This window comes from Helianthus annuus, chromosome 11, assembly GCF_002127325.2.
Source record: "Helianthus annuus cultivar XRQ/B chromosome 11, HanXRQr2.0-SUNRISE, whole genome shotgun sequence".
Classification (NCBI taxonomy): Eukaryota; Viridiplantae; Streptophyta; class Magnoliopsida; order Asterales; family Asteraceae; genus Helianthus; species Helianthus annuus.
In genome coordinates, this window is record NC_035443.2 from 15,398,510 (window position 1) to 15,542,688 (window position 144,179).

The 144,179-nt window shown below is 36.8% G+C and overlaps 6 protein-coding genes and 4 long non-coding RNA genes across 17 annotated transcripts; 7 read left to right on the top strand and 3 right to left on the bottom strand.

Annotated features, from left to right (window-relative positions):
• The first annotated feature begins 23,437 nt into the window (after window positions 1-23,437).
• LOC110889767 (CASP-like protein 2A1) lies at window positions 23,438-26,319 on the top strand. The gene is made up of 3 exons (XM_022137333.2): window positions 23,438-23,710; window positions 24,321-24,438; window positions 25,940-26,319. Exons 1-3 carry the CDS (start codon window positions 23,505-23,507, stop codon window positions 26,210-26,212), a joined length of 597 nt encoding a protein of 198 aa, XP_021993025.1. The 5' UTR covers window positions 23,438-23,504; the 3' UTR covers window positions 26,213-26,319.
• A 1,997-nt stretch (window positions 26,320-28,316) lies between these two features.
• LOC110889765 lies at window positions 28,317-35,631 on the bottom strand. 4 transcript variants are annotated; one of them, XM_022137332.2, is made up of 8 exons: window positions 35,478-35,631; window positions 33,940-34,192; window positions 33,736-33,859; window positions 32,795-33,099; window positions 30,578-32,156; window positions 29,392-29,645; window positions 29,111-29,198; window positions 28,317-28,489 (listed from the first exon to the last, which is right to left on the bottom strand). In XM_022137332.2, exons 1-7 carry the CDS (start codon window positions 35,552-35,554, stop codon window positions 29,127-29,129), a joined length of 2,664 nt encoding a protein of 887 aa, XP_021993024.1. In that variant the 5' UTR covers window positions 35,555-35,631; the 3' UTR covers window positions 28,317-28,489; window positions 29,111-29,126. The 4 variants fall into 4 exon arrangements, with proteins under 4 accessions (XP_021993024.1, XP_021993023.1, XP_021993022.1 ...); XM_022137331.2 differs by having other exon boundaries at window positions 28,325-28,699; XM_022137330.2 differs by having other exon boundaries at window positions 28,325-28,709.
• A 4,243-nt stretch (window positions 35,632-39,874) lies between these two features.
• LOC110887869 (ATP-dependent DNA helicase pif1-like) lies at window positions 39,875-41,906 on the bottom strand. The gene is made up of 2 exons (XM_022135433.1): window positions 41,633-41,906; window positions 39,875-41,535 (listed from the first exon to the last, which is right to left on the bottom strand). The coding sequence occupies exons 1-2, from the start codon at window positions 41,904-41,906 to the stop codon at window positions 39,875-39,877; spliced, it is 1,935 nt and encodes a 644-aa protein (XP_021991125.1).
• Window positions 41,907-61,297: 19,391 nt separating this feature from the next.
• On the top strand, window positions 61,298-84,509 carry LOC118483894. Its single transcript, XR_004872112.1, has 3 exons — window positions 61,298-61,395; window positions 83,575-83,697; window positions 84,368-84,509. It is a non-coding gene; the product is annotated as an uncharacterized LOC118483894 (long non-coding RNA).
• On the top strand, window positions 71,732-72,630 carry LOC118483893 (replication protein A 70 kDa DNA-binding subunit E-like). The gene is made up of 4 exons (XM_035979619.1): window positions 71,732-71,993; window positions 72,088-72,187; window positions 72,275-72,402; window positions 72,518-72,630. Exons 1-4 carry the CDS (start codon window positions 71,750-71,752, stop codon window positions 72,619-72,621), a joined length of 576 nt encoding a protein of 191 aa, XP_035835512.1. The 5' UTR covers window positions 71,732-71,749; the 3' UTR covers window positions 72,622-72,630.
• A 229-nt stretch (window positions 84,510-84,738) lies between the features above and the next one.
• LOC110891825 lies at window positions 84,739-87,342 on the top strand. Of its 2 annotated transcripts, none has more exons than XR_002565580.2 (4): window positions 84,739-85,583; window positions 85,930-86,040; window positions 86,116-86,304; window positions 86,383-87,342. It is a non-coding gene; the product is annotated as an uncharacterized LOC110891825 (long non-coding RNA). The 2 variants fall into 2 exon arrangements; XR_004872113.1 differs by having other exon boundaries at window positions 86,116-86,260.
• A 22,543-nt stretch (window positions 87,343-109,885) lies between these two features.
• On the top strand, window positions 109,886-111,576 carry LOC118483895. The gene is made up of 3 exons (XR_004872114.1): window positions 109,886-110,260; window positions 110,872-110,951; window positions 111,430-111,576. It is a non-coding gene; the product is annotated as an uncharacterized LOC118483895 (long non-coding RNA).
• A 4,951-nt stretch (window positions 111,577-116,527) lies between these two features.
• Window positions 116,528-125,700, top strand: LOC110889764 (translation initiation factor IF-2, chloroplastic). The gene is made up of 12 exons (XM_022137329.2): window positions 116,528-118,341; window positions 118,439-118,471; window positions 119,107-119,220; window positions 119,932-120,081; window positions 120,169-120,273; window positions 120,388-120,450; window positions 121,034-121,189; window positions 121,275-121,340; window positions 121,963-122,199; window positions 122,686-122,961; window positions 124,254-124,442; window positions 125,084-125,700. The coding sequence occupies exons 1-12, from the start codon at window positions 116,899-116,901 to the stop codon at window positions 125,243-125,245; spliced, it is 2,994 nt and encodes a 997-aa protein (XP_021993021.1). The 5' UTR covers window positions 116,528-116,898; the 3' UTR covers window positions 125,246-125,700.
• Window positions 125,701-133,818: 8,118 nt separating this feature from the next.
• On the bottom strand, window positions 133,819-140,497 carry LOC110889763 (endoplasmic reticulum oxidoreductin-1). The gene is made up of 10 exons (XM_022137328.2): window positions 140,098-140,497; window positions 139,163-139,294; window positions 138,363-138,621; window positions 138,172-138,282; window positions 137,216-137,334; window positions 136,564-136,668; window positions 136,287-136,489; window positions 135,316-135,439; window positions 134,237-134,400; window positions 133,819-134,158 (listed from the first exon to the last, which is right to left on the bottom strand). Exons 1-10 carry the CDS (start codon window positions 140,275-140,277, stop codon window positions 134,131-134,133), a joined length of 1,425 nt encoding a protein of 474 aa, XP_021993020.1. The 5' UTR covers window positions 140,278-140,497; the 3' UTR covers window positions 133,819-134,130.
• A 512-nt stretch (window positions 140,498-141,009) lies between these two features.
• On the top strand, window positions 141,010-142,883 carry LOC110889762. Of its 4 annotated transcripts, none has more exons than XR_004872115.1 (5): window positions 141,011-141,443; window positions 141,583-141,663; window positions 141,747-142,021; window positions 142,163-142,309; window positions 142,398-142,883. It is a non-coding gene; the product is annotated as an uncharacterized LOC110889762 (long non-coding RNA). The 4 variants fall into 4 exon arrangements; XR_004872116.1 differs by having other exon boundaries at window positions 141,784-142,021; XR_002563915.2 differs by having other exon boundaries at window positions 141,010-141,443; window positions 141,583-142,031.
• Window positions 142,884-144,179: the final 1,296 nt, after the last annotated feature.

Genomic DNA, 144,179 nt, shown 5'->3' on the forward strand with positions numbered 1-144,179 from the left:
TAGAATTGAATATAGATTATAGAAGTACAAGATTTGGGTTGAAAACTTACAAGAATCGGGAGAAATCGAGAGAAAAGTGGTCAAGAACGTCCTGGTCGAGCAGCAACAGTAACAACAAGTGTTTGGGAGGTGAATGGGGTATTTATAGGCAAGAGGGGAGGAAGAAGGAGGAGAGGTGGCCTGGATCGGATAGCCCACTCGATCGGCCGGCCCAGCCGATCGGCTGGCCCGTTTGATCGGCCGGCCCAGCCGATCGGCTGGTCCGTTCGATCGGCCGGCCCAGCCGAATGGCTGGCCTGTCCGATCGGCCGGCCCAGCCGATCGGCTGGCCCGTTCGATCGGGCGGCCCAGCCGTTCGGCTGGTCCGTTCGATCGACTGGCCGAGCCGTTTGGCTGGCCCGTCCGTACGGAAGCCTTTTGATCCTCGTTTTTGGTGCGTTTACGACTGTTTGGGCCATATTTTCATATATTTATATAATTATGTATTATAATTAATCACATAAGGGCCGTATATACGTATCTATATAACCAATATTCGGCGCGATGATCGAGTTACGCGTGCCTTCGAGTGCGTTCTTCGATGTGAGGTGCCACAATGATTATCAGGGTACTACTTGCTCGTATTGCCATCATCGTCATGATGGTTGGAGGCATGGTATTCACCCGATAGTCCTTGTTAGCGTTGGTTGTTTACGTTTTGACACCTCACGGTTATCGAGGAGGGTAGATTTAGTCCTCACTCAACATCATCGTGAGTGTTATAATTTACGAAAATAGGTTTGTAATAGCGATAGAATATGCGTAATTATTCGATTATACTTCGATTTAGCGATATATCTGATATAGTTACATTATGATCTGAATCTCTGGTGCTAGGCGTAACGAGTGTATCGAGTAGTAACAACGCACGAAGGTGCGGGTTGTTACACTTGAGCTACTAGCTGGGCTTGGGGGGCTGGAAGTAGAGCTTGGTGAGCGGCGACTTGAGCTGGGGCTTGACGGGGACCATAGCGACAGTTCGCAGTGAAATTGCCGTAAAGGTTGCAGTGAGCACAGAAACGACAGGCGAGTCCCACCGGATGATGATATGAGCATGTTGGGCAGAGCGGGTGGGGACCTGTGTAAGCGCGCTTTGCTGGCGGCGCATTAACCACTGGAGCTTGTCGGTGGTGCGACTGCTGCTGAGCCGGTACGGCTTGCAGAGGAGCAGCAGTTGTTGTCACAGCACAGTTCTTGCTGCTGGTGTTGCTGTTCTTCTTCCTTCTTCTTGATGACTTGGAGGGTTGAGCAGTGGCGGTGTCGGTGGGTGCTACTGTAGTGGCTTGGTGCAAAGACTTCGATGGCTTATCCCAAAAACCAGACTTTACCCGCTTGTCATTGATCTCAGCGGCAAGTAGGTAAGTCTCTTCGATTGATGCTGGCTTGGCGGCTTGGACAAAATCAGCTACACAATCTGGCAACGCTCGAATGTACTTCTTGATGGTCTGGTCTGGAGTCTTGACCTGATCGGGACGAATGATGCTAAGCTGCTTGAAACGAGCGGTTAAAGCAGCGTTGTCTCCATCTTTCTGCTTGATGGTCCAAAACTCATCCTCCAGCTTTTGGCGTTCATGGGGAGGGCAGAATTCGTCGATCATAATTGCCTTCAATTCCTCCCACGTCAGCTCATAAGCTGCATCATTTCCGTGCTTGTTTCGTTCGGCCGTCCACCAGTCTAGAGCACGGGACTGGAAGACGCCTGTTGCGTTGAGGGTGCGGAGATTCTCAGGACAGCCGCTTTGGCGCAGAGTGACTTCAACCGAGTCGAACCAGTGAAACATGGCGGTAGGGCCATCCTCGCCAATGAACTCTTTGGGTCCGCATGCTTTGAACTACTTGAAGCTGAAAGCAGCCTTGCTAGCATCTTTGGGAGCATCTGTTCGTGATTCATCAGTCAACTTGCTGACGTTTTCATAAACATTGCTCACAGCCTTTGCCACACTTTTGCCGATGATAGCGGCAAGACGCTTGTCTCTCTTCTCTTGGCAAGTCAGATGGTGTCGGGATCCAGATGACGACATGGTCTGCAACAGACATCGTCACAGGACTCAACACAACGTAATCGAATCTCACCTCACACGTCTAGATTACTAAAGCTCAGGAACACGAGTAAGACGCGAATCATATAGGTACACAGACACCAAAGGCACAAATCCACGTAACCACAGAAGCACATAAGCAAGTAGGCACGTAGAGCACAGAGACACATAAGCACAGAAGCACATACACATACAATCACAGATGCAGTTAATACCACATAATTCTCCTACCCGCACACAGTAGCACATACTGTATCCTGACTACATCTTAGTTTTACGAGTATTCAAATATAGCGATCGCGTATTGCATTTCGAGTAGCATAGTGTAGTATAGCCTAACTTAGTCGTATAGCATAGTTTAGCATAATATCGTCTAGATTTCAAGAACTGGATATCGAATCGAGATAGAACGGCGATGCGAGTCGTGTGTGTCGATCGAAATGATAGCAAAAATCGAATAACCCAAAAATGTAAACATATAAACAGATAAAGTACACATAAATGCATAAAATCAACGAGTTATCAGAGTACACGGTTGCGGTGCTCAGAATCGAAACACATAAAATTGAGAGATAGAGTGTCTGCGGCTACTAGACATTGACTATCCAAAGCAATTCGACTATTCACAGTGGACTTGTCTTCACTTTCGTCTTTCGGGTTCGCGCTTCCTGCCTCGATTCTTGGGCATTCCGCACGTATTCCCTAGGTCATACTGGTGAGTTCAGGTCGTTGGAGTCCGTTGAAGCTTTGGTGAGATGAGGAAATGTTCGAAGTAAACTGCCAAGGTTAGGGTTTCACCCCTGGCTTAGCAATTTCTTCCTTGTTTTAATAAAATTGAGGAGATTATGCATCGAAATATGGATTTCACTCCTGATTTGGTATAATTCTCCTCGTTGGTTTCGGAAATAATAAGGTAGGCATGAGTAAATGGATAAAATCGGCATTGATCAAGCAATTTAGTCGGGAATTTGCGGCTTTCACACCTAATCGCTTGACTTTAATTGAAAATTCGTTTGCAGTGATAGCGAAGAATTGCAGAATAGAGCACATAAACTTGGTCTATTGGTTCCTAGCTATAGTCTAGGCCTCTAAGACAGCGACTCGAACTAGGTCGTGTCTAGCCTAATTCCCTATAGTTATGGCTCTGATACCAATCTGTCACACCCCAACCGATGGCGGAATCATCGGGGCATGGCACTGAGCGAAACTGTTAGGATCTGGGGCCGTCATGATAGTGTTTGTTTGCATAAAACGATTAATCAGAACATATGAAATGATATAAGTGCAGCGGAAATGAGTAGCAAACTTTGTAAACACAATCAAAGGAAAGTATAGATTGATAGACAATTGCTTTTCATTGAGTCGAAAGATTTACATAAAAGCAAAAGATTACAATGCAAGCTTACAATCTAAACTCCCCCTCAGCCTGATACACCAGAGTTGGTTGCACAAGATGAAAGGATGAATTGAGGAGAAGAACTCACTCAAAACGATCAAATATAACAGTACAGAATACTGTCATATTTATAGGTAAACCAAACTACTGATGAGCTTCAGCTGACGTCACCATGATAGTGACATCTAACGACCTAACAAACCTACTGACATGTAACATCTGATAAGTAGTAAAATGCAAAGCTAAGGAAAACTACTGCTTCACGTTCCACTGTTGTAGCCTGAGCACAGATGTTGAATCTTCAGTGCATTCTTCAAAGGTGATCAGTCTTTGAGAGAGCAGTGCTTGAGTCTTCAGCAGTACTTAGGAAACATCAGTAGATAGAGCATCAGTGTTTGTCTTCAGCAGTCGTTGGATAATCATCAGAGTTTGGTTTATCAGTCGTTGTAGTTGAGCAGCACTTAAGATCCATCAGCTGTTAGATAACCACTGTCAAGGGGAGAGTTTAGAGTAAACTTCTGCTTATTGTGAATTCATTTTTGTGATCAGGTTTTGGCTTTACATTATCTGTTCCTCTGATAGGGTTCAATCCCAACAATCTCCCCCTGGAACAGATAATGCCTAAACCTGTCTTTATTCAGGATCTTTATTCTTCATCAGAAGTTCCTTTGCTTTTCTTTTAAATTCTTCTTCAAATTCTTTGGAACTTGTATCATCCTCATCCCTGCACAGTGAGAGCTCAAGGAGATCTTGTAGATCTTCAACACTTAGGCCTAGTGCTTGATTCCTTGATATATGTCTCACTTCTCCATTGGTTCTGATCAGAGTCAATACATGGGTCTTTTGATCAGAGAGCCACTTTAGTATTTAAAACCAAATGGGTTTCTTGGGAGAGGTTTATTTACTGATGAACTTGAAATGATTGGCCTGGAAAAGAAGTGCAGAGCAGTATCATGAGCTTCAGACACTCGTATGAATGCTTGTCCAATAATCTTATTGGTTGCAGCTATGTCTGCTTCAACTTCTTTGTCAATCAGCTCACAGTTTGTGACACCTGCTGATGACTTTTGGCTTACTACTTTGACCTTTTTGGCAAGGGCTTGTAGTTTTGCCAATCTTTCTTTATCCGAAGCTATTTTCTTCATAGCTTCTTCTATCTGTTCAGCTTCTTTGTTCTTTTCTACTCCAGCAGATAGCATTTCTTTCTTTTCTTTTCTCAATTTTGTGACAAAATCTTCTGCTGTGCTGATCTGTGTTTCAAAATTTTGACTTGCTCCTACAGCTTTTTGTAGTCAGACTTTTTGGGAGGGTTAGAGGCTTTCAACCTCTGCTTCTCAAGCCTTTCATAAGCTTCATCAATTTGCTGCTTTGACCATTTTGCTATGGCCTCCGCAGTATCCACCTTTCCATCCACCAAGTCCTGCTTCTTCCTTTTGTGCTCAGAAATAAAATCAGCTATGAATTTGTTGTATTTATTCCAATTTGGAGCTGTCTTTTTCTTCCGTGGATCAAGTGTAATCTTTTCAATTCTGTCAGCTTCAAGCTTCAATGCAATGAATGGCCAGTTTTTGAACTTTGTTTCTTCAGCAGAATAGAACTTTTCTTTCATTATGTATGCAAGATATTCCTTTCTTAATTCATTTCGTTGTTCTGCTTCAGGAAATAAGCTTGACACCTCTTTGTTCAATTCACTTGCATATTCTGCTATTTGTTTGACCTTGTTGAGCAGGAATTCCCTTCTTTCCAGAATGGCTTCATCGCCTTGATCCTTGCATTCAACTTTGGCTCTTATCCTTGCTTGTCTTGCTTTTGTTTCAAGATATTCATTCATGTTTTCTGGAATTATGAAACCTATGAGAGAAGGAAATTTCCTTTTTGTAGGATCATCTATAGTGTAAAGCTGCTTCATCTCATTTTTCACAGCTTCTAATTCCAATGGATACTTAGCCGTAACAGGATCATACTTTTCATCAGTAGCCTGTGCTGTTTCTCTTTTTCTTTTGAGAAGCTTTGTAGGTTGTGGTGTTGGAGTGATGAGATTAGTGGTGGATTTTTGACCAACAGTGGTTGAAACAACTGGTGTTTCATCCACTGTTGTCATTACAACTGCTGATATGTCAGCAGATGTCTTCTGCTTTTGAGCAGGGGATGATAGTGATGGTGGTGGTGAATCATCATCAGGAATGAGAACCCTTCTCCTTTTTAATGTAGGAGAGGCGGATGATGTTTTGGGTGGATCAGTGGTTTGAGATTTGATGGCAGTGGTTTGTGATTGTGATTGACTAACAGTGGTTGAAACAACTGGTGTTTCAATCACTGTTGTCATTACAGCAGATGTTGTAACATCTGCTGTCTTCTGCTTTATGGCAGGAGGCAGTGGTGGTATGATTTTAGATGATGATGGTTTGGTGGTTTTTGGTTTTGATGAAGGTTTTTGTGTTGTGGACACAGGTGGTGGTGGTGGAACAGTAGTTGTGGTGGTGTGTGTTGGAGGTGTGTGTGTTGATGAGATGGCAACTGTTTGGCTACAGACAGCAGTTTTTGTAACTGCTGTTGTATCAGCTGTTTGAGTTGAAGTTTTTGAGGTTTTTGGTTTCTCTGGTTCAATGTACAACCCATCTTCTATACCTTTCTTTTTCAGCTTGATTTTCTCCCCCTTTTTGGCATTATCTGCCAGGGGTGTATCCATGAAGAAGATGGTAGATGGACCTTTCTCACTTTGAGCATTCTGTTGTATGCTAGCCTTTATAGCCTTGATATCAGCTTGAGTGTCCTTGAACCTAGATTCCACCATGTTGGTCAGCATTTGTACTTGATTAGTATGCTTTTTAGCAGCCATTTGTTGTTGTTGTTCAAGCATGGGCTGGAAGATATTCCAAAGCTCATTTGCAGCAAATGCTTGTGGAGCAGGTGCTTGAGCAGGAGGAACAGTTGATTGGGCTTTTTGAGCTTCTAACAGCTGCTGCACCATATCTTTTATCTCTGCAACTGAAGATTCCAGATTTTCAACTCTGGCCGTCAATTCGTTGTATTTTGAATCATCACCTGAATTAACAGGATCATCTGAATCCCCACCAGCAGTGGTTGTATCAATGTGTGACTTAGGAACTGTGGCCCAAAAGTCATCCATTGATGCCCCTTTTTCTTGGTACTAGGGACTTCTTTCTTCAGCACTCGATAATCCTTTGATGTTACCAGCAGTTAAAGATAACTCACTGGTGGTTACCGATGTTGCCATGGAAGAAATTGCCTTCAAGGGAGTCTTAGTAATGTAACAACTGTCCAACTGAAGATCTGTTGATCCATCAGTTGTAGTTGCTGCTCCACTTGAACTACCACCAAGAGTTACTTGTAACTCGGGGGTGTAACCTCCTCGGCTGTTGCTGGGTTAGTAGAGGTATGAGCATCAGACCCAGTCACTTGTGGAGGTATACTCTCAGTAATAGGTGATAGAGAGGAACTGGTTTGTGTCTATGCCATATCAACTGCATGCAACAGGGGTATTATTGATTGTGGCAATATGATTGGTGAGGGTATGGGTGTTGAAAGAGACATGTCCTTGGGATCAGGACTGTGGAAGATGGATCCGAGTGGATACAGAGCTTCATAATTTGGTGTCCCTGTGCTTACAACCTGATCCTTTTGTGAGGATGCAGGAGGAGTTTTAGGTTGGGGTTGAGATCTTTCTTCCAACTGCTGTGAGGAAGTAGCAGCAGTGGTTTCTTGTGACTTTTGTGTTGTCACTGGCATTGACTCTGGGATCTCATCTTCCAGAGTTGCCTTTGGTGTGGGTTTGGTGGGTTTTCTGGATGTTTTTCTTTTGGTCTTTTTGGTGGCAGGTGTTGGTTTCAAAGCAGTGGGTGTGCTACTTTGATCACCTGGAGCAGTGAGCTCAGCAGTGGTTGCTTGAGGATCAGTAGCAGTTTCTAAAACCTGCTCAGCCTCCTTTGTTTTTAATTTTATTGGTGCCATCATTCTTGAAAATGTTTCAATTGTCAAACAGTTTATTTTGAATGAGACACCTTGTTTGGGCAAGTCTGCATCTTTCTCAACAAATTTTTGTTCAAAATAATAGCTTAGAAATCTTGGAAAGAGCAGAAATGCTTTATTATCAACGTTCTTTACCAAATCATCAAATATTTCCTGGGAGTAGTTATAGTTTTTATCGTTTAAAATTGCATACCCCAGGCATTGGATTTTTGTTGGTATCTCATTAAAAGACGTTGTTTTATTAGAAACACACATGAGCAGTGTGTGGAATAAAAATCTGGGTGCAGAAGGGAAGTAACCCTTTTGTAGGGTATCCCTATTTGGTTGTTCTGCATAGCCCCTGTTCATGAAATCCTTTACCAACTCATCTTTAGAAAATGAGGTTTTTCCTTTCAAATCATCGAGTTTAAAGGTTTCAGAGATGGATTTTGGTGAGATTTGTACCTTCTTACCCTGTATCGAGGAGTTGATGGCGGCGATGATATCTCCTTGTTTTTCAAGGGTGGCATTTTTCCAGAACTCTCTCTGGGTATCAAGGTAAATAGGAGCGTCTGCTGTTATCAAAGTTTTGTACTTTGATGCAGAAAGGATGTCAAGGATGGAGTCGAAGGTGTGGTTATCGGTAGGTTTTGTGAGTATACCTACATAGTTGTGTGGAGCTTTGTAGCGAATCTCCGGTGTTTCAGCGGCCATTTGAGTGGCATCTGCTGTTGTGGAGGAAGATGATGGTTTTGATTTTGTTTTCGATTTTGGTTTCGTCATTTTTGATGAAGAAGATCGAAGAAGATTTTTGGAGTTATGAGAGGGAAACTGCTTTGTGAAGAGAATGTTTGGAATTCAATTCGACAGTGTAATCCTCTGTTTGGATTTAATTAGGGTTTTATTTTAGGGAAAAAAGTGATTGCTGATGTGGCAGCGGTTATTTTGATCTGAAGGCTAAAAACTGACCACGTGTCAAACATCTGATGGAATGGTAAATAATGGAGAATAGTTGTTTTGACAACTACTGATGGATCAAGTATCAGTAGTTACAACGGTAATAAAAAGAAGCAGTGGACGTATCAGTGGATGAAACAATGATTTTAAACATCAGTGTTTTTGAAGAACAGAGGTTGACACTTAGCAGTGGACAGATTTTAGTGAGCAGATGTTAAGGCACAACAGCATTTTAAGAATAACAGAGGATAAGGACAATTTGTATAACAACTGGTTGTGCAGCAGTGTTTTGACTACTGACAGATAATTTTAGCATCCGTTTGTTCAGATGTAGGAATCTATCATCTGTTGAGTACCAGAAATGCTATTCTTAACAAAATACATTTTAGATGTAAAATATTAAGATTAAATTGTCATCAGTAAACTTCAGAAATTTTGTTCAAGGTTTTGCCAACTGTCTAGTTTTTCAGACAGTGGTTTAGCATCACAGATGATGAAGACTTTTCTACTAAAACTACTCATTTTGTGTCTAATTACTTGAACTAGACCATGAGTGTCTAGTAGTTCAAAATCAATTTGCAATCAATTTTTGATCAGTGATAACCAAACTTGAGCTTAACATGACCTTGATATGAGTGTCATTTCCTTTTGATCAGTTTTAAGGATAGTAATTTCACACAAAAAAATAGGAAATTAGATTCTGACCAGAGATGAACTTTTACTATCAAAAATGAGTAAAAGTACAAAATATATTTTATAAAAAGTAAAACATATCTGGTTTTATATAGGGAAAAACACCTTAAGAAAAACTAAAGGAAATTTTTGAAAAACAAAATAAAAGGATCTGACAACTTTTCAATTAGGTTCATGATCATATCATTCTCAAGTTATCTTGACCATAGTTTGGGGTCATTTTCTTGACAATTGATTGTAAATCCTACATTTAAGATCTATCACTGGTGATGCCATTGTTACCTGAACAATTCCTGTATTGATGAATGCACACAGTTGCATGACTTCATTGTTTTACCCAACTGTAACCTCAAGAGTGTTTTATGCTTATACTCTTTTCCTTTTGGATACAAAAGTTTTGAGATAGCCACACTTTGAGATTTGTTCATTTTTTTTACCCTTTTTATTCATATGTTCAGAAATACTCACTAGAAGATTATATTTTGAACATACTTTGTCCATAATCACTTGAAGCAATGTTTTGAGAGATCTGACCATATTCGATCATGCATTCTTACAGATCTCACATTACCTATGATTAGGACTGTTTTGACACCTTATTTTCTCAATGTGTTTTGGACAAAGTTGATTTGGTCCTTTTGAAAGTACTCAACCTGCCTTTGAGCACATGAGAGATTTTGACTAAAGTTTTATTTCCCTCTTTTCTATGTCTGCAGTATACTAGTGTTTTAAATGAACACAAGTTCTGCTGAACTGAGGTACATACTTTAGTGTTTATTGAAAACATCACAAATATCGAAACAACAATTGAGATCAATATTGAAAGCATCAAACGATCCCATAATTTATCAGATATTTTACAGATCTGAAAACTATGAGTGACATATGCATGAAAACACTTGTTGTGTGAGATTTGTGTGTCATATGACATCTTGGTTGATTTACAGAGTTTTTGAATAACCAATTTGACCATGATTCACTCGTTACTCTGTTTTTCAACTGAATACAACCAATCCTTTAGTATCAATAACTTTTGAGCTGAACTGTTATGTCAAATTGATTGTTAGATCGAATTTGACTGTCCAAGCTCTGATACCAATTGTTAGGATCTGGGGCCGTCATGATAGTGTTTGTTTGCATAAAACGATTAATCAGAACATATGAAATGATATAAGTGCAGCGGAAATGAGTAGCAAACTTTGTAAACACAATCAAAGGAAAGTATAGATTGATAGACAATTGCTTTTCATTGAGTCGAAAGATTTACATAAAAACAAAAGATTACAATGCAAGCTTACAATCTAAACTCCCCCCCCAGCCTGATACACCAGAGTTGGTTGCACAAGATGAAAGGATGAATTGAGGAGAAGAACTCACTCAAAACGATCAAATATAACAGTACAGAATACTGTCATATTTATAGGCAAACCAAACTACTGATGAGCTTCAGCTGACGTCACCATGATAGTGACATCTAACGACCTAACAAACTATAAACACTGTTCTATACAAACTACTGACATGTAACATCTGATAAGTAGTAAAATGCAAAGCTAAGGAAAACTACTGCTTCACGTTCCACTGTTGTAGCCTGAGCACAGATGTTGAATCTTCAGTGCATTCTTCAAAGGTGATCAGTCTTTGAGAGAGCAGTGCTTGAGTCTTCAGCAGTACTTAGGAAACATCAGTAGATAGAGCATTAGTGTTTGTCTTCAGCAGTCGTTGGATAATCATCAGAGTTTGGTTTATCAGTCGTTGTAGTTGAGCAGCACTTAAGATCCATCAGCTGTTAGATAACCACTGTCAAGGGGAGAGTTTAGAGTAAACTTCTGCTTATTGTGAATCCATTTTTGTGATCAGGTTTTGGCTTTACATTATCTGTTCCTCTGATAGGGTTCAATCCCAACAGAAACAGATTGTTCAAAGAAATTCCATAACAACTATTATTACCGAATAGTTTAAATATCACGTCCCATACCGTGACCCATAAGATAATTAAGTTATTACAGACAGAGATGTTCTTCAAACAAAAACATGTTCCGACAACTCAGATTTAAATAAACAAATATAAATTGTCTTGGTTTCTAGACTCTTTCCTAGCCTCTATTTCACAGCAGGAAAAGCAAGTAAGCATCCTAAACACCTGTCACATACGTTAAAATAAAGTCAATACATATAATGTAAAGGTGAGCATACATGTCACACCCCAACCGATGGCGGAAACATCGGGATGAGACGAACAAATTGCTCAAAACAACATAACACTAATTGTGACAATATAGATTAAATCATTTTATTAAAACAAAAGAACAATACATTGTTTCAACATGATTAAAACATAAATCATCTTTCAACCATAGTATATTTCCTAGGTGAGTTTCTAGTCCACCCTAACTTGATTCTTGAATTCTTCATCTATCAACCTGCAACATGTATTAAAGTACAATCAACAAAAACGTTGGCGAGTATACAAGTTTGATACATAGCATAGTAGAATAAAATGTTTAAATGTGCTCATATCCAACATGAATAAAATGATACATGTTACTACTTTGCCATTCAATATCGTTCAACATCGTTCAACATCGTTCAACATCGTTCAACATCGTTCAATATCGTTCAATATCGTTCAACATCGTTCAAATATCGTTCAAATATCGTTCAACATCGTTTAACATCGTTCAACATCGTTCAAATATCGTTCAAATATCGTTCAACATCGTTCAAATATCGTTCAAAGATCGTTCAAATATCGTTCAACATCGCAATACCCTAAGACTCAAGGGCATTGAGATTAACACGTTCAACTTGCATAGCATAAGAGATTAACAAGCATCAAATTGTTTCATGTTTAAATGCGGATAGAGTGTGATTATAAAACAAGACTCAAGTGTTGTGTAATTTGAATATGGAATACATGTTGCACCCAAATGTGATTAAAACGAAAATGGGATCGAGTATACTCACCTTAGATTGCGTTGCGTTTCTTGAAAAAGAGATTAGAGAGTGAATTGGATCCAAGAGAGTTGTAACAAGCGCAAGAGATTTACCCTATTGTAATTTGGGAGTACGTTAATTTAAGATTGGTAAAATGATTTACATGATAATGGGAATTAGTATCAATGTGTGAAATCTTAATTCGTTGAATGATAATATCTAACCAATAGAATGTGATGATTAAAATAATAATCTTAGTAATAAATATATTATTGGATACTACTAATAATATTATTGGAAATATTTCTGAATATGTAATAACAAAGTAAAAACAAAATTCTGATTATTTTAGATTAATAATAATAATAAATCTGATTAATATATATTAATAATAATTCTGATTAATTAATATATGTCAATAATAAAAATTCTGAAATTAATAATTTATAATAATATTACTTCAGAATATTAATTAAAAATATTAAGAGTTATATCTGATTATTAATAATAATGAAATAGATTAACAACAATAATTCTAATAAAAATTCTGCTTAATAGATACTAATAACAATTCTGTTAATATGTATTAATATTACTGACTATAAATAATAATAATATTAAAAATACTGATTTATAAATCTGATAATATCAATAATAATAATGGCTGAATTTTGTTAACATTAATAATAACTGAATTTTATCTGATAATAATAATAATAACTGAATTTATATATTAATAATTATAGTATATTATAATATATTAATAATAATTGGATTCATTTTATTAATAATAATAATAATAAATGGATAATAGTAATAGAACTGAAATGGGAGTAACCGGAGGATCGAGGAGTTTACCGGTCTGGGTTGTCTTCTCCGGCGAGTTCCGGCAGACGGCAGCAAGTCGGAGACCAGGAAGGTTCCGGCGATTGGTTGTCTTCTCCGGAGATGTACAGTGGGAGTGTCGAACAGAGGGTGTTTGCAGGTGGTCTCCGGCGAGGTGTGGGTGTGGGTTTGGAAGTGAAGGCGGAAGCCGGTATTTATAGTGTGGTTTCGGGTGGTCGATGAGAAAGGAAATAATCCGGTGTACATGGTAACAGTTCGTTTACATGGTAACCGGTGTTGATTATGGTGGTGATTAAATCGAATAAGGAAGGTAAGTGATTGATATGACGAAATTTCGGAATGATTCAAATTACCGAAAACAGACCGATCACAAAAGGAAAGGTCAAAATGTTGTTGCTGTAATCTTGTTTGGCGGCAAGTCTTTAAAAAGGAATGAGAAGAAATCGCGCATAAGAATGATTGATTTCCAATAATAACCGGATGTGGCATTCCCAGCCGAGCGGTTAGTATGTTTGTGTTTGTGTGAGGGGTCGCGAGTTCGAATCCTGTTAAGGGCGGTTCATACAAGGAACCCCGTTTTTGTTTCTTTTTTTTTCTTCTCTTAACTGAACTAACTGAGTTTTCTAACTCAGTTAGTGGTCTCCTTTATAAAAACTAACAAGGTTAGGCTTAACTAAGTTATCTTCAATGTTATAAGGGATTTACTAACTAAGTTAGCTTAAACTAACTTTGTTAACTAATAACCAATATAAATTTCTTTTATTCAAATCAATATTAATTTGAAAAAAAATGATAATTTATTTATTTAATTAATTAAATATTAATATATTTATTTAATATTAATAAATATTATAATTATTTGATTTAACCCAACTTTCTGGTAATTTACCGAATTAACGTACGAATTCCCGATTTTTGTCCGGTTTAGGGTAATCTCTTGGCAACGCTTGATTCAAGGACTGAGATTAGGATATCTTTCAATTGTTTTTACGTGTTTGACATAGTTTAACGTGTTTTAACGTGTAATAACATAACATAGTATTAAAACAAGCATATGATCAAAACAATGCATTTCATTATGATCCAAGTCTCGAAATACAAAATAGGGTAAAATGAGAGTACAACTGACTGAAATTGGAAAGTACAACCCATAAAGCTATAAATAGAAAGTTTAAAAAATACGGAACGTTACAGTCTCCCCTACTTTAGGAGATTTCGTCCTCGAAATCTTAGAGGAAAGACTTTAGAAAAGATGAATTTTTTTTTTTAAAAAACGAGAATAGATAAGACCTTGATCATAATGTTTGTTTAGGAAAAACTTGTTTTCATGAATGCACCATATAGCACCTTGTTTCACATAGAATTTCACATAGTATAACATGAATAAAGTGACATGAATTCTCACATAGGGTAACATGTATGATAAAAGCATGATAAATTTAATTTGTCCACGAGAGAGTATCATTAATTGTTTTAGGTTGCGACAATAGTGCGAAATGTGTATCCTAGCTAGAAATGAACGAAACGCTCAAACGTAAAACACATAATAATTGAGATAACATAAAAAGAGATTTAACGTAAAATATGGATTGTCACGGAATGTAACATACGACAATTCCAAAGTGAATCAAAGTCCTTTTCGAATTAAGGAAATGTGCTTTGGCCTATTAGACAAATACTCTCATCGAGGAGCGACTAACGATATTTGTCCTTCCAGTTACTACACGTCCTTAATCGATTGGGAAATCGAAACTTTGGCGAGAGCGAAAATCGAGGAGTGGGACTAGTTAAACAAGATGCGAGTATCACCTCTAACTTGATAACATCGTACCCTAATGTGGTTGGTACTTATCAAAAGATAAGGGTCCACTAGAGTATGAAATGGAAAACTCCCTTCAAGGTTTGGATATCACTCCTAACTTGAGGGTAGATTTCGTGCAAATTCAAAGTATAGCTGAGTGAAAATCATCACCAAGTGTGGGAATCACCCCTATCTTGATGGGTCTTTTCGATTGTGTTATAAGAGTGTCTTCAAAGCCTCCAAGTGTATTGTGTTAGCCTTAGGAAAGGCATGTATATTAAGAGCCCAAGAAAGTAGAGGGAAGCAAAGAAGATAGAAAGGAAGTTGTTTTAAGCAACACATAGTGAATAAGCTCTTAAACTATAGACTAGGCAAGGCATTCCTAATTCCCTATAGTTAGGGCTCTGATACCAATCTGGTATCAGAGTACTCCTACTATAGACTAGGGAAAACTAAGGCAATCCTACCCAATTCCCTATAGTTATGGCTCTGATACCAATCTGGTATCAGAGTATTCCTACTACAGACTAGGGAAAAGTATAGCAATTTACCTAATTCCCTATAGTTATGGCTCTGATACCAATCTGTCACACCCCAACCGATGGCGGAAACATCGGGATGAGACGAACAAATTGCTCAAAACAACATAACACTAATTGTGACAATATAGATTAAATCATTTTATTAAAACTAAAGAACAATACATTGTTTCAACATGATTAAAACATAAATCATCTTTCAACCATAGTTTATTTCCTAGGTGAGTTTCTAGTCCACCCTAACTTGATTCTTGAATTCTTCATCTATCAACCTGCAACATGTATTAAAGTACAATCAACAAAAACGTTGGCGAGTATACAAGTTTGATACATAGCATAGTAGAATAAAATGTTTAAATGTGCTCATATCCAACATGAATAAAATGATACATGTTACTACTTTGCCATTCAATATCGTTCAACATCGTTCAACATCGTTCAACATCGTTCAATATCGTTCAATATCGTTCAACATCGTTCAAATATCGTTCAAATATCGTTCAACATCGTTCAACATCGTTCAACATCGTTCAAATATCGTTCAAATATCGTTCAACATCGTTCAAATATCGTTCAAATATCGTTCAACATCGCAATACCCTAAGACTCAAGGGCATTGAGATTAACACGTTCAACTTGCATAGCATAAGAGATTAACAAGCATCAAATTGTTTCATGTTTAAATGCGGATAGAGTGTGATTATAAAACAAGACTCAAGTGTTGTGTAATTTGAATATGGAATACATGTTGCACCCAAATGTGTTTAAAACGAAAATGGGATCGAGTATACTCACCTTAGATTGCGTTGCGTTTCTTGAAAAAGAGATTAGAGAGTGAATTGGATCCAAGAGAGTTGTAACAAGCGCAAGAGATTTACCCTATTGTAATTTGGGAGTACGTTAATTTAAGATTGGTAAAATGATTTACATGATAATGGGAATTAGTATCAATGTGTGAAATCTTAATTCGTTGAATGATAATATCTAACCAATAGAATGTGATGATTAAAATAATAATCTTAGTAATAAATATATTATTGGATACTACTAATAATATTATTGGAAATATTTCTGAATATGTAATAACAAAATAAAAACAAAATTCTGATTATTTTAGATTAATAATAATAATAATAAATCTGATTAATATATATTAATAATAATTCTGATTAATTAATATATGTCAATAATAAAAATTCTGAAATTAATAATTTATAATAATATTACTTCAGAATATTAATTAAAAATATTAAGAGTTATATCTGATTATTAATAATAATGAAATAGATTAATAACAATAATTCTAATAAAAATTCTGCTTAATAGATATTAATAACAATTCTGTTAATATGTATTAATATTACTGACTATAAATAATAATAATATTAAAAATACTGATTTATAAATCTGATAATATCAATAATAATAATGGCTGAATTTTGTTAACATTAATAATAACTGAATTTTATCTGATAATAATAATAATAATAACTGAATTTATATATTAATAATTATAGTATATTATAATATATTAATAATAATTGGATTCATTTTATTAATAATAATAATAATAATAAATGGATAATAGTAATAGAACTGAAATGGGAGTAACCGGAGGATCGAGGAGTTTACCGGTCTGGGTTGTCTTCTCCGGCGGGTTCCGGCGGTCGACAGCAGTGAGGTTCCGGCGGCAGCAGCGAGTTCCGCAAACGGCAGCAAGTCGGAGACCAGGAAGGTTCCGGCGATTGGTTGTCTTCTCCGGAGATGTACAGTGGGAGTGTCGAACAGAGGGTGTTTGCAGGTGGTCTCCGGCGAGGTGTGGGTGTGGGTTTGGAAGTGAAGGCGGAAGCCGGTATTTATAGTGTGGTTTCGGGTGGTCGATGAGAAAGGAAATAATCCGGTGTACATGGTAACAGTTCGTTTACATGGTAACCGGTGTTGATTATGGTGGTGATTAAATCGAATAAGGAAGGTAAGTGATTGATATGACGAAATTTCGGAATGATTCAAATTACCGAAAACAGACCGATCACAAAAGGAAAGGTCAAAATGTTGTTGCTGTAATCTTGTTTGGCGGCAAGTCTTTAAAAAGGAATGAGAAAAAATCGTGCATAGGAATGATTGATTTCCAATAATAACCGGATGTGGCATTCCCAGCCGAGCGGTTAGTATGTTTGTGTTTGTGTGAGGGGTCGCGAGTTCGAATCATGTTAAGGGCGGTTCATACAAGGAACCCCCTTTTTGTTTCTTTTTTTTTTCTTCTCTTAACTGAACTAACTGAGTTTTCTAACTCAGTTAGTGGTCTCCTTTATAAAAACTAACAAGGTTAGGCTTAACTAAGTTATCTTCAATGTTATAAGGGATTTACTAACTAAGTTAGCTTAAACTAACTTTGTTAACTAATAACCAATATAAATTTCTTTTATTCAAATCAATATTAATTTGAAAAAAAATGATAATTTATTTATTTAATTAATTAAATATTAATATATTTATTTAATATTAATAAATATTATAATTATTTGATTTAACCCAACTTTCTGGTAATTTACCGAATTAACGTACGAATTCCCGATTTTTGTCCGGTTTAGGGTAATCTCTTGGCAACGCTTGATTCAAGGACTGAGATTAGGATATCTTTCAATTGTTTTTACGTGTTTGACATAGTTTAACGTGTTTTAACGTGTAATAACATAACATAGTATTAAAACAAGCATATGATCAAAACAATGCATTTCATTATGATCCAAGTCTCGAAATACAAAATAGGGTAAAATGAGAGTACAACTGACTGAAATTGGAAAGTACAACCCATAAAGCTATAAATAGAAAATTTAAAAAATATGGAACGTTACAATACAAGTTTGATAATAGCATATAGAGTTCGAATAGTTTACGCATAACCAGCACGTACACAGAGGAAAACGAAGCATGTTAATTATTGACATGTATCTATCGATACCAACGACTGCGGGTTGACTGTCCGAGACAGTTCGCAATACATGATTACCACCGTAATCCATGCAAGTAATTGTCCTTAACAACCCCCGTGTGAACGGGTGCTGAGTCCAAACTATAGTACTACGTTGCTAAGGCAGGTAGACAGCATTCCACATGTAAACATAACAACAAGCATTCATTTAGTCACGTAATACATGCAATCGGTTAGCGTTCAAATAGTTTGAATAGTGTGTTCGATTGTGATTTGATAAGTGACGTATGTAACACCCAAAAGTGCTGAAAGCAAAAAGGGTTCGAGTATACTCACAGCGATTGATTAATGGATTGAAGGGAGCGCTTGAAAGTAGAGTTAGCCTGAATAGTTCGATAGCTTAATGACGAGCAAAACGTAAAATGGAAACAAGAATAATGGATCGAGTAGCCTGGTCGATCGAACAGTAGGTTCGATCGAACGGGCTGTTCGTTCGGTTTGAAAGTCCGTTTGGACAGTCCTGTTCGATCGGCCGGTAGGCTCAATCGGCTGGACCGTTCGAGTGGATTGTTTCTTCCTCTGATGTGTTTGTCTATGATGGCTTGAACTTTTGAAGTTTTCGTTGTAGTATTTGAGAACACTGAAGTGTTCTTACCTTTCAGGTCGATCGGTCGAACGGTCTGTTTGATCGGCCGGCTTAACCGGTCGGTGGTGCACTTCAATAGGTGGTCCTCAGTTGGATGTCACTCGATCGAGTAGCAGGCTCGATCGGGTGGCACTCCACACTACGAACGAATTGTAAAATCGAATCATTATTGAAGCATAGTATCTCATGATCCGATGAGTAATGTTGACAAACGGTTGTTCGATCAAACAGTACCTCGTTCAATACCATACTTCATGAAATTGTCAAAGTGTGGGACCATGTGCTAGCCGATCGGCTGGCCCGGTCGATCGGCTGGTATGTCCGATCGGTTGGGCTGTTCGTTCAAACAGCCTAATCATTCGGCCAGCATTCTGACCTGGTCGGCCTTTCGTCTAACACTTGGCTGTTTTGTTTATAGACGTTATTTCGAGATTCCTTGACTACGAGTTTGAACAACGGAACCCTTGTACTTACCCATTCCTCCTGCTCGGATAGGAATCACCCAAGTCCGGCCGGTGAACGGTTCGGGACGTCGGTTTGATGTTTAACCCGAAATCGGTGAACCTCGTAGATAGAATCCGAATCTTGAACCACACACACATTAGAATGTTTAGTGAGTTGACTCAAGCTCCATTTCTACCGGTTTGAAGGCATTGAGTGTAAAAGAGTTGAAAGAAAGTTGGAAAATCTGTCTTTCAACATTTCACACCGTGAAATGTCTAGATCTATGCTAGATCTTAGTTTTTTTATGTGGAAATCGGTTAGTTCTAAGCTATCCATGATGGATTGAGGTCAAAACATGATGTTCTAGAAGAACACCATGATGACATCATCCTTGAATGCCTAGATCTTGGTGATTTCACGGTTAGAATCCAAGATTTGAAAGATAGAAAGGTGTAGAATCATGCATTGATCAAAAACGTACAAGAATTAGGATGAAAACGTACCGGAGTCGAGAGAAATCCGAGAAAAGGTGAAGAACAAGGGCTGGTTCGGTCAAAGCTTTCCAAAAGTGGAAAAGAAGACAATGACAGCCCTATTTATAGGCTTCCAAAAGGGGAAAGTGTTGACCGATCGGCCAGGATCCCTGGTCGGCTGGCCTGCTCGATCGAACAGCATGTTCGATCGGCCGGCCTGTTCGATCAGTGGTGTCCTGATCGATCAGCGCCCCTTTTCGAGTGTTTTTCGATGATTTTTGATATTTCGATTTCGAAGGAGGATGATACGAATACGATAGAGTTTCCTAATCAAATTACTTTCAGTCCTAACTACTATATCTAACATACAATCTTCTACATCTGATATTCGACTTCGATTTCGATTGAGTTCGATTGAGTTTCGAGTTTCGATTGATTCGATTAAATACCACACAAACATAAAGTAAACACGCACAAGTAACACATAGGGTACACACACACAAATATTACAACACCAATTTCGCATAGTTCGAGTCTCGAGTTCGATTGATGAGTCTATTAACTTGATTATTGATTGATTAACTTTATCGCATTGTTACTTCCTACTATTTTGGCCTTTAAACGAACCAAACGAACACGAACATAGTCATGTTCGTGTTTGTTCATTTAACTTTAACCGAACACGAACACGAACATTTAATCGAACACATTTTTTTTGTTCGTGTTCGTTCATTAAGAAATCGGGCATGTTCGTGTTCGTTTATGTTCATTCGTTTAAAGCCTAAACGAACAGTTCACGAACATAAACAAAACAAATGAACATAAAAAAAAATAACTGAACATGTTTGAATAAACAAGTCTAATATATTACATTTTATCCGAAAACACATCTAAATAAGGTTTCATAGATATATACTAATTAATTATATTTATATAACTAGTTATAAAACCTAATATTTATATAAATATAACTATTTATGTATTTATTAAAATTTAAACGAACATATATAAACGAACGTTCACGAACATAAATAAACGAACATAAAAGAATGTTCATGAACATAAATAAACGAACACAAGCTGTGTTCATGTTCATTCATTTAATTAAACGAACAAATTTTTTTGTTCGTGTTCGTTCGTTTATTAAATAAACGAACATAAACGAACTTCCCGCCGAACAAGTTCATGAACGTTCGGTTCGTTTACAGGCCTACTACTATTCACAGTCGTAAATCGGTCGCATTGATTAAACATTCGATCATTTCATTAGACAACACTTACTCCATATAATACAAAATACAAAAAGGACCATTTACAGTCAAAGAAATCAAAGTTGACTTGGACTTTGACTTTGACTTTGACATTTGAAAACACGAGGTGTTACAGCCAGCGTTGCCTGGCTTCCCTCGCCCAACCAACGCCCCCACTCCCCGCAGTCTTATGGGTATTTTAGTCATTTAGTCATTTTCCATTGAATACTAATTCCACAATGGTTTTTTAAACTAAAATTACTTTTATATACATCATTATTTTTTTAAAAAAAATTATACCATAAAATCAAGTATTTTTTATATTTAATCTGAGTACCATATTACTATACATTTTTTATAACAGGTGTGTTTTAAAAAAGTTACAAAAAGGTGTTTTATAATTGTGCTAGCTATGTAGTTGGAATGTGCTAATATGAAAAATGTATTGCGTTGATTTTAAATCTATACGTATGTTCTTATTTTGTTGTGTAATTCTTATGAGGATCAATATCAAAACAACTCACCCACATTAATCCCTTTTGTGCGATAAAGTTCACTTCCATATAAAACCTTGTTGTGCGATCAGCCTCGAAGACGAACAACAGATTGAATACGAACAAGCTGTTGTGCGTTCAGCCTCGAAGCAAACGTCCAACGATAATCAACAATCAACATCATCACCATATTTGGTAGGTAAAATCTTCTATAATTCTTTTTTGTATGGGTGTATAATGTTTGAGGGTTTTTGTGCTGGGTCGGATTGTGGGTTTTGTGTTGATAAATTGTTAATTACCATAGGGTTTTGTAATGTTTGATATATTGGGACTTTTTGGTGGTCTGTAAGGTGTTTTTCTACTGGGCTTAATGTTGGTTTTGTGCTGTTAAGTGTTAATTACCATAGATGTTGATAGATGAGTTGGTTGTTCATGTGCTGACATAGTGTGTTGATTATGTGTTAATTACAATAAAATACAAACAAACACTAAAAGTAGATATAATCAGCACATTGTGTTAAATCTGAAAACCAAAAGTAGATATAATTAGCACATCTGATGTGCTGATAATGGAGAATGATTGAGGATGTTGTGCTAATGTCGTTATGGAAAGAGGTCATTGATATTCTTCATAATACTCACCGATGTTGGAACCTAGTTCCGATAAATAAAAGCGTAGGTGGTGTGTGGAAGGTTATCGTTTCGGAAACCGAAAAAATAAAGGTGGGAGGGGTAAATCTAGTTCAGAACATTAAATGGTTGGTTGGTGATGGCAAGCGTAACAGATTTTGGATAGACCCCTGGGCCTGTAATCAACCTTTAAGAGACCGGTTTCCGTCATTGTTTAGGCTTGAAACAGAAAAGAAGTGCTAGGTTTGTGAAAGGTTAAGATGGAGGTTAAAGTTTTTGTGGGCTGTTAGGAATGGAAAATTCCTCCCAATGCTGCAGTAGAGATGGATGAATGGTCCGAATTGATCTCAGTTTTGGATAATATCGTCCTGTCGGGTGTGGATCGGGGGTGACGGGATAAATGGGTGTGGATCGGAGGTGACCCTGTGGAGTTTTCAGTGGGGGCTGTTAAAAATTTTCTTAGAAGTAGAGAGGATTACAGTAACAACTATGTTTTCAAATGGTCTAAATGGGTCCCTAAGAAGTGTAATATCCTTGTTTGGCGTGCGGAGATGGGTCGGATCGCCACTACGGACGCCCTTATCAAACGAAACTATTTTAATGGTAACGATTCGTGCGGTTTATGCGGTGATGGTGCAGAATCAGCTGTCCATCTGTCCTGCTCGTTTGGGGTGGCCTCGATACTGTGGTATCTTATCAGTCGGTGGTGTCATATTAGTCCAATCTACGTGGTTCACGAGTACTCGGGATTGGAGTGTAAAGCGAAAGGGATTCTTCATGGCATCATCATGGTGGTAAATAAAAGACGGTAAACAAAAGGGATTCCATATGTTGGTGCTTATGGAAAGCTAGGAATGAGAGAAGGTTCGACGGTAAACAAAAGACGGTCGTGGACATTTTTCAAGAGGTTAAATCGTTAGGTTTTTTGTGGTATAGTAGTCGATCTAAAAACAATGGTATCTCTTGGGCCAATTGGTGCTCTTTTAATTTAATGTAGCCGGGTTGCTTGTGGTTGGCTGCCCTCGCGAGGGTGGTCCTGTGAATAATAGTTACTTTTCAAAAAAAAAAGTACAAAACTCGTCTATTTTCACGCCAAAAGACATCACATGAAAAAGGGTGTTAAAGATAACGACAACGTCTAATTTTCAAAAAAAAAAAAAAAAAAAAAAAAACAAAAACAAAAATAGCCATCGAGAGTCATCTACATATGATTGATGATATGATCTACATTAAAAACAACACCCTTATTTTAATAAAAACATTAAATGTAACATCACCTAACTTTGCTAAATTTAACTTTCACCATTTATTACCTATAAAATGATATCCAAATGCTATATATATTAAGCCACCTCTCACAATCACAATCACAAACACAAACTCTTCTTCATCTCTTTCTACTCATCTTTGTGTTTAACAATGGCCGAAAAGAATAGCAATTTGGCTACTGGAACCTCTGGACCATGTCAAGAAGAAGATGGAAACTCCGGCGGCATCCGGACGGTGGAGATGCTGCTGAGACTATTTCCGGTGGGGCTGTGTGTGGCTGCACTAGTTGTCATGATTAAGGATTCTGAGACTAATGATTATGGCTCTTTATCCTACTCCAACTTCACTGGTTTTAGGTACTAATTTTATCTTTTTAATTTCATTTGATAATGTGTCGTGTTCGGGCTAAGCTGAACTATCTAACCCGTTTATTCATCATCATCATTATACTCAGTAAATCTAATTAATAGCAAAGCTAAGGTAGGGTCTGAGGATGAGAGAGGCTGCTTCTAGTGATACCCCCGGCTCGAATAGAGAGGCTGCTTCTAGTGATACCCCCAACATAAGACACATAACACTCAGCAATTGGGACAAAGGCCGATTTGTGCATGTGGCCCCCTTTTTCGGCTATCAACGCCACCACATGATGCATGACTAGTCGTCCGCCGCTTTTAACGTTCTTTTCACGAAATTAGTAAAATAACGTTAAAATTAGTGCAATTTCACTTTTGCTCCCTGAGGGTTACATTTTTATTTTTATTTTTTTTTTTTGAACGACAAATTTTTTTAATCTGTCGTCTGTGAGACTTGAACCCAAGATTTCCCCCGGCTCTTCCAAACTCAGTTGTTTAAAGGCTTTATCTTTATCAATGATGTACCACCACCCTATTGGTTACATGATTAATTTTTAAGTTATAAAAGATAATTTAATGTATTTTCTTGAAATTATGGGTTGTGATTATGCAGGTTTTTGGTGCATGCGAATGGCGTATTGGCTGGTTATTCTCTAGTGACAGCTGCTTTCACGGCAGTACCTCGTCCAATGACCATGCCTCGAGCCTGGACCTTCTTTCTCCTTGATCAGGTTTTCACCTCTCCATCACTTTTGTTTTTAAAAAATAATTATTAAAATAAAAATGTTAAGTTTGTAGCTTAGCAGTATCAAGATGTATAGTAAGACCGTAGTGGGCATCCTTTTTTTCAAAATTATCCCTCAATAACGCCAAATTCCGCCCATATCCCACCCCCTAGGCGTTTTCAGGCGTGATTTCGCCACTTTTGTGTTTTGGCGTGTTTTGAAACACGCTGAAGGGGCAAATCTTCGACCAATCGGAACGAGATGCAACCGTCATAAACAAATGGCTAGATTTTATTTTTTTTCTTTTTTTTACCTCTCACCCATATATATTGTGTAATGATTGGATGAGGCGTTATTGGGTATTACTCCCACTACGCCACTTTTGCAAAAACGCCCAATAATGTCTCCATGCTGACTGAACTGCCACATGGCAGAAAATACCCCAGGGTGGGGCATTATTCATCATACCACTACGCATTGTCTAAAACTACTTTGTTTTCCTATGTAGTTAAGCATTTCGAAACAAAAAGGTTTATTATCTAAAAATTGAAGCTTTGAGCCCACATATTTAAAATCCTTCAGTTTTTTTACTTTAGTTTGACTAAGTTTAGTTTACATTCAATTATTCATCTCGGACCCTATACCTGATTATAAAATCTTGTCCTATACCCGGCCTAAATAAGTATATATCGGGTAATTACTTGTTGGGTATCTAGTATATGGTATTGTGTTTGTGTATATCTATCAGTTTATCAAAAATATGTGTCGGGTATACCCCACCCATAACCCGATCCATCGGGTATCTATTAATCAATTACAATGTGGATGTCACCAAAAGATTACAAATAAAGCGTATGCCAATCTTGAAGACTAATATTTAGTTTTTAAAATCAATTGTAAGAGTGAGGCACTGGTCAATGATAGGAGACCCAGGTAAATTTGGGTTCGATCCTTGAGTCAAACAGGTTTTACCAGTAATTTCATCGTCGTGCCTACGGGCGGGTGGGTTACTGGTTTTTCCCCGGAATTGGTGGTGGACTCGGGTTACTCTCGGAGTACTCCGTTTGGTCCAGTGGGTGCCCCAAGAGTGCTCGGGATTGATTTTGTTGGCTGTTCAAAAAAATTGTAAGAATTTTGAAAAGTATAAAGTATATCTCTCTCAAGAAGTAGAGAAGTAGAGATACTGGAGTACTAAATGACGATTAGGTGCCAATAAAAAGGAAAAGAAAAAAAAGAATACTATGTAATTTGAGAATATCTCGTATTAAAAAATGGATAGCATTTTGGGTATATAACGTGTGTATACGTAATCGGATCGGGTAAATGAGTATTTCATCAAATCCCACACCTGTCTTATCCCTATAAAGAAAATATAAAAGAAATCACATACCAAATTACTCTACCCCATACCCGTCCTAAATTTTCGGGTTTCGGGTTTATTCATCGGGTTCAGATTCGATTGTCATCCCTAATATCATGTGTCTCATAGGATGTTTGATGTATATAGGTTTCTACATACTTGATATTGGCTGCGGGTGCCGTGACAACTGAGCTGACATTTTTGGCATATAAAGGCGACGTGACGGTGACATGGAGTGAAGCGTGTGGGACCTACGGTCACTTTTGTAAACAGGCAACAGCGTCAATCATCATCACTTTCTTGGTGGTGATTTGCTACATTTTACTATCGTTAATCTCATCGTATAGGCTCTTCAGCAAGTATGATGCACCTGTCGGGTACCGTAACAAGGGAATCGAAATCGTTGACTTTGGGAATTAAGATAGTTGACTTGTGAAAACTTGTTTGCTAATTTGTTTGGTTCCCATTCGTAAAGATAAATAATGTATGTTTATGAATGTTCTTCAAGCTATCTTTCTTGTTTGTAACTGTATTAATTGAACTAGACTTTTAAACCATATGATTTTGTACCTTTAAATAATGGTTAGAGTTAAATGTCATTTTAGTCCCTGTGGTTTGGGTCATTTTGTCAGTTTAGTCCAAAGATTTAAAACGTTATCATTTTAGTCCACTGGGTTAACTCCATCCCTTAATTTTGTTAACTAGAAAGGCATTTTGGTCATTTTATATTTAATTTTGTTAACTAGAAGGGCAATTCGACCATATAAAATGATCGAATTACCCTTCTAGCTAATATAAAAAATGAACGTAGTTAACCAAGTGGACTAAAATGGTAACGATTGAAACTATTTAACTCTATTCAAAGTTTCAAACTATTATGTATGGTTTCATTTGCAATTTCAAAGGCTTTAATATAGCAAAAGGTTTAAATACATGGTTTTTAAAATAGTAAGTCGTAGAAAAAGGTTTAAAGACAGTCTTTCAAAATAGTAACTATTATGTAAATTTAGTCAAAAGATAGCATAATACGATACCAAATTTTTTTTTAACTGTAAAGACAACATTAGCCCGATTATGTAAATCTTAACCCAACATTTTGGCCAACCAAGACTGTTGCAATGGTGTAGGTATCATTTGATCCATGAGATGTTTAAGACTTTTCTTATTGGTTTTAATATTGAAATGGTTCACGATCAAACAGTGATGCCAATGCTTGATGGCCATAAGGATTGCCATCAATTCTTTCTCATATACCGATAGGCGATAGAAGGATTGCCAAATTCGATGGAATTGATCAAACCGTGCTAGAAATTGATTGTTTCAATCGCGAACCAATAGAGGTGAATTTATTATCCAGAGTAGCTTCCGGAATACAAGCAACTTATCTGCTTTAGGCTAAAGGGTGTGGGGTCATGGTTGGAACATAATTTGCCATGTAGAAACATGAATAGAAGAATACACCACCCCCTTGCTTGATCCACCATGGTTTCCATGGATTAAACCATGGCAACCATGGTCCTAGTTTCCATTTTTCATGATGTACTTTCCTTTTTCTTTAGACAAAAATTAATTATAAAATAAATAAGGGGATAGTGTTTGGGTCATGACCACACCCTTAGGGTAGTGGTTTTAGATGGTGAATTAGAGATGGGTGACATGGTGATGATATGGAGGGTCATAATGGTTATATGGGTCATGACCACACCCTATAGCCTTAACAACCTCAAGATCCCCCCATTTCAGGTTTAAGACTGTATGAAGATGCTAACGGCATAACTTTCCGAAATGGATACCTTATTCAATAAAACATCAAAGAGATCAATCATAGTGATCTTGAATGTTACTTGTCTACACAAGTGAAATCAATTATTCTATGGCATTTCCCAGAAAAGAATCTGTGAATCGATGCACGATCATCTCTTTATACTCTGCCCACGTAATGTCCGTGTACGTCGTGCTTTCAGTGAGTTTGATGCCATTGAAGTGCCTCCCCCTCGAGATGAATCACCACTATTTTCAGTTTAAACTGCGACGGTGTTTCATCAACAAGGAAGAAGTGCTCTACCCGATAGATCCAATCATCCACATTGATTCCATTGAATTTTGGAAATTCAAGTTCACAGAATCTGCCTCGTAGCCTATCGTCAAGATTTCCCAATTGATTCACCTCGTTTGATGGACCTTCACCCGGTACATTCTGATTCACCGTCATACTGAAACTTTGAATCAGATCTTCAATCGTAGTGTTCATGGCATTCGCCGCCAATGATTTCTCCGTTGAAATTCGACCTTCTTCCGCCGCTTTCCGGCCATCTTCGTTTCTTGATTCCGAGTTACTGTCATCATTCTTGAAATTCCAATTACCGTTGTGTGTGGTGGTAGTAATCACCGGTATGGAGCGTTAGAGAGAGATAGAGGAAGTACAACCTACCGACTAACTTCCAAACGAGTTCGCTATTCACTTACAGAGCACGACATAAATCCATATATGCATCTTAATCCGCAAGAAACTACACACTGAAAGTCCATACGAAACTTGAACACCAAGTTACCAGTCACTAATTGATCAAAGAAACCTCAAAATACACTGTAAACAAGTCGAGTCAAATACACAAACAATTAATCATTTCAGTTCTATTCTTGCTACATCATCATCATCATCATCCTATCAGCCGAAACCGAGTCCACTTTATACTTCTATAAATCACAAAAATCTCTTCACATCATAATAGATTCGAACGGATCATCAAAAGAAGAAACAAAGGTGAAAAATTCAAATAGCAATATTAATTATACCACTAAAGACATTCATAATTCTGATGGTTCTAATAAATACTAGGAACTAAAATGGTTAACTCTGTCTAACGAGCCTTGGAAAGAGTTGTCGAGTTTTCCTTGTAGCTACGGCTGCACAAGACTGCAAACAAAATAAGCAAATACGTGCCTATGGCAGGTGCTGGGTCCACACTAGATCATGTTATATCTCTAACGGGTCAAATAGGTTAAATGATCAAAAGTCTCACAAGGTGTATTACTAACGCATAAACTCTGCAAATTATTATTTTATGTAATAAAACTATAAAATCCTATAAATTTGTAATCAAATTTGACACAGTAATTATCTATATTCTATAAAGAGAGAAAAATGATTCATATGCCTAATAAGGCATTCTTTTAAGCATAATTATTAGGCATGTATATCATTACTCACAAAAAAAAATTGGAAAAAAGTGAAGTCAACTGAACCCGTTTTGACCCGAACCAAAAAATTACCGATTTTAAACAAGCAAATTGCAGAGAAAGTTGACGAAAATTTACCAGTGGATATTTATTTTTAACTTTGGCCACGGTTTCTGTTGAAGGAATGGCGTGCCATGAGTTTTTTACCAGAACCTTGATGATCATCCTGCAAGCGTTAATGTAATCAATTTACAAGCAAAAAATTACATAATTTTTTTTTCCTTTATAGAATGCACTATGAATTTCATGATGTTATTTTCTTGTAAACTCCAGTCCTAACTACTAAAACGTCTATTAATGTAAAAATTACAATTTTTTTTTTTTTGTAAAATTATGAGATAAATAAAGGGTTGATATACCTTGTACAGAGACGCAGCTGATTCGGATTCAACCGTTTGATTTTGTTCAGTCCCTTGAAAGCCATCTAAAGCATCTAAAGTTAACTGCCACCCACAAAGGGCTAAAGCACTAGAACTTGAACTAGCACCGTTATTACTGTTGATAACACCAGCTGCAGCAACATTACCGTTAACCCAAGGGCAGAAAAAATTATGATGCTTGATTGGATCAAACTCAACAGGTTCTTCAAACTTGCTTTCTCCATTTGGCGGCCCTAAATAATATTAAAAAAAAAAGACAGACATAATTCAGCAGCATGGAACATGATAGAATCCTGCTAAAAAAATCGAATGATGAAAATGCCCATTTGATGATGTGTAAACATGTTATAGGTTTAAAATTCTTGTTTTTTTATAAAAAGGGATATTAGTCATCTGGCTGTCAGAATTGGCATAAAAGAAACTAAATGCATACTCGGGGGTAGGGCTGCAAACGAACCGCACGTTCAGCGAACAGTTCGTGAACCATTCGGCAGGAAGTTCGTTTGTGTTCGTTAGTTTAATAAATGAACGAACACGAACAAAAAATTTCGTTCGTTTAGTTAAATGAGCAAACATGAACAGAGGCCGCGTTCGTTCATTTATGTTCCATAGTTAGTTGGTGCTTATAATTTTTATATTTTATTTAAATACTTCAAAATTCGGACGAATATAACATTTAATAAGTATCAGTGTATTATATATTATGTTCATGATGCTTGTTTGTCTTCAATTGTTTTCATTTTGTGTTCATGAACATTAGTGTATTATATATTCTGTTCATGATGCTTGTTTGTCTTCGTTTGTTTTCATTTGTGTTCATGAACAGTTTGTGTTCATGAATGTTCGTTCGCTTTCATTAACTAAAATTAACAAACAAACATGAACACGTTCATTTCCTTAACGAACGAACACGAACAAAAAATCTCGTTCGGTAAGTGTTCATGAACAATTCGTGAACATATATATTTCCTTAACAAACGAACACAAACAAGGCCTTGTTCGTGTTCATTCGGTTCGTTTGCAGCCCTACTCGGGGGCATTAATGAAAATGAATACTTGGGTGGCATTCATATATATTATTCTTTTTAAAAAATAATCATTATTTGAAAAACATGATAAACAGCTGGTTATCTAACTTTTTTAATAAACAGGATTTTTCACCTACCTAACCCGTTTGCTGGTGGATAACTTGGGTACCCATATTCTTCATTAGGAGACGACTTACGGGCCTGCATCACTTCATCTTTTGATACTTCAAGGCCCGAATATACAACCGCGTTGCAAGAAAGAGAAGGGTGTGAGTTTTGTTCATGTGGTAACAGATTTAAATCACTAGTTTTCTCACCACTCTCAACCGATTCACCTTTAACCGAACCAACAACCTTCGACCCACTATCCCCCCTTCCGGAATATTCTTGTTGCATTTCTTCCGGAACAAACTCACCGGTTTGACCTTGATTCTCCGTCACACCAGTAACCGGTTCCATGTCACCAACAACACTTTCAGTTCTATGAATCAAACCGTGAATCTCCGCTTCATGGCTCGCAGCCATTCCGACACTACCGCCACTAACCGCCAAGCTAGGACCGTCCCGGTCCCGCATGTAACCCCTGGCGGTTTCGGTATTCAGTACTTCGTCATCGTTAGTGCTGCTAACGCCTATTTCACTGTTGACCCAAACCGCAGGCGGGCACGTGCTTTGTTGAGCCTGGATGCTTTGGTTCATGTCGGAAGTTTCGTTCGGGTCAGGGTTAATCGCTGATGTGGACGGGTAGTTGACCTCATCGATAAACACCGGATGGTTTTCGACGCTTTCCATAGAATCATTATCTTCACTATGACAAATCGTATCCATTGCGATAACAGAAGAAGCGCGTGCTGCGTGTTCATGGCCATGGCTTGACGGACCGGCCTGACCGATATCGAAATACAAGGTCTGACTGGGACCTGCACCGGATGACGACTCGCAGGCTCGTTTAGACGGGCCTGTGGACGTCTTGCTGTCGTTGATTTCGTCGCCGTCACGGTCAATGACGACACCCTCGACGCTATCCGCCTGGCGAATCAGCCCGTGTGGTCTATCAACAGTGGACCCACCTTCGTCAACGTTCCGTTTGAAAGTAGTGGGACCTCGGGATTCATATGATGCTGCACGGTCACCAACCTCGCTGCCAGCTGGCTGCCCGATGACTAGATCGCGACCAATATTCACATCTTGATATAATTCAGATATCGGTCGTTTATGCCCGTGACCAGTCGAAAATCCACTCCCCATCGTAAGATTTAAATCCATCCTGACGTTCGAATTTGCCGCTTCATCAACGTCCTCTGTCTGCTCTTCTTCCGCCCCATCAGCAGCCACCCACCCGCTAATGGCACTAGCGGCACTTACTCCACGCGTTATCGCCATCTTTTTACTCGTTTCGGGAACATCGATGTTGTTTGGAGCAAGACGAGCGGGAAGATTGACACGAACAAAGTCCAAGATCCTCACTGTCGCGCCACATAAGCTACAATCCAGCAGCAACGATCCGGATTCAAACTTTGACCTGACTCGAGAGCCTTTTCTAGTTGAGTTAGAGAAACGTTTCTTGTTTGGGCCTCGATCTTGTAACGGGTCGTAATCTTTAATTGGACTGAACGAACCACCGTTTCTAGCTGATTGAGCCGAATGCTCTTCGCAATCTTGAACGTTTGGAAGCCACCTCGGCTCCCATCCACATAGACTTATCAACTTCTGAGCCTGATGATAGAAGATAATATCAACTTTAGTAGAAAATTTTCCCAAACTAAAAGAACAAAATAGGTAGGGCTGCAAACAAACCAAACGTTCAGCGAACAGTTCGTGAACCGTTCGACGGAAAGTTCGTTTATGTTCGTTCGTTTAATAAATGAACGAAAACGTTTAGTTAAATGAACGAACATGAACAAAGGTTGTGTTCGTTCATTTATGTTCGGTAACGTGTTCGTTTATGTCCGTTGTGTCCAATAGTTCATCTGTGTTTTTAATTTTTATTTTTTATTTAACTATGTCAAAATTCCGACAAATAGTTCATCTGTGTTTTTAATTTTTATTTTTTATTTTTTATGTCCGTTGTGTCCAATAGTTCATCTGTGTTTTTAATTATGTATTTTGTTCAAGAACGCTTGTTTGTGTTCGTTTGTTTTCATTTGTGTCCATGAACATTAGTTTGTGTTCGTTTGTGTTCATTACCTAAAATTAACAAACGAACACATTCATTTTCTTAACAAACGAACACGTCGTTCAGGAAGTGTTCATGAACAGTTCGAGAACACATATATTTCTTAACAGACGAACACAAACAAGGACTTGTTCAGTTCGTTTGCAGCCCTAAAAATAGTGATACAGTATTATCTTACACGCAAATATATGCTTATTTCCGAATCAGACATAATGTCTGCCGGATAACCAGACGACTGGGCTAGAAATCGGTCAATCTCTAGACCTCTAGAAAGCTTCATCTGGTCAAGAGCCGAATTAGCCACAACGGGTAAATACGGAAACTGAATCAGTCCGTCACAACGGTCCTTGTAACCACCGATCAGAGCGGATGGTGGGGTCGGAGGAAACTGAACCAAGCTTGCGGCACAGCTGTTTCCTCTCCAAGGACAGGTGGCATTATGTCCTTCGTCCAGCAGGTTAGCAAACTCTTCACCGTTTTCACCTGTTTATATAGAGCACAAAAACTTAAATATACGCCAGTGTGCACGGTTCGGTTTTCGGTTATTGAAAAACGTTCGGTTTTCGGTTTTAGCAATGGTTCGGTCTGGTTTTTCGGTTTTTTCGGTTTTTGGAACAAAATACATAAGATTCAAAAATTAAAAGTATAATTCAAGATGCAAGAATATTTCTTAAATGTTTACATTTGGGTTATTATAATTAACCTTTTTAATTAATATTGTTCACATAAACCTAACCTTCTAATCTATTTTTATGTTTTTCCAAAGTTTTTATTATAACATCTTCTTATATAATACTTTGAAATCAATAAATTTATATCTTATATTTGGTTATTTATTGTAGGCAATGCATTTCAAAGATAGATAAACATGCTAATGTTTTTATTATAAATGCTTAACATTCAAGAATAAAACTAATAATTTCTAAATCAATATATAACAAACATTAAAAAGATGACTTTTTAGGTTATTTGGTTCCGTTTGTTTTTCGCTTTTCAAAAAATGTAAAACCATAACCGAACCGTATATTTCAGTTCTTTTTTTGTGCGATTCGTTTTTTCCGGTTTTCTGCTCACCCCTACACCAGCCTGGCAAATAAAGTTAATTATATCAGCATTCACCTTCTGTACGAGCCCATGAATCTTGTGCATCGTATGTCAGATTTTCCCCACAAGCCTCACACTGAATCGTATCAACATCTACATTCACCCAACCTCGTCTAGCACAAGAAAGTGAACTAGCAGCCTGCACAAAAAACAGTAAAATTTATCACAAATTTTGACAAGAATAAATAATTCAAACGTTAAATAAACCGATTTTCAAACCTTAGGTTTTCCAAACCAATTAGCAGGACTGAAAGTAGACAACCGTCTTAAAAGATCACCCCGTTCCCATGGTCTGCATGAAGGCTTCGACGAACCAAGAGCCGAACCACCCGCACTCGTACTCAACGAGATCCACATGGGCTGTGAGCTAACTCGCGAAAGTGAACCAGCTTTCGACCCCTGACCATGACCTAACCAGTCTGCAGCACTACCAGCATTGGTGGCAACAGCTGGTGATGATGCTCCAGCAGAGCTAAAAAACATAGATAAATTAACTAGATGATTCGTTGATTACATTTACAACACATGTACATTCGCTGTATGCTAAGTAGTTAATGCGGTAAAATATCGGATATCGGTCAAGGACCGATATTTGAGATTTCGGTTGTATCGGTAATTTTAATATCATGCTAAATTTATATATATAGCAATTTCACACTAAGACCATGTGTAGTGGGGCGTTTTTTTTTTTAAATTTCAAAAATAATGCCCAAAAACGCCCCCCTCCCATTACATAGGGCGTTTTTTGGCTTTTTTTTTTTTGAAAAAAAAAATGAATTTGGCGTTTTATATAAAACGCCTTCCCCCTTCTCCCTTGTCCAATCATCTTTCAGCCCCCTTCTCCTTATCCAATAAGATTTTTTCTGTGTTTTTTCTTTATTTTATTTAATGCCCAATAATGCCCCATCCCCACTACACCCATTTTAGAAAACGCCCAATAATGCCCCTTTGCTGACTGGACCGCCACATGGCGTAAAATGCCCTAGGGTGGGGGCATTATCTTCCCCTTCCACTACACATGGTCTAACAATTGTAACAAGTAAGAACTGACTAAGACTTAAAACACTAACATTTAACAGTAACAACTAACAACTAAGACTTAAAACACTAATAGCAGCAATAAGAAGAAAAATGAACGGTAGAAATAAGAAGAATGGTACTGATATCAGGAAAATCAGTGATTTATCGATCAAATATCGGTCCTATATCGGTCAAATATCGGACAGTATCGCTGATATTATTGGTACCGATATTTTGTACCGCTATCTCGGCAGGGGACCGATAACCGATATATCACTGATATTGATATATCGGGATATTAACTACATAGGCTGTATGCGCTAAACGAAAACTTCATCATTAATTCATTCTGTTAAAGTATTAAACCTACTCAATGCTAGCTCATAGGCCCAAAAACATAGAATAATTTCTAATTTACGTGTCAAATACTGAGATTCATTCATATTTCATACAGCATTCCGAACAACAAATGTACAAATTCAATTATATAGAAACAAAATCTAGTTAGGTCAATAAAACAAACATCAATTAACAAACCTATAAATCCATAAAACATAATTAAAAAATTCCCAAATTAACCTACATACCTAATTGAACCAAAAGGCATAAAATATCCAAAATCCCTAAACAAAAACAACAATTCACGACACAGATAGCAATCAATTGAACAGTATCTGGTAAAAGGTGAGGAAGAAAGTTGCAATTGAAGGGGGGGAAATTAGGGTTAGGGTTTAGACCTGGCAGCAGCGGTAGGAGGAGGAGAATTGGGGAAAAGTAAGGGGTCACCGGAGGAGCTGATTCCTTCTTCCCTCATGGAAAATGAAGAGAGAGAGAGTTTGTTGAATGAATAAATGATCACTGAAATTGATGCTGCTGCTGCTGCTACTGTTGTTATTGTAGTACGTTTATATGGATCGTAGCCGACTACAGGATTTTGTACCTTGCCACGTGAGTCGTGCGTGATCGCGTAGACTTGGTGCAACAAAAAAAAATTATCCGTTCCGTATTAATGGGTTACTAGGTGGTACACACGTGTGAATATACGGATTTGTTCTAATAACGATCGGAATTAAATGTTGAAAAAAAATATTATAATATATTATTTAAATTTTTGTGTTTAGTTACATATGTTTATAAAACAATGTTAAAGATAGTTTGTTTTAGTGTACATGTTTGATATAGAATGAAAGTATGACCTAATTTTATGTTGTCTAATAACTTCTTATATACGACATTAAATTTTTTTTGACACATTGTTAGTGTAAAATTCAGTAAAGGTGCATTGTTATTGTATAATTCAATAAAAGGCCTATTCATTTTAGGTTGTAAATAATCAAATTTCAGAATGGGCCAAAGACCTTGAATCCAATTAGAAGCTGTCAATGGGCTTGTGGGTTGAAGTCCATTAGAACCTGTCTTTGAAATATAGCCCTAAAGGCATATTGAATCGAACATTTACATCTTTCGGAACTAACTTGTGAGAACGAACAGACAGCTTTCTTCAAGGTCTTTGGCAAGTCAATCCACAGGTAATCATCTATATGCATCAATCGAACAGTTTGTTCTTCTAAAATCTTTTCTTCTGGTAATTTATTATACCACGGTTGTATATGTTCGGCTCTTGGGTATTTATTCTATACCTTATACTTCTGATTTTCATATTGATGATCGATTGAAGTTAATAGTTGTAGGCATTGATGATCGATTGAAGTTAATAGTTTAGTATTTGTCAAATTATTTTATTTCACCTCAATTAGGGCAATGTTAAAAATGACTGTTTATTAGATTTTGTACGATTATGTATGGGATGATATTTGCTGAACTGGACCAAGTTACCGCAAGTCTAGACTAATAACAGATCATGCTCGAGTAATAATATGTATTTTAATAGAATTTTGATTTGATTTTCTAAAAAATAGTGTAATTCTCAAATGCTTTTTGACTGTAATTCTGAAATGTCAGCTACTTGTGGATTCTAAAGTCGTTCAAAATCGTATCGACTTACATGGGAATTATAGTGCAGATTTAATATACATTGTATGGATGTATGATTGAAGATTTGCAGGGCCGGCCCAATGCTTATCAAAACCTAGGCTCGGGTCTAGGGCCTCCAAACTTTTAGGGCCTCCATTTAATATAAAAGTGATATATAATATATAATTGTTTTGATTCTATAGATCTATTAACTTCGCTAGTGTAGTGGTATTAGCCCTGCCCTAGTCTTGTAAAGACCCTAGCTCGAATCTCATAAGCAAAATATTTTTTTTCTTTTTGGCGCATCCTTCTAGTGACATTAAACGAAAGACTCATAAGCAATATATTTTTTTCCTCTTGGTGCATCCTTCTAGTGACATTAAACGAAAGGCTGAGATATATTAATTAAATAAAGTTGTGATACTGTAATTATTTCAAGTATTTTTATCAAATGCAAAGCAAATTAAAAAATAAAATGGAATTATATTGTGTAAAAAATAGAAAATAGGGTATTAATGTCTAGGTATCTAAAAACCCGATTTTTTAATACCCGATCATACCGAAACACGGTTTGGTTCCCGAAATTGGGTATTAGAAAAACCCGATTTTTGCACCTCTAATGTCAGTCAATAACAAAATTAGGCCTCCACTTTGTAATTTGCTTAGGGCCTCCGAAAACGTAGGAACGGCTTTGAAGATTTGTAATGTACATATGACTGGCTGTTATGTAATGGGCTAAATTTTGTTAGTTGACCTTTTAAAACAACAAATGTCAGAAATCAAATATGGAGAAATAATCAAAATCTGCAAGTTTATGATGTTTAGTCCTCAAATTTTGTATAAAGATTTTGTATAAAATTTTGTATAAAAATTTTGTAAGATTATGTTGTTTATTATAATTTCAGTTTGTGTTTTTGACATTGAAAAAGTGCGGATATATACTTTTGGGTTGGAACAGTAGATTGTATTATTGCTTAGCAACAGGGAATTAGTCAACAGTTGATTGGATTGAACAGTAGATTGAGTGTGCGTTAGGAACAGTATATTGGACTAAACAGTAGATTGAGTGTCATTTAGGAACAATCGATTGGGTTGATTAGCAACAGGAGTTTTGGTTGATTATTCAATCAATGAGCTAGCTGAACGTTAATACAACTTGTCCCTTGTTAATCAATTATTTGGTCATTCATATTCAACAGTTATCGGCACTATTGTAGTTTAGATGATACATTTATGTTTTCAAGTCTTTGTTCGTATTCTTATCATTTTTAGAATAATCTTTTAATATTTTATTCTTTTATTTATTAATGATATTAATAGTATTTTATTTGATACTTCAAAGTTATAAGGATGTATGGCTTTGCATGTTACATGGAGGACAACCAAAGAAAACGTTTGGTTAGTACCCTGCTCTCGGTTATGGTAAATTTAGTTTTCTTTATAATATCATATTACACAATTTCTAATTTTAATTTATTTATACATAGGTTCTCCCAAAAAATATAAACAATTTTTTGGGTAAAGAGTTCTCCCAAAAAAATATAAACAATGGATAACAGAGTTTAACTATCCATTGGGCTTTGTGAAAGTGCGGACAACGAATGGGCAGGTCTTTGAAGTGAAGGTATATGAGTTAGCAAACTTCTGTTATTTTTACAATGGGTGGTATTCTATGGTTGAAACTTTGAAGCTACAATTTGGATCCTGGCTGGTATTTCAGTATGAAGAAGCATTATCAAGTTTTCGAATATTTTATTTCTATGACAATATTGAATTTGCTCCATCTGATTATTTTTACTACAGACCCAATGGTGATTTTGATAAACCTGATGCTATGGTACGTAGTTCACAATCTGAATTCATTATATTGATTATGGTTTGTTATTTATTTATTGTTAGTATATATATATTACTAATATCTATTTTTTTTTTTCATTGAAGCATATCAATTGTGTATTTGTACATCACAAGATGGACAATACCATTCCAAACTATCCAGTTGTTATTAGAGGTCCTGGGAAGCTTAAAGTGTTTGTTCGAATGGAAGTTTTTGACAATCAGCTTTACATAACAACTGGATGGGATCGGATTAAGAAGAAATTGTCAATAACTGATGAGCATATGCTTGTGTTTGAAATGATTGATCTTCATACTTTTGATATGTTCGTTTTCAATTGTTCAAAAAATGATGATTTAGTGTTGCCGCCGGAATTATATGCTACTGCTGTTAAGGAAGAAATTGAAGAAGACGTTATTAGTATTTCTGATGCTGAAGATGTGGATGAAGTTACTAACGGCATAGAAGCTAATATGCTCCCTGTAACCAGGAATGAGGAAACTATTCCAGTAGTTTTCCGTGTGGACAATCATTTTGTAAGTTTATGTAACCAAAAAGTACTAACAGGACTTTAGGATGTATTAACCATATCATTATATTATCTTTGTTAACATAATTTGTTTTTTGTTACAGCGCATTAAAAAAAGATCTTGCTAAAAAAATTGGCTTAGATAGGAAGAGGTGTTTAAAGATTGTAGATGCTGAAGGTAATGTTTGGGATGTTCAAGTTGGAATCGAGTCTCCGGATGGTCGGTTTTACATAAAAAACATGAAGAAGTTTGTGAAGGACAAAAAGATGGTTCCTCGTGAAGAATTTACCCTTAAGTTCGTGATGGGTAAAGGTATTTTCTTGTTTGACTAAATGCTTGTACGGCTGGTGGAGTTAATGTTATAATGTATGGAAACAATGTTTTTTGTTTGTGGTTTTTGGTTTACTTAAAAGTGTTTTGTAATTGTTGAAACCGGCAGTTTTAACCTTGTGGTACGAAGGGTGTACATACAGATCAGTTTTTTTGGTTGATGAAATACTAAAATTTCAACGTATTAAAAACATGTATTGTTCCTAATGACTAACGAATGGAAGAATTACTTGCATTAGTTATTCCTTGTGTTTTGTATATATGTTATTCTTATTTGCCTTTCATTGTCTTATAACTGTTAAATCTATCACAGTTTAAACATGGATACTTTTTGTTAAAACAATATTAATAACAATCATTATTATTAGATAAAAGAAACATGCAGATATGATATTCAAAAGATTATAACATATTCCTTCATACATGAAAAAGACTTTTATACAAAATGATATTTTTACGACCACTATAGATTTTGTAGAACTTCTTTGTAGACCACGTTAGTTGTGGTTTTACACACTTGTTTTCCTCTGTCACATATCAAAATCTTCAAACCGCTCATACTCTTTACTCGAGATACAGCTACGTATAGTTGCCCGTGACTAAAAACCGGACGTGGAAGATATAGTCCTACACGTTCAAGTGATTGTCCCTGGCTTTTGTTGATGGTCATTGCAAAGCACAGGGATAGTGGGAACTGTCTTCGTGCAATTTTCACCGGTAATCTTTTATCGCTTGGTGTCATTTTCAATCTTGAAATCAAAGTATGATGACCTATATTAGTTCCGGTAATAATCTTTGCTTCAATTACAAGTTTTCCAAGTTTTGTTACTTGAAGTCGTGTACCGTTACACAAACCATTTGTTTGATCAATGTTTCTAAGTAACATTACCGGAGCTCCAACATTAAGAACCAATTTATGGTTAGGTAATCCTGATAAATGCATTTTGTTTAGCACATCTGGAGGAAACAACGCCATGTCAAGGTCGGTTTGTTGCTCAGTATCACATAAAGAATCCGAACTTAGATATATCTTCTCTTCACCAACGATACTATTTAACAGTTCTGTGTTTATTGAATCAACAACATCATTTGTGGGAGCAAGAATGGCTCTTTGTTGAAAGTAATTTGAATCCCACATAAAGTTTTGCATATCCGGATATGTGAATGAGATCAATGAAGATATAGGATTGATTTCATCTAATATAAGTAGATCATCTGGAATTTCAATCTCTACCTCTCCATTATTTGGATCACCAAGTAGACCATCACCAAGGCGTAAAATCCATTCAGCAAATTCCTTGGTCTCCTGAAGATTACTTGCTTTTGTACCGACTTTTAACCTCATGTTTTTAGTTAGTTTGAGTAACTGACAATCCTGCCATATATAAGAAAAATTCAATGAAGAATTTACAATCATGCTTCTGGTACCTTTTGGAATGATCAGAAGGATTTGTCTAAAATCACCGCCAAAAAGGACTATCTTTCCGCCAAAAGCCTTGGACTGCAAGGACGAATTATTGGAACGGACTATATCTCTCATTGTTCTATCCAAAGCTTCAAAACAATGCTTATGTGTCATTGGCGCTTCATCCCAGATTATCATCTTAGTTTCTTTTATTAAGCCTCCTAGCTCACTGTGCGGTTCTATAAAACATATAGAATCCTCGTTAACGTTTATCAGAATTACAAATCTGGAATGAGCTGTTCTACCGCCATCTAATAGAAGTGATGCAATACCACTAGATGCAACATTCAAAACAATTTCACCTTTGGAGCGTAACGCAGCTGCAAATGTTTTCCAGAGAAATGTTTTACCAGTTCCACCGTAACCATATAGAAAGAAAACACCTCCATTTCCTTTAGCAACTGCATTCATGACAGTTTGATACACTTTTTGCTGTTCATCAGTTAAAGATTTTAAGAAAGATGCAAGTTCCTTTTTTAAGCTACTCCGATCATAGGAAAGTTCTTTCATTATCATTTGATTGTTCAATGCTGAAATGTAGTTCCCAGGAACATTTGGCATGTCAGAAAAGCAGCTTAATGTACTTCCATAAGCAAGTAACAATTTTTCGATATGTGATAAGCAAATGGTTTCAATCTCTTCCTCTGGAAGAACCAAATCTAAAAAATAAAACAGATGTTTGGTAATTAGCATATAAAAATATTTCATTACAAACGGAATGGAATCTTTGAGCTTTATTTAAAGTTTCAAAATTACCAGAAATACCAGTAACCCTCCGTTGATGATATAATATATCTTCACACAACAGAGATTTTGTTTGTGTCCAGAAATGACCAGGCCTAGAAATGGAATTTGACATCAACAACATTACAAAAAATGTACGCAAGAAATCAGAAGTGGACCATGTGCTTGCTTCCTTCATGGCAATTATATACTCATTATCATCATCCAACAGACCGCGAGCGAGGCATGCATCTTTAAAGGTAGGATAAATTTTTCCATCAACTGTTTTTATATCATCAAAACTCATTGGTCCTATAACGTGATTCAATAAAATTCTCAAGAAATAACAATCACCAAGTGATAGAGGTACATAATGTATCCTACCAACGGCACCAAAAGGTCTTTTTCTACGAATCCACTTTCATTTTTTACGTATCCATACAAAGTGTCTTGGAAACTCTATATACTTCAATGTTCTGGCGAATACATCCGTTTGGTTACATTTCATCCATTCTGTAAACATAGTCATTTTCACAGTTAGGTTACTGACCACGTCACACAAGTTTGAATTATCGTCATAAACAATAGCCTGACCATCTTCGCAATGAAAAGGCAATATTTCAACAGATGGAACTCAATAGTGTATGTCAAACTTGAAGATTCTCCAAGCAGCTTCACATGCTGAAACATATCTACAATCAAGATATGCTTTAACTTCAACTACTTCTGTTTTGTTTGAGCGATTTTGATTATTGGTCATTTCCTCATTTTCCTTGTTCACGCCAGCAGTTGTCGTACTTTGGTAAACAGAAGCTGTCACTCTATCCGGACCCTTATTAATGTATTTGAACAAATATTTGATGGATCCTGTTTGGTTACACCACTCAACATTTATGTGACACTGATACTTTTTGAGTAACATAGCATTGTATGGAACTACAAACCTATTGTCAAGCAACACGCCATTTTTTTCTACAGTGTTACATGTTTGACGACGACGGTAGATAGGATATCCTTCATAATCAACACAAGTCTCATCTACATACTTTTTCGGAAACTTCTTTGAACATTTTAAATTAACCATGCATGGACAATGAGGGTTGTCTGTACCACACGGACCGTGCATCATAAACTGTTTGACAAGTTCATACAGTTCAACATCCGTCTCTTTGTCAGGTATTTCAGCACTAATAGCCAAATCAATTTCTTTAGTAGTTGGAAACTTGTTCGCGACACTTAAGAACAAACATATATGAGCATGAGGTAGACCACGTTTCTGAAATTCGATTGTATAAATAACTGAAATATTACATGAAAAAAACTGTTAGTAAAGAATTTATGGTTGACAAATTAATGAAAACATTTTACAATCACTTACTTGCTTGTATCTCACCAAAGAATTTATGTTTCTTGAAATCTTGAATTAGATGATTGATTTTAATTTTGAATACACGTGAGATAATATCCGGTCTGTCTTGAGGATTCAGCCGTTTGTCTTTTAAACATCTATAAATCTCAGGCCAATTGGGATTACAGGTGACTGTTATGAAGAGATCCGGATATCCTACAGCTTTGCAGATTGCCATAGCATCTAGGTACTTTTGCATCATATATCTCGATCCGCCGGTAAATGATGAAGGCAACAAAATTCGTTTTCCACAATTTGACGCATCGCTTTCTCCACTTTCAACACTTTGATTTAAATTCTTAAAGGTTTGAGTTCTAAGTTTGGGTTGTTGTGTCTTTATGTAAGCTAACCGTGCAGATTCTATCATTGTATAAGCATCAACCACAAACTGTTGGAATAGCTTTTGAGCATTGAGTAACAATGAAAATTGTTTGGGTATGTCTTGTATTCTGTAACTAAAAAATTCTCTCATTGTGGTGTTGGTTCTAAGTATATCAGAATCAACTAAAACACCTCGATGTTTAATACCAAGTCTAAATCCATCTTCTGCATACGGGAAAATAAGTGGATATTGCAATGCAAGATAAGAGGGATGAAGCTCACTAATTCTCTGAAGACCGCCTGATCTTGTTTGGACTATGATATCTCTTTTATCAAAGGCTCCATCAAAATCACCAATTATTAATGCAGCAATTTCTTCAGCAGTAGGCAAGTTAAAAGTTCTACCATCCTTATCCCTTGTTCCAATGAGCTTGAGTCTTACATCTTGCCATTCATTTTCTTTAAAACAATCTCATACCATTCTAAATGACTTCACAAGTGGATTACAAGAATCCAACATTTTTTTAACACTGGATATGATGGAAAGATCAAGGAGTTGCTTAGTAGTTGTTTTGGAACCTTCCTCGACACTGTGTAGAAAATTATTTTATTATATATAGGAGATATAAGTAAAACAGATATTCAAACCAATATTTAGTGAATGGTTAATTTACCTTACAGCCTTTTGACGGTTAAAATCCTCGTTTTGGGAATCATAAATATAAAGCTATGAAAATTTGGGCTCTTCACCCTCATTTGGTAGCAGACTACCAATGCGATGGTAATTTTGTCCCTGTAATCCAAAAACATAAGGACCTTTGCTTTTTGAAAACTTCTAGAAACCTTGCCACCAAGAGATGTGAAGGAAAACATCATGTTATATGCTCGAATATTATTCATGAAATTGCGGCTTTCAGGAGAGCTTCTTCTGTAAAGTCTTTCAAGCAATGGAGGAGGATCAGGTGAGGGAGGCAATTCAACGTCTCCGTTCGAACAACAAAGAGAAAAAGCAGATTTCTTATAATCCAAATTACCCCTAAGCATTTCATCTTTCCAAAGCATTGCATGACAGTAAAAATATACAAAAATAGCATCTCCATGATCAACGTATTCTACAAAATTATATAGGTACATAAAAAAGATGATTATATAAGAGAAATATTAGGAGATGTCAGTGTTATCTGGAAAATACTTTGATATGTTAAAGGAGGGTATGTACCTCTTGTAGTTCCGGAAATGTTTTTTTACAACAGAAGATGGTAAACAATCAGAAGAATTGGAATCATCAAAGTTAGAGCTTTCACCAGGGTAGGAGTTTTCTTTTCCTGCCATTTCATTTTAGAAATGACCATTAACCTCAGTTTCAACTGGTAGGAGGATATGGAATACATTACTCAAATACAGTGAATCAGAAATGTATATTTAGTCAGATTGCTAAAAATAAACCACATACCATTAGTGCCTACTACGGAACACTTTGGCAAACGTCGAGAAGTTCTAATATCAATATTCGGAGGAGTTGGAATATGACTTCGACGGGAACTTACTGTAACACGATCCACTTGCAAAAAAAAATTACAAATGTTATACAACTTCGAGCAACATTCAATGAATGATTAACAGTAATAAGAAAACTCCATAGAACATACAGTTTGTAATATTCATTAAAGGACTGCTCTCAATATGATGATTGGATGATGCAGGTGGTGTGACCATTGAAGATGTCCTCCTTTCATCAGCTTCAATAATTTTCAATCTTTGTTTCCTCTTTCTAGAGTCATGCACACCATAATTAGCATTTTCCGATTGTCCTAAAAATTGAAACAAAGTGACAAGGTCAAATATGATGTCATACCTTAAAAATATGATTTATAAACTTACCAAAACTGGATGAAGTCAAATGAATTGTACTAACACATGTTCGATCTAACTTGGCGGGCGTGTGACATGCTGTACATGACGAGATTTGGTTAATTCCAGCTATAAATAGTTACAATTTTCACATTTTTTACAATCAGTATGTAAAACAATTTGAAAAGTAGCAATAGAGTTGTTTACCCATATTTGTAGAAGAGGATTCGAACGACATTACAGTTTGACTATGATTTATGGGGGATGGCGTGTAATGTAGACTTGAGGGTTCATAGAGACCTTTTGATGATACTGGTTGTTATAGATACACAAATAGATTTCAGTTAATATAACATTAAATTTATATACGTATTATGAAAAACAATCATCAAAAACAGACCTCCATTATCGTTTGTAGTAATAAGAACATTGGCCGGAAGTGTATGAATAATAGGAGATGTCTGTAGAGAGCGAAACACACCACTGTTTCTACGCTTATTCAGAATAGACTTTCTTATCCTCCTTGACTCTTTGGACATTTGGGTACTGCATTGTTGAAAACACTTTCTATCTCTTGCTATAAAATTCTTATTATTCTCCATAACTATACATAAGAATTGGGAAAATATAGTTGATGTAGGGCTAGCTACAAGTAATTATTGTAACCACTGTCCAAAAAATCAATTTTTTAACAGATAGTGATGATTGAACATCCCCATTAAAAACCTAACTAAAAAAAAACAATCAACGAAGACAAACCTGCAGAGAAGATTTAAACAAATGGAATAGAAAAACCTACAATTAAATGTTGATCGATTGCTTCCAAAGTGTGAGGGTCTTCAAATATGCATTGAGATTCTGGCGCTAATTTTTGATCTTCACTTTGATACAGAGCGAGTTAATAAGAGGGTATTCATAGCGGAGGCAATGAGATTAGGATTTAAGAAAACTGATTAAAGTTTTGGGCCTTATGGGTTGGTTTTATAGTTCACAACTTATGGACCATAAATTATTGAAAGGTTTATACCATTTAGTAGCAAACTGCAACCCAATTAAAGGACCTTTAGTTGTATTTATTTTGTACTGATTTTATTTTTTTGTTTCTTTACAAACTGTTTTTTGGATGCTCCATATCTAAGTAATTTAAATTGAAACTTAACATAATTTATATGGATTTAATTAATACATATTTTGTTAATCATGCTTGTCTTGGTTTTATGAATCTACTCATTCTTACAATGAAGTTACCATACCTGCGGTAGACCCGATTTATATTTGGATTTGAAGTTTGATGATTCATTTTAACGGAGTCACACTTTCAATTAATTTATGTGCATGGAGAAACTTCTATGGATTTAAATGCTACATATTTTCTAAACATCCTTGTGTTCGTCTTATCAATCTATTGGTTCCTACATTAGTTTACAAAAGGGTTGGTTAATATTTATGAGTTATCTATATTAAATTATCAATTTGTCATAAAGAAAACTGACTTCTGGAACTTTAATTTAATAACTTGTTTGACATAATTAGTGGATATTAACAATTTCTTTATAATGTGGTTATAAACTAAACATACATTGAAACGTACCATTGAAAAGTAGAATTTATACTACGACGAAGCATACTAAGCATCTCATAAACTATATTGCAAAAATCAAAACACAGATTATAAGCAAAGATTATAGTTAGCAGCATAAAAACATAGTTTATAATACAAAAAAGTAAACCACATCATGGTTTACCACACAATCCAAGTTCATAAGTTTACCAACATCTAACACATACATACAAACTGTTTCAGTAGTTAACACTTACCAACAACAACCCAACTTCAAAAACACATACTTAAGTACATACCAAAAAGTTAGATTCGCTTAAACATCAAAAGATAAAGACGTGAAAGGAGCTAGGTTTTAACCCTAGATGACCTCTTCCGATTATTTTTGCTGCTAGAAGACAGTTCCCCAATATTTTGACCTTCTACATCCTGCAACGAACGTTTACCATTCGGACTGGTGCCCGAATCCTTCTCGGCTTCGACAACGGAAAAGTCGGCGGTAACAGATACAACATCCTTGAATTAAATCACAAAACAACTACTAAGGTATCAAATAAGGTAATATAATCTACAGACAAGAAAAAACAAAACCATAGAACCCATATTCACCTTTGAAATAGCAGCACCAGCCATCTGTGAGGACTCAGATAATTGAACAGCTTTGATTTCTGAACCTTCTTGACTAAACACCTATTATCAAAATATTACCAAAAAAATTCACCTAAGTTATTTAAACTACAAAAACTGGAAACCAAAAACACATCAATAAAAGATATCCAAAAAGTATTACCTCATCAGCAACCTCAAGACCATTACCATTACCAGCAACCAACTCAGCAAGTATGTCCGAATCATCACATAGTTTTTGGATAGTGTAAACATGATAGTCATGGTTAAGGTTGTAATCAGAAACTTCAATTTTAAAAGCCAACTTCTTTTCAACCAACCGAGATATTTCATGTGGAAAACTTTCAGTATCATTCGCCTTCACTTGGCGTTCCCTTATATCACTCGCAGTTGAACCAATGAGTTTCGTTACATCTTTATCAAACATCACGAAAGAGACACTACCGGTTTCATCTTGAACTCTCAAATGTACCTTGAACCTGTAATAAATAGTAGTTAAATTACATTCATATTATAGGAAGCAATAAACCTAAAAAGCAACATTAACTTACTTAATGGTTATCGATATACATTCTTTATCGCATTTCGGAGAAACCAATGAAGTAGGAGACAAGCAACATTAACTTACTTAATGGTTATCGATGTACATTCTTTATCGCATTTCGGACAAACCAATGAAGTAGGAGACAGATTCATGACCTCATCAGAAATGATTTTAGCATATTGTAAGTATTCAGTTTTAGTCAACACCTTCTTGTTACAGTTTCGACATGCCGGATAAAACCACCCATAGTTTTCTTGAACAATTTTGATCGTTGCAACTACCACACATGACATTACCTATAATATGAAAGACAAAACTTTATTAAATTAAAATCCTAATATTATAAAACATAGAAAACAGTAAAGGAAATTAAATGACTTTGTATGGATATAGAAATATTCATACGCTTTCAATCTCAATTATTTCATCAACATGTTTCTTAGGAGTATCAATTAGAAATTCTTGACGGACTGGAAATACACTCTAAGATGAAAGAATGGTTTGAGAAGAAGAAGCACCACCTTCAAATTGTTTCACTAAAAGCCTATAAAAACAACATTCATGTTAATACTCACACTCGTATTAAGAAAAATATGAAAAATAAGAAATATAATTCAGTGATAGTACCTCCTCTGAAGTTCATTAACCTCATCAATTTCTTCGTTGAGAAACAGTCGAGTTCCAAACTTATCATTCTAAACGGTATGTTGTCCTGCATGTAACAATATATACATATCCAACAAATTCATTACAAGTGACAAAAACACATTGGAAACACTAAAGTAAGTGAATCAGTCAAATGTAAATTACCCTGCCACAGCTTAATCTTCGCATGCTGAATGACAGCCATGACATTCTCAATCGGATTGTTTTGCGCCAAGAAATCATTAAATTGTTGTGCATATCCATTCCACAAAGTACAACGAACTACTTCTCCCCTACAACAAACAGATAAAAAAAACAACATTAAAAGTTCCACTAAAATCTATACTATCCATTAAAGGAACAATAATCAGTCACAATAAATAATGCCAATGATTTAATCTGTCTTTGTATTAAATGCAATGAATGCCCAAACCACATTAATTAAAGACAATAATAAAACAACAATCTGTCTTTATACTAACTCCAATGAATGTCCTAATAACACCATAATCATTAAAGACCCATAAACAGATATAAAACAACATAAATAAGAAAAATCATTTAATGAATCCTCAATACATTAATTAAATACAATAATAACACACAAACAAATTTATATAAGTGGGATAGAAAAATTTACTGCACATCTTGAAGATCAAAGTTCATCCTTTTTCTTTCATTCGGAAAGATTTCCATATCTCCACACGACACAACAATTCCAGCAACATCTAAAATGGCAAACATAGCAACAGTAATCAGATTCAAAAATGTAAGCAAAATATATATCAGGCTATCAGAAACAGTCCTACCAACAGTGAGCAGATTCTTTCCCTCTCCTTTAAGAATTTCTGAATGTGCCATGAAGTTAAATCCATAATCAACCCCTTCCCAACCATTGGCACGTGTAACAACCGTACAACGGTAAAAGTTAAGCTTGTAACCATGATTAACAACTTTGTAGGCATCAGTGTTTTCTCCAACACCAAATCTGGATAGAATAACAACCTCATCCTCACGAAGTTGAGAGATAAACACAGGTATCAATGGAGCCTTAATACCTGCTTGAATTTTACGACCCTGACCATTGCAGTGAAATTCATAGTTTAGAAATAAACAACCAAATGATACCTCAAAAAAATATAAAACATACTCAGCAGAAAATATAGATAAGCCTAAATAACACAAAACAAAGAAACAATTAGTAAGATACCATACCATCAAATTTAATAAGACTGAAACAAACAAAGACCAAATAATATTCGACTCAGTTTCATGTCACCTAACACTAAAACAAAACACAAAATATACACAATTAGTAAGATAGCATACCATCAAATTTAATAAAACTAAAACAAACAAAGCCCAAATAACATTCCACTTTGTTTCATGTCATCTAACACTAAAACAAACAGAAAATATACACAAAAGTAAATTACACAAATCACAAAAAACTTTCAAAAACAACCTTCCAGTTCGTTTCATGTCACCAAGATTAAAACTTTCAAAAACTTTTCATCTTTCTTTCTTTATAACTAACCCTAAACTCATCTAACGCTAAAACAAACAAACTTTATGCTTCACAGAACAAACATCTATCGATGATCAATAACCAACTAAACAATATTCATGTTCAGTCCTTTATATCTAACCCTATAACATGTAAGAGTATCAGAAAAACACAAACCTAAAGTACAAAGAACACAAAACACAAACATCTATTACACAACCAAGCAGCTTAGAAATAAAAATCAAACCCAAAATCATGCGGATTAGAGAACCATCTCTGTATAAACCCTAAAACAGTAAAATAAGAGAATCATCACTTCACAAAGACTAATACCTTCTCATCGATCAAGACGAGGTCCATCCGAAAGGGCTGAATCCATTTTCGGATGATTCGACACTTGATAGTTGTAAAGACTAAAAGTCTCTATACCTTATTGGTAGAGATTTGAGCATTATATATACACATTACTTACAAAGCATAAAAGGAAAATAATAAATACATTTAATACAAAATATTGACTAGGAGTGATTTACGAGAATGATAGCAATTAGTGGGATTGCTATCTATTATCCCCCCTCAAGCGAGACGGCGGTGAACAAACACGAAGTAGCTCCCGAAAGTGTTCAAATTGCGGTTTCGGCAAACTTTTGGTAAAAATATCGGCTAGTTGAAGCTTGGTAGGAACAAAGCGAGTATGGAGCTTACCGGACATAACGAGCTCACGAACAAAGTGATAATCTAAGTCGAAGTGTTTAGCCCGTTTATGTGAAACGGGATTTTGGCTCATGAATAAGGCACTACGGTTATCACAAAGTAGTGTGGGTCTATCCGGTGGAAGCGCATGAAGTTCTCGTAACAAGTGAGTTATCCAAATGATTTCAGCGGCGGTGTTAGCCATAGCTCTATATTCCGACTCACAACTTGACCGAGATACGGTAGGTTGTTTCTTTGCACTCCATGAGACAAGATTGCCACCTAGAAAGATTGAATAACCATAAGTGGACCGTCGTGTTTCAATGCATCGAGCCCAATCGGCATCGGAGTAACCCAAAAGAGTAGTATGCTTCGGTCGTTGAAATACAAGGCCATGTGATATTGTGCCTTTTATATATCGAAGTATACGTTTAACAAGTTGGAAGTGATGTTCGGTTGGAGTATGCAAAAATTGACATGCTTGGTTAACCGCATATGCAAGATCGGGTCGGGTGATGGTTAGGTATTGTAAAGCACCAACGATCGAACGATAAAAGGTAGGATCGGAGTATGGTGTACCGGTAGATGTGAAAGAATCAGTTGTTGCAAGAGGTGTGGGAACGGGCTTGGCATCAAGAAGCCTGGCACGGTTAAGGATGTCATGTGCATATTTTGCTTGACTTAGGAACAACCCGTCATTAGTATGAATAACCTCCAAGCCCAAAAAATAATTTAGCAACCCCAAATCCTTAATGGCGAATTCATTATGTAGCCGTTTTATGAAGTTGGCAAGCATAACGGGTTTGTTACCGGTGAGGATAAGATCATCGACATAAACGAGGAGATACATAAGACAATCTCCTTGATTGAAAACGAACAAAGACGTATCCGCCCGGCTACATGTAAAGCCATAAGTAACAAGAAACGAGCTTAACCTTTGAAACCATGCGCGCGGCGCCTGTTTTAAACCATAAAGAGCCTTACTTAGTTTACACACATAATCTGGAAAACTCGAGTCGATGAAACCCGGTGGTTGCTCCATGTAGACGGTTTCGGCCAAGGACCCGTTTAAAAAGGCGTTATTCACGTCAAGTTGATGTAGGGGCCATTTGTTAATGACAGCCAATGATAATACAACGCGAACAGTTGAGGCTTTCACAACTGGGCTAAAAGTGTGAGAAAAATCAATGCCCGGAATTTGAGTAAAACCTTGAGCAACAAGGCGTGCTTTATGTCGATCAATCGAACCGTCCGAGTGATATTTGGTGCGAAAGACCCATTTGGAGCCTACTATATTGGCCGATGCGGGTCGAGGTACTAAGCTCCAAGTGTTGTTTCGTTGTAGAGCCTTAATCTCCTCTTGCATCGCATTCATCCAATGAGGACTTTTGGAAGCGGTTCGAAAGCCTTTAGGATCCGGGGTGGCAAGCAAAGCAACATATAAACTGTGATGCATGGTACGAGCAAGAGTGGCACGATGCTTGGGATTAGGTTTGAAAACACCAACCTTAGACCGTGTAACCATAGGATGGACTGAAGATGCTTCAGGAGGATGGTTAGAACCAACCGATTGAGTTGAGGAAGGTGAGTTGAGGAATGGTTCGGTTGGGGCTGGGGAAGTTTGAGAGTTGGTTGAGGAGTGGGTCGGTTCGGTTTGGGACAGTGTAGTATGTTGAGGAGTAGGTTCTGTTGTAGATGGGGTTGTGTTGGTTAAATTTGGTATTTGAGGTGTGTGAATTGAGTTTGCATGGGAAGTACCATGCATGGGTGGGTCATGTTTGCACAGAATGCACGAGGGTGGAGTTTTGGTGGAAGCAGGTGGGGTAGGGCTAGGGTGGTTAGGTTGACAATTAGAGGAAATATTATGAGTGGGATATTCCTCTTGGTAAGTGGAGAGCAATAAAGTGGTCAAATCAGAACTGGAAGAATTGTTGTCATACGGAAATGATGTTTCATTGAAACGAGCATGACGAGTGACATACATGCGAGACGATTGTGGGTCTAAACATTTGTATCCTTTGTATTGGGTTGCATACCCCATGAAGATACAAGGAATGCTTCGTGGAGCTAATTTATTCGGTGCATAGTCACGAAGATACGGGTAGACGCGACACCCGAAAACCCGAAAGTTGGGGTATGTTGGTTGTGTAGAAAATAAAATTTCAAAAGGTGATTTATTGTCTAACACGCCGGACGGCAAACGGTTTATAATATATGTAGCGGTGCTAAATGCTTCAACCCAATAAGTGGCCGGGATGCGAGCATGAAATAGCATGGCTAGTCCCGTTTCTACTATATGTCGATGTTTCCTTTCGGCTCTACCGTTTTGAGGAGAAGTGTAAGGACAAGATAACCGATGAAAGGTTCCGTTTTCATCAAAGATTTTCCGGACGTGTTGATTGACGAATTCGGTACCACCGTCACTTTGAAAAACCTTAACTTTTCTTGAAAATTGTGTTTGCACAAAACGCAAGAAAGTTGACAAGACGGAATAAAAACCATTCTTTGTTTTAAGCGGATAAAGCCATGAAAACCGCGAATGATCATCAACAAACACAACGTAATATTTATAACCATCAGCACTCATAGTGGACGAAGGACCCCATAAATCACAATGAACAAGATCTAAAGGATTTGATGCTCGTTTTTCATTTAAATCAAAAGGCATTTTGTGAGCCTTTGCAAGTTGACATGAGGAACAAATATTCGGTTTAGGTAAAATAGAAGTAAACGACAAACAACCAAATTTCTTTAAAATAGAAATAGTATCAAAGGCAACATGGCCTAAACGATAATGCCAAAGTTCAAAAGAGGCTTTATTGGAAGAAAGTGAAGCAACAAAAGCAAGATTCCCATCCCGAAGCACATAGAGACCATTTTCACACTGACCTTGAGCGAGAGGTTGGCTTGTTTTCCGATCCTGAATAGTAAAATAGGGTTGGGAAAATAAAACATCAACGGGATAATCAGTGGTTAATTGACTTATGGATAGTAGATTCTTGGTTAAGTTAGGAATAACCAAGACATCTTTTAAAGATAAGTGCTTATTAATAGAAAAATGACCCGTATGAGAGATTGGTAATGAATTGCCATTACCAAAGGCTACTGTAGAGGTACCCTTATACGGAGCAATAGTATGAAGATTACCCGGAGAGTTTGCCATGTGCGTAGTAGCTCCCGAATCGGCTACCCAATCGGGATCACCGGTGGTAACGTGGCACTGGGCGTGAAAATCTTGAGCAATATTCTCATCCGTAGTCGAGGCAGTGGCAAATGAAGACAAGCGAGGACATTTGTTTGCATAATGTCCATCGGTTCTACACAATTGACAATGCGGCGGTCGACGCGGGCCGCGAGAGAATGACTGAGAGCTAGAACCACGGGAGAAGGAACCCGACTTGGGTTTGTTTTGGGACGAACCTGAACCCGAACCCCGAGCACGTTGCTGGTTTGCGGTGAAAGCAACCGGAGGTGGTGTGGGTGGATTAAGAGTGTGCAAAAATTGTTCATGGCTTTCTGCCTTTGTTACCAGATCTCTAAAGGCAAGTGTATCCCGGTTAGTGCGAACCGCAGTAGAGAAATTTTCAAAGGAAGACCCGAGCCCGCACAAGAACCAGTGGGTTTTGTCGATGTCGGTGACGGGATGGCCGATGGCAGCCAATTGGTCACAAATTGCTTTGAATTTCCGAGCAAACTCGGTAACGGATGTCGAGCCCTTAGTGAGTTGACGGAGGCTATCACGAAGAAGATGCATCCGCTCAATAAAGGTGTTGCTATACGCGGCCTCGAGGGCTAACCAAATCTGTCTAGCAGATGTTAAACCCAAGACTTCAGCCACCGCCTCTTCCGTGAGGGAAGAATTGAGGATGAGAATCGCACGCTGGTCCGCGTCCAACCAGTCAGTGTGTTTAGGGTTGACTGATTCCTTACCATCAGTGGTAATGGTGGCAGGAGGAGAAGCAATGGAGCCGTCAACATGACCGATTAATTTTTGATAGGAAAGGAGGGGTAGAATTTGATTTTTCCAGTAAAGGTAGTTGGTGGAGGAGAGTTTTAGGGTAATCATGTGAAGTATGGTGGCAATTGGAAGGGTGCCATCACTGGGATTGGTTGCCATAAGAAGGGAGATGAAGGAAGGTGGAAAAAAAGAAGCACAGGAAAGTAGTGAAAAGAAGGGAAGATAGGATCGAGAGGCGTGATACCATGTAAAGACTAAAAGTCTCTATACCTTATTGGTAGAGATTTGAGCATTATATATACACATTACTTACAAAGCATAAAAGGAAAATAATAAATACATTTAATACAAAATATTGACTAGGAGTGATTTACGAGAATGATAGCAATTAGTGGGATTGCTATCTATTAATAGTCCACATATCTTTCGATGGATTCAAATCGTCTATGAAACTGAGTGACAAAGACTGTGATTCACCGACGGATTTCTTCTCCGCTGACATTCTTGGCGAGAAAGCTTTGTAACTGAAACCCTAGATTTTCAATAGAAATCGTCTGAAATGAAGAAAGAGAGAAATAGAGAAATGTTGATGAAGAAAGAGAGAAATGTTATTATATGTTTGAATTGAGAAGAAAGAGAGGGTGATATGATGTGCATTAAATGGTGAAACAACTCCCCATGCATTTTCAAATTTGCCTCCTAAAAAATACATAATTTTCTAATTTAAAAAACTGATTTGTATATACATTCAGATTAAAAAAAATTCGGATTTATGACATCAGCGAAGTCTATGTGGCAGCTTATGTGGCATACCTAATATCATGACACGTAAGCAAAGTGAGGTCATCCTCTAAGCTCCTTTAATAGATAGTGTAGATTGGATTTTATCATCTTCAACTATTCGCTATTGTCTGTTGTCACTCTTAATTATTACTTTGACTCTTACTACTCTCAACTTAAGACTTTGTTTGTTATGTCATCCCAGAGTTAACCAGACGCAAACTTAGTTCTTTTTGCTGACGTGGCCAGTTTTTTATGAAGTGGCTTGTTCTTGATAAGGTGTGATACTGATGAAAAAAGAATTATTTTTTAATGGAATCTAAATTATTTTTTAAATAAATCTATGTTTTAATTGTAATTAATATAATATATAATACATATGGTGCGGTTCGGCTACAAAGTCCATTTTTCTTACAAAGTGTACAAAATCATAAAACACCACAATTTCAGCAATAAAACACACTCAAAACCTACAAATAATAGAGTGAAGATCACTAAAACACAATATCCAAACCCTAACAGTCCATAAAAACTTCAAACACACCATCGTAGAACTATGCATATAAAACACAACATGATAATCAACATAAAACACACTAATGTTAGCGATTCAATAATCAAAGCCTTATCATCCAAAATACAACACAAAACCCACATATATGGCGTTTTAATAATCCTCACTTTGTTATTGGTGGGTTTTGAGTGTGTTTTATGGTTAACATTATAGTGTTTTATGACTTTTTACACTTTGTAGGAAAAATGGACTTTGTAGACAACTCTCACCCATAATACATATATATAATAATATGTATATGTGATGATCCTCTCTCTTTCTATCTACTTCTCTCCCTCTCACTCTACCCCGTCTCTCTCTCTCTACTTCTCTCTCTCCCCCTCCCTCTCTCCACCAAAAACAACTGCCACCATCAACCATCACCGCCCCACCTGCTACCATCCATCACCATTTACACCAGCCGCCATTTACCATCACAAGATCTGCAACTAACCATTTTTCTTAGAAACATTGATGAACAAAATTCTCAAGACAGTGGTTCTATGTTTAAACAGGTGAGAGATACTTTGATGCGTTTAGGTTGACCAAGTTCATTAACCGCTACCAACAGGTGAGAGATGCTCGAAGTTCTAAATTGGACTCATGGCTTGATGAAACCCTAACTTTACTCCGAAACAATATTGAAGCAAAAACGAACAACCTTTGTAGTTGAAACTAAAACTGAACTTGAAGTTGTTGATGGGGTGGGGCTTGGGGTTTCATAAAAAATGTTTTTATTTTTATTTTTTAATTAGATTTAAAAAAGACTTTTTTAAATATAATATTTTACAAGTCACCATGCCACATCAATAAAAAATGGCTACATCAGCAAAAGAACTAATTGAGTTAGTGTTTGGTTAACGACGGGGTGACAAAATAAACAAAGTGTTAAGTTAGAAGTGATAAGAGTCAAAGAGATAGTTGGGAGTGACAGCGATCAATAGCGAATAATTGGGGTGATAACATCCAATAACCTGATATTAATCTATAGTATCTATACTAGACTAGGATCAAATACAAAGTGTAAAAATAAATAAGAACGACAATAGACCTGTAAGTGAACCGAACGAACACGAACATAGGCATGTTCGTGTTTGTTCATTTAACTTTAATCGAACACGAACACGAGCATATAATTGAACACATGTTTTTGTACATGTTCGTTTATTAAGAAAATGAGCATGTTCGTGTTCGTTTATGTTTGTTCGTTTAAAACCTAAATGAACAGTTCACGAACATAAACGGACATAAACAAACAAACTTAAATGAACATAATTTAACAAACAATAAACAACCCAAATTAACATAATTTAACAAGCACAAATAAACACAAATGGACATATTTAACTAACAATAAATGAATAAAAAGTAGTTTTTTATATAAATCAGTGATTAATTATGATAAATTCCATTGGAAACCCTATTTTTATTACGAGAAGGCCAAATTACCAATTAACTATATTATGTTTAATATTTTTATTACCAGTTAGTTAGAAAGTTTCTATTATCTTTAATATTTATATAAATATAACTACTTATGAATTTAAATTGAAACAGAGAAACATAAACAAATGCATATAAACGAACGTTCATGAACATAAATGAACAAACAAAATGTGTATTCATGTTCGTTCGTTTAACTAAACGAACTTTTCGCATAATAAGTTCATGAACGTTCAGTTCATTTAGAGGCCTAAATAGTAAGAAGGAGTTTAGTTTAGTCATCTTATATTTGGAGGGTTGAGATTAGTTTTAAGGAAAAGCAAATAGTGGAAGACATATAGAAAACAGTACACTTATTGACTTTCTATCTCCACATGTAAGGTAAATGTCAATTCCCCCAATCAATTTAAAATCCCCATAATTTTTTATGCGATATTTAAAAAAAATCATCATAATAACGAGCATTTTTTATCTTTAGTATGAGTATGATATTGCTATATAAAAATAAAATAATAATTTTCATTTTACAAGGTTTTCTTTGCATTATGTTAAAGATTATGGTCATTACGTTTTGACTAGGGTTTCTATAAATTATGTTATTATCAAAACTTATAACACAATGTTAATTTGGGTTTGGTGCATTGCGTTTTTTATTAGAAACTATAACACAATGTATCGCACGATGAAGATGGTGAAGGGTGGCCGCCTCAGTCTCTGCCTAAGATGACTGACGAATAGATCCATACCTCCTATCCCTTTTCATGGCCAAAGTGGCACTACATCTTTCTCTCACAATACCCCTATCCCTTTTCCAGTAACCTCCAGTGGCAGCGAATTAGCAAGGAGAATAAGACCTTCAGCGGCCTCATAGACTCTCAAGATCTCCAACAATCTTCGAGAACGAGAGAATTGTCTGGTCCTCATATCTCCAAATCGGGTAAAAAGTTCACAAGTGCCAAATGTATATGTAATGGAAATACCAGCATCGATAGGAGAGAAAGGAAAAATAATCATGATCAACTATCAAATCATCTTCCCCTAAACGGCGCTACCAGAAAAAACGTCATGTCTCATTAAATGAAGTCTGACAGCGTCTGCACATATCCCAAAGAAAGAAGATGAAAAGGTGCTGCATATATTCATTTTTTATTTTACAAATGACGTAATAAACGTCAGATCACGATTAAGCAAGATCAGACCAAAGAACAGTAACAATTTTCAAACAGAGTCATAATGAGCAAGAATATCTTCTCCCAGAAGATTTCCCATTTTCGCGCCAAAAACTCTACAGCAAAAAAACATCTCTCTCTCATAGTCCAGTGCTCCACTTACTTGCATAAGAGCAACACTAGACTGGGGGGACTTGAAGGGGTAAGGTCCCAAAAACCTCGCCTTGAATACTTGGGACCATACCACAACCTCATCTTTTAACCCTCTTTAGACCTTGCGCGGCCGCACACTGGTCCTACAAAGAGAGCTTAGAAGAAAGAAAGTAGGCAACACCTGCGCGCCAAAAGGAAATTAATGAATCCTTGCGCCTTTCTCCATAACAAACAGAGATAAAAATCCCAGTTAGCACTCCCGCTCAAATAATACCCAGACTTGGATATTATTTACTTCACTGATACCACACGATAAGAAGTCACACTGGATTATGGCAGTAATCTTCTAGAAGACTCAATCGTGCACCACCAGACGGTTATAACCGTCTGGCCACGTGTCATCATCCCAGGCTCCCTTGAAGTCACGGTGATGGCATGGAATTAAAGAGAAATCTCCACTTGCCCACTTTCCACGTGGTAATACCCCAGCCGTTGATCTAAATCGCGATCCGTGTGCTCTCACATCCGATTAAGAGAATTAACAGAAGGAAAAATAACCGCTTACGGTGTTAGCATTTTCCATCAATATTTCAATAACAGGTTTTCCCGCCCAAAATTTCGGCTATAAATAGAAGAGTAATTCAGGTATAATTCTCAAGTTACATTCACTTCACTTATACTTCTTCTTCTTCTTCTTCAAAAACCGATACTTATTCTCACGCCGGAGGGTGGTCACGAAGAGAACCCCCATTCTCCCCGTGGCGAGTCTAACGGTGTCTATTTTGCAGCTATCGAGAAGAGAAGAAGATCTGTCCCCTTGAACCGAACGAGAAGAAACCAACCATTTTATGCAAAATCTAACCCCCTGGTTTATCTGATTCCAGTCATTTAACCAGTGTTTCTTTAATTATCTTTAATATTTATATAAATATAACTACTTATGAATTTAAATTGAAACGAAGAAACATACACAAATGTATATAAACGAACGTTCATGAACATAAATGAACAAACAAAATGTGTGTTCATGTTCGTTCGTTTAACTAAACGAACTTCCCGCATAACAAGTTCATGAACGTTGAGTTCATTTAGAGGCCCTAAATAGTAAGAAGGAGTTTAGTTTATTCATCTTAGATTTGGAGGGTTGAGATTAGTTTTAAGAAAAAGAAAATAGTGGAAGACATATAGAAAACAGTACATTTATTGACTTTCTATCTCCACATCTATATATATATATATATATATAAATGAGATGGATTTGGGCTAGGTGGCATTTGATTTTGGCCATTTTTGATGATGTGGCAACTTTTGGTGGATGTGGATTTTGAGTTTAGGAGGGAATCATCTCAATTCTCTATACACAAATTTTAATTCAAAAAACACAAACCAAAAAAGAAGTGAACGCGGGATCCGGCAATTTTCGGGTCGGATGTATGGGTTTTCCAAACCCGTGTATATAAGGCATCTAAAAAACCTAAACTTCTCTACATCCACATTCTTCTCCTTCGCCGCATCATACTTGAAACCCTAGATTCACATCTCAGCTACGCTATTCCAGATCATATTGCCTCTTTTGCAATTTCTCTCACATCTCAGTTCTTCCAGGTATGTTGATTTTGTATTTGATATGGATTTATACCTTTCTTCTTGCTCTCAAATCCTATTGTATCTTCTCCATTCACGTTTCCTAAATTTGAGTTTTTTCTTCTTTTTGCAATCAAACATTAATTTCTAATCACCAAACCCTAATCCCGCTACGCAGTTCTCCCTCAACCTCTGTTCCACCATTCAGCGATTTCACTTTGGATCTTGAAGATTAGGTAATGAATGTGAGCGATTTCACTTTGAATCTTGATGTTTTGTATCAGAATTCCTATATTTTATAATGTGTTTTTCTTTCTTCAAAGTTCAGAAGGTAGATTGTATGAGGATATGAACACTTCTCTCGCCATTGAAGAATATATAAACGGTACAGTTGTTTGTAAATTCTTTCGGATATGAATTATTTCTGTACATTGGTTATTGTATGTATACAAGTATTAGGTTTGATATCCAGTATTTTGTTTACAATTTGAAAGTTTTAAGACGCACACCAAGTGCTTGATGAAATGCTACAGCAAAAGTGATTTCTATTTCACATGTTACTAATTGGGTTCTTAGTGTTCCTTGCTCTTTGATTACAAATTTATTTGAGATGTAATTTAATTTTTCTATAATAGTCTATACATTATAATAGTTACACATATAAGTTTCTTTCTAATTGTTGATGTCAACTTTGTTCCAAAACAGTTATGGAATATGTCGCTGGAGGAGAGCTATTTGACAAGTTTGTAGCGCAACGCTTCAGTGACGATGAGGTTCTACTACCACGTATACCAAAGGATTTATTTGTTTTAGATGATACAGGTAAATCATTCTGGCTTCAACTTATGTGTCTCTTACCCAACTTTGCTAATTTTTTTGTAGAGGTATAATGACTTTACTTATGTGAAAAGATACATTAACTGAAGAGGAAGCTTGGTTTTATGTCGGAGAAACTGTTTTGGCAATCGAATCCATTCACAAACATAACTATATTCAGAGGTTATAACAATTTTCCTTAATTCACTTCATACAAACACGTGACGGGTTTTTTTTATCAGAAATGTAATGTTTTTTAACTGTGACGGGGATATTAAACTTGATAACTTGCTGCTTGATAAATTCGGCCACATGAAACTATCAGATTTTGGATTATGTAAACCGTTAGACTGCACTAATCTTCAAGAAAATGATTTCACTGCTGCAAAGAACTTAAGTGGGGCTCTTCAAAGTGACGGACGCCCTGCTGTTGTAACATTCCTATTTTTATCATATAAGAATTATAGGTTTGGTAAAATTTATTAACCACTAGTAACTAGTAACTAGTTTATTATTAATATAAATATCCAACCGAAATAGTTTTAAACACTATTTTATATAGTTGGTTGAAATATTATATTAATTAATTGGCCTATATATGGGTGACCTTTCTAATAAAATAAAAGTATATAAAAACTTATATTATTGGACAGGTAGCCTACGGGTAAGTTGACTGTAAGAAATATGAAATATCTAGACGGGCCTAGGAACCGTATAATAATTAAAATATAAAAATACATTGTATTTTGAACCTACTCTATTTTAATGAAACTTAGACCCAAATGTAGAAAAAAATATTCTCGTTCTAAAGACATATTCGTTATTTTATAAAACGTTATATTTTATAAGTTATAAGCGCCAAATAAATAAAGCAGTTAAAATAATTATAATATATAAATAATAATAATAATCATAACTTAAAATTTACGTATGAAATATAATAATAAAATAAATTTATGAAATATATTACCTAAAGTAAATGTATGAACATTAAATTATAAATAAAATCAATATATGCATAAAAATCAAGTCAACTAGTATTAAGGCCCCCGAGTTGCGGCGGGGGCATACAACCATGCAAAGTAGCACCAATGTCACACCACTACCAGCGATCAACGCCGAAAAACTCATAAAAACATAATAAATAGAAAAGGAGAAAATAAAACCGAATGAAAAGCAGATGTAAAATCGTTGAACCACGCACACCCATTGCGGCGTGTTAATGCGAAAAAATTTAGGCTGAAACGTAGAACATAGGAAAATACCTAAGTCGATCTAGGACCCGTGCGTTGCGACGAACTTCTCAAATGGGAAAAAATAGACGAAAAAACTTTGAACCCCATACGCACGTTGTGGTGTGTTAACTCGCAAAATTTTGAACGAAACGTAAAACAAAAAACTTGCGAAAGATGAAAACTATGGGGGCCAAAGTTGAAAGTAAAAAAATATTGGGGTTAAATTGCAAAAGATGAAAAGCTTTGTGTTAAAAGCAAAAAAACCAAAGGGGTTAAATTTTAAAGATAAGATGTTTTGGGTTAGAAATGAAAAATATTAAAACCTTTTTTTGAAACACCCCCTAAACATAGGATACAACAACATGAAGCACATACATGTTGTTAATTTATAGTATGGAAATATACATGAAAATCAAACATGTGTACAGGCATGTATGCGTGTAAGAAATTTATAAAAGTGTACGTGGCCAATTGTAGGAGATTTGCGTGAACATAAAGCCAACCAAATGTTATATAAATAGAAGATGGCTTCAACATTCTAAGTTGCTCAACCCTTTTCTTTTATAAGATCTCGATCTCTTTCACTCTATTCATATATATTTTATTTATTATTTCACCCCATAATAATAATAAAGCCCTGTCCCGTTTTAAGTAGTGTCACTCCCGATCACTGCTACCCTTTCCGATTGATCTGAGCCCCATAACGCATGTCAGGGCTCTGCCCGACTAAGTTCGTTGGGGTTCTGTCTCGTGACATAGGGACAAGGTTGAATTAGGGGTACTATACTTACCACGAGTGCATTATATATTTTTAATAGCCTAGAAGTTATACCCAATATTCTACCAGGAGACTTTCTTGTTGAACCCTAAAAGTTATAAAGTGGGTCCATTCTCTTTTCTCACCGTTTTATTTCCTTTTTGTAATTTCCCCCAAAACTATTATTTTATCTTGTCAAATAAGAAACCCTATTTGAGAGCCCAAGTAATCCCGCACAACTCCTAAAATTTTCAGAACAATCAGAATCAGGATCAGGGCCCCTAAAACACAGGGGGGGTATTCCCCACTTGACGATTATCTTCATATCTTACTGTAGAAATTGAAAATTAATATTCCATCGACTCATACAAGCTAGTTGGACACGTGGCAACCCTATGGTGAAAGGTGTCCCGTCGCGTCACGCGACGCCCTCAGGGTGACCCCTCGTGTCACGCAAGGGGGTCAAATTCTCAGTATAAATAGTGGGGTGTGGGACTTGCATTTTGGCGTTGGAACGACGAAGAAATTCAATTTGTACATCAAGTTATCTTCTGTTTACTATAAAACACACACAATCACGAATTCTGCTACGATACAGGGTATTAACTCGATCGCTGCTACGATTCGATGTCCGATCGATTGAAACTATCCAATGAATGTTTAAGTGCTGCTCAAATTGGGTTATGCTTTGTCATTCGTCGTGATTCCAACAGGATGTTTGAGTGTCGCCCGAACTCAGGCTATACTCTGTCATTCGTTGCGAATCCGCTGGATGTTTAAGTATCGCACTTTGTCATTCGTCGTGAGGGTTTTAATCTCGTGAGTTTATCGTAAATGTTGTATTAGTTATTTACCTAGTTTCGTGTGCATTATTGTTTAAATTAGGTTATCATGCTTATCAATAGGCTAAGCTCTGCCTACAATATCAAGGCTAACCAATAGGCTAAACTCTGCCGTATAAATCTGCATGCTTATAATGTGAGTCATTCTCTTTTTATCAAATTACTTTCAAAACCCTATTTGTTTTCAGTTATAATTGCAGGGATTAAGTCTTTGCAATTCTTAAAGTTACTGGCAGTAAGTGGGGTATTGTGCACATTACTGTTGTTTTTATCAGTTTAGGTGGGCGTACCTAAATCATGATACATATCACTTTTAGGTGAACGGACCTAAATAGTGATACACGTCACTTTTGGGTGAACGGACCCAACATTGATATGACCACAGTCATAGATCCGGTCGAATAACAACTGGACCAGATAATTATAAGATAGGAGCAATTGTAATCGCTCTTAATACTGTGAATTATAACAAATATGATTTTGTATAAACCTGAATGAACTCACTCAGTATTTCCCGCTGACAAAACCTTTTTAAAACGCGTTTCAGGTAATTACAGTAGATTGGAGTAAGAGTTGGATGCCGGCTTTTTAAAACGCGTTTCAGGCAATTACAGTAGATTGGAGTAAGAGTTGGATGCGGCACTGAAAGGCATAAAGAAGTGGCTTATTTTATTAATTAAATCAAATTAAGAAATATTGTTTTATGGAATTGGGTTTATCCCTTATTAAAGCTACCTTTGTAAAACATGAATTTATTCCATCTATTTAATAATTAAAAATCCGGTGTTTCTAAACTCTGATATTTTTTCTAACTCACGGTCCTGATGAAATTTCCGCTGCAATGTTTTCAAAAATAATCACCGGTACCACTTGGCTGTTCGCGGCTCCCGATTCCGTCAAGGGTGGGGTCGGGGGTCGTGACAGATGGTGGTATCAGAGCTAAGCCACTTGTTTAAGCAATTGGGTGTTGTAATAATACCTAAGTTTAAACGAAGAGTTAGGAATTTGACATTTTCCGGTAGCACTCAAGATAATATTTAGACTTGAACCTAAGAAGATGCCTTAGTATAAGCTTTAAGATAAGCTAAGTACTTATGTAAATAAAGTATGATGGGTTTTGGTATGCCATAAGAATGGTAATTAGAATATTGCAAGATATGATAAATAAGCAATAACACTTAATTACTATTAATTCTTGTTTATTGATATGGAAATACAAATTTCCTTGATTCTGGATAAAAGCCCTAATAAAAGAGGCACTTTTAAAATCTTGAAAATTATGGGAAATAGAAAATTTTCTCCGGCAAGACTGGGTATGGTGTCGCAGACTCTCCAGCTTGTCCGGATATACTAAGATTACCTCTCCGGCGAGAACCGGGTAAGATGGGGTATATAAAATGTCAAACAAGTGACAAGATTTCCCTAAATAATATCATGACCTGATATCTGACTTGTTTTTGGAAATATGAATCTGTTAAATACATTGACCTTATAGAGGGTATGTATATTACAACATGTGAAATATATGATTATATAGATATATATATCTATAAGGAAATCCAAAAAACTACAAAGATTGACAATATGGAATAAAACACAAGCATATGTGTCAATAATAAATCTAGATTCCTCTATCAAGAATTCCTTACATATATCGATATCAAACATTATTTCGTTTGATCATCCACCTCGTAATTCGAGCGACAATAATAACAATGGAAACCTGATGTGTGTAAAATGCAACATATAAATTACATCAAATGAGGCATAAAACTAACCTTTTTTAAGTACTAATGTTGGAAAAAGTGTGCGTTTGTCTTCCCTTTGTATTTTCAGGGTTAAAAGAGCTTAAACGAACAAAAGAAGCAAAAATGCAGCCAAATCCAACATAAATACAAAGAAAAGGAAGAAACGTGGCATGCCCGACTCCTTGACAACATCTCCCAAAGCAAAAACAAGAAGAAAGCTGAGCATGGGGCTGTGCCCAGCTGAGCATGGGGTTGTGCCCAGCTGAACACGGGGCGTGTCCAGCTCAACACGGGGCCGTGTCCAGGATGGTCAGCCCTAGCACAAAAGACAAAGTGGTAGAAGCTTCTATTGCCCACCACGGGGCCGTGCCCAGCGGACATGGGGCCGTGGTCAGCTTCCTGCAGGCGCATTTATTGTAATTGCGAATTACAATTAATGAAGAAAGAGAGTGTCAGATGGACACGGGGCTGTGCCCAGCGGGCACGGGGCCGTGCCCAGGCTTCTGTTCAGCCTATAAATAGGAGTGCTTGGAGCCATTTCAACTCATCCCTTGGCACCACCTCTCTCACACTTCATCCACCACCCACCACCATCACAACACCATCATCCACCACCATCATCCATTGTCCATCATAGAGTGTGTGAGTCGTCTCGGGATCCAAGATTGATCGTAAGAGTTCTTGACAATCAAGGCCATGTTTGCCTAAGTCTCTTACATCACTTGGTGAAGAAAAGTGTTTAGTATAATACTTTTTATTTTTAATCTTTTGCACTTCTTAATTGGTTTTGTATTAATGACTTTAATAACTAGTTTCTTATGTTGAAGGTGATTCTTCCTTATCGTTTGTCCGTGGTGTCTTGGCATTATTTTACTGTCTATATAAAATAAAATATTTTCACCATTCATATCTCCACGGTCTATATGGAGGTATATTGGCTACCTGGTCGGGGGTTAAGGGAACGGTTTGGTAAGGGTCTTGCCCTTGTTCAGCGTTTAGAGGTCCTGCAAGGGACCTGGGTCAAATTTAGTAGGACCTCCTTCAATACCCAAAGGTAATGGATGGCGGGGGTCCAAACTCTTTGATCCCCTCATAAGTTAACTACTATTAATACTATAACCCGGCTATTTAGGACTGTATCCCTGCTGACTCAGACTACTTAGTCGAGGGTAACGTCACCTCCAAAAGAGGGGCCTACCATAATTTGCATTAATAACTTAATTAATTATCTTTCAATAATCCGACCCTTTAGGATTGTATCCTTGCTGACTCAAACTACTGGGTTGAGGGTAACGTCGCCTTCAAAAAAAGGGGCCTACTACAATAACTAAGATAATCTCTTAAACAAGTGTAAAAGTGCGAAAATAATCAAAGGTTATACTAACACACGAGTCGGATCCAAGTGATTCATCTTGTCTATCTGTTTTTATTTTTATTTTATTTTTCAGCATTTAGTTAGTTTTATTTTCTTAGTTTTAAAAATCTTTTCTAACATTTTGATTTGATTAGACGTTGAGGATAAACCGGTACTAAAAGCTCTTGTGTCCTTGGACGACCTCGGTATCTTACCAACACTATACTACGTCCACGATGGGTGCACTTGCCCATATGTGTGTTTAGTGTTAGTAAATATCGTGTTTTATAAATTTAAAACTTGGCTAAAGTGTAAAAAGGGCTTAAAATATATACTTAAAACATATACACACTAGCACGCATCAAAACCCATTATGTTGGGACACCATAAAAAAATATAAGAATTTCCAATACGTTACCATAAACTATTAACGCAAGTAAGAAGCATGTAAAGTTGTGCTAATGCACAAGAAAACACATGAAACTTAAATTATATGTCCACAGACATCGAAGTTTATCCCACACGACTTCCAAGGCAAGACCTTTGGAAAATATAAATTGGGCACGATGACACCAATACTAATTCCATCAGTAGAAGAACTACTAATCAAAAAGAAGCACTTTGCCACGCGATCCTACAAACGACACGAATCTTGCTGAGGTACGTTAAAACAAGATTTCACAACAATCGGTACATAGTTTAATCAGAATCATAATTATTGGCGCTGCAGAAAGAGTCACATACTTTTACAAATTTCCTATTTCATTTTATTTGACATTCCCTGGTAATGTCACTTAATACCGGTTATCACACGAAATTCCAGATAAAGTTCTTATATTTCTTTCGTTGAAATCCTGACTTCTGCATATAGTGAGTTGACTTTCGCGTTTCTATTTCCCCTAATGGTCATCATACCATGATGATTTCTTTCATAGTAGCAAATATTAATCTATTTCATTCCTTGGTATCCACGCGTTACACATGCACTGTTTGTTGCGCATGTGGTTCATTTGAGTTATGAAGACCATAGGAGGGCATCATTCCAATTTGTTGTTTTATCAAAAGTTCAAATCTCGTTTTGCTATACTTGATCTTTGCATTGTAAACCGCATTTTTACAAAACGATAATCCTTTGATATTGAATCGATGAATTTCCTGAAAAACTCGTTTTTCTTTTGAATGGTATACATGGTTTCTGTTGTGACCATGTCCGAACTTCCTTATTAAAACTCGTTTTATTCAAACCAATTTAACTTGCTCGCAATACGTATTCAATTCAAGGTGCCATATGATATTTTTAAGCCATCATATTCAAATTCAAAATAATCCCAACAAGCACTTCGATTCTCTTAAACTATAACATGCTTTCTTGGCCTTCGACTTCACTAAATTATTTCTTTGATCACGATCACCTTGTGGTGACGTTTTCACAAAATCTGAAGCTTGCGCTAATCCCGGATTTAATTATTTATTTATATTTAATCCGCTTTGTTGATTTATTCTATACAAGCAATCTTAACACAATCATGTGCTAAGATAATGATACACAAATTTATTTCATACTTCAGTGTATCTCTTAATAGTTCTTACAACATCAATCGAGCCTTTCGTGATATTTATTGCTTTATCATCATTGATCGATAAACATTATAAATATAAATTTTATTGATTATATATGGAAACTTATATAAGTAATTACCTTATTTACAATATAGTATTCCTATATTTAAAATTCTTGTTAAATCATTGAGGTGAAAAATTATATTTTTATAAAATTATGTTTGAGGTATACTCTCGTTTAAGTTTATGACTAGTTATTATTATTTATTTTTGGTAGTTAATATTAGTAATAATATATTAATAATAGTAGTGTTAATATTATTTTTAGGTATTAGGGTTATTATCAGGGACACATATTGGGTAGCCTAGCCTTAGTTAGGCATGGACTGATCACCCATGCTTAAATAAGGCAGCACTAACCAATATCCAACCATGATAATGACTAGTTAATAAAAATATATATACTTTATACTGTAAGGAGAAGACATCAATTATCTATTATATATAATAAACAAAAAAAAAATTGGGACACTTGGCACAATATTAGGGCTTCCTAGATCAGCTTTTGGCGGGAAAACTACGGGTTTTTTTTTACGCAATGAAGCCCCATATAATGACCCGACCAGTTATATTTGGATGGTATAAAATCCTCTAAAATATCTTCTCTGCCTTTCTAGAACATTGAAACCCTAGATAGAACATTTTCTCTCTCGATTCTCTCTGCGTAAATCTTGAGAATATCATCGGCGATGCAGGCTTTTATCTACTTTTCTGATTAACATCTGTTAATATCAAGGTATGTTAACATGTAATCCCGTATTTGATTCCATTTTCGCTTCGATCGTCGTCTTCATCCTTAATCTCTCTGATTTTTTCTTGATAATATCATCGGCGATGCTTTTTTTCCGATTAACATCTGATAACATCAATGTATATATCACTTTATCGTTGTTGATTTTGATTTTTTTTTATGTGTATCAAAGTGATACATTGATTGTTTGTTACCGGATTTCGTCAAACCATGTAATAATTATAGATTTATGTCGTTGTTGTTTCCATCGATATTAGGGTTTTTTAGATTTCAAGTTTTCTTTGGATTTTGATTTTTTTAGGTATTATTTGTGCAGGAAGAATGATGATGATGGAATTGATGAGAAAAATAGTATGAATTGTAAAAGGGTTTTTAATAAGAAAAGAAAGTATGCACAGTTTCACTCTGGATTTGGGTCACTCTGATTATATTTTTAGAAATTGGAAGATTTGTGGGATGAAGTTTGTGCCTGGAGATGAAGATGATGAGAGGCTGCAAAAGTCGTCTTCATAAGAGTTATACTCATGGTATTGGCTTGAAGGTATTTCATTTGTAGCAGCATTATAGTACTACTATGATTAGGTTATTTGATTGTAACTGCACGAATTATTTGTCAAGTTATCACAACAATTGACACTTAGTGGTACTAATTATTTGTTTGCTAGACAATGAAAACCAGTTTGCACTCAATTTCTTCTTCATCCCTTATGTTACTGTTGTGTGATGTCACTAATGACTCTATATATCATTGTTAATTACGTATGCTGTTTAAATGATTTATAGAATTTTTATTGCTTTAATGCATATCTTGAAGTCAAGCATGTATATCAGTGGTCATTTCAAATGCATACTTAGTTATGTTCGATTATTTAATCATAAGTTATATAATTCCATTCTTAATGGCAAATGTTATCGAATGAGAGTTTTGAAGAAAAAGAAGGGCTCTTTTCTTTTCATCATAATTTTCATTTACGTGTTATCCAAAGATAATTTTTGTTGGTAAAGTCCGAATGAGACCTTCCCTCTAAGACTCTAAGCAGCATGTTCCTATACTTAGTGAGCTAGCGCTATATTATGTAAAAATGTTAATTTAACATGCATATTCAGTCCAAACTTTGTTTCTACGCGAATAAAGTTCAAAATAGTGCCAATTTTACAGTGTCCGTCAAAATTAGTTCTCTGTTTAACAATCAAGCACTTTTTTTCCTTTTCAAAATAGTGATAATGATTAGTGTTGAGATCTTACTATGAATGCATACTGTGGTTTATGGAAACAGCTCAGAAGAATCTTGAACAACAAATAAAAGAGCGCGATGAGAAAAACTCAGAACTTGATTCCAAGTTGAACAGGTTTCACAAGCGAGCAAAACAGAGAATTCAAGAGGTTCAAAAGGTAATTCTATTTGGTCCCTTTATGTTCATTTGATATGCATTAGAGTCAATAAGCCATAATTACTCTTTACGTCTTTAGTGGTGTCCTCTAAATCATAGGTATTGAATTATTTATAAGTAAATTGGTCAAACTTTTCACCAATGGTTAAAACTTCATATTAATAGATTAGTTTGACCTTTTTAAATAATTTTGAATTTCAAAGTTAATGAATAAAATCTTTATCAAATTCGAATCCTTATTTTGGTAAATTGAATAAATTACGTTTCTTCTATAATTATAAATTATTACTGATAATAAATTGATTTAATTTATAAGGGATTCAAAATTCAAAATTCCAATCATTTTTAACAAATTCGGATTTTTATTTTTGGTAATCAAACCTGTACCATTCTCAAAATTTTATTTTGGGTAAGTTTAAAAATTTAACTTTCTCCTATTTTAGTTTCTATAACTACTTAAAAGAACTCCCCTACTATTTATTATATATACATGTTCCAAAACATCATCATCATCCACGGTTTAGATTTCTCAAAACCTATTGAAATATCAGTTTTCGATATGGAACCTCAAAACATAACCATGTTGAACAATCTCAATCCTTTGTCAAACAGCTATACGGTCAAGTTGAAGATCGTTTCCCTTTGGAGGAAAATGATGCACGACCGTCCGACTGAAACTTATCGTGTAGACATGATATGTATGGATAAAGAGGTACGATTTATCAAGTGTTACTATACTGTTATTATATTATGTATTAGGTTCTTCATCTCTTTAATTTTTTTTAATAACTTAATTTTTATTCATACTTTGTAGGGTCACCAGATTCAGGCTAGCTGTATGCATAGGATTTTGCCAAGGCTTCAGGACCACTTCAAGCTGGATGAATGTCTTCTGATTACCAGACCATCGCTTGCACCCAACAATTCAACCTACAACTACACCAAAAATAATCAGAAGTTAACTTTCAGTTTTTTCACCCAGATTCAAAAAAGTCAAGATTGGAACGGGCCTAAGTATAACTTCAGTTTTGTGAATTTCAAGGACGTTGTCCAAAATCGACTTGAAGTTAATACCACAGTTGGTATGTCATTTAATTCAGCATGTTTTAAGAATGATGATGATATTTCTTTCTGTTTTATTATTATTCATAATTGACACTTATTTTTTATTTATAGACTTTATAGGATATGTTGAGGTTTGTTTCAATCTAGAGGGCACCACTAAAAAGGATGGTACGAAAGGCAAGAGATTGAATGTTAAGCTTAAAGATCTTGAGTGAGTTCTTTGCTTAATCATTTATTTATTTCGATATTTTGTATAAGTGATACGTTTTACATATACTTTCATTTGTTCCATATTTAGGAACCAGCAGATTATTGGTACACTTTGGGATGAATTTGCAATTCGGATGCATGCCCACTTCAACGCTGAAAATCGAGAGACGTATGTCGTGATGGTTGTTCACTTCGGTGTTGTGAATCTTTACAAAGGTACAATTTTTATTACCTATTTTATATTATTTTTTTAAATAACACTTTCATATGATTTGTTTCATTGTTTACCGAAAAAAACTAATAATATATGTTGATTTTTTTATTAATATAGGAAAACGTGGTTTGTCAACCTCATTTGACATTAGTAGAATTTTCATCGACACTGACATTGATGAAATTACTACTTTCAGGAGAGGTATTCTAGAATTGTTTTAGTTATTTTGAAATAACATTACTATTATTTGTTGCATACTTTGAATTTATTATCAGTTACAAATTATCCATACATAATTGCCAACTAATTCATACGAATAATGTAGTTTAATTGAGAAGTTTTTTTCATCGCCATCTTCAAGTGACAACTTTGGATCGTATTTGATATCATCAGTGGAGGATGAATTCATGAATAACAGTGATTTTATGCCGACTGTCTATCTTGGTAACATATCGGAGGTAAAATGCATTCTTACATCTATTTTATGTTATCATATTTAATAATATTTATTTTAGTGATATTTTTTGTTTAATAATTAGTTTTTCTGCATTTTTTTTGTTTAAATAGCCGAAGAAGGTTATGTTGGTTGGTACAGTTATCGCAATTTGTTCCGACGAGATCTGGTACTACAATGCCTGCAACCATTGTAAATCGGGTGTCGAGGAAACATTTGTTACCGCTGAAAAAGAAGATGGTTGTGTTGATGTTGAACACAAGACGACATTAATTTGTAGCAACAAAGACTGTCAAGGAGTTGATATTTTCTAGATACCTCGGTTTGAAACTTCATCTATTATATATATATGTTGAATTGAATAAATCGATAAATTTATAATATAAAATAGTTAATTTATGTTGACTTTTTTTAATATATACAGTTTCAAGATACCTATTCGTGTTCAAGACTCATCTGGCACTGTTACGTTGACACTGTTTGATTTTGAAGCATACAAGATTTTCAAAAAAACTGCAAAGGAATTGGTGCAGGTGCTAGATGAGGTAAATTTAGACATCAAACTCGGTATTTTGCACAATTATATTTTGTGACTAATTTATTTTTTTGCTTTGATAGTTATTAATATAGATTTGTTTTAACTTTGTAGGAGTTGGCAAATGGCGGTATCCCCAAGCCAATCCTGATGTATTTGACATCTTGATTGGCAAGAAACTTGCTTTCATCATATCTGTTTCTAAATTTAACATCAAGTATAAAGTGGAGAACTATGGAATTCATATGGCTACTTCAGATCCTGACATTATTTCTGCACTATACACCAAATTCAAAATTCATCAGGTTTAAGTTTGATAATAATACTACCTGATCTTTTTTTGTAAACATATTATCGTCAAGATTCAAGTATTTATAATTATAATTTGTATTGTTTTAGGACGATCAATCCGAATCATCCGGTGTTCACCTGTCCGAGATTCAATCTGTTCCGTGTGAAGTTTCAAAGGTATTCGTTTTTAAAAGTTTTTTCTTTGAATATTTCTGAATCGTACATTTCTAAATCTTTCATTTTTTTGAAGGATGAGGTTTCTTATACGGGAGACAATGAAACGTCGGTGTATGAGGTTTCTTATACGGGAGACAATGAAACGCCGGTGTCTAATGTCATGAAAAGTAATCAGAAGTCGCCGTCTACTAGCGAAGTTAAACGCAATCTTCATGAGGGGTTTATGATGTAGACAACACAGTGGGAAGTTCTTCAACCAAACGTCGTGTCAGTGATGAAAACCATGAAGTGCAAGATTCCGACACTCTCAAACTTCTCATTCCAAAGATTGAGAAGTAGCGTGTGTCCTCATATTTGTGTGTTTTGGTTTGGTTTTTAAGACAATTGGTTACTATTCTCTTTTCCACATCGTTGGTTATTATGGATTTTTATGGTGTTTTGGTATGGTTTTGAAAACAATAATATTTGGAATAATATGGTTTGTTTTATAATAGTTATTATTGTCGTTTATATTACTGTTATTCTCGGTATTAAACTTTTGGTTTATTGAATCCAACAAGTTGTGACCCGTTTTGTATTTATTACTGTTATATGGTTGAATTGTGTTCAGAATATTACCCTATTTGGATAAGAAACACTACACATATATTAGATTTTGGTTTTATATTACACGACGACTTTTTTTTATTGTATTCTTATTATTTGTTATGCATCTTTATATGTGTTTTTTTTATTTTGTTTGCAGTTCGATATTGATCCAGCCAACCCTTCATGGCTTTTTGTTCTAACGACAAACATGTGTTTCAATTTCTAGAACGAAAGGTAATGCAATTGTTAGTCACACAAGAATGTCATTCCTAATTGACTTTTATAAGGCTTTTCAATAGATATGTTCCAGCTATTTACAAACACATGTACTTTTGTTTGTCCAGGTAGATATGTTTGTACATACTTGCAAATTTGATTACTGTACCACAAAGAAAAGAAACTATCCAACTACCTAAAGTTTTATGCATACACAGACTTCTCGTCGCACTGCACGGGGAATTTCAATAATAAACAGTTGATCCATTTGATTGTTAGGAAGTCTGACAAGATTCACGCAAAGCCTGTTGAAAAGAATTTCGAGCTGTCGATTGTCGCCCCGTAGTCGAATGATTTGAAAGAACGTGATCTTGCGGTTAGATATCTTAGGAATGGTGGTCACGATATAGAGTATTACTGGTCGGTTTCCGGTAAACTAAAATAGGAGAAAGTTAAATTTAACTAATTTTAATAGCTTTTAGAGTCTTATGTTTCCTTTTTATGGATTATAGATAATCATTACAAATTATATAAATTCGTAATGCCTTTTATTTCTCTATTGTAGTCAAAGTTGTTTTAACTAATTTCCTAATTTTAATAGCTTTTAATTATTTTTCCAAATTAAAACTCTAATCAGTGCCGATTTGAAGGGATTATATATAATAGATTTCCTACATTTTTCACTCTATTTACCATTGTATTCCTTAAATAACTTTCAATCAATTTTTAAAATTCCTTTATTATTGCTAATTTACTTACTAAAGTTAAACATTCTAATTTTATAAATTCTATTAGATATAAATGATACTTTATAAATTATTGTATTTCCTAGATAAAATTGCAGAAATCAACCTTTATGTTATACCCAAACTGCACTTCGTACCTTTCACTATGAAATCGGCAAAAACCAACCTTTATGTTCATGTTTTGCTACAGGTTCAACCTTTACCACTAACACCGTTTGTTTTTTTGGGTTAAGTTACCTCACATGCAAAGCATGTGAGGGTATTTATGTTTTTCCCACCTCTTTTATTTAATATATTTTTTAACCAAAGTCATCTTCTTCCTCTCTTCCTAGATTTAAAACCTTAACAACCATTGGATCCCTTTTTTCTCTCAAATACAAAAACAACAGAAACAGCCACACATCAAACGGATCTACCCTTTTCTCTCCCATACACCTTTCATCACCATTTAAACAATCGTTGGATCTCTTTCTCTCTCTATCGACAACAGCAAATGGATCTACTTCTACTCTTTTCTTTTATTTTTAAGGTGAACGGTGGTGAAAGTGGTGGGTACGGTCGGAGATACGGTGGTGAAAGGCGGAAGAGTATAGGGTTGCGAGGCGTAGATATGGTGGTGAAAGGGTACTCTATTTCAACCTTCTTTTCAACCATAAACTCCCCAAATTTGATTAATGAATATAAGTGTAAAAGGGGTGATTAAAATAACCAATATCAATCTCAAACCAATTCATATCAGTGCCACTTTGTTTCTTGGATTAGTTTTGTTAAAGTTTGGATTTTTCTTGTTTTTATGTGATTTTTAGATAATTTTTTGGATACCTTGAGGATATTTTTACTTTTTATTTGAAGATTTGTGTAATATAATGGATTTGAGATCAATTGATTTAAGGTTGTTTTCACCAATTTTCTTGATTTGATTTTGCAAGTTGTTGAGTTGATTGGAATGTTGAAGGGCTTGGGTTGATGATCTTTCCAAGTTGTGTTACGTGAGTTTGGGGGTGGTGTGGTTGCCAATGATGGTGATGGGGTGGTTCACGGTGGCTGACGAGGGTTTATGGTGGCGAACCGTGGTGGTCATTCAAGATTAATGATTAATAAGATGTGTAAAAATGGTATTCAGTTGAAGATTACCGGAGGCGACTAACGTCGTTGATGAGGATGATGATGAAGATTCCGGTTAGTTTGATGAAGGAGTCATCTGTGAAACGATCAGAGCAAACTGATGTTTTATTTGACAATGGTGATGATGATGACGTTTTTCTATCATATACATAAACTGTTTTGCATTATTTCAAACATAAATATTAAAATCTGGGTTTGATCAAGTATATGTGATTGAGGGGATGAATTGGGGAAGACAAAGTGGAAAAAGACTAAAATACCCTCATATGCAAAGCAGGTGAGGTAAGTTAACTGAGTTTTTAGACGAGGTTAGTGGTAAAGGTTGAACCTGTAGCAAAACATAAACATAAAGGTTGGTTTTTGCTGATTTCATAGTGAAAGGTACGAAGTGCAGTTTGATTATAACATAAAGGTTGATTTCTGTAATTTAGTCTATTTCCTAATTAAGTCTCAATCAAAATTTTTTAATAATTATTATAAATTATTGTATTTCCTATAAATAGTTGAAATTAATAATTAATAATTAACAAAATTTCGTTTATTATTATCTTCGTTAAACTTTTAAATAAATTTAAGAGTGAATTGCAAGTTTTGTCCTTTATCTTTAGGCCATTTTGCAAGTTTTGTCCTTTATGTTTAAATTTGACGAGTTTTGTCCTTTATGTTTGAAAATCAAGCACGTTTTACCATTTGGGGAAAAACGTGCTTGATTTGTAAGGACAAAACGTGCTTGATTTTTTAAACATAAAGGACAAAACGTGCTTGATTTTTAAACATAAAGGACAAAACGTGCTTGATTTTTAAGGCCCAAAGGGTAAAACGTGCTTGATTTATAAACATAAAGGACAAAACTCGTCAAATTTAAACATAAAGGACAAAACTTGCAAAATGACCTAAAGATAAAGGACAAACCTTGCAATTCACTCTAAATTTAAATAATATAAATGATATTTCCAATTCATGACTATATATTTGACAAATCTTTAATTATTTTTTTCATTATTTCCTAACATACATTAATTTTAGTCTATAAATATACCTTTAACTCACACGTATACCTCCTCATTTTCACATAACTCTTTTCCTTCTTTCTTTTGTTCTTGCTACCTCAAGGTATTCAGTTAAATTTTAATTTAATTGTTAATTATGCCATAAGGATTAATTGTTACATCCAGTTTACTCTAATTAACTTTCTTTAGCATACTAACGGTTGTTATTATTAAAACGTAGAATTAATAATGTCTGCCAAAGGTGATGCTATGTCAACTGGATTTATTAAAGATGCAAGTTTTACTACCATTGATACTATTTGGGAATTAATGGAGGTCAGTTTTAACACTTATTAAAATTGTGTATTTAATTTACATACATTATTGAACTTATATTTTTCGATGCAGCCAAAATCTCTTATTATATTGGCTACCGTGGAGAAGGTCGACACTGGCTTTGGCTGGTATTATATGACGTGTCCTACGTGTTCACATGAGGCTTCTCATGAGGTTCAAGAAATATCGATCAACAAAACGGCTTATGTAATGGAACTAGACTTCAGATTGCTTTTCTTGGTAAACGAGTAATCGAAGCTGAAGTAATATCCGACGGAAATATTGGATCAAGGGTTTTATTCCGAGGATTAACATGATACCTTCAGACAAAAGAATCCCTTTTCAATTTCAACGCAGACAATTTCCGTTATCCGTATGCTTTGCCATGACCATTAACAAAAGTCAAGGACAGTCATGATCTAGAGTTGGTCTATATCTAAAAGATCCTGTTTTCACGCACGGTCAACTGTATGTTGCGCTAGCAAGAGTTAAGACGAGAGATGATGTGAAGATTTTAGTATTCGATGATGAAGGAAAACCAACAAATCAAACTGCCAACGTCGTTTACAAAGAGATTTTTGGCAACTTATGATATATAATTTGTTCTTTCTTTCCGTTGACTTTTAACTTTTGTCCTGTTATATTAATGTTACCTGTTGGTTTATTTTGTATTTGTTCAACAAGTTCTTATATTCTTGTGTTTTTTATGTATTTCAACATTTTTGTCTTAAAATTTAATGAAATAATATGTTACATTTTAATAAAAATACAAGTTTTTAACTAATAAAATTAAACTACTCGCGAAGCAGTCGCGGGTGATAACCTAGTATTTTCATAAAACAATACAAGAATTAGATGGACGAATAAAATTATCTAAATAACTATCTAAGTAGTCATGGACAAGACATTTTATAAATAATTGTTCATCTTGATTAATATTCCACAACTATTAAATACTTATAGAAATATTATTTTATAATATATGTATTTTAATATATTAAAATATCAAATGTTATTTACTCAAGCCAATATTTAAGTATGTTTGATATTATAATAAACATTTATTATTTTACCTTTATGATTTAAAATATCTTTATTGTAAAATCTTATAGTTAAACATACTTGATTTTAAAAATGATAATCGTAAGTTCTAGGATATTTGGATAAACATATTTATAAAACATATATCATTATTACCACGGGTTTTGATATTTTAAAACTATCTATATTAATTTATTATTTTACTTTATGATATCATAAAAGGAAAAGGTATTTAATAAATTAAAATATCACCTATCTTTAATCGAACATTTTGATTAAAATCGTCTTAATGCAATTATGTATTAAGACAATAATATACTAACTCTATTGTCTTTTTGTGTACTCTTGCAATTTACTCATCTCAGCACATTGATTTCTCATATCATAATTCAATATTTGACAAATCATTTTCATGCTTTTATTTCATTTTGAACCTTTCGATTCTAAGTCTTTCTTAGTTGCCAATCAAAGTAAACTTTCTTTTGACAAAGAATTTTATTGATTCTAAAAGTCTTTCACATTCATTTTAAATATCTATTGACCATATAAATTTGGCTTGAACCTAGTCACCTTGGAAATTATGTCATTTCATCTCATTCGTTTGTCATCGATTTCTTGCACTAATTCAGTTGAACCATTGAATCCTACTTATGGTACAACTCGTATTCACCAAATTTGATATTTTAATTCTGTATCATCTACCTTAATATTGGTTTTATTGACTAAAATATAACATAAATCTAAAAGAAATATGGTAACCCAAATCTCAAGGACGAGATTTAAAATAAGGTGGGGGGGATGTAACATTCCTATTGTTATCATATAAGAATTATAGGTTTGGTTAAATTTATTAACCACTAGTAACTAGTAACTAGTTTATTATTAATATAAATATTCAACCTAAATAGTTTTAAACACTATTTTATATAGTTGGTTGAAATATTATATTAATTAATTGGCCTATATATGGGTGACCTTTCTAATAAAATAAAAGTATATAAAAACTTATATTATTGGACAGGTAGCCTACGGGTAAGTTGACTGTAAGAAATATGAAATATCTAGACGGGCCTAGGAACCGTATAATAATTAAAATATAAAAATACATTGTATTTTGAACCTACTCTATTTTTAATGAAACTTAGATCCAAATGTAGACAAAAATATTCTCGTTCTAAAGACATATTCGTTATTTTATAAAACGTTATATTTTATAAGTTATAAGCGCCAAATAAATAAAGCAGTTAAAATAATTATAATATATAAATAATAATAATAATCATAACTTAAAATTTACGTATGAAATATAATAATAAAATAAATTTATGAATTATATTACCTAAAGTAAATGCATGAACATTAAATTATAAATAAAATCAATATATGCATAAAAATCAAGTCAATATACATGAAAATCAAACATGTGTACAGGCATGTATGCGTGTAAGAAATTTATAAAAGTGTACGTGGCCAATTGTAGGAGATTTGCGTGAACATAAAGCCAACCAAATGTTATATAAATAGAAGATGGCTTCAACATTCTAAGTTGCTCAGCCCTTTTCTTTTATAAGATCTCGATCTCTTTCACTCTATTCATATATATTTTATTTATTATTTCACCCCATAATAATAATAATAAAGCCCTGTCCCGTTTTAAGTATTGTCACTCCCGATCACCGCTACCCTTTCCGATTGATTTGAGCCCCATAACGCATGTCAGGGCTCTGCCCGACTAAGTTCGTTGGGGTTCTGTCTCGTGACATAGGGACAAGGTTGAATTAGGGGTACTATACTTACCACGAGTGCATTATATATTTTTAATAGCCTAGAAGTTATACCCAATATTCTACCAGGAGACTTTCTAGTTGAACCCTAAAAGTTATAAAGTGTGTCCATTCTCTTTTCTCACCGTTTTATTTCCTTTTTGTGATTTCCCCCAAAACTATTATTTTATTTGGTCAAATAAGAAACCCTATTTGAGAGCCCAAGTAATCCTGCACAACTCCTAAAATTTTCAGAACAATCAGAATCAGGATCAGGATCAGGGCCCCTAAAACACAGGGGGGTATTCCCCACTTGACGATTATCTTCATATCTTACTATAGAAATTGAAAATTAATATTCCGTCGACTCATACAAGCTAGTTGGACATGTGGCAACCCTATGGTGAAAGGTGTCCCGTCGCGTCATGCGACGCCCTCAGGGTGACCCCTCGCGTCACGCGAGGGGGTCAAATTCTCAGTATAAATAGTGGGGTGTGGGACTTGCATTTTGGCATTGGAACGACGAAGAAATTCAATTCGTACATCAAGTTATCTTCTGTTTACTATAAAACACACACAATCACGAATTTTGCTACCATACAGGGTATTAACTCGATCGCTGCTACGATTCGATGTCCGATCGATTGAAACTATCCAATGAATGTTTAAGTGCTGCTCAAATTGGGTTATGCTTTGTCATTCGTCGTGATTCCAACAGGATGTTTAAGTATCGCACTTTGTCATTCGTCGTGAGGGTTTTAATCTCGTGAGTTTATCGTAAATGTTGTATTAGTTATTTACCTAGTTTCGTGTGCATTATTGTTTAAATTAGGTTATCATGCTTATCAATAGGCTAAGCTCTGCCTGCAATATCAAGGCTAACCAATAGGCTAAACTCTGCCGTATAAATCTGCATGCTTATAATGTGAGTCATTCTCTTTTTATCAAATTACTTTCAAAACCCTATTTATTTTCAGTTATAATTACAGGGATTAAGTCTTTGCAATTCTTAAAGTTACTGGCAGTAAGTGGGGTATTGTTTTTATCAGTTTAGGTGGGCGTACCTAAATCATGATACATATCACTTTTAGGTGAACGGACCTAAATAGTGATACACGTCACTTTTGGGTGAACAGACCCAACAGTGATATGACCACAATCATAGATCCGGTCGAATGACAACTGGACCAGATAATTATAAGATAGGAGTAATTGTAATCGCTCTTAATATTGTGAATTATAACAAATATGATTTTGTATAAACCTGAATGAACTCACTCAGTATTTCCCGCTGACAAAACCTTTTTAAAACGCGTTTCAGGTAATTACAGTAGATTGGAGTAAGAGTTGGATGCGGCACTGAAAGGCATAAAGAAGTGGCTTATTTTATTAATTAAATCAAATTAAGAAATATTGTTTTATGTAATTGGGTTTATCCCTTATTAAAGCTACCTTTGTAAAACATGAATTTATTCCATCTATTTAATAATTAAAAATCCGGTGTTTCTAAACTCTGATATTTTTCCTAACTCACGGTCCTGATGAAATTTCCGCTGCAATGTTTTCAAAAATAATCACCGGTATCACTTGGCTGTTCGCGGCTCCTGATTCCGTCAAGGGTGGGGTCGGGGGTCGTGACAGCTGTACCGAGACGCACTCAACAGGAGCAACTGCAACATTGGCAGAGAAATAGGAGGATGCTGGTATGTTATTTTAGTTTAGAGTAAAATGCCATTTTTGTCGCTGAGGTTTGGCCAGTTTTGTGACTTTCGTCCAAAGGTTTGTTTTTCCGCATCTAGATCCAAAAGTTTTGAAATCTTTCCATTTTTATCCAGCGCGTTAACTCCATCCATTTTTTAACGTTAAGTCAGGGGTATTTTCTTCTTTTTGTTAAGTTAAAGGGCAATTTGGTTTTTTCACGTTATGTGCAAGTATTTAAAATACTAAATTGCCCTTTAAGTTAATAAAAAAACAAAAATACCCCTAACTTAACGGAAAAATGGATTGAGTTAACGAGTCGGATGAAAATGACAAGTTTTCAAGCCTTTTGGGTCCAGATGCGGCAAAAGAAACCATTAGATGAAAGTCACAAAATTGATCAAACATTCAAACCTCAGAGACAAAATGGCATTTTACTTAAATATCTGGGTCAAACTGCGGGTTACTTTTATTGCTAATAGTCAAATGGCATTCACATCCGTTTTTATTGTTTCAAGATATCATGTTGAGGACCGAACGGGTAAATAAAAAAAATAAATTTAAAAGGAAACGAGTCAAACCTTTCCAAAAACGTTTCAGGTTCGTATCTAACTAGATGTCATAGTTGCTTCAGTCTAAATAACATATTTTTGTATGTTTTATCTTATCGTTAGGCGTACCACTGGAGATATGATGATGGGCATCCAATTATGAGTGACGAAGGGTTTCCGGCTTAGATCGGAAGTGCATGTCATGGCCTATGCGTAACTACATGATTAGAAGCCTGAACAACATATGAAAGCCTCAATGGTAAGTCATTCAGACGATGGATTAATTTTTTTTAGATGATACAGGTAAATCATTCTGGCTTCAACTTATGTGTCGCTTACCCAACTTTGCTATTTTTTTTTTGTAGATATATAATGAATTTACTTATGTGAAAAGATACATTAACTAAAGAGGAAGCTTGGTTTTATGTCGGAGAAACTGTTTTGGCAATAGAATCCATTCACAAACATAACTATATTCAGAGGTTATAACAATTTTCCTTAATTCACTTCATACAAACATGTGACTGTTTTTTTTATCAGAAATGTAATGTTTTTTAACTGTGACAGGGATATTAAACTTGATAACTTGCTGCTTGATAAATTTGGCCACATGAAACTATCAGATTTTGGATTATGTAAACCGTTAGACTGCACTAATCTTCAGGAAAATGATTTCACTGCTGCAAAGAACTTAAGTGGGGCTCTTCAAAGTGACGGACGCCCTACTGTACCGAGACGCACTCAACAGGAGCAACTGCAACATTGGCAGAGAAATAGGAGGATGCTGGTATGTTATTTTCGTTTAGAGTAAAGTGCCATTTTTGTCGCTGAGGTTTGGCCAGTTTTGCGACTTTCGTCTAAAGGTTTGTTTTTCCGCATCTAGATCCAAAAGTTTTGAAATCTTGCCATTTTTATCTGGCGCGTTAACTCCATCCATTTTTAACGTTAAGTCAGGGGTATTTTCTTCTTTTTGTTAAGTTAAAGGGCAATTTGGTTTTTTCACGTTATGTGCAAGTATTTAAAATACTAAACTGCCCTTTAAGTTAATAAAAAAACAAAAGTACCCCTAACTTAACGGAAAAATGGATTGAGTTAACGAGTAGGATGAAAATGACAAGTTTTCAAGCCTTTTGGATCCAGATGCGGCAAAAGAAACCATTAGACGAAAGTCGCAAAATTGATCAAACATTCAAACCTCAGGCACAAAATGGCATTTTACTTAAACATCTGGGTCAAACTGCGGGTTACTTTTTATTGCTAATAGTCAAATGGCATTCACATCCGTTTTTATTGTTTCAAGATATCATGTTGAGGACCGAACGGGTAAATAAAAAAAACTAAATTTAAAAGGAATCGAGTCAATCCTTTCCAAAAACGTTTCAGGTTCGTATCTAACTAGATGTCATAGCTGCTTCAGTCTAAATAACATATTTTTGTATGTTTTATCTTATCGTTAGGCGTGCCACTGGAGATATGATGATGGGCATCCAATTATGAGTGACGAAGGGTTTCCGGCTTAGATCGGAAGTGCATGTCATGGCCTATGCGTAACTACATGATTAGACGCCTGGACAACATATGAAAGCCTCGATGGTAAGTCATTTAGACCTGATGGATATATAACTACTATAAAATGAAGATATGTTGTGTTAAAATTTATGATTTAAAATTTGTTTACTATATAAAATGAATGGATGAGACACTATTCATTGGCTTTCCTTTTTAATATATAGGAGAATAGTTAGGCTATCACTATTGATCTTCAATTCAGTTTGTTAGTTTGTTGACTATTATTTACTCCTATTATTTTTTTATTATTACCCATGTGACCCATTTTCTTTTAAGTTGTTCAGTTACAATTCATCTTTATTTTAATAATAAAAACATAGGTGTTAGTATTATCATTATCTTTTAACTGCATATTGGGCAGATTTGTTTTTGTATTCAGTTTATATACTTTAGTGTGCATGCTGAGCTACAAGACCTAATGCAAGCTTTAGTTAGTTTTAAATAGTTTTAATATCCTCCAAGAAATCAATAGTTTTAATATTTATTTATGGCTGCAAAACTATTAAAAGATGTTATAGCAATATACAAGTTCTTGAGGATCCACATATTGGTTCAGTTTGGCTGTTTGATTTATCATAAAAAAGTAGAGGTACACACAAATCTACGAGTACCATAAAAGTCACTTTTGCCAGTAGTATGAAATGAACCCACTACGAAGTGTGCGCTTACTTTACTTACCTTTCTAAATTTTGTTGGTGAGCAGTTATGTTAACCAACTTACTGGGAGTGCATAATCTGCAGTGGAGAACGTTATCCGCCGCGCGATAAATTAATTTTATAAATAACATATGTGAGAGTTAGAGCCTAGATCACACACTTAGAGACAAGTTAATTTGCTTTACATTGCTGGTTGTGGCTTTATTAGTTTTGAATAGTTCCAATATAATATCACTTTTGGGTCTTGATTTTGATTTTAAACGGTTCAAAGATAATATCACTTTTGGCGACTTTTTATCCGTATGACCAACTTCACCCGTTTAAGTGGAATATTTGAAATCCTTTGCATATTTCAGGTCAAACGACATGTGATGGCCCGTATGAGGTTCAACTAACTATACCAGTGGAGGGTTATGAGTTGGATATACTCATGTTCTCTTGGTGATGGTAAGTTAATGGGTTAATACTGGTCTAAAATGGATTTGGTTGAACTACTTCTTTGTCCGAATTTTTAGAATTTTGTTTAAATATATAAGTTTACAAATATGACTACAAAATTTACCTTATCTCACTAATAATCTAATTAATGTTCTAAATCTTTTGAATAAAATAGTTTAGGAGGTTTACATATGCATTAAAAATACACTTTAGGTGAATCTGACCTGTTTGACCCTTTCAACCCTTTTGACCTGGTAAAGATAGAAATAGAACATACTCGAATCGGTTCAAAAGTAAACGGGTCAAAATTGCCATAAGTACTTTAATATGAATGATTTGGTTTGTGATTTTGTAGGTAAACGGGAGTGGATAGTTTGTTGGCGTTGCTGAAATGATGGGCTTGATTTCTTATACAGCCATGTAACACAAGCCACCACCACAATCTTGCACCTTAATTCTCATTAAGGTAACTTACTTTTCTCTGATTCGTTTTTTGAGCTTTGTAAAATGTAGATTTACTATTCCCTTCTTCATGGATTAGGCATTTCCTATAATCGAGATTCAAGAAACGAAGCAATGCTCAGCAACAAAATTGAAATGGAGCTGCTGATTTAGTAGAAATTGATGTGCAGGCAGAGGCACATGTAAATTATACTTGATAGTGAATCTCCGCACATAAGAATTGTGTATGAATTTATTCTCTAAAGCTATCTATCTACGTGAATCTGAGGTGAACATATTGTGTATGATTTATTGAATTGCAATGTTCATCGCTGAAATGCTTTGATGTGTCATTATTTCTCCTAAGGTTGTATCTCGGTGATTTGTATCTACCAAAGCATGTCGACATCAAATTCGGAGGACGGTACATGTAACCGAATTCGGAGGACGGTAAATGCAAAGACTCTCCCTTTAAATAACTAAACTTGCTCGGACACCGAAACCCTAGGCATGTGCGATCCAAATGGGGAAGGAAGGATCAACGATTGTCGGTGAGTTCTAATCATTCGTAAACTTCCGTTATTGTTATCTGAATCTGTAATTTGTTGCTTTTCGATCTGATTATACTGTTTATTTGTGTTGTTTGAAGTTTTAGGGTTTTGAATTTGTTCATGTTTGTTAGGTTAGTGAACTCTAGGGTTATTACATTTGTTAGATTGTTCAGAATATTTTGCTGTGCAGTAATGCGGTTAAAGATCGGATACCGGTCAAGGACCGATATTTGAGGTATACGTTATCGTGGTGGGATATTGGTACTTTTAGTATCATACAGAATTTATATATATACTTGAAACGCCGTCTCAAGGTCTTGACGCATTTTTCTGAGCACCTTGCGTGTCTTTTTAAAACCGAAGAGGGTTCATTTGGAACAATTTGAGGGTGCCTTTTTGTTGTTATCTGTGTTTTTTTGGCAATCAGAGGTTTGTGGTATAGTAAAGATCTACACTTGGATCAACATTTTAAAGAGCAAACAGAACAAATTCCCTATTATGATTTAATAACATAGCATTTCCATTTGCATGGGTTGAATATTTTAATTACCTTTGGCATGATTGTGCAGACTTGCATATGAATAATTGTTATAAACTGTTGTGTGTTTTTCATCTGCTAATGATGTTTAGCTTGAGAAAATTAATTCAATATAGTTCCAAGGAGCTTTAGATTACTAGAAGAGCTTGAAAGAGGAGAAAAAGGAATCGGTGATGGAACCGTAAGCTACGGGATGGACGATGCTGATGACGTGTACATGCAATCATGGACCGGGACTATCATCGTTCCTTCTAATGTTTGTTTTCTCAAAATTTTTTCCATCTTAATTCGTCAACTGCACGTTTACAAAAGAAGTTAGAGGTGTATAAATCGTTTTTTTTTTCAAAAACCAGTTCCGGTTATTAACTGAATCGGTTTTTTTCATAAAAAAAACCGTTTTTTTTTATAATCGGTTTCGGTTACTAAGGTTTTTTTATTCAAAACAATAACCGGTCCAACCGGTTAGGGTCGGTTTTTAACCGGTTCATTCCAAAAAAAATTCGGTTTTTTACCAGTTGAAACCGGTTTTTTATAACCGGTTTCGAAGATAAATATCCCTAACCGGTCTACAACCGACGGTTCGGTTCGGTTCTAAAACCGGTAGCCTCTTAGTACGCAGCCATGACGGATATGTAATATCCCATAGCTTGGCTTCCATAGCTAGAGGTGTACGTTTCAAATGCCCTCAAATCTGTTTACCTTTATTTGGCGAAATATAATCTCCAGATGGGTGTTAAGGTAACTTGCCTCTTAAATCATCTTCCGAAATCATCTCTGAGATCTCAATGAAGTTTGTCTAATATTACTTCTATATGTGCAGGTGGAGGGGTGGATGTTTGAAATTCGAATAAACATGATGAAGTTTATTATTTAATTTTCTGTCTTTTTACTATTGCAATGCACTTATTGTTTGAAAAGCTTGAAGAGGATTCTAGATAACTGAAATTCGAATAAATATGATGAACACGGATGATAACTCGAATTTTCTGGTGTGTGTGTTTGTTCAATGATTTTGTTTGAAATCTAAATTATAAATAGATATACATGATTGGTTGTTTCATCTAACCTATCCTCTGTGCCTTACTTGACTTATTAACCAACTGTTTATTCTTTTATGATTCTTTTTTTTGGGTAAATTATTCTTTTATGATTCATGTGGACCCATGAGGTTATATTATACAAACAATATTTTTATATCTCCTATGACTAACTATATTGATATAAAAGAAATTTTGAACAATGGGCATGATGTTCCCTTTTAGATAGCAAATGTGAAACTGTTTTCGTGAGTAGTTGATCGGTTTGTCTTGCGTCTAACTAAAAACCAATATGGACTTGAAAGAACCTCTTTTCACCGTTACAAAATCGATCAAACGGCTCTATTTTTTATTAACCCTAAACCGATACACTAGATGTTGTTGTTAAGACCGTTGGCCTCTACTAAGAGTATTCTTTTATCTTTTGTTATTGCACTGTAGATAGTGATACCAGTTTGATTTTTTTTTTTTAAGTTATTCATTATGAATATTCTCTGGTTCTTTCTATGAAGGATAATGCGTTGTTTTGGGTGATAAAGTACAATAATTTAAGAGTGGATGGTTAATGGTTCTTTGGTGGTTGTAAAATGATGGTTAGAATATAATAATAATTTGAGCATGTGTTAGAATCTACCTCTTAGACATAGTCCTTAACTAAATACTTGATTCCTAATATACACATAAATTTGATTCCTAATAATTATCAATAATTACATGTTGAAGTAGTTCAGTATGTTGTTATACCATATATTGGGTTTACAAATGTCATATTAGATTCTAGATAAAAAAAAAAGGAAAAGTCATCATCACCTTTAGAAGTATCCGAACCATACATTGAATTTCGATGCAATATGAACAGATGCCATAAGTCAAGAATGCGATTTCTCTATTGTATCATTTTATTTAACATGTCATACTTTTTATGATTTTAAGTATGTATTAACCATAAATAAAAGTTATATAAGTAATTTCCTCGAGCCCGAGATGCTCTCATGGGTGATAACCTGTATCATTAGTTTGCGACTCTTCTAGCGACTTTGGATTTTGTATTTGAAATTTAAACCTTTATAAATGGATTAATTTCAAGTATTTAAAAGTGAGTAAGCCATTAGCTTGGGTTTAAAATTTGTGCCTTTAAAATCGTTTAAACTCCAAGTATTAAAACTGACTGGGGCATGTATACGAGTCTTTAATTAATCGATCGAATATTATCAGCCATGCGATTTTGGGTTTTGAGGAATATGTTATTATGATGGTTTGTGTAAGAATTTATGTTTTAGGGAACCGACTTTATTTTCACTCACCAAAGGCTTAAACTTTTGAAAAAGTTGTACCAAAAGAGCATCAAAATGAAGTAACGATGCAAGACCACATTTCATACATCATAGTTGCGTGTGTCTGATGCAGGACTGCCTCGACAACCAAAGTGGTAATCTTTAATGAATCATTTGATTATGTTGAAACTCAAAATTTGCAGGTATCTTGATAGTTTGATCTTTTAGGTTCATTTCATGATATTAGGTCCTTGAATGCTCTTGAGGTCATGTGAATTAAACAACTCAACTTCAATAAGTTGAATACTAATCAATATGTGTTTTGATTTGAAAAAATAACATTATTAATTATTAGTTCAGTTAAGACTTAAGACCAACAGCATTTGAAAGTAATAACTTATTCTTTATATCTGAGATTAGCAAAAAGATAAATATTTGTTTTTTTATAATTAAATAAGAGTTAAATAGTTTTTACCCAAACTCTGCAGTTTTGTATTGGATTTGTTTCTTTGGTTTATATCGTAGTGATTTGCACATTAACAATCTCATGTTAGATAAGCTATTTAATAATAATGAAATGGTTTGATAATTATGAATTTAATTCTTAATTTATACAGTAATAATAATACTAAAATCAGGTGTAATTTTCATTTAGAGAATAAATGTTGTTAATGCAACAACACAAACCAACTAATTGTAGACCACCCCACGTTATATGAGTTATATGAGGTTAACTATGGTGGTCGGGTTTGGTTTAGCTAACAAATTTGGTTTGATTAAGTGGTATTACATACACACATGCTTTTCTTTATTTATTTTTACTGTAAAAGTGAGGTGTGGCGTGGAGTTTTTGAATGGTTTAGTGTTGGAAGAAAAAGTAAGTTTGTAATGGTTAAGGTTTGGAATGATGTGGCGAGTGATGTGACGGGTTTGGATTTTGGGCTTTAACCAGCGTTTTGCATGCTCTTAGTATGAGACTGATTATGATTAGATGCTTTTAGTATGATAACTGATATCTGAAGCACCTTATGTCAAGAGAAGAGATGCTTCCAACAACTCATAAAATTTTGAATAAAAGTAGAGTTGTATTTGTCTTTAAATTTAATTGTCCAACTAATCTATATTTGAAAATTATTTTTAATTTTGAAGACGTTAACATTTAATTAATATACCTTATTAGTCACGCATTATTCATTATTTAAAATATATATAAAATTGTGTTTAGGAAAATTTAAATATCCGATCCGCGAGTACTCGCGGGTTATAACCTAGTGTAAGGTACATGTCAATTCCTCCAATCAATTTAAAATCCCCATAATTTTTATACGATATTTAAAAAAAACATCATAATAATAACGAGCTTTTTTATCTTTAGTATGAGTATGATATTGCGATATAAAAATAAAATAATAATTTTCATTTTACAGGGTTTTCTTTGCATTATGTTAAAGGTTATGGTCATTACGTTTTTACTAAGGGTTTCTATAAATTATGTTATTATCAAAACTTATAACACAATGTTAATTTGGGTTCGGTGCATTGCGTTTTTTTATCAGAAACTATAACACAATGTATGGCACGATGAAGATGGTGTTATATGTGGTTTTTCTATACATTGTGTTATCAGTTCTGATATTGTGTTTTCAACTGGGTGAGTTTTCTATACATTGTGTTATAGGTTCTGATCATTGTGTTTAGTTTGTTATCCATTGTGTTTTACTCTGTTGTCCATTGTGTTTTTGTTCTGTCGTCCATTATGTTTTTGTTTTGTTGTCCATTGTGTTTCGATTAGTTGTTCATTGTGTTTTAGTCTGTTGTTCATTGTGTTTTTAATCTGTTTTTATGTTTGAATTACGATCACGTAGGAAGAAACGGATCGTAAACCGGATCAAAATTTAGCAAGTTATGACCAAATAGGTAAGAACTTGCAAAGCTGTGAAAAATGCAGCTCTGCACTAATAACATTATGTCGAAATCTAGTCTTTGCGCCCTGCAACAGGGGAGAGTCTCAGTCTTCGCCGCCCGCGACAAGCGTCGCGTCACGCGACGGGTTATAAAACAGACCAAAAACTGCAGAAGCGGTTATTTTGAGCTGCGGACTTGTTTAAGTATGTTTTAAACTCTTATAACTAACTCATTTCATGTTTTTATGAAATGTAGGTATAATGTAAAGTACTAGCGGACGATCAAGCTCAAAAAAGAACCGAACACACTCAAGATTCAAGATTCCGCTTTTCGTTTCGTCTTCACATTTTAAACGACAAATATATTTATAATATGTTGAAATGTTTTAATTCTAAAAATTTTTTAAGAAATCTGTATTTTCAAGTGTATGTGTAATCATAAATACACAATTATAGTCGAAATGTATATGAAAATCGTATAAATGAACTAAGGGTCTTACAGTAGTTAACATTGTGTATTTACTAATCACAAAGTAAATATTGTTATTGGTATTTTGGTGGAAGCCATAAAAAATCTTTTTGACATACGAACACTAAAACATCATCATCATCATCATACTCGGTAAATCTCACCGATAGCAAAACAAATGTAGGGTCTGAGGATGATAAGATGTAGACAGCCTTACCTCTACCCCGTAGGAATAGAGAGGCTGTTTACAGTGATACCCCTGGCTCGATAGTATTTTTGCATCAAGCCTTGGACATAAGGTACATAACACTCAGCAATCGGGACAAAGACCGATTAGTGCGTGTACCCTTTTGTCTTTCAGCTATCAACGCCACCACATGATGCATGATTAACCGTCCTCAGCTTTTAACGTTATTTTCATGAAATTAGTAAAATAACATTGAAATTGGTGCACTTTCACTTTTGCCCCCCCCCCCGATGGCCCACACATATATACATTATATGCGCTCCTACGTACGAACACTAAAACATGAAATAGCTAATAAAAACTTCTTGATTCCTCACTGATTATGGTCCACGACAACAAACATGTATTAACGAATTATTTGTTCCTGAAGCTACTTGTTAACGGGCTTCATAAAGATGTTTATTCCATGAAGCTAGCTACATAGTAATATAGTTTAATTTGAAGGCAATAACGTTGGTGATTTTTCTTTTGTTATAAATTTAGATATTAAAGTATGTTAAACAAAACAACGTTTAGTATTGTATTCATGAGCATTAGATTTATATGCAATATAAGTAGTTGTAACTGAGAAACACAAGATTATATATATAAGTAAGACTATCCGAATCATCGTTAGGGGGTGAAGGGTGTCCGCCTGAGTCTCTGCCTAAGGTGACTGACCAATAGATCCATACCCATATCCCTTTTCATGGCCAAAGTGGCACTACACTTTTTGTCACACCCCCAAAATCCACCTGCGGAGTATCACCGCTTGGGAGCGTGACTGACCAGGATCAAGCCACCAATCATATAGAACAATATATATAGTAAAAGTAATTGCTATTAAACCAAACCAAATCCATATGAAAGGTGTTCCAAAACATTAGTAAGTTATCATTGTTTAGCGGAAGCGTATAAATAAAACCCATCATGATAGAGTATCAAATGTCATAAGTGTATAACAAGACAATCACGATCCAAGCCCACAACGACCAGCTCCTCCCTGTGCAAGCTCCATGTATCTAACGACCTGCAAGGCATGTAATAGAGGATCAACAACTAGTTGAGCGAGTTCACAGAAAGTAAATGCGTAATAGTATATTCGTTTGTAACATGTGGCTCTACTGGGCCGATAATACGTTCTATTGGTGGGGGCTTCCCATGTTGTATAACCACTAGACTATGCGTAACCATAAGTGTTCTACACATCCCGAGAACAGTAATACGTACAAGTTTACGTAGGTTTTACGTAAGTATCCTTCACAACCGAGGATAGGGGTACGTGGGGGTTTACGTAGGTTTTACGTAAGTGCCTGACACAACCGAGGCAGTAGTGAGTATAAATTTCACGTAGGTTTTACGTGAGTATCCTTCACAACCGAGGATAGCGAGTAGCATAAGTATACGTAGGTTTTACGTATGTGTCCTGCACAACCGAGGACGATGGTATGGTAGTCTAGTAACAGTGAATGTATGAATCTATTCAACCTTATTTCTTCAATCCCATTCCCAAACCCTGGGAATCCCATGCCTTAGTAAGGGTGTGAACTCACCTTGGTTTGCTCGGTATGCTAAACTACGTTTTCCAATTGTTCAAACACGCCCTAGAATCGTTACCAACATAATCAGTCTTAAGCACACATAATTCACATATTTCATGTTCAAACAAGTCATATATTCTTTGTTCACTTGTCACACGGTCAGGATACACGTATTACACACATATAATCCACATCACACCAGGTTAATCTATCAACCCACTATTGCCAAGAAATCACTTAGTATATATATCCTTCTAATGAGTAATTTGTTGCATGATTCACTTCACCATATACACTATTAACTTTCGTAAACATATGATAACTTAGTAAAGATAGCCGACATAAATTCAATTAGTGTAACCCAATCACATGGGCCGCCAAACAGTAGTGTGATCTAATGAGGTCTACACATAATCATTCATTATTAAATTGTTCCACATCATATTCTTTTTGTGAGATACCATGATGGCCGACAACTGTTAAAGCATACAAGTAATTATTGGACCGATCACATAAGTTAGTGGACTGACAAGTTTATTGGGTTTGTCAAAGTAGACTCACGTGGACTGTCCACATACTAACATGATGCATTCAGTTATACAACAACTCGGACCCAATAAAGTTATTCTAAAAGTCGGACCTCTATATGTGTATACATAAAGTTCGGACTACATAAGTTTTTCCCAAAACTCGGACCACAGGTAACCTCATAAAAGAATTCGGACCATGGGGGGGGGTAGGGGTCACAAAGGTCGGACAGCCCCTCCCCTAGCAAAACTCGGACCATAACCCACCCCCATGAAACTCGGACCAATGTGAGGAGGGTTAAAAATTCGGACAGGGGGTTTGGGGGCCAAAAACTCGGACACCCCTCTAGTAAAAGTCGGACCCCTCCTTTACATCCCTAAAAGTCGGACTAGGGGGTCTTGGGATTGAAAGTCGGACAATGTTAACAATTAAAAACTCTGACTAGTTATGAGCAGTTAAAACTCGGATCAGGTAACAAGCAAAAAGTCGGACATGGGCATCAAAATCAAAACTCTGACTATAACAATCATACATACGAATGTTAAGTTCAATTTGTGATTGTAACAGTTACGTACAACATTCAACAGTTACATTCTCTCATATCACAACTAAGAACCCTAATTACATACCTGTATAGTAGTAATCAAATCAATAGTTAACAATTCTTACACATCATGATTCTAAATTATCAAGCAATCGATTGTACGACTAATCACATCATTATCACAATAATCAGAATCAATCAAAGCACAGAACCATCATATGAAAGCTAGGGTTTTCATGAACACATAATCAAGAATCAAGAACAACAACAAATCATTAATAATTACCTTGGATTGATTCTAGGCAGAAAGAGGATAATCAAGCGTGATTAAGAACTTGTGATGATGACGATGATTGATTTCCAGAGAGAACCAAAGAGAATGAAACTACGTGCTTTGTTTTGTGTGCAAATGATTAGTGAACAAGGGATTAGGGTTAAGAATCTCTAGGATTTCACTAATTACCCTCTACCTCCCTAAGTATCATATTTTACACATGCATACCATCTCATAACAATTTCATAGTTTCACCACCAAGTTCATGTATTTACCAAGTCTTTCACAATTAACAAACAACCATGCACAATCACACAACACGATTCATTACATCAAAGCGTATACAATTCCATAGCAACTAATTGTGCAAATAAACAACTAAACAATAAATGAACGTGCAATAAATGCGAAATAGAAATCTTGGAAATTCGAGTTGTCACATTATCCCCAACTTAAAAGAAATTTCGTCCTGAAATTTAGCATGCGGTTACTGAGGAAGCTAGGTAAGTTGTATCGTTTACTGATTTTCCTGGGGTGTCACATCATCCCCCCGTTGATTTGGAATTTCGTCCCGAAATTCCGCTGTAGTAGCTTCAGCCTCAGTAGTAGTTGCATTGGCTTCAAATAACTGGGGGTACTTTTCTGTCATCTGATCTTCGCGTTCCCAGGTGTACTCTGGGCCACGTTTGGATTTCCAACGAACTCGAACAAGAGGGATTCTCTTGTTTTTGAGGACCTTAACATCCCGGTCCATGATTTCAACTGGCTCCTCGACGAACTGCAACCGCTCGTCGATAGTGAGTTCCTTAAAAGGAACTATGAGGGTCTCATCTGACAGGCACTTCTTCAGTTTCGACACGTGAAATACATTGTGAACTGCACCGAGTTCAGCTGGTAGGTTTAGCTTGTAGGCCACTTTGCCTATTTTCTCAATGATCTCAAATGGTCCGACATACCGCGGATTTAGTTTGCCCCGTTTGCCAAAACGAACCACACCCTTCCAGGGTGAGACTTTAAGTAAAACCCGGTCCCTGACCTGAAATTCCAAAGGCTTCCTACGCTTGTCCGCGTAGGCTTTCTGACGGTCGCGTGCTGCTGCCATGCGTTGTCGTATCTGTGCAATCTTTTCCGTGGCGTCCACTACAATCTCTGGACCCGTGATCTGACTATCCCCCACCTCTGCCCAACAGAGAGGTGACCGGCATTTACGTCCGTACAATGCCTCGAATGGAGCGGCTTGTATGCTGGGGTGATAACTGTTATTATACGAAAACTCCACCAAAGGGAGATGCTTTTCCCAGCCGTTGCCGAAATCAATAACACATGCCCGAAGCATGTTTCAAGAGTCTGGATCGTTCGCTTAGACTGCCCATCCGTCTGAGAATGATATGCTGTGCTCATGTCTAATCGTGAGCCAAAAGATTTGTGCATCGCTTGCCATAGCTCTGACGTGAATCGTGCATCCCGATCTGAAATGATGGAGATGGGCACCCCCTGCCTCGAAACAACTTCTTTAAGATAAACGTCTGCGAGAGTGGAGAACTTATCCGTTTCCTTAATAGCCAGGAAGTGTGCAGACTTGGTGAGTCGATCCACGATCACCCATATAGTATCACTCGCACGCTGGGATCTGGGTAGGCCTGTAACAAAATCCATGGAAATTTCTTCCCATTTCCATTGCGGTATCTTGGGCTGCTGAAGTAGGCCCGCTGGCTTCTGATACTCCACTTTGACTTTTGCACATGTCAAACACTTGCCGACGTAAGTCGCGATGTGGGCTTTCATGCTAGGCCACCAATATGTTGTTTTAAGATCGTGGTACATTTTATCCGAACCTGGATGTACCGAGTAGCGAGACTTATGAGCTTCATCCATCACAAGCTCTCGTAAACCGCCATAGAGTGGGACCCAAATACGCCCCGTTACATAGTAGGCACCGTCTTCCTTTTGTTCCATTCGTTGCCTTGAGCCGCGTAAGGCTTCAGCTTTGACGTTGTCGGGTTTCAATGCTTCGATCTGAGCAGTTCGTATCTGTGCAGGAAGACTGGACTAAATAGTGAGCTGCAAAGCTCGTACACGCCTAGGTAGAGTGTCTTTCCGACTGAGAGCGTCAGCCACAACATTGGCTTTGCCTGGATGATACTTAATAGCGCATTCGTAATCGTTAAGTAACTCGACCCATCGTCGTTGACGCATGTTCAATTCCTTCTGCTTGAAGATATGCTTGAGACTCCTGTGATCGGTGTAAATTGTGCACTTGGTACCGTACAGGTAGTGTCGCCATATCTTGAGCGCGAAAACAACAGCTCCCAGCTCTAAATCGTGCGTCGTGTAGTTCCGTTCATGAACCTTGAGTTGACGAGAAGCGTAGGCAATAACTTTATCCCGCTGCATCAATACGCAACCAAGACCCTGTATCGATGCGTCACAATAAACCACGAAGTCATCCGTGCCCTCTGGCAATGAGAGAATAGGTGCGCTGCATAGTCTATCCTTCAGATACTGAAAAGCCGTTTCTTGTGTATTACCCCAACGATAGGTAACACCCTTCTGTGTCAACATTGTAAGCGGCTGTGCGATCTTGGAGAAGTCTTTAATGAATCGCCTGTAGTACCCCGCCAAACCCAAGAATTGGCGTATTTCCGTTGGTGTACGCGGTGCAGGCCAGTTCCGTATCGAATCTACCTTGGATGGATCGACATGAATCCCATCCCTGTTCACCACATGGCCTAAGAAGTGGACTTCACGAAGCCAGAAGTCGCATTTTGAAAACTTGGCGTACAGTTGTTCCTTTCGAAGAAGTTCCAAGATAAGACGTAAGTGCTGCTCGTGTTCCTCCTGACTCTTGGAGTAGATCAGAATGTCGTCAATGAAAACAATGACGAACTTGTCAAGATAGGGTTTGCACACCCTGTTCATAAGATCCATGAAAATTGCAGGCGCGTTGGTAAGCCCGAATGGCATGACAAGAAACTCGTAATGACCGTAGCGAGTTCTGAATGCTGTCTTGGAGACGTCCTCATCCCGGACTCTCAGCTGATGGTACCCTGATCTCAAGTCTATCTTGGAGTAGTAGCTCGACCCTTGCAACTGGTCGAATAAGCCGTCGATACGTGGAAGAAGATAGCGGTTCTTCACTGTGACCTTGTTCAGTTCGCGATAGTCTATGCACATTCTGAAAGTGCCATCCTTCTTTTTCACGAATAGTACCGGAGCTCCCCAAGGCGAAGAGCTTGGACGAATGAAGCCCTTATCCAAGAGCTCTTGTAGTTGCTTAGACAGTTCTTCCAGTTCAGTTGGGGCTAGACGATACGGTGCTCGAGCTATAGGTGCTGCTCCTGGAGCTAGCCCGAATTGAAATTCGACCTGACGATGAGGCGGTAGACCAGGTAAATCTTCAGGAAACACTTGAGGAAATTCGCGTACAACTGGAATATCCTCTATTCTTTTCTCTTTAGTCGATGCATCAGTAACTAGAGCCAAAATGGCCGTGTGACCCTTTCGTAAACATTTCTGAGCCTTCAAGAAAGAGATGATGCCAACCACAGCACCACTCTTGTCGCCTTGAACTTCGAGAGGTTCCTTTCCCGTACGAGGAATACGAATGATCTTCTTCTTGCATAGGATCTCCGCCTGCTGCTTGGATAACCAATCCATGCCGATGACGATGTCGAAACTACCCAGAACTATTGGAATAAGATCAATCGAGAAGGCCTGACCCGCTAGAACGATGTTACAACCCTTGACTACATGTGTGGCTTCTACACTTTTACCATTTGCTAGTTCTACGACATGTTTGATGTTTAGGGGTGTTGGTGTACGTTTTAACAATTCACTCATTTTCAAAGACATATAACTCGTATCCACACCCGAATCAAACAAAACAGTAACATAAATATCGTCAAGAAGAAACTTACCCATAACTACGTTGGGATCATTTCTGGCATCACCCTGCCCCAACACAAATGCACGACCCCTTGCTTCATTGCCGTTGTTGTTCCCACCATTATTGTTGTTGTGGCCATTTCCCTGATTGTTGTTATTGTTGTTGTTCTGGTTCCTGTTTAGCTGAGGACAATGCCTTTTGAAGTGCCCTTCTGCGCCACAATGAAAACATCCTTTGTTGCCCTGTTGCTGATTCTGCTGTGCTTGAGGCTGCTGCTGATTCTGGTTCGCAGGCCGAGGGCTTCTACAATCTTTGGCCTCATGAGCCATCTTGAGGCATCTTTGACAGCGACCCTTGTTACGCTGGCCACTGTGGTGTCTGTTGCAGTTGTTGCACTTTGGAAGGTTCCCTCGATATCCACCCTGTGACACTTCGGGTTTCCCCGGATAACCTTTCGATGTAACTTACGTGTATGTGTGTTTTTGAATGAAAATCTGAACTATTGTGTTACATGTTATGTGTGTCTATGTCTATGTATATGTGTATATAGATAGATATATATGTGTGTTATATATATAGGAGCCGAAACCCGACTCGAGACCCGGGATGGTCTCGAGTGAACAGTAACTTGGGCCGGTTAGGGCCTTGTGACCGAGTGGCCCAAAGTCGGAACCCCTAAGCCCACTCAGAACACTATATAACCCAACCCTCACACCCCTTTTTTCCTCTTTTACTACACTCATCTCACTCACCCTCATCATTCTTCTCCAAAACCCTTACAAACACCAACATCCACCATCACCTTCTTCCTCCTACTCGGAACCAAGCTCTCGGATCAACCAACAACAAGAACACCTCGGCTCTAGCTCGGAATCACCAACCGGAAGCTCACTCATCGATCCATCATACCCACACACCTTGAATCTCTATCGGTTAGTGTTATTATGTTCACTAGGTGTTTGTTGCACAATGTTGATAAAGTGCCTTGAAATGTTTGCATGATTGTTGGTTATTTAGTTGATGATTGTTACTCTTGTTTGAGAAAAGAGAGTGCTTTCCGGTTGTTATAATGCTTGGTTAGATGCTTGGTTAGGTCGATGATTGTTATATGTTTTGGATCATGATATGTTATATTGTTTAGGTTGAATGGTTGTTGTTATCCGGATGACATTAAGGGTTTGGTTAGAGGGTTTAAACATGAATTTTGGATTGTTTATTGAGGAATGGGGTTTGAGTGTTCATAAATAAGTTGCTTGAATGTTATATGAATATGATGATGAACAGCATGAATGTCACTTAAATATTTTGAATATGCTTTGTTTGATCCGATTTAGACACAAAATAGACAAGAAAACATGTTTAGTGGGCATAGTACACTGTTACATGAAAATCCAATCCTATTGGTCAGTACATAATGCAGGTTCTAGATGATTGTTGTGCACGTAATCACGGTTGCGAGTCGCAACCTTTGGTTGCTAATCGAGACCACATCAAGTCTTGTCGAGATCTCCCGGTTGCGAGTCGCAATCAACGCGTATCGAATCCGGTTGCGAGTCGTAACCACTGCTGCTAAGTCGAAACCGCCGGTTGCGAGTCGGAACCTCTGGTTGCGAGTCGTAACCAAAACGTGATGAACCGAGACCTCGGTTGCGAGTCGTAACCTTGGTTGCGAGTCGCAACCACCCTTGTCTCGACTGGACTATTTTGGTGTTATTGGGCTTTGACTGTTGGGCTTTCTGTTGACTGGGCTACGTGATGTTGCTGCTGATTGTATATATAGGGCTGACCCAATAACCCAACTGTTTGTGTATTCGCATGTTACACATGTTTGCTATACGTGTTTGCCATATGTGTTCACTATGTGTTAACTTGTACCCGACTTGACCCATATTTGGTAACCATGTTAGGACGTGGTGACCAACATACTTGACCGGGTAAAATATCTACCGAGCAACCCAAGGTGAGTTCACAACTTAAAAGCATGCGTCCCGGTGGTTTGGGACACGAGACTAAAACAACCCTATCCCCTTGTAAAGGGGATACCATTTACATTCCTTCCCTAGTTATTGGGAACCAACTTACTTTTCCTTCCCTTGTCATTGGGAAACCTTTTAGTTAATTACTGTTTATACGGAATGCAACCAAACGGCACTAAACGCAACTCTATCACTCAAGTCCCTACTACATAATACCGATTAGTCGCCGGGGCCAGGCGAACGGGTTATTAGTTGATAGCGCTATTTAGGTTTTACCAACCTCACACCGTGCCATGGTATGGGATCGGTCGTGAACTAATGTACTCAGGCATCCGTCAATGATGATAGAACATTGACATCGGGGCATCCTGCGGAAACGCAAACGGTTACCTAGTGTTCGGTATTGGAAAAACAGTTTAGTCGCTAACTTTTGGGGTAGCTCCCCATGGCATGTATAAACGGATAAATTAACTGGTGAAAATAGTTTTTGGTAATTAAAACTGGACAACTAGTGAACTCACTCAGCATTATTGTTGACCCCTTACTGCATGCTTTGCAGGTGGCCAGTGACTGGAGCAGCTGCTTGGGATGTGTAGTGGTCGTCTGCCCGTGTGTTGGGCATTTATCATGCTTACCTTATGAACATTGTTTAAAACTGTTTACTTATGCTTCCGCTACTTATTACTGTTTGAACTTGAAACCTTAAACTCTGAACTTGATATTTGCTAATCTTATGGTTAGTAAGTATTACTTTTTATTATCAACTTAATTAGTCAGTATAATTGGTGGCTGGATCCTGGTCAGTCACGCCCTCGAAGCGGGTGTTATCCGCAGGTGGATTTTGGGGGTGTGACAGATTGGTATCAGAGCCATTGGTTATAGTGAACTTGGTTTTAAAAAGGGGAAAATCTTTTTGAGAAAAACCAGACTATAACCCGTGACTCGTGACGACACTACACTCCAAGTGCAAGGCTCGACTTATCTGACCTCATAGCTCGGACCCATATTTATTTGCTTATTTGTCTTATGCTTTCTGCTTTGCTATACGTACTAGTTTGCCTGATTAGATAGATACGCCCTCTCTCTTCTATCTCTTTCTCGCTATGTTACGACACCACACTCATACTATGTTTTCTGGTTATGAAGACAATGAGTGGACGCGGACGAGGAAACGTCAACATGACCCAGGCTCAGTTCACTAACCTGCTCAACACAGTGGCTGCAGCTTTCGCAGCTCACCCTATAGGTAAGCTCGTTGTTTTAGGATGTTTAGATCCTACCGCCACATCGTCTTTTCGCCTCTAAACCTATTTCGCTTCACTCCTCACAACAGGTCAGCCTGCGCCTGTGCAACCACGTGTCTGTACCTTCAAGACCTTCATGGATTGCAAGCCTCTTCCTTTCAGTGGCACTGAGGGTGCCATAGGTCTCCTGCACTGGATCGAGAAGGTCGAAGCTGTTTTTGCTGTCTGCGAGTGTCCCCCTGCTAATTGGGTAAAGTTTGCTACTGGTACCCTTGAGGGTAGTGCGCTTTCATGGTGGAAGGCGCAAATTCAAATGCTTGGTTTGGAGACTGCTAACGCTACTGCATGGGAAGATTTCAAGGATATGATCAAGGAAGAGTACTGTCACAGGGATGACATCCACAAACTCGAGGACGAGTACTATGAACTCAAGATGGTTGGGTCAGAGATTGAGACATACACCAAGCTGTCCAACGACTATGCTGCTCTTTGTCCAAACATGTCCCGAACCATGTACCGAAGGATCGAATTGTACATCAAGGGTTTAGTCCCAGAAATCAGGAGCCATGTGACCTCAGCTAACCTCACTGCCATACAGCCTGTGGTCCGTCTTGCCCACAAACTCACTAACCAGGCTGTGGAAGAGGGCAGGTTGCCCAAAAGGATCAGTGTTGCGGAAGGAACTTCTAGTGATGGTAAACGAAAGTGGGATGGAAATCAGGGCAAGGATGCTAACTCTACTCAGGCCCCAGCCTAGCAAAGGAAAACTGACAACAACAAAGGCACTCAGCAACAGGGTGGCTACCGGGGAAGCTACCCTAAGTGCAACAAGTGTAACAGGCACCACAATGGGGCATGTAACAAGGGCCAGTGTCAGCGGTGCCACAAGATGGGGCACGAAGCCAAGGATTGCAGAAGTCAGTTCCCAGCAAGGCAGAATCAGCAACAACCCCAACAGCAACAGCAGCAGGGAAGCAATCGAGCATGTTTTAAATGCGGGGCAACAGGGCACATGCGAAAGGATTGCCCTGAACTGAATCAGAACCGCAACAACAATCAGGGAGCTGGGAACAATGAGCAAAACAACAATGCTGGGAATGCAAGGGGAAGAGCTTTCGTGATTGGAGCTGGAGAAGCAAGGAACGACCCCAACGTCGTGGCGGGTAAGTTCCTACTTGATGATCGTTATGTTTCTGTGTTATTTGATTCCGGTGCCGATGCCAGTTATGTATCCCTTCGCATTAGTAAGAAACTTAAGCACCCGCCTGCATTATTAAGTTCTAAGCACATCGTCGAGATAGCTAATGGTAAGAACATTGAGGCCACGCACATGATCCACGACTGCACACTAGAATTGTCTGGCCATACGTTTAGTATCGATCTTTTTCCCGTCAAACTTGGAAGCTTCGACGTCGTCATTGGTATGGATTGGTTATCCAAACATCGCGCTGAGATCCTCTGTCAAGAGAAAGCAGTTCGTATACCTCGCCGTTCTGGCCAACCCCTCATCGTTCAAGGCAACAAAGGTGGAGAAGTCACAGGCATTATCTCGCTTTTAAAGGCCCAGAAGTGTTTACAAAAAGGGCACACCGCAATCCTAGCACTTGTCACCAACACCCACGAAACGGAAAAGAGGATTGAAGATTTTCCTGTAGTACGTGACTATCCCGAGGTATTTCCTGAGGAACTACCTGGACTTCCTCCCCACCGTCAGGTAGAATTCCAAATCGAGCTAGCTCCCGGAGCAGCACCTATAGCTCGTGCACCGTACCGTCTAGCCCCTGCAGAACTGAAAGAACTCTCTACGCAACTACAGGAACTTTTGGATAAAGGATTTATCCGTCCTAGTTCATCACCCTGGGGAGCCCCAGTACTCTTTGTCAAGAAGAAGGATGGCACATTCCGAATGTGCATCGACTATCGTGAACTGAACAAGGTTACCATCAAGAATCGTTACCCTCTCCCGCGTATTGACGACCTATTCGATCAGCTGCAAGGATCGAGCTACTATTCTAAGATTGACCTGCGATCAGGCTATCATCAGCTGAGAGTTCGTAATGAAGACATCTCTAAGACTGCATTCAGGACTCGTTATGGTCATTACGAGTTCCTCGTTATGCCTATTGGAATGACCAACGCGCCGGCAGTGTTCATGGATCTTATGAACCGCGTATGTAAGCCTTACCTCGACAAATTCGTGATTGTGTTTATCGATGACATCCTGATTTATTCGAAAAGTCAAGAAGAGCATGAACGACACCTACGCCTTATCCTCGAACTCTTACGCAAGGAGCAATTGTACGCCAAATTCTCGAAATGTGACTTCTGGCTTAGAGAGGTCCATTTCCTCGGCCATGTAGTTAACAAGGATGGAATTCACGTCGACCCCGCTAAGATCGAATCAATAAAGAACTGGCCTACGCCTAAGACTCCCACTGAAGTTCGCCAATTCTTGGGTTTGGCAGGCTACTACCGCAGATTCATTCAGGGATTCTCAAAGATTGCACAACCCCTCACTATACTCACTCAGAAAGGCGTCGCCTACAAGTGGAATGAAGCGCAGGAATCTGCTTTTCAGAGGCTTAAGGATAACCTCTGTAGCGCTCCTATTCTTTCGTTGCCTGAAGGCACTGACGACTTTGTGGTTTACTACGATGCGTCTATCCATGGGCTCGGTTGCGTGTTAATGCAACGCGAGAAAGTTATTGCCTACGCCTCTCGACAACTCAAGACGCATGAAAGAAACTACACTACGCATGACTTGGAACTAGGAGCAGTGGTTTTTGCTCTTAAGATATGGAGACATTACCTGTACGGTACCAGGTGCACCATTTACACCGATCACAGGAGTCTCGAGCATATCTTTAGGCAAAAGGAATTGAACATGCGACAACGTCGATGGGTCGAACTCTTGAATGACTACGAATGCGCCATCAAATACCATCCGGGCAAGGCCAATGTCGTGGCAGACGCCCTCAGCCGAAAGGACACTGTACCGAAGCGCGTGCGAGCATTGCAACTTACCATCCAGTCTAACCTCCCTACTCAGATCCGAAATGCCCAAGTTGAAGCATTGAAACCGGAAAACATCAGGGCTGAGTCCCTGCGAGGATCGAGACAGCGACTAGAACAGAAGGAAGATGGCGCTTACTATGTAACAGGGCGCATTTGGGTTCCTCTCTATGGAGATTTACGTGAACTCGTGATGGATGAAGCCCACAAATCCCGCTACTCCGTACATCCTGGTTCGGACAAGATGTACCACGACTTGAAGACTACATATTGGTGGCCTGGCATGAAGGCCCACATAGCAGCATACGTCAGCAAATGTTTGACTTGCGCAAGAGTCAAGATAGAATACCAGAAGCCGGCAGGCCTACTCCAACAACCAGAGATCCCGAAATGGAAATGGGAGCAAATTTCCATGGATTTTGTTACAGGACTACCTAGGTCTCAACGCGGAAATGATACTATTTGGGTAATAGTAGATCGATTGACCAAGTCCGCGCACTTTCTGGCTATTAAGGAAACAGACAAGTTTTCTACCTTGGCGGAAATTTACTTAAAGGAAGTAGTTTCGAGGCACGGGGTGCCAACCTCAATTATTTCCGACCGAGACGCTCGATTTACTTCGGAATTGTGGCAAGCTATGCACAAATCCTTTGGCTCACGCTTGGACATGAGCACCGCATATCACCCGCAAACGGATGGACAGTCCGAACGTACCATCCAGACTCTAGAAGACATGCTTAGAGCGTGTGTGATCGATTTTGGCAAGAACTGGGAGAAGCATCTACCATTAGTAGAGTTCTCATACAACAACAGCTACCACACTAGTATTCAGGCAGCACCTTTTGAGGCATTGTACGGTCGTAAATGCCGGTCACCTCTCTGCTGGGGAGAAATCGGTGATAGTCAAATCACGGGCCCAGAGATGGTGGTAGATACCACGGAAAAGATTGCCCAGATCAGACAACGCATGGCGGCAGCTCGTGACCGTCAGAAGAGTTACGCTGATAAGCGTAGGAAACCATTGGAATTCCAGGTCGGTGACCGGGTTCTACTTAAAGTCTCACCCTGGAAGGGTGTGGTTCGCTTTGGTAAACGGGGCAAGCTTAATCCACGATACATCGGACCATTCGAAATTACCGAGAAGATCGGTAAGGTTGCTTATAGATTGAACCTGCCTGAGGAACTGAGTGCGGTACACAACGTATTTCACGTATCCAATCTGAAGAAGTGCCTGTCAGATGAAACGCTCGTAATTCCTTTCAAAGAACTAACCATTGACGAACAGCTACACTTTACTGAGGAACCGATTGAGATCACGGATCGAGAGATCAAAATCCTCAAACGTAGCCAGATACCTCTTGTACGAGTCCGTTGGAACTCGCGACGTGGCCCAGAGTATACCTGGGAGCGGGAAGACCAGATGAAGCACAAGTATCCCCAGTTGTTCCCAAACGAAAACCCCAGCGCTGAAGCTACAACCGAATTTCGGGACGAAATTCCCAACTAACGGGGGGGATGATGTGACACCCCGTTGAAACGCTTTCACTTACGCTAGCTTGACAGTGGCTGCCTTAACTTTCGGGACGAAAGTTCTTAAAACTTGGGGATAATGTGACACTTCGGGTTTCCCCGGATAACCTTTCGATGTAACTTACGTGTATGTGTGTTTTTGAATGAAAATCTGAACTATTGTGTTACATGTTATGTGTGTCTATGTATATGTGTATATAGATAGATATATATGTGTGTTATATATATAGGAGCCGAAACCCGACTCGAGACCCGGGATGGTCTCGAGTGAACAGTAACTTGGGCCGGTTAGGGCCTTGTGACCGAGTGGCCCAAAGTCGGAACCCCTAAGCCCACTCGGAACACTATATAACCCAACCCTCACACCCCTTTTTGCCTCTTTTACTACACTCATCTCACTCACCCTCATCATTCTTCTCCAAAACCCTTACAAACACCAACATCCACCATCACCTTCTTCCTCCTACTCGGAACCAAGCTCTCGGATCAACCAACAACAAGAACACCTCGGCTCTAGCTCGGAATCACCAACCGGAAGCTCACTCATCGATCCATCATACCCACACACCTTGAATCTCTATCGGTTAGTGTTATTATGTTCACTAGGTGTTTGTTGCACAATGTTGATAAAGTGCCTTGAAATGTTTGCATGATTGTTGGTTATTTAGTTGATGATTGTTACTCTTGTTTGAGAAAAGAGAGTGCTTTCCGGTTGTTATAATGCTTGGTTAGATGCTTGGTTAGGTCGATGATTGTTATATGTTTTGGATCATGATATGTTATATTGTTTAGGTTGAATGGTTGTTGTTATCCGGATGACATTAAGGGTTTGGTTAGAGGGTTTAAACATGAATTTTGGATTGTTTATTGAGGAATGGGGTTTGAGTGTTCATAAATAAGTTGCTTGAATGTTATATGAATATGATGATGAACAGCATGAATGTCACTTAAATATTTTGAATATGCTTTGTTTGATCCGATTTAGACACAAAATAGACAAGAAAACATGTTTAGTGGGCATAGTACACTGTTACATGAAAATGCAATCCTATTGGTCAGTACATAATGCAGGTTCTAGATGATTGCTGTGCACGTAATCACGGTTGCGAGTCGCAACCTTTGGTTGCTACTCGAGACCACATCAAGTCTTGTCGAGATCTCCCGGTTGCGAGTCGCAATCAACGCGTATCGAATCCGGTTGCGAGTCGTAACCACTGCTGCTAAGTCGAAACCGCCGGTTGCGAGTCGGAACCTCTGGTTGCGAGTCGTAACCAAAACGTGATGAACCGAGACCTCGGTTGCGAGTCGTAACCTTGGTTGCGAGTCGCAACCACCCTTGTCTCGACTGGACTATTTTGGTGTTATTGGGCTTTGACTGTTGGGCTTTCTGTTGACTGGGCTACGTGATGTTGCTGCTGATTGTATATATAGGGCTGACCCAATAACCCAACTGTTTGTGTATTCGCATGTTACACATGTTTGCTATACGTGTTTGCCATATGTGTTCACTATGTGTTAACTTGTACCCGACTTGACCCATATTTGGTAACCATGTTAGGACGTGGTGACCAACATACTTGACCGGGTAAAATATCTACCGAGCAACCCAAGGTGAGTTCACAACTTAAAAGCATGCGTCCCGGTGGTTTGGGACACGAGACTAAAACAACCCTATCCCCTTGTAAAGGGGATACCATTTACATTCCTTCCCTAGTTATTGGGAACCAACTTACTTTTCTTTCCCTTGTCATTGGGAAACCTTTTAGTTAATTACTGTTTATACGGAATGCAACCAAACGGCACTAAACGCAACTCTATCACTCAAGTCCCTACTACATAATACCGATTAGTCGCCGGGGCCAGGCGAACGGGTTATTAGTTGATAGCGCTATTTAGGTTTTACCAACCTCACACCGTGCCATGGTATGGGATCGGTCGTGAACTAATGTACTCAGGCATCCGTCAATGATGATAGAACATTGACATCGGGGCATCCTGCGGAAACGCAAACGGTTACCTAGTGTTCGGTATTGGAAAAACAGTTTAGTCGCTAACTTTTGGGGTAGCTCCCCATGGCATGTATAAACGGATAAATTAACTGGTGAAAATAGTTTTTGGTAATTAAAACTGGACAACTAGTGAACTCACTCAGCATTATTGTTGACCCCTTACTGCATGCTTTGCAGGTGGCCAGTGACTGGAGCAGCTGCTTGGGATGTGTAGTGGTCGTCTGCCCGTGTGTTGGGCATTTATCATGCTTACCTTATGAACATTGTTTAAAACTGTTTACTTATGCTTCCGCTACTTATTACTGTTTGAACTTGAAACCTTAAACTCTGAACTTGATATTTGCTAATCTTATGGTTAGTAAGTATTACTTTTTATTATCAACTTAATTAGTCAGTATAATTGGTGGCTGGATCCTGGTCAGTCACGCCCTCGAAGCGGGTGTTATCCGCATGTGGATTTTGGGGGTGTGACACACCCTGCCTGTGGCCACCCGAAGAGTGCTGACTGGGACACTGATAACTCTCAGTCTTTCGCTGCTGAACTTGTGACTGAACTGAAGCTGATGTAACATCCGTCAAAATTGGTTTCCAAAATCCGACCCGATTTAAAATTCGATCCGTTGTGAAATTTTCGAGTTTTATTTATTTATGTATTTCTCAATGCTTATATATCTGTATATGTATATAGATACCTAAAAGTGTATACATAAACAAAATTTATGAAATAAATAAATCATCACTTATAAGATATCAATATCAACATATCTATATATATTTTTTTAAACGGATCCTTAAAATGTAAATTTTTGTTTTGGATTTTTTTTTCCATTGTAATTATACCCTACTTTGATCAATAAAATTTATACTTGAATATTAATTTATTCATAATCAAATAAAGCCTATAAAAAATACATACTTTACATATCGATATTTAATTAATAATTTTGTTCGATAATAACTAGGGACCATATAACTTCTTTAGTATGGATAGAGATAACTTCTTAGTAAAGATATAATTCATATTATACATCATATAGTATGTGATTAACAACCTGATAAAAGATGGCCTAGGAATCCAGGATATAAACAGATGTTACGATTCAAATTAGTGGTTTTGCAATATAAAATACATATATTTGTTTATGTTAGAAAGATGATCTCTAAAACAACTTGCCGCCAAACATGATCAGCCATTCACAGCAAGAAGACAGCTAACTTCTTTTTTTTGGGATTGATTACTGATTTTCGGGACATGATTATCTTTTACGCGTTTCGGTTTTCGTAGTAAATGAACAATACAACAGTTTCGGCAATTTATAACTTCCAAAACGTTTCAACCGTTTTCCTTTTTGATCGCTGATTAGTCGGGATTGGATCTCGTATACGCGTGTTCGAACACTATAAAAACCCAACCTTCGTCCCTGTTCTACTCGACATCACACACCCTATTACACTCTCAAACTTTCTCTGTTGATAACAACATCGCCAGAAACAAGAAGTCGCCGGAGATCGGAAACCATTTCGGGTTCATGAAAAATTAGATTTCGAACTGAAAGATGAGAAAATAAACTAAGGGCAGTAGAGTCGTTCATTTTGAAAGGAACCTGTGGAAAGTTCGCCGAAGTTCGAAGTGCTCGTCGGAGTCCCGCCGGAGTGCCCGAAACTCGCCGGAACAACCTCCGTTCACGCCATTCTCGTTTCGGTATCATTTCTTGTCCAATTTTTGTTTTTCGTTAATCACCTGATAACACGCAACCACTTCCGATCTTATACGATGTTCAACCAATTCAATCTATGTTTATATATCTATCAAATATGTATGCGTCTTATCTTTGAAGAAGATAAACGAACTGGTTAGGTTATCAAATGATTTATAATTTCAAAAGCTTTCACTCCAGTTACTATGGCTTAGTGGTTTGGCTGTGAAGTAACAAAAAGATTAATGTTCCGTATATAAATGTGTAGCAATACAATTTTAAATTCAAATAGTCACGTATCATATATAAGAAAAAATAAAAGAAGGAACAGTATGTTGTTGATCCTTTTACAAGGAAGAAGATGATGGAAGATGGTGCCATAAATGAATTTAAAACTCAAAATCATTAAACCCTCTTTAAAAATAATATCCTATTTACATTTTTATTTAGTGGCTTTTATTCATGACAATAAAAAAAAACTCATAATTTAATAACCAACAAATTGAATTCTTTTAAACTCTTTTATATGTTGAACGAAATAAAATTTATTAATTTGTAAACTCTAAATATTAGGAATATTATTTAATGAGATCGTATGTGGTATTCCAATACCTAGGTTAATCACTCTCGTTCGTCCTTTGGAAATCTCAACTCTTTACTCGTGCGTATTTACCAAGAAACGCAACGCAATCCAAGGTGAGTATACATGACCCATTTTCTATTTTATCACATTTTGGGTGCTGTATGCATTTCTATATCAAACACACTATGCTAAACATTTTTGCACCCTCAATCCACATTTCATGTGAATCTATTTGACTCATGTTAATCATGTTATGCTACTGTTAAACATTTATGACTGTGTGTTCATTAACTTTGCAAGCCTCCCCTAACAATGGCAGCGCTGTAGGTTGAGAAACGCCCCTCCCATAATATTATGGGTATTGTTAGGTTTATTCTATGTTACTCATTTACCACCCTTCTAGGGTTAGGCTATGTTAATTGCGTTAAACTTTGGTTTGAACACATAGATTTCATCGTTACGAGTATAACTGTTAATATGAAATCATATAGTCACGTGGATTTGAGCATGTTAATCTATTTCAAACATATATTATCAAACTTGTATACTCGCCAACAAGTTTTGTTGATTATATTTTAATGCATACTGCAGGATGAGGATTCAAGAGTTGAAGAATTGATTAGGATGGCTTAGAAACCCACATTACAATAAACTATGTTTGGTGTTTGTTATTTCCCTTTTATGACATTTTGTATGAAACTTAGCAATTTTAATAAATGAAATTTAATTATATTGTCACATTTAGTGTTATGTTGTTTTGAGCAATTTGTTCGTCTCATCCCGATGTTTCCGCCATCGGTTGGGGTGTGACAGCTGATCCCTTGCTGGAATCCCCATCCCATTTTCTCTTGTTGTCACTGGGAGTAGCAAGTGTAGCAGAAGTGGTAACGGTAGCAGTAGCGTTGATGCGTTTAGGCAGCCTGTTCTGATCCACTGCCTGATCTGTGATGCGATGAGCGAGGCGTTGAATAGCCTGGATGTTGTCAAGATTAGCCGATGTCACATGGCTCTGAATTTCTGGCGCCAAACCCTTGAGATACAACTCAATACGCTTAACTGGAGGGTCCACCATAGTTGGGCACAGCACGGCCAGCTCGTTTGACCTTTTGGTATAAGCTTCAATCTCTGACCCAACCATTTTCAAATGATAAAGTTCATCTTCCAGCTTATGAATGTCTTCCCGAGTGCAGTATTCCCTTTTGATCAGTTCCTTAAAATCATTCCAAGGGGTGGCGTTAGCAGCTGCCAACCCTAAGATCTGCACTTGTGCGTTCCACCAAGTTAGAGCAATCCCCTCTAAAGTACCAGTGGCATACTTGACCCTGCGAACCTCAGGGCATTCACACATCTCGAACACAGACTCGAGCTTTTCAAACCAGTGGAGGAGTCCAACCGCTCCTTCAGTGCCACTAAATGTGCTAGGACGACAATCCATAAAGTTCTTGAAAGTGCAGACGGGCTGCTAAGCGTGTTGACCTATTGTGTACGAATAGGACAAGGTTAAACACAAGAGTTAATGTAGGATTCTAAAGATCCTAGTGTGAGTCTAAACTGCAGGGTATACTACCTGCTTGAGCAGCTGCAAGTGCCGCAGCAACTTGTTCATTAACGAAAGCCGTCAACTGGGCTTGTGTCATGTTAATTCGTCCGGCCATTGATCTTCACATCAAAGGCAACATAAGTGAGAAAGGTTCGCGAATAGTGCGATGACAGAAGAGTGTAAGCACATAGGTGTTCTCAAGCAATAACAAGTAATGAGCAGTGTAATCTAAGCATACTACGAGCAAAGTTCTATGCAATTCTAGCATGCAGGCAATAAACATAAACCTTATTACCTAGTATGTTGAGTCTTGCACGTGGAGCGAAGCGTCGTTGTGGATCGTTGAGAGCACTGTTCTGGTTATAGTCTGGTTTTAATAAAAACGTTTTCCCCATATTAAAACCAAGTTCTCTATAACCAATGGCTCTGATACCAATCTGTCACACCCCCAAAATCCACCTGCGGAGTATCACCGCTTGGGAGCGTGACTGACCAGGATCAAGCCACCAATCATATAGAACAATATATATAGTAAAAGTAATTGCTATTAAACCAAACCAAATCCATATGAAAGGTGTTCCAAAACATTAGTAAGTTATCATTGTTTAGCGGAAGCGTATAAATAAAACCCATCATGATAGAGTATCAAATGTCATAAGTGTATAACAAGACAATCACGATCCAAGCCCACAACGACCAGCTCCTCCCTGTGCAAGCTCCATGTATCTAACGACCTGCAAGGCATGTAATAGAGGATCAACAACTAGTTGAGCGAGTTCACAGAAAGTAAATGCGTAATAGTATATTCGTTTGTAACATGTGGCTCTACTGGGCCGATAGTACGTTCTATTGGTGGGGGCTTCCCATGTTGTATAACCACTAGACTATGCGTAACCATAAGTGTTCTACACATCCCGAGAACAGTAATACGTACAAGTTTACGTAGGTTTTACGTAAGTATCCTTCACAACCGAGGATAGGGGTACGTGGGGGTTTACATAGGTTTTACGTAAGTGCCTGACACAACCGAGGCAGTAGTGAGTATAAATTTCACGTAGGTTTTACGTGAGTATCCTTCACAACCGAGGATAGCGAGTAGCATAAGTATACGTAGGTTTTACGTATGTGTCCTGCACAACCGAGGACGATGGTATGGTAGTCTAGTAACAGTGAATGTATGAATCTATTCAACCTTATTTCTTCAATCCCATTCCCAAACCCTGGGAATCCCATGCCTTAGTAAGGGTGTGAACTCACCTTGGTTTGCTCGGTATGCTAAACTACGTTTTCCAATTGTTCAAACACGCCCTAGAATCGTTACCAACATAATCAGTCTTAAGCACACATAATTCACATATTTCATGTTCAAACAAGTCATATATTCTTTGTTCACTTGTCACACGGTCAGGATACACGTATTACACACATATAATCCACATCACACCAGGTTAATCTATCAACCCACTATTGCCAAGAAATCACTTAGTATATATATCCTTCTAATGAGTAATTCGTTGCATGATTCACTTCACCATATACACTATTAACTTTCGTAAACATATGATAACTTAGTAAAGATAGCCGACATAAATTCAATTAGTGTAACCCAATCACATGGGCCGCCAAACAGTAGTGTGATCTAATGAGGTCTACACATAATCATTCATTATTAAATTGTTCCACATCATATTCTTTTTGTGAGATACCATGATGGCCGACAACTGTTAAAGCATACAAGTAATTATTGGACCGATTACATAAGTTAGTGGACTGACAAGTTTATTGGGTTTGTCAAAGTAGACTCACGTGGACTGTCCACATACTAACATGATGCATTCAATTATACAACAACTCGGACCCAATAAAGTTATTCTAAAAGTCGGACCTCTATATGTGTATACATAAAGTTCAGACTACATAAGTTTTTCCCAAAACTCGGACCACAGGTAACCTCATAAAAGAATTCGGACCATGGGGGGGGTAGGGGTCACAAAGGTCGGACAGCCCCTCCCCTAGCAAAACTCGGACCATAACCCACCCCCATGAAACTCGGACCAATGTGAGGAGGGTTAAAAATTCGGACAGGGGGTTTGGGGGCCAAAAACTCGGACACCCCTCTAGTAAAAGTCGGACCCCTCCTTTACATCCCTAAAAGTCGGACTAGGGGGTCTTGGGATTGAAAGTCGGACAATGTTAACAATTAAAAACTCTGACTAGTTATGAGCAGTTAAAACTCGGATCAGGTAACAAGCAAAAAGTCGGACATGGGCATCAAAATCAAAACTCTGACTATAACAATCATACATACGAATGTTAAGTTCAATTTGTGATTGTAACAGTTACGTACAACATTCAACAGTTACGTTCTCTCATATCACAACTAAGAACCCTAATTACATACCTGTATAGTAGTAATCAAATCAACAGTTAACAATTCTTACACATCATGATTCTAAATTATCAAGCAATCGATTGTACGACTAATCACATCATTATCACAATAATCAGAATCAATCAAAGCACAGAACCATCATATGAAAGCTAGGGTTTTCATGAACACATAATCAAGAATCAAGAACAACAACAAATCATTAATAATTACCTTGGATTGATTCTAGACAGAAAGAGGATAATCAAGCGTGATTAAGAACTTGTGATGATGATGATGATTGATTTCCAGAGAGAACCAAAGAGAATGAAACTACGTGCTTTGTTTTGTGTGCAAATGATTAGTGAACAAGGGATTAGGGTTAAGAATCTCTAGGATTTCACTAATTACCCTCTACCTCCCTAAGTATCATATTTTACACATGCACACCATCTCATAACAATTTCATAGTTTCACCACCAAGTTCATGTATTTACCAAGTCTTTCACAATTAACAAACAACCATGCACAATCACACAACACGATTCATTACATCAAAGCGTATACAATTCCATAGCAACTAATTGTGCAAATAAACAACTAAACAATAAATGAACGTGCAATAAATGCGAAATAGAAATCTTGGAAATTCGAGTTGTCACATCTTTCTCTCACAATACCCCTATCCCTTTTCATGGCCAAAGTGGCACTACATCTTTCTCTCACAAAACTCCCAAAGATTTATCCTTACGTAATGATCATCTCTTCTCTCTCTTATCTTCACCTCAAAGGATCTCTTTGCTCTCTCTAACAATGAAAATTGTGTAAATATGTGTTTTAGATTACGTTTTAGAACCAATTGTCATATGAAAGATTGTTTTTAAAAAGCATTCTCAAACTAGTTTTTACTTTTTAGAAAGTAAAAAAAACCCTAAATATATCTCATTTAAATTCAAAACTTGTATCTTAAAATTCAATTACAAACCTATCATATTACCTTCAACATATTAAAAACCTATGTATCTTAAAATTCAATTACAAACCTACCATATTACCTTCAAAGTTAGAACTAGCTTTCACTTTTTTTCCATCTTTAAAGTCTGTCTATCTATTGTATGCTGTATTTGACTTGTCGATTAGAAAGCTATTTATGATATCACTTGAGTTTGTTGTATTTGACTTGGTCTTACAGGTTTGGGAGAAGGGGTGCCCAACCCACATACCCTAAGTCTAGCTAATCCCTTTGCGTCACGTCACTTGGTCCATTTAATATCCTAAACTACCTGATTTAGTGGGGCCACTACCCTAAAACATGAACCTCATCATTTTACCCCCTCCCTCCATACACACAACTCTCTCTCTATATATTTATATAATATATATATATGTATCCTCTTATCACACCATTGGATAGTGCATAACACAGACCCTACCCTCAGGGGTATTACCCGCATGACCGGCGACAGTGTGTAGCCTACGAGCAGGGTACCCGAAGGCATGAGATTAAGCATTCAGGTCCTGTTAGCAGGGCATTCAGGGTAAGCTGTATTATTTATTTAGTATAACATCTTAAAAACATCTTGATAATATATAAAAAAACTATTAAATCATATTGAGTATAGCTAAAAAAATGTGTATATTTTAAACGACAACTCCTAGTATCTATCTAACATTCCCCAAGTAATTCGAAATCTTGTATTTATGGAAAGAAATTTGTAATTTTGGTTGGTCGGACGACAACAAAAGAAAATCTTCAACCTTATCAAACACATGGATTACCATCATTTGATAAGAGGCATAGAATCAGCCACACACACAGACACCAACACTCTTGGGTTCTTTCCTCTACAACCACACGGTTTGCATACTCACACCCTTTCTTCCACCCTCCACACACACACTTCCGCCTCTTCTAACTATATCCAATCCAATCCAATCCAACCACCCAATTTTCACAGGTAAAAATCTCATCTTTTCTTGTGGGGTTTCAAATTTTCCCAAAAATATCATCAAAACCTTGTTGTTTGGGTTTTAATTGACCCATTTGTGTAATTTGGGGCTCAAATTGGAGTCACTTGAGTGAATTTAGCGTTGTTGGATTATCGCACACCAGGTGTTTGATGAATTGCCTCTGTGGATGAGAAGGTAAATTATGGCTTCTTTTGCTTCCTTAGTGGGGTTGGGAAGTACCTGCACTTGTTCTTCTGGTCAATTAGAAGGAACCCGGTTATCGATTAGGCGAGTTTATTTTCCCAGTAGCTCTTGTGGGTATCATAGCTTGTTGGTTGGGAAAAGGTGGAGGTATGTTTCGATATGTAAATATTCGGTTACTACTAATTTTATAGCTGATCAAGGGACTTCAGGGTCAGTTAATGCCAATGGTAAAAGTAGCAATGGGGATGGTTCTGATCTCTTACTTAAGCCGGCTCCAAGGCCGGTTTTGAAACCGCCCGAAACTAAAGTTTCAGGCTCGAGTAGTTCAAAGGTAGGTGAACAAGAGAGGAATAAGGTGATTGAGTCATTGGGTGAGGTGTTAGAGAAAGCTGAGAAGTTAGAAACAAACAAGAACACGGAAATCCCGAATAGGAAACCGCCATCATCGTCGTCGTCGTCGTCGTCAAATGTTAACAATGGAAATCGGGCTAATTCGGCACCTGCTGGAAAGGCTAAAACGCTTAAAAGCGTGTGGCGAAAAGGGAATCCGATTGCGACCGTAGAAAAGGTTGTGAAAGACGCTACAAAGACCGAGAAAATCCCGAGTGAGACGGTTAAATCGGAGGTAACCGCGAGTGTCGAAAATCAAACAGTTGCTCCGATAAGACCACCGCAACCACCTCAAAGAGTTCAACCGCAGTTACAATCAAAACCGTCTGCTACCCCACCGGTAAAACGATCGCCCGTATTGAAAGATTTAGGAGCTGCCCCAAAGCCCGCTGTTACCGACGAAGACGATTCCGGTACAAAAACGAAAGAGAGAAGCGGGCCAATTCTGATCGATAAATTCGCATCTAAAAGGCCAGCAGTTGACCCGATGATCGCTCAAGCGGTTTTAGCACCACCTAAACCCGGAAAGGCCCCGGCTCCTGGAAAATTTAAAGACGATTTCCGAAAGAAAAGTGGTGCAGCGGCGCGTAGGCCGAAAGCTAAAGACGACGATGAAATTCACGATGACGAGACGTCCGAGCTTAACGTTGCGATCCCGGGTGCGAAAAAGGGTAGAAAGTGGAGTAAAGCGAGTAGGAAAGCGGTTAGAATGCGGTTAGCGCGTGAGGCTGAGCCCGTTAAGGTTGAACTCATGGAAGTTGATGAAGACGGTATGTTACTCGATGAATTAGCGTATAATCTGGCGGTTAGTGAAGGTGAGATTCTCGGCCATCTTTACGCAAAGGGTATTAAGCCTGACGGGGTGCAAAAATTGGATAAAGAAATGGTGAAGATGATATGTAGAGAGTATGATGTAGAAGTTATTGATGTGGGTCCGGCTAAAATAGAGGAAATGGCGAAAAAGAAAGAGATTTTGGATGAAGACGATCTTGATAATTTACAAGATCGACCACCTGTTCTCACTATCATGGGTCATGTTGATCACGGAAAAGTAAGCGTTTTTTACCGTAAGTTAGTTTGTTTAAAGATTAATTTGTGCTAATCAGCTAATGGCGCTTATGTGTTTTTTTGGTATTTGTATTTGACAGACAACGCTTTTGGATTATATCCGGAAAAGCAAGGTTGGTACCAATGCTTTATTTCCTGATGCAGTCATATTAAATCTAGGGGTGCAAACGAGCCGAGCGGAGGCGAAGCTCGACCAGGCTCGAGCTCGATTAACTTATGAGAGCTCGAGCTGGGCTCGTTGGTAGTTTCTCAAGCTCTAGCTTAGCTCAGGCTCGGCTAGTTTATTATCTATTATTAATTAATATATTAAATAAATACAATATAAATAATAGACTCGTTTAGGCTCGTGAGCTCGATAAGTGAAGCTCGGGCTCAGACTCGTTTACTAAACAAGCTTATTTTTAGGTTTGGGCTCAGCTCGTTTACTAGCCAACTTTAAATAAGAGGTAAATGTTATTAAATATTAATAAAAACTAATATTACACTAAGGCTCGATGAGCTTGACGAGCTTCACATGCCAGGCTCAAGCTCGGGCTCGATAAATAAACGAGCTTTGTTTTAAGCTAAAGCTCGGCTCGGCTCATTCGAGCTTTTTCTCGAGCCGATCTCAAGCCGCTCGGCTCGTTTGGACCCCTAGAACTCATAAGTTCGTTTTTTTTACTAAACAAGGAAAAAAACATGACATTAAATGTGTATTGTTAATTGGATTTTCGTCGGAGACTGAAGTTTCACTCTCTATGTTTAACAGGTGGCAGCTTCTGAAGCTGGCGGGATTACACAAGGAATCGGGGCGTATAAAGTTCAAGTGCCTATTGACGGTACAATGCGACCATGTGTTTTCCTAGACACTCCTGGACATGAGGTAAATCCATCGAATTCTTATCGATTTGGGTACAGTTCAAAACATGAATTTTTTTAAATACAGGTCAGGCGGGCCCGACTAGGGGTGCTAAACGGGTCGTGTTCGCGGGTTAGCGGGTTTAACCCGACCCGAACCCGAAAATTTTACACAAACCCGAACCCGACCCGAACCGAAAATCGTATCATACATAAGAACCCGAACACGACCCGAAGTTTCGTGGGTTGACCCGAACACGACCCGTTCTACCCGAATTTTTTTATTTTTATTCGGAAATTAATATATTAAAATAAAAATTTACTTAAAAAACACAAATGTATGTAATAATATCATATTTAAATTATAAAATCTATGTTAATTTCTCTTTTTAAGTTATAATCATTGCATAAAATACGCACCCCATTTAATTTATGATATAAAATATATTGTAAAAAAAAATATAATATAGTATAAATGTGTTAAACGGGTCAACCCGCCAACCCGACCAGGTTGACCCGAACCCGACCCGTTAACCTAAACGGGTTCGCGGGTTCAACCTGAAACTGACCCGAACCCGTTTAGACTAAACCTAAAACCGCGAATTTCGTGTTAGGTTCGTGTCGGGTTTTCGGGTCGTGTCAGAAATTCACGCCCCTAGGCCCGACCCATGGACATTTTCGTGCCCAGCTTTTAAATTGGCAGGATCATAAAAACTAAAAAACAATTTTTTTGCAGGCTTTTGGTGCAATGAGAGCTCGTGGAGCAAGGGTCACAGATATCGCAATTATTGTAGTGGCTGCGGATGACGGGATACGTCCTCAAACAACCGAGGCGATAGCGCACGCGAGATCAGCCGGGGTGCCGATAATAGTTGCTATTAACAAGGTATGATAAGTGTAATTAAATTGTCCCAATTACGTTATCGGTTACATATTTTGCTAATTTTTACATGTATTTATTTGACTTTTGTAGATAGATAAGGAGGGAGCTTCAGATCGAATAATGCAAGTTATGCAGGAGCTTTCATCAAATGGTTGTCAACCGGAAGATTGGGGTGGCGACGTACCTATGGTTCAGGTGCAGCGCAAAATCCGTTACGTTTTTTTATAATTATAATATATTAATATTATTATATTAATATCCTTTACATGGTTCATATCGTTGTCGATAAAAATAAAATTCGTGTTACAGATCAGTGCTCTTACTGGCCAGAATGTCGATGATTTGTTAGAAACCACCATGCTTGTTGCAGAGGTAAACTTATCTACTGCATATACCAATTATTTGTTTATGAGTAAAATGCCATTTTCGTCCGTGCGGTTTGATCAGTTTTGCGACTTTCGTCCAAAGGTTTGTTTTTCCGCATCTGGATCCAAAAGGTTTGAAATCTTGCCGTTTTCATCCGGCCCGTTAACTCTTATCCTTTTTTCTCCGTTAAGTCAGGAGTATTTCCGTCTTCTTATGTTAACTTAAAAGGGGAATTCGGTCTTTTTCACATTATGCTAAATGCTTGTGTACATAAAGTGAAAAAGACCAAATTGCCCTTTAAGTTGACAAAAGGACGAAAATACCCCTGACTTAACGGAGAAAATATGGATGGAGTTAACAAGCCGGATGAAAATGGCAAGATTTCAAACCTTTTGGATCCAAATGCGGAAAAACAAACCTTTAAACGAAAGTCGCAAAAATCAAAACCTCAGGGACAAAAATGGCATTTTACTCCCTATTAATTATTATTACTACTATTATTATTATTATTATTTTTTTTTTTGGGGGGGGGGGGGGATACGTTTTGTCCATACTTTCTAATTTTGCGTACTTTTTTCCATGTTATTAGCTGCAAGAATTGAAGGCTAATCCCGATAGAAACGCGAAGGGTACCGTAATTGAAGCAGGTCTTGACAAAGCAAAAGGACCCGTGGCTACTTTTATCGTGCAAAAGGGCACGCTTAAAAAAGGAGATGTAGTTGTCTGCGGTGAAGCCTTTGGAAAGGTTGGTAAAAACATTGAATAATTAACCGAGATTAAGATCTATAAGAATTTTGACCATAAAACATCCCTTTATTCAACTTTTTCAGGTCCGAGCTTTATTTGATGATGCGGGAAAGCGAGTTGATGATGCGGGGCCATCAATACCAGTACAGGTAAAATTTTGCTCCAATTAATTTTTTCTTGTCCAAAAGGGTCCGTACCAATGTTTTCAAGACCGGACTAGATGTCGAACCGGCCTCTTTACCGGTCCACCGGTCGAACCGGATGTAAGAACTGGGTGATGCCATAAATATTATAAAAATAAATAGGTTAATATGGAATTTTTTTTTAATAAAAATTCGGTTCAACCCCTAAAAAATCGGGTTTAACCGGCCAGTTCCGGTCCGACCGCCGGTTCCCAGTCCAATCGGCTAGTTCGACTCAAAAGCGATCCGATAAGGTGAACCGTTCCGGTTTTCAAGACATTGGTCCATCCTAAAGAAAACACATTCAACTCATCCATTTAACTAGCTTCAATCCGAACCCATTTGACCTGTTACAAAAACGACCCATGTGTTATAACTTGAATCCTTTTGACCTGAACCCGTTTGATCCGTTTCAATACAAACCTGTTTGACATGTTAAAAAAATGACCAGTTTCAACCCGAATCCATTTGACCCGTTCAGAATTCAGACAATGACGTGTTTCAAGTTTCAACCCGAATGTTTCTTCCCAGTAAAAATGACCCTTTTAACCCCAACGCCTCTGACCTGTGTAGAAACGTGTATTTACAGGTGATCGGATTAAACAATGTCCCATTTGCTGGTGATGAATTCGAGGTGGTTGACTCACTTGATATTGCACGAGAGCGGGCAGAGAAACGCGCGATATCATTACGGGATGAACGTATATTGGCCAAAGCTGGAGACGGTAGAATTACGCTTTCGTCCTTCGCTTCTGCTGTTACAACGGGCAAGAATTCAGGATTAGATCTACACCAACTGAACATTATTCTGAAGGTCGACCTTCAGGTACATGCACAAGGTTTTGTCTTTTGTATGGAGTAAAATGCCATTTTCGTCCTTGAGGTTTGGCCAGTTTTGCGACTTTCGTCCAAAGGTCCGTTTTTCGCATCTAGATCCAAAAGGTTTGAAATCTTGTCATTTTCATCCGGCTCGTTAACTCCATCCAGTTTTCTCCGTTAAGTCTAGGGTATTTTCATCTTTTTTGTTAACTTTAAAGGGCAATTCGGTTTTTTTCATTTTATGTACATTATGCTAAGTGCTTGTACATAAAGTGAAAAAGTCTGACTTGCTCTTTAAGTTAACAAAAAAGACGGAAATACCCCAGACTTAACGAAGAAAAATGGATGGAGTTACCGAGCCTATTGAAAAGGGCAAGATTTCTAACCTTTTGGATCCAGATGCGGAAAAACAAACATTTGGACGATAGTCGCAAAACTAGCCAAACCTCACGGACGCAAAGAACACGTTTAAAACTATGTTAATCATGATTAGGGATCAATCGAAGCTGTGAAACAAGCCTTACAGAAGCTACCACAAGATAATGTCACTTTGAAATTTATTTTACAAGCAACTGGTGATGTGAGTACTAGTGATGTTGACCTGGCGGTTGCGAGTAAAGCTATTACTTTTGGGTTTAACGTTAAAGCACCGGGTTCGGTTAAAAGCTATGCTGACAGTAAAGGCGTTGAAATACGGATTTATAAAGTTATATATGATCTTCTAGATGATGTGCGAGCCGCAATGGAGGGATTGCTTGACCCTGTTGAGGTTTGTTCTTTTTCTTTTCTTCAATTTTACAATATAGAGTTAACTTCCATTTTGCTCCCTGTGATTTGGTCATTTTAACGGTTTTACCCCAATAGTTTAAAAATAGTCATTTTTCTAACTTATTGTCATTTTGCTCCCCATCTCTAACTCCATCCAAAAAATCCATTAACTAGAAGGGTATTTTGGTAATTTTATAGATAAAAGCAAGGGCATGTAAGTCTTTTCACCTAAATAAACCTATAACTTGTTTGTTTACATGTATATAAGTAATTCTTTTCTAATCCCACATCTTTCCAACAACTCTTTCTACCGGCCACCACCATCCACAACCATCCACCACCACCTGCAACTACCACCTGTCGACCACAACTACCGCGACTTTTAACTAAACGTTTTAATTGAGTTAGAGCCAGGGAGTAAACTACCGAAATACCCCTACTTTTAATTGAACGTCTTAACTGAGTTAAGATCCAGGGAGCAAACTGGCGACAAACTCGAAAGATCAGGGAGGAAAATGGCTAGTTTTAAACTATTGGAGCAAAACCATTAAAATGACCAAACCACAGGGAGCAAAACGAAAGTTAACTCTACAATATATATATATAGGGCAGGGGTATAACGAAAACCCATCTTAGTTAAGAAAAAAAAACCTAGAAAACTTCATCTCCACTATCCAATTTAATTTATGGTGGAGATTAAGCCACAAGTACTTTTTAAATAAAAAAAATAGTTACCAGGTACAAAAAGGGTATTTTCGGAACCTGTAACACGTCTAATACAAAAGTGTAACAACTTTTACCCTTTCTCTATCCTCTCTCATCTAACACAAAGTGTAACAGATTCTCTAATTGTTACACAAATCATCTTCCTATAAAAAACGTAACGTAATTTTACGTGCACTGCAAGTTAAAAACATCGTAAATTCTAAAATCTATACACTTCATATTTTCTAAAAAACTAAAATCAAAACTCACAAAAAAGTGTAACAGGTGAAAATGTAACACGTTCTCTCTCCTCTGACACAAAAGTTTAATAGTTTTGTCAGACAAAAAGTGTAACAGTCACAGACCATGTTTAGTTACGTAAATACCCTCGTCAGACTCTGTTACATGTGGCATGTTGGTGCTATATATATAATCATTTCGCTTCATTTGAGCCTTGTGGCCATACCCGTTTCCATTTGGTTAAAGTTTTAAAATTTACCATTTTGGCCTGTTTACACATATTATAAAATATATTGGGTTCTTTTTGTAGTTTGAAGTAATTAAGTGAAAATTTTTGGTATCTTGCAGGATCAAGTGCCAATAGGTTCTGTAGATGTTCGGGCGGTGTTTAGCAGCGGAAGTGGGCGGATTGCCGGATGTATGGTGACCGATGGAAAAGTAACAAAAGATTGTGGAGTTAGGGTTCTGAGGAAAGGAAAGTCGGTTTTTGTTGGCGTTCTTGATTCTTTGAGACGGATCAAGGAAGATGTGAAAGAGGTATACTAAGTCCAACGTTTTCTTACATCCACGGATCGGGTCACACGGGTTTGGCCAGGGTGGGCCGACCCGCAAACACTTTATACTTATATTTTTAGTTTTATAAGTAACTAGAAATTTGACCTCGTTACACTCGTAACGATGATGACGTTAACGTGTAGTGCGCGCACGTGACATTGCCCGTTTTTTACTTTGTTACACACTTTACGTTCGTGACATAACGTCATTAGACAGATAAAAAAGGAGTTTGTCTCGGACGTTGCAGTATAAAGGCGTAAAAGTAATTTAGACAATGGTGTAAAGTCGTAAAAGTAATTTAGACATTAAAGTAGTTAGGCGTAGATAAAAAAAAGTATAATAATGTGTCGCACGTTGCAGTCTAAAGTCGTTAGTGTAATTTAAACAAAAGGAGGTGTCAAGCTATTAAGTAGAGCATGTTGGAGTGTCAAAGTTGTCAATTACCAAAAGTTAGAAGTGAATGTGTAACTTACTTAAAGATGAGGGTTAATAGTGTTTTATGTCAAAAGTTAGAGGGTGTGAAATGAAAAAATTGAAAGTGTAGGGGTGTTCGACCTTTGCTTTTAAGGTATTATAAACTTGTGAGGTTTATAAATAATAAATATCTTTCTTTTCATGAACAGGTGAATGCGGGACTAGAGTGTGGAATCGGGGTTGATGACTTCAACGAATGGGAAGAAGGTGATGTAATCGAAGCGTTTAATACTATTCAAAAAAGACGAACGCTTGAAGAAGCATCGAGTACAATGACAGCCGCGTTTAAAGAAGCTGGAATCGAGATATAATACCAATAAAACATAAAACATTAAAATCCCACTGTTCATCCTATGATTATTTCTTACGACAAAAGTCCAATACAAGATTCTCAACAACCGAACATTTTAGCATGAGTCATACGATCAACTTGTCAGCGTTTTCAGGCAGAAATTATGGGCTTTCAGAAAAGGTTGGTTTAGTTTGTATTCTAAGTTCAATCATACTTGTATGCTACTACATTGTACATAGAAATAGAATATGAGCTTGTAAAAAGGGCAAAATCGACATTTTATATAGTCTAAAAGCTCGAGTTTGAAAGTTGTAACGTTAGCAGGAAAGGAGAGAGGTTGTAGGGGAAAAGATTTGTCCGATGCTTCATGTTTGTGGATCAAATGTTTTGATCTTGTTGTATTGCTCTTTGTTGTCACATGGATGAATGTTGAAACCTTATTCTTTGCCGGTGAATACATTTGTGGTTATCATATATTTGATAGTAAATTATACAGATGGTTATATGTTTGATAGTAAATTATACAGATGGTTATTGTGATAAGGTGTGTTGGTGGTAAAGCTGTTCATGAGCCGAGCCAGGGAAAGCTCGGGCTCGGCTCGATTATAAACCGAGCTGGCTCGGCTTGACTCGGCTCATATTTGTAACCGAGCTGAAAATCTAAGTTTGGGTTCAGCTTGGTTTGGCTTGTCTCGATCTAGAAAGAAAAATTAATATCACTCTGAAAATTCAGTAGCCTTAATAGTTCAAAAGAACATATCCGAAATAAGTTCAACCTAATACATTACAAGCCAAAATCAAGTTCAACAACACAAAATAAGTTTTAAATTTCAACATTTCAATATGTTCATTAGCATTAACATAGTAATCTACCTTCAAATATGTATCAAATTACACTCCTAAATAGATGTAAATAATAATATGTTTTTTGTAATATATTATAATGTATATAAAAATATAATGTGTTACAAGTAAAATAATCTGAACTAAGTCGAGCCGAGCTGAGCTACCAAACGAGCCTAACCGAGCCAACCCGGCTCGTTACGAGCCGAGCTAGGCTAACTTTCTATCCGAGCCGGCGGCTTGGCTCAGCTTCAAACCAAGCCATATCGAGCGAGCTCCGAGCCACGAGCTTTTTGGACAACCCTAGTTGGTGGTTTTGATTCTTTCTTTGAAAATTAGATCTAGAGCCCTTGGCTGAATATGTTCACTCATTTGTTTAGTCCGCTCTTCTTGAATTGTATTGATAGAACTATTGTGTTTAATTCTACTTGATTAACTATCCAATTCTCTTTTGACATAAAACCAAAGATTACACTCTAGTTTGTAAGTCATAACCATCTAGGTTCAACCATCTTTTTTTATATTTTGTTACAAGTTAACCTGACACCCTCTAGACCCTGAACAACAGTACACGTGGGAGCCTTGTGTACTAGTTTTGCCTTTTTTCATGTTTTGCTACATTGAGAATATATAAGTACAATAACTGTCTTTGCTTTTGCGCTTTTACGCCACATGATTTATTTCAGCCAAGTAGCCAACAAATGACCCACTTGGGTGATTACTTCAATTGTCTCAAGAGAGGGTTAGATTTATATTTCCATACAACAATCGTACTCAGTAAATCTTATAAATAGCAAACATTTCGTCGGGATAGACTTATATTTCCATGTAAACTCTTATTTTTTTTGCTTGTTATTTTTTCAATAATAACAATAATTTCATACATATATTCTATAAATAGCATTAATCTTCTTATTTCCTTCACCCTCACAAAGATTCTCCCAACAAAGAAAGCTTCTACCACCAAGGATTCTTCTTTTTTGATGAGCTAAATCTTAGAGAAGAAACAAGAGAGAAAGGAAATCCCAAAATCAAGCTCTTCTTCTCATTAACAACCATCTGTTATATAACAGATCCCTAACCAACTTCTCAATATCCTTTTACACTATGAATCCCTGTACTACGAATTATTACCCTACCAGTCCCTGTACTACAAAACTATTCAAAAGACTCTACAAAACTAATACAATGTTACAGAAATGACCCCCCAACTATTCTTTACACAACAATACTCCCCTGTTATTAAAATCTTTGACCTCAAAGATCCAACTGGAAATCTGGGAACCTCAAAAGAAAGTCATCTTTGAACTCCCAGGTAGCATCAGAATCTGGTAATCCATTCCATTTAACCAACAACTGACCTGCTGCCCTATTACCTCGACGAATCACCCTTGAATCCAAAATGGTAGCTGGTTGCAACGAAAATCTGTGACCCTTAGGAATAGGAATCACTGTAACAGGAGGACCATTAGCTTTCTTTAGTAGTGAAACATGGAATGTAGGATGGATATTAGCATCATCAGGAAGATCCAACTTATACGCCACAGTTCCAATCTTTTGAGTGATTAAGTAAGGACCAAAGTACTTAGGAGACAACTTGTTGTAAGGCTTCCCTCTGATAGAGCTCTGCACATAATTTTGCAACTTAAGAAAAACCCAATCACCCACTGCAAACTCTCTATCGCTTCTGTGTTTATTAGCTTGTTGTTGCATGCGGTTTTGTGCTTTGAGTAAAGAATCTCTCAACAACTTAACAGTCTCCTCCCTAGCTACCATGAAATCATCCACACTAGCCACCATAGAATCCCTATGCACATAAGGAACATGCAATGGAGGAGAATACCCATACAAGGCCTGAAAAGGAGTAGTCTGAATGGCTGTGTGAAAATTGGTATTATACCAAAATTCAGCTAATGAAAGCCATTTCATCCAGGAATTGGGTCTCTCCATAGTCATGCATCGCAAATAAGTCTCCAAACATCTGTTGACCACTTCAGTCTGGCCATCTGATTGAGGATGATAAGCTGTGGACATGGCCACAGAAATGCCCTGTAATCTGGTAAATTCCTTCCAAAAATTACTCAAGAATATGGTGTCCCTATCAGAAACAATAGTTGAAGGCCACCCATGGAGCTTGAAAACATTATCTAAGAACAATTGGGCCACTTGCAAAGCAGTGAATGGATGAGATAATGGCATAAAATGTGCATACTTTGTTAATCTGTCAACTACCACAAAAATTACTTCTTTGCCCTGTGATTTTGGAAGACCAGTAATAAAATCCATACTAATATCAGCCCATACCTCAGTTGGAATAGGCAAAGGCTGTAGCAGACCAGGATAAGCTGCATGATCAGGTTTAGCTTGTTGACAAGTGTTGCAATTCCTGATGAGTTCTCTTATCTGTTTTATTTGACCCTTCCAATAGAAAAAACTTTTTAATCTTTGATAAGTGGCATGGACTCCACTATGCCCTCCCATAGATGAAGAATGACATAGGTGAATCAATCTCTTCCTTAATTCCACGTCTGCCCCCACCACCAACTTTTGTTTTCTTTTTAATAGCCCATCCATCCAAGTGTATTTGTGTACCACTTGTCCCTGCGAAATCTTCTGAATTATAGCGCGCAAAGATACATCATCCTGCCAACTCTTCTTAATTTCACTTAATAGTAAAGGATCAAATGAAGATAAGACCATAGTGAAAACGGAAGAACTCTCTAATCTTGACAGTGCATCTGCAGCCACATTTTCCACCCCTTTCTTATAATGAATCTCATAGTTATACCCCATCAGTTTAGACAACCAAGAGTGCTGGAGTGGAGTAGTGATCTTTTGTGTCAATAAATGTTTCAAACTCTTCTGGTCAGTTCGAATGATAAACGGTTTAGCTACCAAATAATAATGCCACTGTTTAATGGCCATAATGATAGCCAAAAGCTCTTTCTCATAAACTGATAAAACCATTTGTCTCGGACATAAGGCTTTACTGAAAAATGCCAATGGGTGATTGTCCTGTATCAACACTGCCCCTACCCCTTTTGAAGAAGCATCCGTTTCAATAATAAAAGGTTTGTTTAGATCAGGTAGGGCCAACACTGGTGCTTCAGTTAAAGCATGTTTAAGCTGTTCAAAAGCTTGCTGGGCAGTAATACTCCACTTAAAAGATCTTAGTCAACTCAGTTAATGGTTTAGCAATCACACCAAAAGATCTTATAAACTTTCTGTAGTATCCAGCTAGACCCAAAAACCCTCTAAGCTGCTTGACATTTGTAGGTATAGGCCATCCCTGTACTGACTCAATTTTCTTTGGATCAGTGGCTACTCCTTCCTTAGTGATTATGTGACCCAAATACTCTACTTGCTGACCCCCAAAACAACATTTGGATTGCTTAGCGAATAACTGTTGTTCTTTCAAAACTAATAAAACCTTCTCAAGATGAACCAAATGCTGATCAATATCTTGACTGTATATCAAGATATCATCAAAGAAAACCAATACAAATTTTCTCAAAAAAGGTTTAAAAGTCTGGTTCATTAAGGCTTGAAAAGTAGCAGGGGCATTTGTTAAGCCAAAAGGCATAACTAAAAACTCAAATAGCCCCTGATGTGTTCTGAAAGCAGTTTTATAGATGTCATCAGCATACATTCGAACCTGATGATAACCTGAACGCAAATCCAGCTTAGAAAAAATGGCTGCTCCCTTAAGTTCCTCCAACAATTCATCAATGAGAGGTATTGGAAAGCTGTTTTTGACAGTAGCATTATTCAGCTGCCTGTAATCAACACACATGCGCCAAGTTCCGTCCTTCTTCTTAACTAATACTACTGGAGCAGCAAAAGAACTTGTGCTGGCTCGAATCACTCCTGAATTTAAAAGTTCCTCAGTCATCTTTTCAATGACATCCTTCTGAATGGATTGATATCTGTAAGGTTTCAGGTTAATAGAGACATCTTCATCTTTCAATTCAATCCTGTGATCACAGCTTCTAGAAGGAGGTAAGCCTTTTGGTTCTGCAAATACCTCTTTATATTGGTGGATCAATTTACTGATTCTAGTGTCTAACATGGTTTTTGACACATTGGTACTTTGTCCATTCTGCCCTTCTAAGGAAGTTAATTGTATTTCAAACATTTGAGATGGAACCAAATGATTAGGATGGCTCAACATGTGTTCCATTTGTTCCATAGAGCAGAGACTTATTCCACTGTTATTCACCCCTTTTAGCACCTTTTTAACACCATTTACTGAAAACTCCATGGTTAATTGATTAAAATTCCATACAATATCCCCCAAAGGTGCTAACCATTGTATGCCTAATACCATATCATAACTTTCTAATGGAATCACCATGACATCAGCTTCAAACCACATACCTTGCATCATCCATTTGAATTTTCTACACATCTTGGCACAGCTAATATAATTTCCATTAGCCACTGAAACCTTTAAAGTTGGAACATCTTGAGTATTACATTGCAGTAAGTTGGCCAACCTTTCACTGATAAAATTGTGAGTGGACCCTGAATCCACTAAAATGTATAATTTCCTTGTGCCAAATGACCCTACTATCTTCATTGTTGAATAGGATGGAATGCCATTCATAGCATGTATTGAAATTTGTGGTTGCCCTAACATCTCAGTCAACTCTATAACCTCAGTTTCTATCTCCAGTTCTGAGTCCTCATCATCATGTATTTCAATTACAAATAGTTGCCTATTTTTACATTTATGAGTAGCAGAATATTTCTCAGGACAAAAGAAACATTCTCCTTTGGCTCTTTTTTCCTCAGCCTCCTTATTTGATAATCTCCTTACCGATTTCCCCCCAAACTTGTTACTGGGGTTAGGTAAAAGGGGTGGGTTTGCAGCAATTACACTAGGTGTCCTGTTAGCAAAACCTGTTTTCCCCCCAGAACTGGATGTAGAGTTAGGGTTCCAGTTAGATTTCTTGAAATCTTTACTACCAAATAAGGTTGTATGCACATTATCTTGCTGCCTAGCCATTGCAATCGCCTCTCTCAATGTTTTCGGCCTAAATACTTTGACTAAACATCTTATTTCTGGTTTCAGCCCCCCTACAAACAAACTGGCTGCATATTCTTCAGACAAAGTTACTTTGGTCATTAAAGAATCAAAAGAATTGCAATAGTCCTCTAATGACCCAATTTGTTGCAAATTCTTTAATTCTTCCATAGCATCTTCCCACAATTTATCAGAAAACCTTGCTGTTATAGACCTAACATACTCATCCCAAGTAATCATTTCTACAGGTCTATTTTGGCTAGCCAAATACCCTTGATGCCATCTTAAAGCTATGCCCTCTAAATTGATAATAGCAAATTGTACCTTAACATTCTCTGGAGTTTTATCAACCAAGAAGAAGTGATTGCATTTGTAGATCCAACCATCCACATCTTCCCCATTAAATTTTGGGAAATCCAGCCTCCCCAACCTCGCAATTCTTTGATCTTGATGATGATGGGTATGTTGGCTACTGCTTGCTTGTAATGTTGTTAATTGCTGATTCAAGGTATCAAACATGGATTGAAGATTCAAATTCAATTGAGCAATAGCATTTCGATTATCTTCCTGCAGAAGTTGACTATTTTGAATTGAATTAGCGTGTTCCTTTAGGGTTTTCTCCAATTTTTCCATTTCTTGCTGACGGGTATTTGCCATTGCTCTGAGATTACAGAATTTGAAATCGGAACAATCGATTTCAAGAACAGAATTGATACGGAAATTGAAAATGAAGGTGAACTGATCGAACAATGATCAATTCACGGAATTGAAAGAACGGAATTTTGATCGGAATTAGGTCACCGGAGCTCAAATCGACTGAGCTCTGATACCAATTGATGAGCTAAATCTTAGAGAAGAAACAAGAGAGAAAGGAAATCCCAAAATCAAGCTCTTCTTCTCATTAACAACCATCTGTTATATAACAGATCCCTAACCAACTTCTCAATATCCTTTTACACTATGAATCCCTGTACTACGAATTATTACCCTACCAGTCCCTGTACTACAAAACTATTCAAAAGACTCTACAAAACTAATACAATGTTACAGAAATGACCCCCCAACTATTCTTTACACAACATTTTTTCCCTTAATTCCTTTAGCCTTCTACTCCTAGTTATTTCAAAACCATCCATAGACAAAGAATCACCTCTCAACACATCAATATCATTATCATCTTCATTGCCTACTTACACAAAATCTTGACTTAAAATACTTATTCACCAAGTAGTCGCCATCTTCTCCATTTATATCAGATGACAATTCTATATCAAAATCATGCAAATTCAATTATCGGCACATTACTTTGATTAGCAACCACATTATAAGATGTGGTAGGATCATATACAAACTCTATTTTATGTAAAAACAATAAGAATCATTCACAATCCGCCACATGTCATCCAACTAATTTATTATTTATGTATCAAGGGCATTTTTGTATTTTAACTTAGAGTTGGTTTATAATAATTCCTAAAATCATGGAAGTAGTTTTAAATTCATGGGGCCGATTATACGAATTCATGAGTTGATTATACAAATTCTTGTGTTGCTCGTATATGTGCTGGTTATAATTATATACGTATGTGTTGGTTATACAAACTCATTTGTTGCTTATATAAATTATGTGTTTGTTATAATTGTGTACGTATATGCTAGTATATGTGCTGATTATAACTATATATGTATGTGCTGTGTTGCTTGTATGTGGGCTCAGCACATTTATATAACACTATTTTGTAACTTTTTTAAAAAAAATGTCATTATATAAAAAATATATATATAGCAATATTATATTCATTTTAAAGATAAAAAAATTCTTGATTTTGTGGTATAATCTTTTTAATAAAATACCAAAGTATATAAAAGTTATTTTAGTTTTAAAAACGTGGTGGAAAAATTCTTAAAATCGTGGAAATAGATAATAGAACATGAGAAGATGACTAAAACACCCTTTTATCTTATTAAATAATATAATTATTATTTAATAATAATTTGTAATCGATCTTAGCCTTTAGTTCAGTTAATCAACAATCAGGATATGTTCTTATTATTTTTATATTAAATACGGTCTGTATGGCATCTTAACTCTTATCTTGATTAACATGTGTTTGTTCTTGATGTACAATACTAGGAATAACAATCTCCTCTCTATTAGCATTACCACCAATATTTGATTGTGCAACATTAGATTATCAACCACATACCTTGCTAAAACAGGTTTGAACAACTCTTGTCAACTGAAACTCACTTAAAATACTTTTTGTTAAAAATAAACAGTCATCCACTCCAAGGACCAAACGTGTTACAAATGAGTGAATAGTGAAGACCGTGGTTGTAATTTCTGAAAAAGAAAAGACTAAGAGCACAAGCAGATATTACCACATGGACTATTCTTATATATTACCCTATACTTTGATATATATGATCAAGTTATTGATGTTTTAACTATGCATTTGTTTTTTCTTCAAAAAATGTGATATTTTAAGGGATTAATAGGTTGATTTGTGTTGTGTTTTATCTCAAAGACGTCAAATGAAACATGAAAAATATCACATTTGTTTCCCAAGGCTATTACACTCGCATAGTATGACAAAATGACTTCACGAACATAACAATAAGACATGCGTGTCTACTTTTACTCACGTACCAGACTTCTCTACGATCAATACATGTTGTAGATGATACAATATCACAAATATGATGCATGAATCAAATTCGTGTATCACTAAAAATGTATATTCTTCTTCTCATGTTATATGATACACGAGTAAAGGTGATACTCGGACTTGTTATAATCATGATCAACACACCAATTATTGTTAAGAAAATCTCAACCCATTTCAACCTACATATAAATGACTTGTTTTGACCCGTACCATTTGCCTGACCCGCAATCTCATCATTTTCTTATGAATTGTAAGAATAAGCATCAAAATTTGACGTGAAAATAATCCATGTGTCACAAGAAAGGGTGCAGAAAATTGCTTACAAACGCCATAAAAAAAAATCATCCAAATCACATATTACTCTGGTTAGTTAGATTTTGACAGCTTCTTCCACCTGAAAACATCAGCTCAGATTAAAAAAATTCAATTAGTTAAAGCCAAAAACAGGTGAAGCATGAGCAGCAAAGTGTACCAATGGGCTATTGATGATCCCCACTGTCTTTGAACTAAACCGATTATTTTAGCCAGAGGGTTTATCGCAATCTGATCTCTCATTTTAGTAACGTATATAAGAGATTCCGATAGCCGATTTAGTAGATTAAGTAGAGCAATCACTTCGTTTCTTTGCAACTGCAGCTGTAATAACACAAACAAATAAATATAAATAACTAAATATACATTTTGATCCGACCCAGTTGAACAGGTCGATTAGTGTTATGTTTTTACATGTCAAAACATAATATAAATAAAAATAGCTTGAAAGGAAAACGGTCCACTAGATAGATTGAGGCTTAAAATCTCCTAGATCAATTTATTCAAAAGATTCGATTATTTTGTTAAAAAAAGATCAGATTATTATTGGAATAATATTTTATTAGAATCAAATTTCACAAATAATAAGTAAAATAAACATTCTATTTGACAAGCGGACCGTACCAAATTTGCCTATTTTGACCCATTATCCAACCCACCTAATTTTGCCATTATCTATATGATTTAAGATTCTGATGAAGACTAATATAAATTTTATGTTATTGTACACTTTTTAAGTTCGTAATATACGTTTTTAACTCATTTAGTTCTAATTTTACTTGATTTTCCTCCGATAACTCGCGTTCAATCTTTGTTTTAAAAGCTAAATACGCGACTATGTGCAATATTTTTTATCCTCGACATTCCTGCATAATGTTTGTTGAAAAAAAAAAGTTCTATTCAAAATAACACCGTGACGAACCGAACCGATATCGGTACCAGTATAGTTATTATCGGAATCGGTACTGGTATTTGTTTTTATGGTTTTTATCGACATTGGTAACGGTATTGTTATTTTCGGAACCGGTACAGGTATCCGGTTTTATGGTTCTCAAGGTTTTATGGTTCGCAATGTAAAACGAATTCTTTTGTGCACACCATGACTTTAAACCGAGTGCCAATACCATACTGATACCATCACGAACCAAACCGATACCGACCGAATTCACACGGGAAATCCTGCTAGTTTCTAGTAAAGCAGGTACAAGTAGAAAGTTGTAAAGAACATATAATACTAACGTGTGGGTCCGGGTTTCCCTGATCATCAACAGAGAAGAGAATTTGTAATGAAGTTCCAAGCCCGAGAACTTGAAGTTTTCCCCAAAGACGACATTTCTCACACCCTACACAGTCCATTAGTGCACTGCCATATACAAAAGTTTTAGTTACAAACATTATCATAAACTTTCGAACATTGTGCTATATGTGGCAAATGTGTAGGTAATGGATCAGAACTGATATTATTTTGTACGGGTCAAAACGGGTTGGTATCTTTTATGAAAACTTATAAATGATTAATAAATACGACATTATTACAATAACAGACATTTCCGTCCCTGAGGTTTGGCTACTTTTGCGATTTTCATCCAAAGGTTTGTTTTTCCGCATCTGGATCCAAAAGGTTTGAAATCTTGCTATTTTCATCTGACTCACTCGTTAATTCCATCCATTTTTAACGTTAAGTCATGGGTATTTTTGTCTTTTTAGACATTTTTTGGGATGATTAAAGGGCTTGGATGGGGAGAAAGTCAAGAGAGGTGGATCTCTATTTCTTATAGTGTTTTTTATTTTAATAAAAAAATGTTTAAAAAGACAGATTTGCCCCTCATTTAACGGAGAAAAGTGGATGGAGTTAACGAGTTGGATGAAACTGACAAGATTTCAAACCTTTTGGATCCAGATGCGAAAAAACAAACCTTTGGACAGCCAAACCTCAGGGATGAAAAATGGCATTTTACTCTTTTAAGAAGATGTTTTGTGTGACTTTCAACCCATTTTGACCCAAATTCATTTTAGCTAACTTGGTTGTTATATCTCGTTTGATCTGTTAGGGATAAAACACAAACCAAATCGACCCATTTATAAGTGAATGGACAGATATTACCACCTCATTTCATTACTTTGTTCCTCCATTGGACATAAGCATGTTCAATGTCATTGGTGTTTAAAAAACATAAAACAAATTCAGAATTCAAAAAAAAAACATAAACCTGATGTTTCGAAATTGATTTTGAATCTGCTGCCGGAGTATGGGCCCACCTTGGCCTTGCCACAGTTCAGCCTCATAAAACGGAAGAGCACACGCATCTTGCAATTTAGAATCGTGAACCAGTTGCCGAATCAACAACTGAGCTCTCAAATCCTCCATATGATTACCCGAGTCATATTCCGCTTGATCCAAATACGCAGCCGCCTGTAACATATGACACGTACTTCAAAAAAAATACGCAAGTAAATTTATTTAAAAAAGCGTCGAAAAGCACTCACTTTTGTCACAGCTCTAAGAACAAACAGGAAAGTGAAGTACAGGTTTTCAACACGATCATGATGTTTCAAGACACGATCGCGCATCAATTTAAGATTTGGACCCCACTGTGATTGCAGTCAATAAACGGTTAGTTGTTATTATTTTTTCCTAAATAAAAGTTTCTTGATATAGCATAATGAGTAAAATGCCATTTTCATCCCTGAGGTTTGGCCAGTTTTGCGACTTTCGTCCAAAGGTTTGTTTTTCCGGATTTGGATCCAAAAGGTTTGAAATCTTGACATTTTTATCTGGATCGTTAACTCCATCCATTTTTCTCCGTTAATTCAGGGGTATTTCTGTCTTTTTATTGTTAACTTAAAGAGCAATTCGGTCTTTTTCACTTTATGTAAAAAGACCAAATACCCTTGAAAACGACTGAATTGCCTTTTAAGTTAACAAAAAGACAGAAATACCCCTGACGGCCTGACTTAACGGAGAAAAATGGATGGAGTTAACGAGTTGGATGAAAATGGCAAGATTTCAAACCTTTAGGATCCAAATGCGGAAAAACAAACCTTGGGATGAAAGTAGCAAAACTGACCAAACCTCAGGGACGAAATGACATTTTACTCTAGCATAATACTTTCATAATTAGGAACACATAAGATGAACCTTATTGTTAGTCTCATCAAGGAGATAATCAGCAGCTATATGGCTTGAAATTGAAGAGTGTAGACCGGATATTAGTTTGAATAGTACTTTCTTCTCGGGGCATGTCTCTCCATATGCATCTGCACGAAAAGATGATTCGACAAGTTCATTAAATCGCGCAAAGCACATTTTTACAGTTTTAGAAACCAACTTTAAAGTAAGCGCAATTAGAAACCAATCCATGTGGCATTGGTTGATTCCATCCATACGAGCCGTCGCACCAGATGCCACATATACAAAATTGCTTACGTTAAAAAAAACGAAAAAACATAAATTTATTTAAAAGGTATGTCCCTGAGGATTGGCCAGTTTTGCGACTTTCGTCCAAAGGTTTGTTTTTTCACATCTGGATCCAAAAGGATTGAAATCTTGTCATTTTCATCAGGCTCGTTAGCTCCATCCATTTTTTCCGTTAAGTCAGGGGTATTTTCAATTTTTCGTAGATAAAGTGAAAAAGACTGAATTGCACTTTAAGTTAACAAAAAAGACGAAAATACCCTGGACTTATCGGAGAAAAATGGATGGAGTTAACGAGTGGGATGAAAAATGGATGTGGAAAAACAAACCTTTGGACGAAAGTCGCAAAACTGACCAAACCTCAGGGATGAAAATGGCATTTTACTCTTTAAAAAATGATCTTTTTTTTTTATTTTTTTAAAATAATTATTGAATGTCAAATCAGATGCCGTGCGGCATATACAAGAAAAAACAAGATACCTCACCAATTCTTGAAACATCGGTAACAAAACGAAACATGGTTGCTAAAATTGGTAAAAGAACAAAGTGCAAGTTGGTTTCTATTTTGCGCCTAATTTAAATCGGTTTCCAAATCAAGAAAAATGTAAATTTCAAAATAACTTCATACAGTTTCCACTTCTATATCATATATGTGTGTGTGCGCGCATGTGTGTGCTTACATTTTGGACAATTTTCTGTGTATATAGCATCCCATATTCTTCTTGCTGATGGCCCTGTATAACCCGTATAACGTTCAGCGTTCAGTTGCAGATTAACATACGTCATTTCACCTGCACATTTTCATATCATCAATTAACACTGTCAATATAATATACATAACGTATTGAAATGATTATCGTGTATTAATTACCATTATCAGTTTCATCATCATGAGTCCACGGATTATCAACTTCTACCCAGCCTCTAAACGATCTAGCATCGAGCGTACGGTCAACAGTAGCCTCGGGTTTTCCCTCTTGACAAACAGGGTCATCGTTTGGAAGAGTATGCAGTGATGGTTTTTTAAAGGACTCCGGGAATTCATTTTCTGGACACTCGCATACGCTGCAATCGCGCATGCGGCACATCCCATCATCGGGCCAGAACAGACAATCGCACCATAACTTAACCTGTCACGTGTACAATTAAATGCTTTTTTTTTGTAGTTTAAATCATAGTTGTTAAAAGCCATCACCTCTTGCGCCTAGGCCCATTTTCCAAGCGAGGCGAGGCAATTGCGCTTCAAGTCGAGGAAATTGCGCTTTAATTCTCAAGGTGATGGTTCATGTGCACATTCTAGATTTCGGGGAAATTCTCTAAATTCCAGCAAGATTTCTGCCAGATTTCTACTTTTATCTAAGGATAGCTACTTTTCTACACAAATACACTAATATTTTAGAACTTTTGGTACTAAATAGATGATATTAAATGTTATATAATAGCTTTTGCTTGTTTTATTTGAAAAATAGTATTACTTTTCTAATACATAATATTTTTTTAAATTCTTTTTCATTGTGCGCTTTCTTTTTCCTCAGGCCCTCGCTTTTTTTGCGCTTTGCGCCTAGACCTCAGGCAAGGCCTATGCGCCTTGAGTGCGTCTGGCGCCTTTAATAACTATGGTGTAAATTACTTGAAAAATGATGTTTAACAACTGTTTAGGTTAAGCAAGACCTTGTAATATCTAAAGAATGGAGTCTTAACAAGCTCTTGTAGCAATGGATGTAGAACTGCTCCGTTAATATCGTTAATGCTCTCATAGTCGCAACAGCATTCCTCAACTATGCCTTTATTGCCACAAGTATCCTACTCGTGAAATAAAAAAACAAAACAAGCCAAATTAGTAAAGTTAACTGGATTATATTCTTCCTAGCCCTATAAACGAACCACACGTTCAGTGAACCGTTCGTTTATTTAAAGAGTAAATTACAAAAATCGTCCTTTATGTATGTCACATGAGAGTAAAATGACCAAAATATCCTCATGTGGGGTCCATTTGGTCAGATTTAACCACAAAAAAGTAACTGAGTTAGTGCCGAAGGACATAACATGCAAGGGTTTGCAAACATCGAGTACGTTTTCTGTAATTATTGAAGATAAAGGACACGGTTTGCAATAAGTGACATACATAAAGAACGATTTTTGTAATTTACTCTTTATTTAAAAGACAAACGGACATGAACAGATATTATCATTCATTCAGTTAAACAAACGAACATGAACACATATCTCATTCGTTCATTCATTTAGGCTCGTTTCTTTTGTCCAAGTTCATTTATATATTCATTTAAATTGTGTAGGCCCATTTCATGATATTAAAATATCACTCACTACAACTAGATTCATTATTTTTTTCAGGAACAACAGATTGATGTTCACGTTTACTTTTAATTAGTGCTCGCTCTGTTATTCTCGTTCATTTACGTTTGTGAACCGTTTGTTTATACTATTAACAAACAAACACAAGCCTAATTCTTCTAACTTGTTATGTAAACCCTAACTACAAGTAAATTGCAACGTGTTCTTAATTCTTCTACGATCGCAATTGCAGAAATTCACAAAATAAAACAAAAAAACCGAAGTTCTAAACCGATCTAACCGATTTGTACCTTAGAACAAATATAAGTTTCAAGGAGGATTGAATAACTGAGAGAATGCCAACATTGATGAAGATATGCGGCAACTATACCTACGATCACAGCTGCAATTAATCGCAATCGCTTCCGTTTATTCTTGTTTTGATCACCGACATTACTGTTCTTGATCGATTTTCTATCCACATTCTGCATCAGCGATTATTGGAATCTATAAACCTAGAAAAAAGCTAATTTCTGGAGAAGAATTAGCGTATGTATGTGAAGAAATTGATCCAGATTGTGTGCATTGAATTAGAGTTTGAAGGTTGATTGAGTTGTAACCCTAACTGTGTGACGTTTGGATTTTCGAACAAGAAACGCGTTGGTTACGGAAGTGGGCATGCAAGGGTGCAATTCTGAAACCTGAAACAAATGGATCATGTGATTGATTAGTTTTAACATTTTCATGTTATTATTATATAAATAGTAAATTACTCTTTTGTCCCCTTTGGTTTAACCACTTTAATCATTTGAGCTTAAAACGGAATCTTTTAACATATCACACGAGGTTGCATTTTATAACAATTATGGCTCCTGACACTAACTTTGTTACTTTTTTTTCAGTTAAGTGTAAGGGTAATTAGGTCATTATATACCTTAAGAGTTGTTTTTGATGATTAAAAAGTTTTTTTAAGGGTAAATTACTCTATTCGTCCTTTATGTTTGTATCGAATTACAATAGATGACCTTTAACTTCGTTAATTACAGTCACAGTCCTTTATTTGTAAAATTCGTTACACTTTACGTCCTTTCACACTAACCAGGTTAAAATTTTTAGTTAAATCTAGTCACATGAGGGTATTCTGGTCCTTTACGCTTTTATTTAAATGTTTTTTGAATAATAAAACCAAAAGATAAAATACATACCACAACTCATTTCCTCCATAAACATTAAATTAAATTAAAACCATATAAATAAGCAACAACTTCATGCTTAGGTAGGTTGTAACTTCAGCTTTGGGTGTTTCCCAAAAAAAAAATTACATCTACTAGGTTCTCCACCACAAAACCCTCTTTCTTTAAAAATATCATATACCCTGTGTCTCTGAGCATTCTTTCATCTTCCCTACCATAAAAAACATTCTTTTAGAAGAAATATCACATCTGTGATGTCTTCTTCGTCTCACCCAGCCACAAGTACATGCACAATCGACTTCATCACTCTCATTGAGTACAAGTCCAAGATCATCGTCGACAACCCATCTCCGGCTGGCCTCCCTAATCCGACAATTATGACCGGCACCGATTCATACCAACAGTTGACACTAAGTTATGGATCCTTTTTCTCGCCGTGGTCGTCGTCCACTGCTTCCGCCCAGGTGAGTGAATTGAAACCCTAACAATCTTGTCTCATTGATTGAATTGAGAGTGAATTGTTTGATTTTTGGTTGTTTATTGTGTCTGAAAGTGGTAGTGAATTTTGTGTTTTGGAAATCAAATATGGTTTTTTTCCAATAGGTTTGGTGGGATTGAAAAAGTCCCAACATGCTTGAATCGTGAACTAACCGAAAGGAAGCATGAAATTATACCTCTTGACAGGTGACATACGGAACTTCACTAATGTGTTGTTGCGATTAAACATTTTGTAACGGGAAACTTACCTTGCCCTATTTTACTTTAAGGGTTATTTTTTTTGTCTCTGTGTTTCGGCTTTGATAGGCATGGGAGAATTAACATGCCTGATGCATTCTTTATCCGACAATCATGTAAGTTTTGATAAATTAAGGGTTTTTGTTATTCAGTACCAAATGTTCGATGAATTGAGTTTGTTTGAAGCATGTTTTATTGTAATGTTCGTGGTTTTGGATTGGTTGAGTACGGTTTGGGGTGTTGTTTGGATCGTATTTTATAGGGGAAACAATGTACATGCTCTTGGGGATTCAGCCGACCCATGGGGGTAAGGACAGGTTATGTTTTAAATAACTTTTTTATGCTCAAAATGTTGATGTTAGTTAAGATGAATCCTTTCGCAAACAAAAAAGAGGTGTTCTAATTGTAAATTGTATTTCTAAAAAGAAAAATGGCATCATAATTGCAGGTGCTTTTTTTAGGGAATCGGAATTAGTGAAAGAAGGAATTGGAATTAGTTCCACTAGAAAATTATGAGGTCTTTGGTTTATATATTGTTCAAGGAATTTGGTGAAAGCATTAAGGAGTTTATTAATGAAGAAATTGGTGATGGCATGTAAGATGCCATGGTAATACTTCGTTTACTTACCTTCGTTGTTTATTGAAACTGACTAAAATTTTGTTTTTGTTCTTTAAAATGTCAGCTATACTTTTTTCCCTGCTTTGTGGACAAAGTAAAAGGTCTAGACTGGAGGATCATGTACATGGTGAAAATCTAATCCTAACTAGCAAGAGTTTGCAGAAGTTAAGATCCATGTATAGTTTCGTCGATTGCCTGTGTTGTTCATAGTTTCATAACGGCATTAATACTACACTTGTCTAAGACGCGTTTGTAGATCTCAAACAAATCACTCATTTCTGTTTCTTCACATTACCAGATGCTACTGCCCCTCTTTTTTCAACTAAAATTAACACCAAAACTTTGCCAACAACTCTTTTTCAAGGTACCTTTTCCTTCAATTTATTTGTCTCCACTGGAAAACAACATATATCTACTTGATTATTCAAGGGTCATGTTGTGACCACTTACTCTTGAAGCTTTGTTCATTACTTTGGAGTACAAAGTGATTATATGTGATATATTGGACTAATGTATTTTTAAAAGAAATGGTAGTCCTGATAGTTATAAATTGGATGCTTGATAAATTATTGTTAGTTATGGGCCTTTGAAGTCAATTTTTTGGAATTGAAGTCAAGAATTAAGTATTGTAGGATTCATAGCACATTGCAGCGTGTCCTGTTTGCATTTTCAGCCAACCTATCACCAAAAATGAATGTTAATTACTCTTTAAGTGTTTCCCACGACGAAGTTAAAATGTTTGTTTGATGTCATACGTTATAATCGTGTTAGTAACGTTTCTGGCTTCGTAGCCCGCGCCGCAACGCGCGCGGGTGTAATTTCTAGTTCATACTAAATTAAAACAACCATCATCCTCCTCCTGTAACAACCATCACCATTATCTCAGGCAACAACCATCACCATCATCTCAAGCAACATCCATTAGCACCATCCCTGGCAACCAGCACCACCACCATCTTCGAAAACCATCACATGTATTCTTTAGTTCAACCACCACCACCATAGCCGCCATCCGCCACATGTACAAACCCCGACAACCATCACAATCCACCACCTGAAAGCCTCTGACTACCACCATCTCTCTATCTCCGTAGTTTCCGGCCCCTCCGATTGCGATGGGGCCGGATTTTGGATCTGGAAAAAACCCCTCACAACCTTGAAAAACTTTCAGATCTGAAACCCTAGAACATAACAAAACCCCCCTCACAGCATGGTGGTTCTTCGCAGACCTGAAACGCAATGGTGGCGGTTAGGGTTTCGGGTTTAAAGGCAGCAGCGGTGGTGGAGTTTATATGGGTGACAAGCATGTGGCAAGGGATATGGTTTGTCACGGTGGTTCCGGCGGTCGGTCAGCAGTGGGTAAGGGTAATGGCAGGGGTTTTCTAGACTGAGAGAGAGGATAAGAGTGGAGGGGGTTTGTCATCGTTTTGTAACAACGTAATAAAGGTGGAGTTGTAGAGGGATGGGTCAACCGGCCGACAGTGAGTGACGGAGCTGGCCACTGGCCGATGATTGGTGAAAAGGTTTTGTGGCCGTTCTGTAACAAAGGTTTTATGGTCGTTCTGTAACAATGCAACGTGTAGGTGTTTTGGTTTGTGGTTGAAAACTTGAAATATGTGGCTGGGTTTTTTTTTTTTTTTTTTTTTTTTTTTTTTTTTTTTTTTTTTTTTTTTTTTTTTTTTTTTTTTTTTTTTTTTTTTTTTGCCAATGAGCTAGTGGTGGAGTGGTAAGGGAGAGATCTTGTGTTCCAAGTGACCCAAGTTCAATTCCTACCCCTAGCATTTAGTTTCTGCGGCACCTGGTGATGATGGGAGACTAGGCGAGTAGGCGGCGATCGCTAGTTCGA

What these genes read in the sequence shown, in the direction of transcription:
- LOC110887869 (XM_022135433.1), bottom strand. Translation starts at nt 41,906, where the DNA reads ATGAGTTTTGATGATATAAAAACAGTTGATGGAAAAATTTATCCTACC. An exon ending in GAGGGTTACTGGTATTTCTG is followed by an intron (nt 41,536 to 41,632) that starts GTAATTTTGAAA and finishes TTTATTTTTTAG; the next exon opens with ATTTGGTTCTTCCAGAGGAA.
- LOC118483893 (XM_035979619.1), top strand. Translation starts at nt 71,750, where the DNA reads ATGCATAGGATTTTGCCAAGGCTTCAGGACCACTTCAAGCTGGATGAA. An exon ending in TGAAGTTAATACCACAGTTG is followed by an intron (nt 71,994 to 72,087) that starts GTATGTCATTTA and finishes TTTTATTTATAG; the next exon opens with ACTTTATAGGATATGTTGAG. An exon ending in TGTTGTGAATCTTTACAAAG is followed by an intron (nt 72,403 to 72,517) that starts GTACAATTTTTA and finishes TTATTAATATAG; the next exon opens with GAAAACGTGGTTTGTCAACC.
- LOC110889763 (XM_022137328.2), bottom strand. Translation starts at nt 140,277, where the DNA reads ATGCAGAATGTGGATAGAAAATCGATCAAGAACAGTAATGTCGGTGAT. An exon ending in CATTCTTTAGATATTACAAG is followed by an intron (nt 138,622 to 139,162) that starts GTCTTGCTTAAC and finishes TACACGTGACAG; the next exon opens with GTTAAGTTATGGTGCGATTG. An exon ending in AATCAATTTCGAAACATCAG is followed by an intron (nt 135,440 to 136,286) that starts GTTTATGTTTTT and finishes TGTATATGGCAG; the next exon opens with TGCACTAATGGACTGTGTAG.
- LOC110889765 (XM_022137332.2), bottom strand. Translation starts at nt 35,554, where the DNA reads ATGAGGGAAGAAGGAATCAGCTCCTCCGGTGACCCCTTACTTTTCCCC. An exon ending in ATTGGTTTGGAAAACCTAAG is followed by an intron (nt 33,860 to 33,939) that starts GTTTGAAAATCG and finishes TTTTTTGTGCAG; the next exon opens with GCTGCTAGTTCACTTTCTTG. An exon ending in TTCATGGGCTCGTACAGAAG is followed by an intron (nt 33,100 to 33,735) that starts GTGAATGCTGAT and finishes CTATATAAACAG; the next exon opens with GTGAAAACGGTGAAGAGTTT.
- LOC110889764 (XM_022137329.2), top strand. Translation starts at nt 116,899, where the DNA reads ATGGCTTCTTTTGCTTCCTTAGTGGGGTTGGGAAGTACCTGCACTTGT. An exon ending in ATTATATCCGGAAAAGCAAG is followed by an intron (nt 118,472 to 119,106) that starts GTTGGTACCAAT and finishes TATGTTTAACAG; the next exon opens with GTGGCAGCTTCTGAAGCTGG. An exon ending in TCAAGGAAGATGTGAAAGAG is followed by an intron (nt 124,443 to 125,083) that starts GTATACTAAGTC and finishes TTTCATGAACAG; the next exon opens with GTGAATGCGGGACTAGAGTG.
- LOC110889767 (XM_022137333.2), top strand. Translation starts at nt 23,505, where the DNA reads ATGGCCGAAAAGAATAGCAATTTGGCTACTGGAACCTCTGGACCATGT. An exon ending in TCCAACTTCACTGGTTTTAG is followed by an intron (nt 23,711 to 24,320) that starts GTACTAATTTTA and finishes GTGATTATGCAG; the next exon opens with GTTTTTGGTGCATGCGAATG. An exon ending in CCTTCTTTCTCCTTGATCAG is followed by an intron (nt 24,439 to 25,939) that starts GTTTTCACCTCT and finishes TGATGTATATAG; the next exon opens with GTTTCTACATACTTGATATT.